We start from the raw sequence: 144,179 nt of genomic DNA, 5'->3' as shown, positions 1-144,179 counted from the left end.
TGATGCAAGTCTCCGAAGCCCAGCCCTGCAGTCCATTATTGTGTTTTGTTTGTCATGAGATCGTCTTGCTGTATAACATACACTAGACTCAAACTTGTAGAGGCCAGGCTTGTCTCAGAGCCTTGATCCTCCTCCATCAGTCTCGTCAAAAGGGCAACCATGTCTACATGAGGTTGGGACTACAGAAGTCAGATGTGCCTGTGCATGATGATCTAAATGGGACTACACTGTTTGAAAACACATACAAAACAAAACTACTTAAGTTAAGCGTGCTATACAATACTCACAAGGTTGTAGACTTTGTACAATCTTTTCACTCTTGTAACATTGTCTGACTCTACAATTATGTAAAAAAAAACCCTCCTTTACTTCTAAGTCTAGAGATCATTTAATATATAGAAGGCAGCTTAAAACATCTTGCTGTGCTAATTCCCCCTTTTATTAATTAAATTGATCTTTTACAATTTCTTGCATGTATATAATGTACTCTGTTTACTTCCAATAACATCCTTTATTTCCTTCTCCCCTCTGCCAGCTCTGCTTCTCCCTCAGCGACCTACTTTCCATATTTATTGGGTTTTGTCTGTTTCATACCCCGCACACTCTAACAGGACATACTCTGTGATGCTGATTTAGAACTAACTATCAAAGCCTAATGGGCTCGCAAAGAAATGTGTGGGCATAAAACTAAATGCTATGCCTGGCTTACATAGGCCCACTACCTGGAGACTGCCCATTAGCCTTTCTCACTTGTCATGGCCTGCTGTATTAAAGATGGCATTTAGTAGCCTTTTCCCTGCCTTTCAATTCGTATGTTCTTTCTGCCCCTTCTTCCTAATGTTGCTTGAGCCTTAGGGGTTGGGGTCACTGTCTTTGTGCGGATGAACCCTCAGCTTTCACTTACTCTTGGCAGCTGCAGAGCCATGAGTTTCTGTATTCACCTCTGTTTAGAGATGCTTCTCTGACTAAAGCTGAGGATAGTGTTTGCCTGTTGGTGTAAAGAGATATTTAATAGATATCTAGGAGCTGGAAATATACTTTCATAGTTTAGGAGTGTTTACTGTTCTTCCAGGGGACCCAGGGTTGATTCCCAGCACCCATATGGTAGCTTATAACAATCCGTAACTCCAGTTATTAGGAATCCAATGCTTTCTTTTGACCTCTTTGAGAACCAGTATATAGACACACATATAGGCCAAACACTCATTACACATACACTTAAAAAGCAAGCAAACACATTTAGGAAATTAGGTTTTCCTCTAAGTACCAAGACCTTTTCAGGTGTGGGGTTTGGACAGGGTTGTCAGTATTAAGCATTGATGACTTCTAGCAAAGGATGTTCGTTCTATAATAGCCAGGCTGTCATTGGTTCATCATACCTGGCAGATTTGTACTACAGTTCTGGAGTTCACAGCAGAGTAAGACTATGGATGCTGTATCTCTACCCCCGCCCCTACCCCAACAACCAGTATAGCACCATCTGATGCTATGAGTGGTAGCGGACAGTGAAAAAGCTTCCACCTCATTTCCAGTTTGATTCCTTAAACTGGAAAATCTTACTTCTTTGGAGACTAAGTTGTGTCATGTGATATTTTTCTGGAAACAGTCTCATGAAAGGATATTTTTGTTGAAGTGGCAGATGGGAGGATGTTTTTCTGAGAAAAGACACATGATGTTCTTCTGGAAGCAGCTGGGAAAGGGGGCATATGATGTTTTGATAGAGTCTTGAGAGATCACATGATGTTTGGAAAGGGTATAAACATAACCCAACAGACAGTGGAGGATGCTCTGTGGTATTGGTGTGCCTTACCATTCTTTGTTGGTCATTATTGGGCTTTGCTGATGCTGGGTCTTCGCTGATGACCCTGCATGGTATTGGTTCACCTTGCCATTCTTTGTTGGCCATAATTAGTCATGACTTCATGTAAAGAAACACACCAAAGAACTTCCGGTGGAATTCTGGCAGCTTCTTGCCACTTCCACAGACTTGGCCTATTGGCAGAGCCTTGTGGTTTCTTCTGGATTGATTTTCTGTTGCTGATTCATAAATGGTATTTGTGACCAGATCAAGCCACTGCTGCTGATTCATGTGAACCGAAGTGCTGCTATCTTGACAGAACAGATTAGGTTCACTCTAAAGAACTATTTCTAAATAGGTGCACATCCTCTTTTGCCCTATTAACCTTTCCTTTCCACTAACTGTGGTGGGTGGTAGGTAGGTTTTGAAAAATATGAGCCCATAATCCCTCTATGTCATACATCCAGGGTATATGGTGTTCTCAGTAGTGGGATTTCATCAATCAGTCCTGGTGGGTAACTGAGAACAATGGCAGGAAGCTGAAGTATTCTGTGGACCTCTGGGGCCTTCCTAACCATACTTCCTATGGAGCTCTCTCTCCTGGCACTGGTTCTTTTGTTCAGTGACCTGTTACTCCTAGCACCAGCACTCTCTACTTTGGTGCGTTTCTTTTAATGAGGTAACAGTGTCTTTGTAAAATGATTTTCACACTATTAATCCCTGTTCTATTTTGTAGAATAATTTAAAGACTGTCAGGTTGTTTTCTTCTTTGAAGAGCTACCTAGTCCTGAGTTTTTTGGTTCTTTTATTTTTCTTTTGAGGGTTTATTTTACTGTTTTTGGTTGGGACAGTTTGATGACAGTTTTACTCTCTTGAAGGTTACAGGTCCATTTAAATTACTTACGCCATCTTGCTTTGAATGTAATATGTCAAATATACCCTATAAGTCCAACCATTTTTTCACATTTCCACCTAATAGGATGTAGACTTTTAATTTGTTCATTGGCATTTGTTGCAATGTCATCGTTTCATCTCCAATCCTATCCATTTGGAGGGTTCTTTTGCTTTCTTTTGGTTAATTTATTCAAAACTCTTTGTTTTCCTCAATTCTATGTTTTTTGTTGTTATTATCATTTCATTAAGTCCTGCCTTAATATTAATGATCTAGCCCTGTCTGCTACTTTTGAGTTCTGTTTATTCTTTTTTTCCAAGATATTTGAGATGCACCCTTAAGTTATCTATAGGGGATTTCTCACTTTTGTGTTTGGTTTGGTTTGATTTTGCTTTAGGTGTTTAGCACTACAATTTCCTCCTACAACTGCCTTTGTTGTGGTTGATGGATTGGGGTATTTTCTTTGCCATTTGGTTCTGGGATTTAAAAAATTTTTCTTCCTGATTTCTTCAGTGACCCAGTTCTTATTGAGGAGTGTACTGTTTGTCTCCACATGTCTGTGTACTTTTGTAGTTTCTGTTGCTGTGGATATCCAACTTTATTTCATAGCAGTCAGACAGAATTCAGCATATTACCTCAGTTTTCCTACATTTGTTAAGGGTTTATCTGTGACCTACTATGTGGTCTAAAATAGAACATTCTACTCCTTAGTATTTGGGTGAATGTTCTGTAGACATCTGTGTGGAGTAAGGTATAAGGACCTTATTATTTTCATATGTGGTTGATATCCAGATTTTTGAATATCGTATGCTAAAGATGCTCTTTTTTTCCTCCAGTATATTTTTTGCTTCTTTGTTAAATAAACAAAATAAAACAAAAACAGTTAGCTGGGATTGTGTATGTACTTACACCTGGTCCACTCGTCTATGTTGAACCCTTTGATGTCTTCTGGAATTCAGTTTTCAAATATTTTACCAATAATCTATATACTTAAACCCTATTTGTTTATAAAGTCTTTTATCTGCAGTGTTTGCCCATTTTATTTTTTGTTTTGGTAGTCTGTCTATTGGTGAAAAAGGAATGTTGACTCTTCCCCAGTTATTGTGGTTGAGTTAATTTGTGGTGCCATAGCTAGTAGTATTTGTTTTATAAAATTAGATATACATGAATTTTGTATATATATTTTACTATTGTGATATTTTCTTGATGTTATTTCCTCAATATATTAATATGAAGTGGGGTTCTTGATCTCCTTTGTTTTGTTTGAAATCTATTTTGTCAACTATTAAAATGCCCACTTGCTTCTTGGTTTCATTTGCTTACAATATCTTTTTCTGTCCTTTTACTCTAAGGTTGTAGCTATTATTTATCATTGATGATGACATACATTTTGAGTGGGGGACAGCAAAAAAAAAATCCTGTTTTCTACTCCAATCTGTTAGTTACATTTTCCTATTAAGGAGTTGAAATCATTAATATTTCAAGTTAATGTGAAAGATGTGTTAATTCTGGCAAAGTTGATGACAGTGTGGTGTCCTCTTAGATAGACTTCTTGTGCTCAGCTGCCCTAGTGGTACTTACTTTTAACTGTGGTCCTATTGGTATGTTTATCCTTTAGTCTGATGTATTTCTCCCAGGGTTTCCTGTAGAACTGAATTAATAGTTGTTGATTATCTCCCAAGACATCTCCTCTTGGGTTCCCCACCTCATCTCCTTCTCCTACCTTCATGCTCACTTTCTTTTTGTCTCTCTTTCTCTTTGTGCCTCTGTTTCTCTTTGTGTCTCTCTGTCTCTGTCTCTCTCTCTCCTTTCCTTCCTCCTTCTCCCCATATATACACACGTATACAAATATATACTTATGCAAACATATATAATATATTGAATCCAGTTACACTTACCTTTATGCACATGGGTAGAAGGCTGTTCACTATAGCATGAACACTCCACAGTTTCTTATCCTAGACGAAAACTGGCATTCCCCTAGCTGCTATCAGATGCCTTTAGAAGGAAGAGTTGGGCTGTGTGAGCTCCACCATCCTTGCTGGAACATTGACTAGACTGATGCTTTGTAGATCTTATGTCGCATGCACAGCTGTTGAGAATTCATGAGTATAGTGGCCTGTGGTGTCCAGGAGATACTGTTTTATAACCATTCTTTCAACCTCTGGCTTTTAAAAAGTTTTCCACTTCCTCCTGCACAGTGTTCCCTGAGCCCTGAGGGAAGAGGAAGTAATAATGATGTCCTATCTGAGGATGAACACACTGCAGCCATCTCTGTACGTAGGCCATTTCTGGTTTTCTGTGCTGGTTTCCATTCACTGCCAAAAGAAGCCTCTTTAATGAGGGGTGTATTCTAAACTAATCTATAAGGGTAGGTGTTTAAAAGTTATATTACATCAACTTAGTTAGCAAACTGATAATACTAAGATCTCTCCTAAGGCCTATGGGCTCAATTGCCATGGATTCCTGGCCTGGTTTACAGTGCCAGGGATAATTTCCCTCCTGTTGAGCAAGCCTTAAAGACAACCAAACTGCTGTTGATTATCTCCCAAGACATTCATGCCACTACTACACAAACGAGCATGCCTTCCTTACCAGGTAGGTTGGGAATGTAGTTCACAGCTGAGTAAGAACTCCTTGTGCTTTATCTCTTGGTCAGCCTGCCTGATCCCCTATCGAATATGAGCAATCACCATCAGAGAGGAAGTTTTCAGTTCAATACCAACTTGATCTTTCCAAGTCCTGTGACCATGTTGTGAGGCGCTTTCATTAACAGAGTCTTACCAAGTACTTGTGATCAACCAAGTAAAATAGCAACAGTTTGTATGACATTGGTGGGACCTTTTGAGCCACTCACCTCCAGCCTGGCCTTCTGGTCTATGGTTTGAGTCTAACATTAAGACTCCACATAGAACCCTACATCCAATAGAGGGCTGCTATTCAAAATGTATAAAGAACTCAAGAAGTTGGGCACCAATTGTCCAAATAGCCCACTCCATCGGTTTATTAATGTCCTCACTAAGTTCAGTTAGGACTCTATTCACTTCCTTGAACTCTTTGAATGCATTGTAACTATTCCTTAAACTTTGTGCCCTGAGATTCGTCTGGGCTGTTCTCCTTGAGTAGCAGTATTAAAGGATTGACTATCATTGTAGAGGAACATAGCTTTTTGGTTTCTTATATTGTGTCTGTTTTTTGTGTTGGAACCCAGACATCTGGGCTTAGGTGGTTGGTTGTACATTTTGTATGAGTCCACTTGGGTTGAGTAGAAGTTTGGCTCTGGTTGTTGTTGTTTTTTTTTTTTTGGTGCTTTTTGTTTTGTTTTTTGTTATTCTATCTCAGCTGATTCTATATCCCATAGGAAATGCTTGAAGTTCAGTCTTCCAGATACTTGCAGACTTATAAGTGGGGAGGCAGGGTTAATTCCAATCCTGGGGCCACAAGAAGATCACAGCAGACCTCATGAATGTGTAATTTGTTTTTTATCATGGGAAGTTTCTATTTTCTTATTCTTATTGACAGTTGTAATCTTTCAGAGTTTGGAATACGTTTCTCCAAGCCCTCAATTTTGAAAGTTTCTATGTTGTAATCAGTCATTATTCTATTGGTCTTGCCTTTATTTGTGACTTGGATCTTCTCTGGTGCCAGCTCCAACATCCTTTTCTTGTTTTGTGGCTCTTGTGTTTAAACTCTGTGCCATGAGATTTTTTTTCTGGTCCTGTCTCTTTGGTGTTCTGTAGAAGAAATATCTTTCTTGAGATTTGGGGAGTTTTCTCTTATGATATTATTTTATTTTATTAAAAATAATATCTATACTTTTGTCCTACATTCTTCCCCAGCTTTGATCATACTTTGTTGATTTCAGTTTTCCATGAAATCTCAAAGTTCCTTCTTGTTCTACTTGTTAGCGTTCTGTCTAAGCTCCACCCCCACAGTTACCTGCCAACAGTCAGGTTTGCCTGACACAATAAAAGGGGCTGCTTGTCCCCTCCTCACCCTCTTGCTCTTTTGCTCTTGCCTTCTTCTCCTCTTCCCCTTTGTCCCCTCTCTCCCCATTCCTCTTCCCCCTTCCCTCCACATGCTCATGGCCGGCTTTTACCCCTCTCCTCTTCTACTCTTCTCTCATTAAACCTTTCCACATGAAACCATGTTGGCCTGTTGTAGTTTGTCTGGATGTGAGCTGAGATTTCTACCCCAACGCTACTTATGGGTTTAAAACTTATCGTTTTCTTCAGGTGTATGATCCACTTCCTCTGTATCATCCTTTAGTCCTGAAACTCTGCCTTCCTTCCACCTGGTCCATCCTGCTAGTGAAGCTGCCCATTTGCATTTGACTAATTGACTTTTTCTTTTCCAGCTTCATTTCAGTTTATGCTTTCTTCAGCATTTCAGTCTTTTTACTGAATATGATTTTCATATCCTGAATTGACTTCCTTATTTCATTCAGCTGTTGGTTTCTCACTTGAGTGTCAATCAACTTATCCCTGGTCTCTCTGAGCTCATTCAGGTGTTCGTGAACTTTTTGAATATGGTTGCAATTGCTACTCAAAGTCCGTGTCTTCTATTTCATCTAAGTCATCCTGCTTGGGTTAGAACCTTTCAGTGGGGGATGTAGTGTCTTTGTTTTCATTTTGCTTGTGGTCTTCCTATGAGATCTGGGTATCTGGAATTAGGTTTTTGGTTATATCTTAAGCTGTGTGTTTTCTGCTCATTGAGCTGTTACTTTGAGATGAGTGACAGACTGGACTGCTTGTGGAACACTGGTCTGAACCAGGCTGGGCCACATGTAGCAACTCAACTAGAAAGTCTCTCTTTTAGGCAAGGGGATGGGTCATAGGAGTAGGGATGAAGGCATTGGCTCACTCCATCTACACTGGGTTGGCTTGGGCCATATATCTAGGTTAATGGGCTTAATGGAGTAATAGACAACTTTATTGCCCTAACACAAATGAAATTGACTAGAGGCCACATGAAATTTCTGTGATTTTAAGGATTCCATGGAATTTACAAGGATTTCAGATACAATGAAATGACCTAAATGTAGTAGTAGTAATAATAATAATAATAATAATAATAATAATAATAATAATAATAAACCACTTGATACAATTGATAGGTCGTGACAAGTTATCCAGGGCTGGACAGTTTTGTTTTCGACTACTCTTTTGTCTTCACACTGGCTGTTTCCCTCTTTCAAACAGCCAACGGGTTGTCTCCAGACCTCTTCTGTCTTTATACTATCTGATTCTCATTTAATTGTCACATCTGTATCTTTCTATGTAAGGTCAAGGATTGAGAATCCTTGCTTATACACTCAGTTTTTCACGCTCAGTTTTTCAGGAACCTTTGTTTTTGCCCAATTAACAGAGTGCCAAAAATGTATAAGTTGCTGCTACTCCACTATTATATTTGTATTTAACCAAAGCCATGTGGTAGAAATGAGTCATTTCCTCATGGGGGGAAAGCTCACGTTTCCCTAGCCTGCTTCTCCAACACTGTGTGAGATCCATGAATGTGTCAAGTGCTAGCCAGGTTCCTTGCCTCAAGAACTCACACCTAAGGACTGTTGGCCCATCCTTTAAGGAGAACTCCCAGCAAGAACCTCTCACTGTGATGACACCAGGAAATTCAATTTGGGAAGTAAAGAACATACAGTGGAGAAAAAAGTCCTTTTGAAAAATGAAATGCTCAGCATAAAGTTCATATGATCATTCAGAAGGAAGGGTCACGTCCATCAGAGAGAGCTGAGCGTTGCTGAATGCCATGAGGACGTTATTCAGCACAGAAAAGTGCTTGCTAGGCAACAACTAGAAGCCGAATTTACATCTGCAGCATACATGGGTAAGCTGGCCAGATCCCCATGTGCAACTGCAACCCCAGTGCCATGAGAAGGGAGCACAGACAAGAGAATCACTGAACTCAGCAAGCCAGCAGCCCAGATCCAGGTTCAGTAAGAGACTATCTCCAGGAAATAGGGCAGAGAGTGGTATAGCATGATACTTGTTGTCCTTCTCCAGCATATATTCTATACAAGTGTGTATTACTGCACACACACACACACACACACACACACACACACAAACACACACACAAACACACACACACAGTGGTACTACATTATATAAAATGATTACAGATATTTTAAAGTTGAAATATGTAAAAATTCCATGTATATATACTGTAGTTATAAGTAATAGATTTAGCCAAATATGGCAAATATTGTTTTCTAGCATGTAGAATATTGTTTTCAAAAATGGAACAGTAGATTGGCTTTAAATATTTATCAGGTACTTATTTGTTGAACGGCAACTATTTTTATTTACTTTTTAATGTGTGGCATGTATTTGATTGATCTCAGAAGTCTTCACACCAATTTGTGAGTTACAAGGGGACTCCAGTCTTAAATCGAACCAGAGTTTACTCATTAGGCTGTTTTTGTTTTGTTTTGTTGTTATCATTTTGTTTTGTTTTGTTCGAAACAGGGTGGTAGCCCTAGCTATCCTGGAACTTATTTTGTAGACCAGGCTGTCTCCCAAGTGTTGGGAAGGCATGTGCCTGGCTGCCTGTTTGATTTGGGGCAGGTTTAGTCCTTTTACCAGGACTTGCCAAGTGGCTCTTCTTGTAGCTGTAACCCTGAGGAGTCTCACTGTCACCTCTCACCCATTCTGCATCCCTCTTTGCCTTCTTTTTCCATCTCTTGTTTCTTGTCCGGTTCCTTCCTTCCTTTCTTCTTTTGAGAAGTCTATATATTCCTCCAAATCACTACCCAACTGCTTAACCTCCAAAGCGCTGAGAAAGGGCAATGTCGAGCGAGAACTTCTATGCTTGGCCCAAACAGTTGATCTAGATGGAAAGGAATCCACAAGCTAAGTTTAAGATCTTGACTTGGAGTAGCAGTCAGGCTATTGTGTAAGGTAGCACAGTTTAAAGAAAAGCACATGAGACAGAAGGCAGAGGACCTCTTAATTTATTTGTCACTTATTTCATGATAATAAAGTGTGTTCCAGAGATAAAGCCATAAATGGGACAGCACTTTCCCGTAAAGCACATACCATGGTCGCAGAAAAAAGTAAATCAGCAGGAGCTGGGTGGTGATAGCACACGCCTTTAACCCTAGCACTTGGGAGGCAGAGAGGCAACTGAATCACTGTGAGTTTACAGCCAGCCTGGTCTACAGAGCTAGCTCCAGGACAGCCAAGGCTACACACAGAAACCTTGTCTTGAAGAACAAACAAAACAAATCAAACAAACAAACACAAAACCCATCAAGAAATAACAATGAAGAGGATGTTAGGATGTTTGTTAGAGGTGGACATTAGCACGTGGCTGAGATGGGGCTGTGAGCCTTACTGGGGACAGCCTCCTGTGAGTGGCACCGTTTGTATTGAGGCTTTACAACTTACACTTTAGATACATCACTTTTCTTTTAAAAGTACCTAGCTCCCAGGTTATTTCAAGGATGAAAGATAGGAGAACATAAAATACTGAAGAAATGTAGTTGTTTTTATGCCACCCCTGGGAATTCAACAAGCAAAATCAAAACCAGCTTGCTGTAGAATAACCTGTGCTCCTGCTTTTCTCAACACTATTCCAATAGCCGAATTAGGGAGTCAACCTAGATGTGTATAAGAGAATGAGTAGGTAAGATGTGGCATATATAAATGATGAAGTTTTATCCAGCCATAAAGAAAACTGAAATTGTGTCATCTGAAGGAAAATGGATGAAAATAGAGGTCACCGTGATAAGCAGAACAAGCAAGTCTTAAAAAGAGTCTTTCATGTTTTCTGTCACATATTGAATTTAGGGAAGAATAAAAACACATGAATGTCCAAGGGTGTGGGAAGTGAAAGGGGAATGGTAAATAAGACTAGGAAAGAGTCATAGAGGGGTGGATATGATCAAATAGTGTGTTCACAGGGAAATGTCATAATGAAACCGTTCATTTGTACCTCTCATATACACCAAGATAATTCATTCAGATATTATTGCCACTGACAAAACAATGTGTTAGCTGGGATAGGCACGAGAAACCGAGAGCACACTGTCATTGTGGTAGTCCAAGTCAAGTGTAATAGAGAGTTATGCAACTGTGTGCAAGGTGTAAGCGACAAAGTAGGCCTTTCCCAAGCTGTGGCCTATGAGGGGCGCAGAGCAATGGCCAGTGTTAGACTCCAAATGGAGAAGAATGGGGAAAACTGCAGAGGAGCCCCTCACTGGCAGGACGCCTCCAGCCTCAGCCTCAGCCTCAGAGCGCTGAGGCTCTACTAACTTCAGGACCAGCTTGACACGGGAGGAGGTCGAAATGCTGGACTGGATGTGGAATCTGCCACCAAGAGGTTTGCCATCGAGGATGGGAGGTAGCATGTACACACAGGATTTGATGAGTACACAGAAAACAGCAAGAATCAAAGGAAGCTATGAAGCAGTCGGATAAAATCTAAGGACTTCTGAAGGGACTGTAGGATTGCTCCCATCAACTGCTGTGGGGATTAACACACAGATAGTTCTTTGGTGTGTTTCAAATTAATTATTGAGAGAGAGAGAGAGAGAGAGACAGAGAGAGAGAGAGAGAGAGAGAGAGAGAGAGAGAGAGAGAGAGAGAGAGAGGATAAGCACCAGGACCTTAGATACTCTCTCTCCTGGAGTCACCAAATGCCTAGAAATCAACTCTTCTCTCAGGGAAGAAAGTTTGGGGTCTTCCATCTGGTCCAGCCAAACACAGACTTCTCCTATTCCAGACGATCTTGTGAGGGAGGCCTTTTGCATCACAAGACTGCCTTTGACCCCAAGCTGATCCTTACTTGAGCCTTCCTTGACTTGTGTCATTCTCAGCTTGGCTCTGAGAATCCCAAGTAGCCATTGCTTGCAGTCGCCAGCGAGTTATCATGCAAACCTCAATCTCCTGCCTTGTCCTCTGAGTCCTATGCTCTGTAAGTGACAGCCCATGAATGCACAGGTAAAACATTCTGCTGTTCGCCTATCACCAGTCCACTTTACTGACTAAAGTGATCAGAACAGAGGGAGACAATGTTGGAAGCTTCCTTTCACAGTGGATGGAGGCAACAGGTACAGAAAAGTGTCTTCGGTCTTGGAGCTTAAGAGGAAAGGGACATGGTAATGTCACTGGACAGAGTGACAAGCAGAGCTCTTATGATGGGAAGGCTCTGCTGCATGTGTAGAACACAGCACTGGGTCCCTGGCTCCCAGAAGAGATTGAAACATTGTTCATTCTGATACTTTGCCCACTATGAATCCATTGGCCAATCTCCATCTCTCCTTTTTAAAAAAAATTACTTATTTTATTTTATGTGGATTGGTGTTTTGCCTGCATGTATGTCTGTGTGATGGTGTCAAATCTTGGAGTTACAGACAATTGTGATCTGCCATGTAGGTGCTGGGAATTGAACCTAGGTCTTCTCAAAGAGCAGACAGTGCTCTTAACCTCTGAACCATCTCTCCAGTCTTCCTCTGTCAATTCTAGCCTTGCCTCTAGGTCTTTTTTTATAGCTTTCTCATCCTTTCTTGATTGCTTACTTTGTGTCCTTTTAGGAGTGCATTTGAAAGAAATATCACGTGGGAAGGTTGATGCTCTGGAGAACACCATACTTAACCTATATTTAGTCTCTTCCTAGTTTCTTCCCATTTGACAGGTTAGAAAATCATTGAAAAAAATTGCAGCAAAATCTGTTCCTTTTATTCCACAACTCAGTTCTCTTGCTTCTGCCTCTTACTGATGAACCAGCAGCAGAAAGCATGACGTAGCAGAATTCTGAACTTGCTATGCTGTGCACATGGAACAGGGCATTCCTCACAAGAGATCTGCTTGCCACACTGTCCAGCTTTTTTTGTTCCCTCTACTGACATATTCTCACCTTACAGATTTTAGAAAGCATGATCCTATTTTTTGTCATTAGAACAGAGAATGAGTCTACCATTACCGGTGTGTATGAACAACTGATTCATCTTCTTAGTAATTATTACGTACAAGTTATTTACCTGAGGCAGGTACCTCCTCCTTGTCCACAGGATGCAGTGCTGTCTAGATACCATACAGTTTCCCAGCCCAGAGGCCCTTCCTCTATAAGACGAGGAAGTAGACACTTAGAAACCGCTTTTTCAAAAAAGTGCCTCCTCACTTGGGACCAAACGTTAACTTAAATTAAAGAGAGAACCCAACATTCTCCATATTCATTCCCTGTCCGTCTCCTTGATTTCAGTTGAAGACATAAGGATAACTCATTGTCCTTAGCCATTCCTCCAGTCACCGTGGAACTATACAGAAGCTATAGGTCCTTATAGGACAGACCTCCCCTGCTCCTACAGGAGTATTTACTATACACGATGGAGACACCCCATACTGGAGTAGCATTAGTGTCTTCTGAGAACCACACTGATCACCTTAAGATGTGACAATAGTAAAGATGCCTTGAACCACCTTGAAGAGGCAGAATGGAGTCAACGAGTGACCAGAGATAGTCACTCCACGACCAAGATAGCTAAATTATAACCTCGTATCCATACCCATCCACACTTCATCCTCCATTTAAACCTCAACCTCTTGACCTTTGGTTGTTGAGTCTAGCCTTTAACCAATAAGCTGCCTCTCAAGGTCAATCTCATGTTAGTATCCTGGAAGCTGAACATGTCATTACTGGACCCCTTCTTTGTTTCTCTTCCCAGTGTGGCCATATTGAATATGTCACCCTTCTCTGTTCTTCACCATCACTAGTTTCTTTCATTGGTATACTATAGGCCAGGATGCTGGTTCTGGGTACCCAGGTTACAGTTCAGCTGTGCATTATGTGCATGTGGTAAGAGGCCCTTCTTGTACATCACAGCTTGGAGTGCAGACATGGCAACCTGTGTGTGTGTGTGTGTGTGTGTGTGTGTGTGTGTGTGTGTGTGTGTGTTTATCCTTGACTTTTAGGGCACTTTCTGCCACATTTCCTGATCTCCACTCTCTTTCGTCAGCTGGACACTCCTGCTTCTCCATTGCCTTCAGTTGGAATCTATGAAGGTTGGAAATTTTTTCCATGTTCAACTTGCCTAATATTTTCTCAAGATAATCTGTGCAATTGTGCTGTAAATCTTAGGTTGTTGGTGCTCTCACTTGGGCTCATGTGAGAGACCTGTGTTGATCATTTTTGAATCTCCAGTTGCTAGTTTACTATATATGGCCCTTAAAAGGTCTCTGGTACACTCTTGCTTGATGAAATGAAGGTTTTCATTGAGCTAACAATTCTGTCCTGTAAGCATGGTTTACAGACATAAGGTGAAGAGAGGCCTCTTTACTGAGGCCAGAACCAGATTGGGAAAAGCCTATTATGCAAGACCCAGGGGACTGCATTTTGTGCTGGTTTTGCTGTGGAAGTTTTTAAGGAATCAGAAGTGGTTTAGTGATCAAGCCTGTTTTAGAAGGCCCGGTTGATTCGATGGTTGTATAGAAGACACTTGCTGTGGTAATAAATTTGATGCATGTCTGAGCCTTTGTTGTTTTCAAAATTGACAGTGGGAACTTTTACCAAATAAAGGGTTCTCAAGTCTAGGCACAGACATCTTAATTCTACTGTCTACTAATGGGGATAAATATACCGTATCCACTCTCCATTGGCTAATGCAGAGTGTAGTTTTAGAAGGTTGAGTGTCCCACTTGAGACCAGTACACACCAGCCAGCATGATCCATTATTTACCATTTGAATAGAGAACAAAGTCAGAAGGAACATCCTCATCCTTAATGGTAAACGATGTTATCCTCAGAAGAGGCAAAGGGGATGCACTCACTTCTCTCTTTCATCGTCCTCTGAGATACAGAATCCTCAGGTCTTCAGTAGTCTTCAGCACAACATGAAAACTGTATCATTCTATCACAGAGTAAGATGTGAAAAGCTCACCTTAGAGAAGATTATGAGTTTCCATATGCCCTGTGAGTATGGGGCAGGACGTTCACATCTTCATATACCCATTGGCCAAACACTTAGGATTATTTTCATCAGAAGGATTTGTTTCTGAGAATCTAGCGAAGAGCACTTTAAATGAGTAATGTCTTCATCCACCTTAGAGATAATGATTTATTTTATTTAATTGTTCTGGGATCTGGCCCAGACATTGGCATTTTTAAGAGCTCCCCAAGTGATTTTAATATCTAACTAGGTTTTTAAAAAGCACTAATATAAAACAAATTAACATATAGTAAGGCAGATAAATGACAGAGACAGGGGATTTCCACTCCGTCTATTCCCATTAGTTCATCCACTGTCAGCATTCTGTTTCTTAGGGTGCTCTCAGCTGGAAGAAAAATTTTGATAAATGATGGAATAGGAAAGATATTATTCTTCTCATTCATAGAAATTCTGGACGTGGAGGTCTTCCCAGTGAGTTAGCAACTGTACAAAGCTGTCAAGCATGGAGGGCTTTGCATTTCCTTGCTTGCTTTCTAAGGCAGAATGGCCTGTCTTCGTTACTCTTAGATGGATTTGTCAGTAAAGGGTCTTTCTTGCATCTCTAACACCAACAAAAAAAAAATCCTAAAACAATTGCATGCCTCTGTAACCTCGGTGCCCTTCGATTAAGGAGTCAGCTAACATGAACAAAGATATGACTCTAGGTTCAGTGAGAGACCTAGTCTCAAAAATGTAAGACGGAGAAGAGATTGAGAAGCCACATGTCATGGCTCCTAGATGCTTGGACTCCCATGTGTACACATGATGCATGGGCACAGGTACATGTCACACATGGGGGGTAACAGACAGATGGAGGGGAGGAAGTGGAGGGGTGAGGGAGAGAGAGAGAGGGAGAGAGAGAGAGAGAGAGAGAGAGAGAGAGAGAGAGAGAGAGAATGTGTATGTGTGTTAGAAAGGATACCTTACTTGTGAAGATAATCGTTAAAACATTGAGAGCTTGTCTATTAGAGCTAGCTTCTAAATTTCAATTTCTTCCGGACTATATAAGCTAAGATTGCCCAGAAATGTCTCTGGAGAGGAAAATGTGGGAGAGGAGGAGGAAGAGGGAGGAGGAGGGGGAGGGGAGGGGGAGAAGGAGGAGGAGACTATGAAGACTTTTTTTTCTAGGGACTACTTGTTAAGTAGAGGAAATTTCCTTTTTAAAAGTCTGTGTAGGGAGGGGAGAAGCCCTAGAGAGTTTGGCAAAGGGGTGTAGCTCTTCTGACATCTTCAACTGGCGTGCTGAGAGGATTTAGCTGCTAATTACTTTGTATTTTCTGAAGTTCTCATTACCATAATCACCTCATTGTCTTCAAAGCTACCTGCTGTCTATTCTTCAGCTGCTTTGAATCAGGGAATAGAAGACAAAGGAGAAAAGAGGTCTCTGAATCATTGACCTTCCAGACAGTCTTCCAGACAGGGAGATGGATGAGGCCTGTATAGAATCTTCCACTTCGTGAAGACTTCTCAGCTCTCCCAGGGTCCCCACAAACTTTTTTATTTTGAAACACAGAGTCTGTCTGGCAATTCAGGGACTTGCTTTGTAGACCAGTGCTGAATTGCAGTCATCCTCCTGCCTCTGCCTCCCCAGGGTTATGAATACAGGTTACAGTGCCCAGCTCAGTTCCTCTCCTGTTCTTTGTTGTCTCTCCAGCTGACAGACATGCTCTGTTTAGATGTTCTAGCAATCAGGTGGTACTGAGCTTCACAAGCTGTTATCTCGCTGCCTGACACACTGACTCGTTAGGCAGATGGTTTTCAGGGGACAGAGTTCATCATTTCTTCAGACCAATTAACTAAGCAAAATTAGATTTCTCTAGGATGTCTGTTTTCCTTTTATGAAGCAAACAGAATAAAAATTTACAAAAATTAAAAATACGTATTTGAAAGAAGTATATTTAAAAAGTATTTCCATTTTAATGATTATAAGCAGTTTAGTATTTTTGTTTCTTTCTAGACATATATATATATACACACATATATATATGAAAAAATAAATTTGAATTATATTGTGATAAACTATTCTTTGCCAGTGAAATGAGCCAATTTAAACTAGATTAGAGTATATAAAGTCAGGTTTATTAGAAAGTTGCTCTTGGGTAGGTTCAAGAACAAGGCCAAGAAAGCAGCACTTGGGAGGGAGACAGAAGGGAGAGCAAAGGGAAAAAGAGAAAGAGTGTATTCACACAGGGAGAGAGGAAATGCAGAGAAGAAGAAGAAGAAGAAGAAGAAGAAGAAGAAGAAGAAGAAGAAGAAGAAGAAGAAGAAGAAGAAGAAAGGAGGAGGAGGAGGAGGAGGAGGAGGAGGGAGGAGGAGGAGGAGGAGGAGGAGGAGGAGGAGGAGGAGGGGGGAGGGGAGGAGGGGGGAGGAGGGGAGGAGGAAAGGGAGGGGAGGGAGGGGGGAGGAGGAGGAAGTTGACCATTTTGGGAGAAAGCCCAGTCCCTGGGCTGGAAAGTTCAGGGTAGAGGGTCAGGTATGCCAGGAAAGAACTGAGTGATGCTGGGAGAATCTGCCAGGACTACTTTGATGCTTTAAATATGCACCTCAGCTATTTGCCCAGATTCTGGATACCAACACAGTATAGTCTTTGTTCTAGTAGTTTCACATTTTCTTTCATTTGTGCTACATACTCATCTAAGTTAAGCAAACCTTGTGATCTCTTTGGAGGTGAGCTCCATAGGTATCAGGAATAATCATTTACTAAAGCCTAGACACATCACAGACTAACTGATTCATGGGTAACTTTAACCTATGTCTGGAAGAGGCTGACATCAGCTCCATGGGACTCTTCCTTTTATGGACCATCCCAGGATATCCTGACCAACCAAAGTCTGATTGCTGGACCTAGGGAATGACAAGTCTCTCAACTCGTGATGTCACAGACTTCTGAACCTTGCTATACCTAAATGCTAGGTAATACTCAAGAATTGCGAATTTGCCAGAATATCCCAGGAACTCCATGTTCTCTTTCCAGCTCCCTCAAGCTGTCCCTGACACCCGTTGAGAGAGTTTGAAGTGTACTCGAATCCTCTTACTTGGGAAACTGTTTTGCAATGTTAAGAGGCTGTACACTTTTTCTTCTCCCAGTCTAGGGCATTTGCTTCAACAAAGCTTATTAGCCTTCGAAGGTACCACTCTCTGATCAGGCTTTGCCACCTAGATGAAGAGATGACTCTTGGGCAGTCACCATATCTGTTCCGGCCTACCAGAAAGCTGGTCCAAATTACCAGAAAACAACGTGTTTAACTACCAATACGCAACCTCAGCACACTATGAAAAAAAAAAGTCAAAACAAATTTTCTAAATACGCAGTCAGTGCTCCACCTCACTTGTTGACAGAGCCTTAGGTGGGAGCAATTTGGCGCACCAGCTTAGTTCCCTGCAGCATTATTCTTACCACCCTGCTTGGTTGTGTTCTACCTACTCGATGAGAACTTCAGTCATGCCTTTTCTCTTCTAGTGATTGATGTATGATACAGTGGCCAAGCATGTGACTGGCTTCAGTGAACGCCGACTTTCAGTGGCCCACTGGCCTGTAACCCTGAACACTATGACCCTTCTGTCTCTGAGGCTCCTCCTTTCTGTAATGGAATACTGGAACGAGGCCATAGTCCTTTATCAGAAGGTATGCGTTTGTGGGCTGGGCATGAGTATGGCTATATGTGAATGTGTCTTCATTTGTGAATTGACTATCCTTTATACTTCCATAGATGTCAAAACTTCATTGAATTTAATTCTTATACTTTGAAAATTGAAATGCTAACTCTTACTCAAAAAGAATTACACAGCTATGGACACCTGATTTTTGGTAAAGAAGTCAGAAATACACAATGGAAAAAAGGAAAGCACATGGGGCTGTTCTAATTGGATGTCAGAATGCAGAAGAATGCAAATAGATCTATCACCGTGCACAAATTCCAAGTGTAAGTAGATCAAAGATCTAAACCTAAAACAAGATACACTTATCCAGTGGAAGAGAAAGTGGGGAATAGCCTTGAACTCATCCCTAGGCACAGGAAAAATTCCTGAACAGAACACCAGTAGCACAGGCACTAAGATCAACAATTAATAAATGGGACCTCGTGAAACTGAAAAGCTTCTGTAAGGCAAAGGACACAGACAATAGGACAAAATGACAGCCTACAGAATGGAAAAAAGATCTTCACTAACTCCACATCTGACAGAGGGCTAATGTCCAAAATATATAAAGAACTCAAGAAACTAGACATCTACAAACCAAATGATCCAATTAAAAAATGAGGTGTAGCTCTAAATAGAGAATTCTCAACAAAGAATGGCTCAGAAACATTTAAAAAATGTTAATGTTCAACATCCTTAGCAATCAGGGAAATGCAAATCAAAATGACATTGAGATTTCATGTCATAACTGTCAGAATGGCAAGGATTACAAGTGACACAAGTGACAGCTCATGCTGGTGAGGAAGTGGGGGATTCCTCCATTGTTGGTGGGAGTAGAAACTTGTACAACCACTATGGAGATCAATATGGAGGTTCTTCAGAAAATTGGGAATTGATCTACCTTAAGAATCAGCTGTGCCACTCTAGGGCATATGCCCAAAGGATGTCCTATCCTACCACAAGGACACCTCCTCAACTATGTTCATAACTGCTTTATTCATAATAGCCAGAAATTGGAAACAACATAGATGCCCCCACAAATGAAGAATGGATAACGAAAATGTGATACGTTTACACAATGGAGTATTACTCAGCTGTTAAAAACAAAAACCAAGAACAAAAAACAAGAACATCATAAAATTTGCAGGCAAATAAATGAAACTAGATAACAGTCAACCTGTGTGTGTAGCCCAGACCCAGAAAGACAAACATGATATGTATTCATTTATAAGTGGATACCAGCTTATAATCAGGTTACTATCCACAGACCCAGAGAGGCCAAGTAAGAAGGAGGGCTTAGTGGGGGATGAATGGATCTCCCTTCGAAAAGGAAAGAGAATAGATTTTGCAGGTAGACTGGAGGTGGGTGGGGATGGTCACAGGGGGGTCAAGGCAGGTGGTGGGGGATGGAGGAGAGAGTACTGGGAGAGATAACTGGACTTGGGCATTTGAGAAGTGATGTAGAAATCGAGTGCAGTGCACTCCCTGGAATCTACAAGAGTGGCTCTTGTGAAGTCTCCTAGTAATGAACACAGAGCCCCAGGCAAAACTGCCAGCAGTGAGATTGGGACATCAACCCAGCCTTTGACTTACAATATGTTCTTCCTGGAATATGTGCTGAGGTTATGGTGGTGCAGACCTTTGGAGAGTGGCCAAGCAATGACTGGTCCAACCTGAGGCCCCCATCATAAAAGTGCCCATGCCTACCATTGCAAGGATGGCCAATAACCAGAGGCTGGGCAGTCCAGAAACCCAGGGTAGAACTAAATGACTGGCCAAAGTAAATAAATGTAGTATGTATGTATGTATGTATGTATGTATGTATGTATGTATGTATGCATGCATGTCAATGAAATGATATTCCTAATGATAGTCTGCTATATTCATATAAGAGAGAACACCTAGCAACTGACGGGGGCAGATACAGTGACCCACAGCCAGACTAGGTGATGCCAGGGAAACCTTGCAGTCAAGGGGAGGAAAGATTCTAAACACCAGAAAGGTCTAGGACGCCAGGAGAACATGACCCACAGAATCTACTAAGCAGGGCTCATGGAGCTCACAGACTGAAGCGACAATCACGGATGGGTCTGAGCGCCGTCGTCTGCATATATATTGTGGTTGCAAAGCTTGCTGCTCTTATGGGGCTCCTAACAATGCGAGTGAGAGGCATCGCTGACACTTTGAGTGTGTTTGGAACCCTTTTCCTCTTACTGGGTCCCCTTGTTTAGCCTTGATATTGGGGTTTGTGCCTAGCCTTAATGTAGCTTGAATGCCACGGTTGTTTGGTACCCTTGGGAGGATTGCTCTATTTTTTTCTGAAGGGAAATGGAGGAATAGATCTGGAGGAGAGAGGAGGAGGGTAACTGGGAGGAATAGAGGAAGGGGAAGCTGTGGTTGGGATACAATGTGTATAAAGAATAAAAACAAAAAAATAATTAAAATTGTTAATGATTAACTGAATATGGCTCAAAAGCCCCAGGAAATAATACATACGTTGTATGATAGCACTTCATTTTATATTTCTATTTACTATACAAACCCAGCATAGTCTGACAGTATTCCAGAGATTAATCACTCTATAATCAATACCTAATTTTAAAAAGAATTATATCATAAGACAGAGCAGAGAAGTATGCCGTTCTCAATTGTATGTGGATGCTAGTTGATTCATGGTCTGAATGACCAGACATTATGCACCCTCTCCCTTCATCCCCTGCACGAATCCTCCATGAGTTAGAGATTGATATTATTATAGGTTCATTCCTTGTTGTTTATGATATTAAAAATATTTGGTAAGGATCGAAACGCTGACAGAGATTTAGGTGTTTAACATGTTATATATGCAAAAAGAGTAAACATCAAATATAGATCCGAGTCAAATAGCTTAAAGTGCATTGTTTGTCATGTCTTACTTTATTGCTAATCTTACATATATTGCTCATCTAAGAGGGAACAGGCCTCACACATTCATAAATGGCCTACAAAGCAAGCTGCTGAATGAGAATAGTTAAACCCTACATTCATAAAATAAGAAATAGAATTACAGAGTTGACAGAGACCATAGAACTGTCAGAGAAATAAATGCCAAACTGTCCGTGTTCAAAAATGAGATCGCGTAAGTAGCCTAGTTGCTCAAGCGATAGAGTCAGTCAGATCCACAGTTCTTCAGCCGTGGGTGCAGGGAGGGCTTTCTGGAATGCTGTTCTTTGCCACAATCTACAGAGGATATGGGAAGAGAGGGCAAAAGAAAATGAAAAGTAACCCCTCTTAGATGACAGGAAGGTAAATCCCTCTGCTTTATTTAGAGCAGTATTTAAGCCACTTGAGACATGCTCAACTAGTCTCTCTCTCTCTCTCTCTCTCTCTCTCTCTCTCTCTCTCACTCTCTCTCTCACTCTCTCTGTCTCTCTCTCTCTCTCTCCCTCTCTCTGTCTCTCTCTCTCTGCATTTCATGTCTCTCTAGACTTCAATGCTGCCACTTCCCAGGGAAATCTAAGTTAGTGCAGTGGAACGGGAGCATGGGTGTTCTGTCATGGGTACTTGTGTTTGTGCCTTTACTCAGTAGCTTAACAACGGATTCTCTGAAAAATCCTCAAGTTCCCTTGTGGTACTGCTCTCCAATGGGATCTGAGTATCCATCTTGAGGATTCATAGATACGGTTTTAGGGAACTATAACTCCACTGAAGAGGAAAGTGAAATTTACTTTTCAATCCACAGCCTGAATGAAACCAACAAGGTTTATGATGAGAACAGCTAGGAACACCTATGAAAAGGGGGTAGGTAGAGGATGCACTTTTAGGAAAGAAGGCCCAATAGACCTAGAAAAAGGACCGTCCATAACACGGGCAGCAGCAATATCCTGGAAATGTTTACAACGGGAGGAAGTAATGTGGTATTAAGATTCAGCCAATGACACATTTCTCTTATGTCCTCCCATCAACTGCCCAAATGGAGCTACCAGACTCCTCCTCGTTCTTTTCTGAGACACGATGACTCCCTCCCTCACTGTCCACGCTTGATGGAGGCCTTCAGAATGCTATACACTGCTACAGAGCTGTTACCTACAAAAATGAATACTTTCACTAGCTTATTTTGTAAGAATTCCTAAAAGAAATGATTTTTTTTGAGCTGGCCTTGATCCTAGTATTGTCCAAGGATTGTCTTGAATTTCTGATCATCTTGCCCCTGCAGGCGTGGAGGTACACATACTCTGTTTATTCATTCTTGGGAATGGAAACCAGCATAGAAGGCAAGTAGTTGATTGAGTTATAGCCATAGGTCAGATTTCTGTGATTCCTCACTCTCTGGACTGTTGCATATATAAAGGGAGTGAAGGGAGTGCATATCAATGAACACCATGAAAAGGGTGAAGCCTTTGATGGGCTATGTCAGTGACTGCTACTCTAAGACACTGTAGCCTAGATGCTACTGAGGTTTTCCTACAAAGGCCTTCGAAGAGCTGTAGGTAGGCTTTGGCCAGGAGAAGCCATTGGAACGAAACAGGCAGAGGCAATATGACCACTGTATCAGAGATGACTTTGTGCCCACCCGTAAGGGCCATTGTTGGCTCACCCTTACCGCTCCTCCCCCCACCCCCCAGCTAGGTACATACTAAGGGAAATGCCACAGAATCTATATGCCACTTCCACCTTCTATACAATGGGGTGGAAGCCTTCGATATGCCAAACAGCAAGAACAGGTTGCCAGTTAGAATTCTGAACTAAAAGTACATTTATGTTATACGATAATATAAGTCATGAATTCTTTGCGTGGTATCTTTGTGTGTTGTGTGTATGTGTGAACATGTTGTGTGTAGATGCATGCATGCCACAGTGCATGTGTGGAGTTCAGAGAACAATCATGGCTATAGGTGGTGCATCTTCCACTATGCTTGAGACATGGTCTCTTGCTCACCATCTACACTAGATGAGTTCGTCTGTTTGGGGGTTCTCCTGTCTCGCCCTCCCATCAGTTGGGAGCTCTGGTCTGATGGAGTGCTACTGGGCTAAGTTCAAAGTGCTGGGGTTCAGACTCTGGTCCTCATGAGTACACATCAAGCATTCTACCCACTGAGCCATCTCCCCAGCCCAGAAGGTGGAAACTCTAAATTTCTCTTTAATTCAATCGAGGCCCAAGATAAGCATTTGGCTTTGGACACAGGGCTACAGATCATGGGGCTTTCTGAACTGCCTGTCTTATTTCTGGCTCCGGTCTTAAACAATAGTCTTCCAAGGAGAGAATGGAGCATAATGTGACGAGGTAACCAAGATTTCAAGGGAAGAATATGTTCTTAGACTTTGAAATAAATACAGCATGACTATCATAAAAGCACGATGCCGTATAAATCCACGCATAATGTCGAAAGTCAGGATGATGTAATGACTTGGATATTTTATTTTGACTTTACATGCGGTGTTAAAAACCCAAAGTACATATTATTTACACATCCACAATACAAGTTTACAAGATATCTATACACGTTAAAGGACTCTATAAAACAGTATAGAGCCACTTCACTTTAGGGTTATTTTTTTTTTATGCCGTACCATTAAAAAAGATACAATCTGTGTTTACCTTTGCACAAATGGATAAAGCATTTAAAATTAAATTAACAGAATAGAGACTAGAATCCATGTTAGAAATTTCAACATAAATACTGATAGAACTCACAGTACAAACTCTAAGGCAGCACAATGTTACAAAATGTTATCGGGGGAGGGGCGGTCACACAGAGTTACCACGCTGGGATTAATATTGGTAAGGAGAATGCGAACAAGGTGGTTGGTGGCAGGTGTGTAGTGCTTATTGTGGGTTGGTTTAATTGATTATTAAACTGTAATATTTTTAGTTGCAAAGCTGAAGTGTTTCAGCTTTAGAGCTTACAAGAGATCACAGGGAATCATTTTTTTTCCCAATAGAAAAGCATGTTCTTGAAGGAAAAGATCAACTGCATCAGTATTCTACATCCTGTATAAAAATGATCTGGTGTTTTGTACCCCGTCCTCCCCCAGGTAATGCATACCGTCGTCACTGTCCCAAGATATCGCCTGGACTTTGCCCGATTGGGTCAGGAGCCTTCCTTGGCTGTGGAAATTGCTAGATTAGGTTGGGTAAATGACTGGGTGGACGAGCAGTGAGTTCACCAAAGCTATCAGTAGGTAACACATCTTCAGCCGTCAGTGGGCTCTGCCAAGCTACATAGAAATGACTCTAGACATGGTTTCCACAGGTGCCACGTTCCCTGGGAACCCTCATCTGACTTCACATTATCAGAACAGCAGGGGTGGAATGTTTGTCATGGCAAAGGGTGGGTGCTGCTTCTGATCCCGGAGGGAGGGGGGCGGCGTTGTTCAACAACAAGTCGCTCTAGGTTGCTTTATGACTAAGAAATCTTCAGGTGCTGGCTACAAAACACTTACAAGTGGCACATGGGAAATGACGCTCTGTAGCGGAAACACTCAGCAAACCGCGGGACTTCTACCACTCTCGTGAATAAGGCACAAAATGCACAGATCCAGGTAAACTCACATGTGGTATTTACAGTTCACTGTCATTGCCTGCATGACTCAGGAGAAAATCCTCACAGAACACAACACAGAGGGAGGACAGGACCACGGAGAGCTTTATAGACCCTCCATGCTAAGCCAATTGTCTGTCTTTGCTATCTGTCTCTTTCTTTTGTCCTAGTTTTGGCTTTCTCTTGCCCCTTGGGGGTTAGGGGTAAGAGGATTTAAGAGAGGAAAAGTTTTTCTATATGGAAAATAAAATAACACAATCAAAATAAATGCTTCTAAGTGTGTCCAAGGTTGAGTAGCGTGCCTCAGGCTTTAATTCACAGTGGACAGGTAAATGTTACTACTGAATACTGGTAGATACATCAAGGATACCTCTTCATTCCTCTAACTTCTTAAGCTGGCAAGACTGGAATAGACGTTCTGATGGATAGCAGCACAAAATTACTTAGAACGCTTAAATGTTCTGACATTGGGTACCACGTAGGTTATGTTAATCACTTGACAGTCAAAGAAGCCTTGACTATTTCTTAAGGGAGCCAAACTCAATGGACTGGTGTGGGAGGACTTTAGTTCTTGTTCAGCCATGCTTACTGTAAACCACTCCAAAGTAGAAAAGATGCTATGGGCACCTAAATCAATCTCTCTCTCTCTCTCTCTCTCTCTCTCTCTCTCTCTCTCTCTCTCTCACACACACACACACACACACACACACACACACACACACACACACCTCTTAACAGTTTGTTGGTGGCATTAAAAAAAAAAAACAGTGCCACACTCAGAAAAAAAAAAATGCTACAGTTTGGGCTAAAGATTGAATTTTCAGCAAACTGCTTGGCAATCTCCAAGCTCGTTTTGTTCTGAGACATTCCCATCTTTCCATTTTGACATTTGTGCAAGAGGCAAGGTGAATGCATACATATTGAAATGTTCACATTTAATGGGAAGACCACGCCGAACGGCAGTCTACACTGAACCCATTTCAAGTGTTGGCTCAGGTCTTCTGAGCACTGTGTCAGCTCCTTCACACTGGCGAAGGGAGCCCTTCCGGGCTACACAGCCCTTCGGCTTCAAACGAAAGACGTGGAATGAGCAGGACCTCCCTTCGCTTCCCGCAAGTACACAGAAGCCTTGCTGTAGTAGCTACATGTGGCAAGTTCTGGTGTTACCAAAGTCACAGAGTTTCTTTGGCGACTTGTTTCTCTTAAAACACAAGCAGGTATCTCGTCTTAAGGTACCCTCACAGCTTCCTCGAAACAGCAGGGACAGGATAAAGCCACACAGGAATAGCACACTTGAGGCCTAGTAAGTGTATTTGTTCAGTGGTCTGACAGATGTGGTTTGAGGAACAAAGGAAGGCTTTGGTGGCACATCAGGTTTTAAGGATGGTGTCCTCTTTAGTCCCGTCCTGGGTAGGGTACCATTACTGGTGTAGCTGCTCTGTCTGGAGAGGGAGGGCTGCAGATGGACACTCACTGGTGTCCCCTGAATATAGTCTACCTTCGCCCCTGTTGGGGTGGGCATATATCCTCCACGGTTCATACTCGGCTGTCTAGATAACAAAACACCGTTTGGTGAGTTTAAGTTTTTAGGCACGGCAGATATAGAGTGCCTCTGGGAGGAGTTTTTGTGATAACCCCTTTGTCTTTCCAGAGAAGTCATTGGGACCCCAGGAGTGGAGGGGACATCTACTCTCTTGGTTGGACTGTTTCTGGGGAGTGTTGAGGGGGGGGAGTATAGGGATGCCTCCCGGTTAGGAACCTTGGGTGGGACCTCAGACATTGGTCCCACTGGGTCCAGCATGAGGGTCTGATGGGCCATGTGGATTTCTCCCATGATGGCTTTGGCGTTACTGTTCGGGTCATTGAGATGCTTCAAGAGATCATTGAGGGTGTTTCTGGAGTCCACAGAGCGCCGGTGTTCCCTCTTACTGGATGACTTTGTGAGAGGGTGATCAACGTTCTGAAGCTTCTTTTCGGCTTTGTGAGCGTTAGAGTTTGAGAAGGATGTGTTGTAGTCATGAGTGGCGTTTGGAAGAACGATGGCACTGGGAATATGCCCGTGACTTAACGGGGAATGGGGTGGAGGACTAGAAGGAAAAAACTGGGGGTGTTCCTTCCTTGAAGCACCATGGCCGTGGGCCTTATCGGAGTGGCTCTTCATGGCCTGCAGGGTCTTCTGGTGGAGTACAGGGGTGGACTCTGGCGTGGGGAGAGCAGCCAGCTCTGGAGGCTGGCCCCGATGGTCCATGGCCATGGACTTTGGATCCGTGTTGGGAGGCAGCTCCTTCCGACTGGTCAGCAGGTTGCTGTAGAGTTTGGGCGAATCGATGTTCTGCTGGTACTCCTTGACGGGGCTGTCAAAGAGACCATTCAGCTTGGCAAAGCTTCCACTGGAGTCTGTGCACGACTGGGCCGATTCTGCATCTTTATGGATCTTTCTGTTCTTCCGAACAAACATGTCGCGATAGCAGTACACAGCCACTCCTGCGATGAACGCGCCCAAGACAAAAGCTGCAAACACGCAGGTGATGAGGACATTCATGTGGACCATCTGGTTGGAATCTCCAGACTGGACTTCCCACCGTACACCTGCAACACACATGCAAAGTCTTTGAACGAAGTGCTCTTAACAACATGAACTATAGAACGGCTAATACTGCGTCAACACTTCCTTCTAACTTCCCACATGCCTAGCTTACAGGAGCGAGTACATACCAAACTTTCACAGTATCCCACCCTCTGAATTCACAATAAAATTTCCAGAAACATATATGTTTGCCCACCCCACCCTCCAAGTCCTTGGTATATACTTCTCTCTCCTTTCACCCAGTTTCTCAAGCAGTTGTTAGGGATTTTAAGAGTTTCTATCTAAAAAGCAGAGTTAGAACAGCTCAGAAAACAACGTGTACCTTAGGAGGCTCACTTAATTCTTAAACTGGGATTAAAGAGTTGCTGCTGGGGTTAAGGAAACGTCCGAATTAACAGAAACACACATCACGTCCAATTGCTATGCTAATACAGTTGTGTTAACTAGGACATAGACGTAACTGGTCACGAACTAAAAGAGAGTACTTGGTCAATGTTAAGTTCGAGTATGCGCCTGTGCGTTGGTTTTCACGTTCTGTTTTGAAATTTCATCTTGGAATGAAATACCCATGAAGTGTCTACTTATGTAAGAAAACTGGACAGCGTAAGAAAGTAATGAGCTACATATTAGTTTAAGACTATCCTTAAATTATCTGGAGGCGTTTGAGAAATACTTAGGTTAGACCTAGAAAGTGAAGAGTGAGTTAGTTTGTAATTATTGGAAATTTTAATGCAACCACAGACATCTAACAATCAATTAGAGACATGTTAGGCAAAGAGGTATTCAAGTCTGCTACATGCTAAACACATGGCTCTCCCAGAATAAGTGAGTCAGAAGGATTGGGAAGGTTCTCTGGCATTAAGTTAGTGATAAGGCCCTTGAATATTAGTTGGTTTCAATCAGTTGTCAAGACTGTGGAATTTAATGGTATTGTGAAGGACCAGAAGAGAAAAGAACAAAGAAATGGTATTATTGAAGAAATCAAAACAGAAATAATGATTGTAAAATCATTTGCAATGAAAATATAAACAAAACAAAACAAAATCAACAGAAGCAAATCATAAATGACAAGGCAGTGCCGTAAGAACTGGCTGGAAACCTGATACCGTAGCTTATACACAAAGGCATAGACAGGTTTTTTCCTAGAGTATTAAATCTTACAAGCAAATTGATCAGACAGCTTTTTAACTTCACCTATTGTGGGCTAAATGTAGTCATTACAGCCAAATGCTATGCTGTACTTGGCCGCTCGTGGCGTTTGGACAACTTGTCACCCTGCACATCTTTTCCACATTACATCTGCAGATGAAGCTAAGAAGGGGCTGAGACAGCCTCCTAGGTAGACTGTTTGGTAGCAGGTATTTGTCATCTGCGAGCTTTTGTCCTTGGACATCGAGAGGGTGACCCTCAAAATCCTCTGATATTCAGCAGGCTCTCAGCACCTGCAGGCGAAACCACTACAGATTAGATTGTCTGAGTGGCTGTCTCGGGAGCCACGGCTTGGGCAGGAATGCACTCAGACTTAAACCACAGGACAGCAAAGTCACCGTGGTCAGTGGGACTGCAGTTCTACTCAGTTTCACCTCTGAGAGCCAGGCTAGGGATCAGGTTTCCACGCAGTCAGAGATGAAGTGCCTGGCCAGGCCTTACCCTTTGGGATACCTGATATAGTATCAGTAAAATCAGAAGTGTTTGGGTCATCTTGAACTACAAATTTCCGGGAGCTCGTCTGTTTAGGTCTCCAGGTATCAATCACTTTAGATGTAATTTCTGGGCTACTTGCCACAGTGGTAACAGAAGATGAGGATACCTCCATGTCTGTGGTGGCAAACAGATGTCCATTAACATGGCTAGCGTCAAGAAGACTTTCCTGATTGCTTCCTTGCATTTGAAAGTCAAGTACATGTTCTCAGAAACCCTGTCCTAGAATTTTGCAAAAAGCCCCCTTGAGGGAATGAGACTGAATCTTTTTCTTGCAAAAGGATAAAAACTAGAGGTTGACAATGAAGACACATTATGCAGATTTCCAAAGTAACAGACACACGGTGGACATTCCTACTGAAGCCTCCTCGTGGAAATGTAACACAAGCCTCAACTTCGGCTGACGCTGGCTCTCTCCAGCTAGCTATTAGAATCGCTTAACTTATTTGTAGTGCGTAACATATAGCGGGCCTTTGTGAATGGCTGGGGTCTTTATACCCTTTCCTTCCCTGGAGAAGCTATAATGGAATTACATTTAGAAAATACCTGGTCAGGTCCAAGTAAACACTTGATCTTGGACCTGATAACCCTGTTCTGCCTAGGAGGCCACTCTGCTTCCCCAAGGCCCCTGTCCATTCGTAGGTTTCTCAATGCACTGACAGCCTCAGTCCCCAGTGCAGCACAAACCTTGCTGTGTTCTCCAAAATGCCTCGGGAGCTTCTTCCAAAGAGTTAGCAGTAACTCATGCACAAGCAATGGTATTTATACACTGAATAAGGATGTTGGGACACATGAGATAGGTCATCCTTTTCTCCCCCCTGAGGGATAAAACTGATGTGAACCCTAGACACAGCATGGTTGGAAGAGCAACTGAACCTTTCTGTGTCTATTACGAGCTTTAACCTAGTAGATTTCCATGGACATGTAAGCATATGCTTTTAGATACAGTATAGACTGATCCAATAGTTTCAGAGAGAGACTTCTAAACAAACACAGACAGATGTGCATGAAGACCCCACTGTAATCTTTGTACATCAAAATCCAGCTTCATTCAACTGAAGCTAGGTTCTTTCACACCACTGAGAACACAACATCCAGAGATTCCTGGGATTGCCACAAGACATTCAAAGGGGATCTTTAAAACTTAGAAATACACATTTTTGGAAAATGCGTATTGTTCATTCCTTGTGGTGGGGAGAGAAGGGGGAAATTATGCAATTCTGTCATCCATGGCATATAGATGGCCAGAGGGAGCATTCACAATGCAAAGGGTCGAGAGAAGGAAGCTGGGCGGCTGGCGTGCAACTGAAATGCAGTCTATGTCAACCCATTTGACTTTTCTTAAGGATGTGCCTTGGTCAATGATGAACCATTCCATGCTACACACGGGTGGAGGGGCTGAGTAAGAAATCATCCTTCAGGACCTTCAGAGGGTTATGAGTCAAAGCAGAAAAATGGAGGGCTGCCAAACTGCGCAAAAGGAGGGGGGAGAGGGGCAGAAAATGCTGAACCGAAGGAAAGAAAAGACTGTTAATTCAAAAAAATTAAAAAAAACTAACCAGATGTTGGACCGCCAAATATTTTGTAATCTGGTGTAGTTGAAGTAGGCAAACTTTCTAAAGGGATCAAAGGAACAAGTCATCAGTGAAGAGTAACGGAAAGAAGCAAAAAAGTTTATGAACTCCAAGTAATAGAAAAGAAGTCCAAAGAAAAGACTACAAACTAAAAGGCTACCGGTTTACACTACCTTTCTCTAGATTGATTGTTTACAAAAGTGCAAATGGCGAAGGAAAAGAAAAACTCAGAATCTGTTCTAATGGACCCCCATGACCAAAGAGCTCAGCTTTTGCGAAGTTTTAAGTTAAATGCTAGGCGGTATGTGTCCCTGGTCATTATAAAGGCTGGTGGTAAAACAATGTCTGCGTGCAAACGTGGTCAAAGGGAGCAGCAGCCAGAGGGAAGGGAGGCGTCTGTCTTACCGTGGCAGTCCCCTAGGTGGGCCGTGTTGCCATACTCGGTGTCCTGCTCATATCCTCCAGCGCTGTGGTTATGGAAAGCAAAGAAGTCTTCGGTTAACAGCCTTCATAGGGACACAAGGGACAACCAGGACAGAGCCGAGAACACAGACTGGTTAGTGAGAGTAAGCAGAGAGAGCGAGCGCGCGAACGATTCAACAGACTTGCCAACGGAGTTACTCGTTAGGTTAGCTAGGGTGCCTAAGAGAATAAGATGTTCTCTCTTCACAACCTAGTGCCCTTGAGGGTGGCTGTACCTAAACCTCACTTCCCTCTCAAATTTTAGATCTTCTTTTTAAAAACTTCCCCCATGCCAGAATAAGAAAGGAAGGAAAGGAAGAGCAGTACAGCTGGGAATTTAATATGTTTAAGCTGTTGATACCCTGAGAGAAAATGGCTAGGTGGTTCGGTTCGTGTACTTACAGCATCCCTAAGGTCACTCTCTCACACACTCCCTGGCTTAACCAACCACAGTACGGGTCGCGTGATGCAATGCAAGACCTGCCGAAAGAGCAAACAAACCGTGATGCAGATTTTCCTCCTCAGCCTAGGATACGCCACCCTGGGAGCAGGAGCGAATAAGGAACCGGAAGCTTACTTTTTACAGGAGCCATAGCGCTCACAGCGGCTGAGGGGGATGCGGACCACGCAGCTGGAGAAGGCCACGTATAAAGCATGGTGATCCCTGTCCAGCTGTAACGAGACGACCTTCCTGTCCTCCTCACTCTCGGCGCTGCACCTATTTGGTGGTTACAGTTTGAAGACAGACACTGAAGTCAAGCCTGCACCAACGGCGTAAGAGGCGCAATTTGGCGGCTCAACCAAAACAAATTATAATTTGAGAAATAGTAATTGTGGGATATAGCGCTATGGTTTTGTGTAGCTGGTTACATTTCCAGCTGGACAAAGGGTCTTTAAAAAAAAATTGCTTTCGAATGGGGTTGCGGCTGTGAAGGACTGGTTCGACTCTAGGAGAGGAGGAGGATGGCATTCTAACGCATTTAAATCCTCCCACGCTAGAGGACTCTGGGTGTCTCCTGTATTCAACGTCCCTCGCTCACTCCTTATGTGTTTTAACCGTCCACACTCTCTCGCTGAACTCCGAGAATATTCTCTGTGCGCATGCTTACGACCAACCGTGCCACATGCAGCATCCCAAAATAGATCTGCAAGGTAAGACGGTGCTGAAATGTTCTCGTCTTCACAGGTGAGAAAGGAAAGAGGGTGCCTTATTTTTAAACTCATCAGCTGTTCGCCCTCCTGGCCCCAGTGGGCTCAGGAAAACAAACAATCCTGAAAAGCACTTCCATGGGGGAGGTAAATAATAAACGAAGAAATAAAACCCAAATGGAACGTGTAAAAAAACACCGCTAATTCAGGAGTCTGAAAGGAAAATGGCCAGATAAACTAGACACCCATCATCTTTTTGAGCAGGGCTAAAGAGCGTTCTCCCAAAACATACTTACTTGGCTGGGTTATAAGCTTCAATCTCTTCGAGTAATACGCTGTCGTTCAAAGAGAAAGGACTGGTCTTTGCCAAAACTTTAAGCACCACGCCGGCCTCAGAGCCAACAAAGATGACTGTGTAGTTTTGGTACGGCCCTGCCGAACGGTCCACTTCGATGGCTGTCAGCCTGTACCTAGAGCAGGAAAAGAGGCAGGTCAGTCCGATCAGGAGACCTGTGGAAGAGAAATGGGTGGGAGTAGACTGGCCTCTTGTCTCACCTGACCCGCGTCTTTGTGAACCAGGGCTCATCAGCAATGGGTGGGACAGCGGAGTCCATCAGCGGGTGGGACTTGATGAAAGACAGGGTATCGTCTGGAAAGTCGATGGACGTTCTGTAAGCTTCCGCGAGGCCATGTTTGGCACAACAGCCAGGCCTGAAAAGGAAACAGAAACCTTTGCTTGTTCTCCCTCACATACTGGATTTAAGGAGTGAGCACACATTCTGCAGAGAAGAGGTCGAGAGAGGAAATAGGGACTGAAAAACAAGAGGAGTGATGCCATTTCCCAGAATCCCATGGGCTTTTGCACAGCCACATGCACAGGGATAACATTTATTGGCGTTGTGAGGCCTGCCTCAGAGGAATGGCCTGCTGGGGTGGAGGACAGACAGATAGAAGATGGTTCCAGTGTTCTTGGTGGGAGGGAGGCTGTTCAGTACCAACACCTTCATGTCTTTTCTTTACCTTGGTTTTGGTACTTTGTCTTCAGGAACTGCTGTCCAAACAGAGTCTGGGGTTTTCTGTTCTTTGAACCTCCCTTTGAACACTTTCTCAATGTCGTCCATGCTAAAGGCACAGACTGCAGAGCCAGGAATGCTGAAAAGGGAGAAGAAAACCATGAGGACGAGGATGACAGTGGGGGCCGTGCCCAGTTCCCACGGGGAACACAGAGCCTCCGTGGGGTGGGGGGGACTCGGGTTCTGCTTGTCCCCACCTGTTGAGCTGCGTGGTGAAGACCCCGATCACGGTGGGGATGCCATTGATTTGGATGATGTCTGTGATGGACTGCAGAACATCGAAGTAGAAAAAGGAATCTCCAGGGACCGAGCAGTTAAGCCGAGCCTTCAGGAAGGAAGTCCAGTGTTTCTCCAGGACCCGCTGTGAGCCACCCATGTCGTTTTTACAAATGCGGGCCACTCGGGAGTACACAGCCTGCACAGAGACAAGAACCGAGCCATGAGACTGTGAGCACAGAGGGGGAGCAAAATGCTGCCACTCAGGGAAGGGACACACACAGAAACCAAAGGAAACAAAGGAAAAGAGATGTCTGGCTCGGGGAACAAGCCGCCTCCTCCTTGTACTGCCAAGCTGTAAGAACGAGGGAAGAGTTTTCCTCACTCTGCCAAACACGCTCCCTGAGACCTGAGCTATCTGTCTTCCTGGCTGAGTGAAAACCACGCCAGTGCTTCTGCCTCTGACTTCGTCTACTGCTCCTCATATGACTAATAAAATGCACAGTTCCTGAATGTGGTCGTAGAAGAGTCGACAGTACTTAAGGAGCACATGGGCTTTCACAGAAACACTCCGAATTGAACAGGGGTTCCCATTTTCCATTCTGCCTTTGACACTGGAAAGGATGAGACCATCAATGGCTTTCTAAAGAGGAAAAAAGGCCTCCACTTTCTATGGTGATAGAAATAAAAATATGAAAGCTTTTGAAAGCCTGAGGGGGCAGCTGTTCCCACTCTGGGCATTGCGAGGTGTTTCCCAGCAGTTAGCTGTACCATCAGCAACCCAGTTCCCTGACTCGTCCTTAAACGCACCGAAGCGAGCGCTTTGAACCGGCCCAGGAGAGCACCTGTCACTCTTCCAAAGTGGGTGGGATTTCATTCAGTTTAAGTCCACAGTGCACATCAAGCACATATACTTGCCTTGCCTAAGTTATTATGTTCCACGGCGATTTCTCTGAAGAAGAAATAGACGTAGTTTCCATATTCTATGGCATGAAGAAAGTGTGGTTCTGAAAGGAGATTGAAAACAAACCACTCATAAAGGATGATTCAATTAGTGTAAGACCCCAACTGCCAGCTCTGTTGCATAACTACACTTGGAGCACGATTGTAAGGAGTCCCGATATGGGTGTGTTCAAGCTTCAAGAGCCTGAGTCTTTCAAGTCAGCTAATGGACTGCAAAAAAAGAAAGAAAAAAAAAAGGCCTGCGGGGAACTGAGCTGCAGCAAAGGTCTTTGTTTCAACAGATTTATTCATTAACCTATTTAACTAGGGAAGAAAATCTCGTATTGAGAATTTAAAAAAAAACCCTTGATTTTCAGAATTTAATGAGCAAGATGACTCTATAAATATGAGCTCATCGAGTCTCACTAATAAAGCCCCAAAAGGAGGCGCCATGTACGGGACGGTAGCATTGTGGTATGGGAGGTACTGCTGTAAGCACTTGGAGTTAGACAACTGGACACACGAAGACAAGTTGTTTGCTTTTGCTTTGGCCACTTGCATAACTGCCTGGATGGACTTACTCCCTGACACATCTACAAGTCTGTTCGTTGCCCGCCAATGTCGTGTTTAATAAGCAAAACACCATGTGCTTTTCCGAGATGAGCGAAGTTATGCTCTGAACTTCCTGTTGGCCTTGGCTGCTGCTCCCACAGAAGCCTTTCTAACCACGCCTCCCCCACCCCCCAACACCGTGGCAATGCTCCTTTAGGTACCTTTGATCCATTTGGAGTCGTATTTTATTGTGCGGAGGGCCGATCCATCACCCATGCTTCTGTAAATGACAGCATCACTGGCCAGGAAATCAGCCACTGTGGCAGAATAGAGTTTCCCATCTGAAACCAAAGTTGTAATTTGGTAAAATAACCATGATTACCTATGGAGTATTAGCACGGCTACCGTCTGCAGTGTTTCACCTGGCAACATTAGCTATGCAATAAACTACACTGGCGCTCATCCTCAACCTCTAACTGGCTGTCCTATGATATTACCTAATTTTACAGGTGAGGGATCTAAGCACCAAAAATTAAGCAATGCATTGAGGGTCAGAGACTTAATTAATGACAGAGCCACGTGTAAGAATACATATACCAGTCACTGAGATACACCTGTTTGTTTTTTGTTTTTTCACCCATTCTTCTTAATAATTTGTTCCTAGGTTTTGCCCTTTGAAATGCTTGTGTCAAAGTATATATCCAAGACGTGAGCTTTTGTCTTCCTTTAAATTCCCTTTGCACCGTCAATGTCATTTATCAGCGATATTCAATACACACTGTAGCTTCTTACCAGCAAAGAGGGCAACATTGGTTTGTCGGGCATCAAACGGGCACCGTGCCAGGCCACTAATTTCTTCCCCATCATACTCTAAGGTACTCAACTGCAAGAGGAAAAAAATAGCTTGTGTCACATCTGTTCAATGTACTTGTTTGGAGGCAATATTGCTTTATTTATATTGAAATTCTATTTGAGGGATTCTGTTTCGTATTCTCTCATAACAGAGATAAGACAAATCTATGGGTTACAGAGGGGAAGGTTCAACTCTAACAGCATACCAGTGAAAGAAATTTTAGTTGAGGAGAAAAAAGTATCATCATGTAAAACACACTTACCCTATAGTATCTGCACATCGGGTTGAAAGCGTTGGTGCCACAGACAAAAACCATCTCATCATTTCTTGGGACAAAGACTTTGATGAAGTTGTGACATTCATCCTAAAGTAAAAATAATTACAGGTCGGTCAGACATCTCCTACGGTGATGTCACGGTGGCGAGGCCACCGAGAGGGACTGCGCAGGCCCCCGTCCACTGCACTCACTTTATGCTTGCCTTTCATAGCACAGTTTTCTCGATCCTGCTGTCTGGACCTCCATGTCAGCTTCTAGATTAATCAAGTAAAATCAAAGCTCAGTGTTAACCGGATGCACTCTGAGTGGGGGGCGGGCATGACTGAAGCTCAGGGGAGTGTGGGCGCACTCGCCCTCTGTGTCTAGCTGCTCACCTTGCTCGGGATCACCTCTGTTTGGGGGATGTCATTTAAGTTCACTGTATAGACTTGATCCCTGTGGGAGACAAGGCAGTTCAGTCATATCCTGTGAACACATCAGTGCTATACGCTGTTTCTTATTTCATCCCTACAGATCTGCCGTGGCTGTGTTTTGAAGATCGTCTGGCGTCTCTGTGACTTGAACAAAAAGTCAACAGGGCACTTCCTCATTAGCAAGATGCTTCTGGTGCATTGCTGCAGCCAGGGCAAGTGCAGCCTTTCTCTCCAGCCTTTCTCTTTGCTTGGGGGCAAACTGACTGGGCATAAACACAGGCATATTTCTAATATTTGCCTGAAAATTCTACGTTAGGAGAGAATCGAGAATGACCCCACCCCACCCCCTCACCCCCCTGCTGCTCTGGGACAAAATAACAACGCATGATTTCTGGATGTGTCACTGAAGGCTTTAACTCTGCCTTCCATCCTGGTACCCAGCATGCTCTCCATGAGAGCATTTTTGGCTACTTGCAGGGTTTGATCACAATCTCATATTAGTTTTTCATGAACTAGACACATTAATGCAAGCACCACAAGAGAAAAGAATTTTAATCTAATAAACCAACGAAAGGAAAATTACCTGCCAGCAATATAAAGTGTGTCTCGAATTTTCAACATCAGCTGAAAGTCCAGCCTATGCTGCGATTCGTTGCCTGAAGGGCGTCCTCTAAAAACCGGATATTGCCTTGAATCTGCAAGTGAAAATGGGCTAACCCATCAGTCAGGATTACGGAGCTGAAGAATCAATAGACAGCATTGATTAGCTGTATATAGTACTTGTAGGAAGGGTTTTAACTAAATTCCTCTCTTAAGGTCTTGAATATAAATTAGTAAGAGATGGAGAACTGTCAGCGAATGGTCTTTTCTGTTTTTACTGAAAATGTATAATCCCTACGCCTGGGCTGCTGCAGGATGGCGCCCAACAGAACTGGCTCAGTTTCCGCACAGCCGAGGGAAAGACTAGGATGATTTAATGTGCAAAACAACGTAAAGACATTTTAAAATTTGTCTCTGGTGCTGAAAATGAATAGCCACAGGAAAAGACAAATGAAAGGCTTCCTTTGTAAGCAGGAAATGGCTTTGGGTGACTTACAGTGATAGTCAACCGTGTTAAGGGGCTCATCGTCCTCGGGGAAGCTGACTGCCCGTAACCTGGAGACCAGAAGGAACAGCACGCAGAACCAAAGCAGAAAGAACCTCATGGTTGGCCGAGAAGGTATCTGAGCTCCCCCTCTCAGAAGTCCCACTTAGCTTCCTGGAAGACAAAAGCATCATGGAAAGACCTTTATGTTGTGGTGAAACTGGGTTCTGGTTCGTAGCCAGTTCAAATTTTTGCCCACCTCTTTCTACAGCTCCGTATTCATCAAGAGACCCGGCAGTGGTAGACAGGTTATCTCCAAGAACAGACAAAAGGCAGCGCCGAGCCAGGCCTCCCTGAAGCACCTGGTGAGCATATTGATGCTTTGAGCACATTTGCCAGAATTCTGGAGGCAACTCTGTGTCATCCTAGCAAAATCACCAGAACCCCAAACAGAAGTGTTGGCTGCTGACTTGGCAAGGAAGTGGGCAAAGGAGGGATCAGAATTTTAATTAAACTCCAATCTGCATCCCTTCCCCCAGTCCTGAAACACATAGATACAACGTGTTTCCTCCTCTCAGGAAAGGCCCAAGAGCCAGGGCTGACGACCTTGTCCTCAACCACTGCTACCACAGAGGATCTGGCATCTAGAACCAGCTGCAGGTCTGGCATCGCCCAAGTCACAGAACTATCTTCCGAATTGGGTGTTTTGAAGGCCAATGTAGACAAAGAGGTCAGTGACCTTGTATTAGGATGAAAGGGATTGAAAAGAAATAAGACGATTCCGTGGAAATCCAATCAGTAAAGCAGAGAGTGACAGAGTAGGCCAGCTGGTACCCAGCCTCTAGGGACACCTAGATTCTAACATAAAACCATTCAGACCCAAGCCAATACCCTAGGTACACTGCCCTCTTAGCTTTATGGGTTGGTTTTTTCCTTTTTTTTTTCTTTTTTTTTTTTGAGTTGTAGGGGACCTTGGGGACCTTCAAGCTTAACACCTTCCTTTGTTAAATGGGAAAACTAAGGGCTGGCAAAAAGAAGGAACTCACTCTGACTTTCATGGTGCCTTAGGGCAAGGCTGAAGTCCAGATCAGTCAGCTGAGTCCCTGACCAGACTCGTTGCTCCAAACCAGACTGAGGAAATGAATGGGTGTTTCTCCTTCAAACAGATGGTATTACAAGGAGACGTTTTGAGAGAAATGGCTGTATTCATCACTTTTATTGAGGTTATGTTTCACAGATATTAAATCACACATTAAATATGTACAGTTACTGTAGATCAATAACCCAATAAAACTATGAGAACACAGTTAAAAGATCTGTAAATGTTAGCAACTCGTTGGAAAAAAAGAATGAATTGGGTTTTCTGGGCCAATGGGAGAGGCACGATTGTGAGATTCCCAGGGTGCTGTTCTTCAGCAGTGCTGTCTTTACACAACCAAGGCTGCCAATGGTTCATGTAATAGCCGCTGTCTGCATACCTGAGAACCATGGCGGCAAGTTACAATTAGCCCCCATGTATTCTGAAGAATACAGTCATTCAGTGAATCAAAAGTGTGACTACGCACTGCACACACTATTCTCTTTCGGTCTAAAGTGTAAGCTAAATATACCTGAGTAAAAATGTACTTTTGAAACACAGGCCTAGTTTTATATGGAGAGAAGAATGCTTCCAGAAGATCTCTGTTGATAGGTAATAGCAGTTAAATTAATAAACAAAATGCTTCGCAAAGCAGGATGGGGCAGAAATGGTGGCAGCACCACTCTGTACTCGAGCTTACGAATGGACAGGACTCTGCTAGGATCACTGCTAGCTAATGGACGCTGGGAATGGGCTTCAATCTCTAAGAGAATCAGACTACTTATTTATAAAATATGGGAAAAGCGCGTCTTCTCACCAAGATAAAAATGAACTAAACGCACCGTGGATTCTGAGCAAAGTTAGCGCTGTGGACTGCCAGGTTGACCTCAAGAGTCTGAATGAGGTCCTGAAAAGATGAGCTAAAAACGGATGCAAGTTTTTTCAACTTTCCTTGCAAATAAAAGGCTATTTAAAAACGCTTGAGAGGGGTTGGGGATTTAGTTCAGTGGTAGAGCGCTTGCCTAGCAAGTGCAAGGCCCTGGGTTCCGTCCCCAGCTCCGAAAAAAAGAAAAGAAAAAAAAAAAAAACGCTCGAGAACTACGTATAGAATAAATTTAATAGCTGATACCTACTTATCAAACCTTCTCTTAAGAATTTTACCAACCCAACTCCACAGCCAGACATATTAATTTGTCCTAGTATTTCTGCCCCTCGTGTTTTCAGCTGTAACAACGGACCCTTAATCCCTTTGCCACATCTTCCCAAGCAGTCTCTCCCTGTCTTGTTCCCAATGCTTTCTGTTTGTTCAGACCCTAGACAGTTCTAGCAGCCGAAAAAGACTAATGTGCTCTAAGCACCAAGTTTGCCTGTGGCAGCGGTCCCAAACTGCATCTTCCGGATGGAAAGTCACTTGGTTCTTTCTGCCCAGAATCATGAAAAAGGATCTCAAACACTCGCTCCTAAAGAAATGTGGAAATACGTGCACAGAAACAGAAAGCTCTGTGAGGCTTTCTCCCACAGCTCACATCAGCCAGGAAACATCTCTGTGTCCCAGCACCGGAAGCAGCCCTCATCCACGAGAACTGAGTCAGGTCATGCCGACTCACAGCTAGCCCTCAGCTGTGGCTGGGCGTGACATCCTGTAGCACCTCTGACACATAAATCACCTCTCCTCATATCCTGCCCACAGCCCACCTAATCCTTCATAAATAAAGCCCAGGACCAATTTGCTTTCTGTCTACAAAGAAAGCTTAATTTAAAAAAGATGCCGTTTTGCTGTTGTTGCCACACATGGAAAGTATTTGTTGTTATATATAGCAAAGCAGGGCTCAGGGAATAAGTCAGTGTGTGTGCGCCCGCACAGAATCTGAAAATCCATGAGAGAAATGCACCGAATAAAGGGCTAATCTGCATAGAAATCCTTCAGTTTATTAAGATTTTTGAGACTTTGTGTCAGCCAGGCTGGCTTCACATTTCAACCTCCTAAGTGCTGGGATTAGAGATGCATTGCACCATGTCTGGCTTCCTCAGGGAATGGCTGAAGGACTCTAGGGCTCAGTGGCATCGGGACGCTAGCTAGGTGATGCCGGCAAGCCAAGGGTCGGACAAGCCGGGGAGAGGATGTCAACCGAGGGGTAGAAAAAGCTAAAAATTTGTCGGTGAGGTTGACTAGCTGAGTTTGGACTTCAAGTTGACTCAGTCTATCAAATGTAAATTAGAAGTAATTGCCTTTACTATCTCACTGGCCCCTCTGGGGATTAAATTCATAGAAGATATCTTACACAACCTGATTGACAGCACAATTCTAGTAGCTTTTTAGTAAATATTGCAATTTACTGTCTCATCTTATTAGGCAACAAGGATGTGAAGGCTGTCCCGTCCCCACACGCTGTTAGGCAGAGCCATCTGCAAAGCTGGCTATTCTGCCTTCACCCTCACCACAGGGGTTTCCTTTAGGGCAAGGTCCAGTTTTGGAAGTGCTGACCCTCCGCTTAGGAGGAGGAACCAATTCCCCCAGCTTAATGAAAGGGGATCTCTATGGGGCTACTCTTCACAGTCAAAAAGAATGGTACTACAAGAATAAGCAGATTTTTCATATTTTGGCCATTACATAACCACTGAGTCAAAAATGTGCTCTTAAAAGGAGCTCCCAGGACCCCAGAGCCTGAGTGGCAGTGTCCACAGGGGGAGACGCAGATACAAAGATTGAACTCCAGTCACGCCTGACTTCACCCTACAGAATCGGCCGGAAGTAGAAAAAGTATTGGTGGCAGCCTGAAGAGTAACATAGACATACGAAAGATTGCCATGAGTAAGTATCAGAAGCCCATCATTTATAGCCCCCCAATATCTGCATCAGAGAGAAGGAGAGTCAAAGAATCCAAAGCAACTTTCAGCAATCTACAGATTGACAGCCATAGAGTTCTTCCACCCTACCGGTTTTCAAGGAAAGATAAGGTCATAGTTTCCTCTATGATTAAAATATCCTATCCTGCAGGGGAACTCCTCAAACAGGAAGGTAACCATCACCACCACCACCACCACCACCACCACCACCACCACCACCACCACCACCACCACCACCAACAACAACAACAACAACAACGACAGATAGCTTCCAGAACTCCCTGAAACTGACTAGATTCAGTAGTTCTCTCCCAGCCTCCCTCCCTGTTTCCTCTGAGGAAACAGAGCCCAGCATCAAGAGAGATGGAGTGGAGAAAAGCTGCCCAGAAGACTCTCAGACAAGAAGTTCCACCTGGAAGAGATTTAGGTCAACTAAGGTACCTGGAAAGGCCACTCTCCAACCTGTTGAGCTGTCCACAGGCTGTGTGGTGTGCTCCAGGTTCTCGGCTTCTATGGGCCCATGCTGGGGTGGGCTTTGGTGATGCTGTCTTTGAGTCATATCTACTCCAGAAAGTAGCCACTCACCATAAAACCCATTGGTTCACCGAGTTGGATCTCAGTGGTAACCACACTTTGTTCTACTGTGGGTTCCCTATCTGGGGTGAGATATGAAGGATGTTTTATTGCCCAAAATTTTGTTACCCAACAAGTAATTTCACCTATGAGAAAAGTAACATAACCCAGTCACCGAAATATATATTTTTATACAATGTTCAGTGTCAAACATCCATTACTGGACATTCCAACCCAATGTAGAGACAAAGTAACAAAACAGATAAACTATACTTTGGAGTTATCAAGCATATGTTAAAGAAAACAATAATGTAGGTGGATCTTTAACCCCACCGCTTGAGAGACAAAGAGAGATCTCCATGATCAGAGGCCAGACTGGTCTACTTAGAGTTACAAGGTAGCCAGGGTAACATTGAGAGCCTGTCTCAAAATAAACAAACAAAATGGCTGATTTTATCTAAGGATATCTAAGGATGACAACAAGAATTTCACCAAAGAAGCATAATCCATAAAGTTGAAGTGGAAATCTTACAGCAAAATTTACATGTAACTAAAAATTCTTGATAACTGTGTTTCATAATTAGTGAACTGGAAAATAAGTTAAAGGTAGTTATCAGACAGAAATGTGGAGAGCTAAAAGACTGTAAAGAGTAAAACAGAAAGTGTGTGTGTGTGTACACTGATATACATAAGACCATATTTAATAGTATTTTTTCAAAATTGACAAAAATTAAGTTACCCAGTTTTAACAAATACCTCTAAGAACTTTTACATAGAAAAAAATTATACTTAGACATATTATACTTTAGATCCTGAAGACAAAGACAATTTTTTAAAATGGTTAAAAGCTAAAAGAGATGTATTATTTTTAAAAGAACAAGAGTGGCCTGACAGCTGACTTACCAATAGAAATGATGGAAGGCAGCAGACCATAGAATGAGATTTTTAAAAGTGTAGAAAGAAAATAAATTTCCAGCATAGAATACTGTGAGCAGTGAGGCAGTATTAAACACAACACACACACACACACACACACACACACACACACACACACACACACACACACACACACACACACAGAGAGAGAGAGAGAGAGAAGTTTATAAAACAAACACTTAAGAAATTTTCTGTTAGTAGACCCAAACCAAAACAGAGATTTTAGTCAAATAGATTCACCCAGAGTCAAACAACCTCTTTTATATTTATAGTACTCAGTATATAGTATATAGTATATAATATATAGTATATAGTATATAATATATAGTATATAGTATATAATATATAGTATATAGAAATCCATACTTTCCAGATTAATAGAAGCTGGTACATAGTCTCTGGCTTTCTGAAAGCCCCTTACTTCCAAGAAGGAAAGAAAGCTAAGAATCTAGCCCTTCCACATTGGTTTTGAGTATCTTCCCTACCTGTGTCCCACGACCGCCGTGGGTCACTGGGGAGCACTTGAGCTCCTTGCACTCTTCCCACCCAGGATCTAGAAGAAGAACTTCCTTCTTCTTTCTTCCCAGGGACTCTGCTGGCCCCTTCAGCGTTGTCTTTGCTCCCCGAGGTTGGCCTCCTCCTCTACTGTGTTGCTTGATGACATCTTAGTTTCTAGAGCCTTTCAAAGATTTTATTGGCTCCTTTGCTCATGAGTCCACCCTGTAACTCCTCCTCAGAAATTACCAAGTTAAAAGTCAAGCAGGGCCCAGGTGGGTCCATCCTCTGCCTTGCCACATGCTTGCTTAACTGATTCTCACAACTCATTCTTCCCATCAGAACCTTTAGCCCACTAACTGCCCTTTCTTCTCCAGTCTGAACATTCCTCTCAGACACTATAATTAAAGACCAGGCATTTCTTGAATGTGTCTACAGATGCTTCAGCCTCCTCTGCCTGCAATAACCTTCTTTCAAAGGCCCTATCCTGGACAAGCAGCCATTAATCTCCATATCTACCCTACAGCATGGAACACTGGGAAGGTGTTTGTTTTGATTTGGCTGCAAGGAGCAGAACACTTGACCACCAACTACAGATGGCAGGTTGAGACTCTCCGGAGATCCTGGATTGTTTTCTAAACTTGAGTACTCTCTAATAAACTTAAACTTTCTACTTTGCTTCAAGGACTCGGTATGCTTTCTAGTCACAAGGGACAGTCTGCATACCACTCATTTCTGCTCTCAGTGACATACTCAAGTCTCTTAAGTGCCTTGCTTCATTCCAAGTACACTGACCCTTTAACCAACTCCTGCAGTCAGTCTTTTTTCCATATGTGCGAGTGCATGTGTATGCACACATGTCTTGAACATATGAGACCATGCTGGCATGTATGTATGTGAGAGTAATGTGCGAATATGCAGAAGCCAGAGGCTAGTATTCTGTGTTTTCCTTATCTCCAGCATCTCTCACTGAACCTGGAGTTCAAATGGTTAGGCCTGCTGGCTAATTAGCAAGGATGAGCCTGCAGCCCCCATATCTCTCCCCCCTTAGCCCTTTATCACAGCACGGGGGCTAGAGATAGGCTGTCCTGCCCAGCTTTTTACGTGGGTGCTGGGGATTCGAATTCATGTTCTCATGTCTGTGTGGTAAAAACTTTCTCTATGGACTCTACCCCTTCAGTCTTTTCTTGAATAGAAAGATCATAGATTCCCATGCCTTCTCCTTTCTCTCCCTGTCTTTCCTATAACATGGTTTAACTTTTAAACTGTCTGAATGATGCCAGGAATTCTCATCTGTCTCAAACTCCAACCCATTAAAGGGACGACAGCTTGCATGACCCCAGATCCTGCAGCTGCCTGCTCTCCCCCTTCCACTCACAGGTTTAAGTTTAGGCTCCATTGTGGCTGCCTCGCCTCCTCCTCAGTTGTCTACATCCTGAGTTCTTACTCTTTCTAAATGGGGCACACTGTGAAGACACCGGTTATCTCTGGGCATTTACAGCCCTGGGGCACAATCTCTCCAAGTTGCGTTAGCCACATCTGTCTATTCATAGAAGTCCCCATCCCAACTGAGACAGTCTGACACTGTAGCCCATTGTCCTGGAAATTCAAGCCCAGGCTGGCCTTGCGCTTTCAACGTCTTCTTGTACAGCCTCCTGACGCTGTGATTTCAGACACAAAACTCCACTCTTGGCTCTTCACACACCTTCCCGTGTTCCTTCTAGCACATTCTTCTGACCATTTATTCACCTGCTAGCTTGTCTCCTTAACCGTTTCCTCCTCAGACAGAGTCTCGCTGAACTGGCCTCAAACTGGAGGTCTTCCTGCTTCCTCCTCTGTAGCCCTAGGATCACAGGCAAGGGCTGCCAAGCCTGCTTTCCCATTCATTTTCTGGTTGCAACGGGAACCATCTTCCCAGGATATAAACCTTGCTGTGTGACTGCACAGCCTACCGATAATTTCATAGTAAAACCCTAGTGGTCTTCTGGACTGTTCTCATCCTGAGTCCTCTTCTTTTCAGACTCATAGTGAACCTCTAGCCTTGCTACCTAGGTTTCCGCTATCTTTGCATGATATTGGGCACTGAGATGTGGTCTGCACCACTGGCATTGAAAAGCCATTCCCAGGGTTGGGTACGATTTAGCTCAGTGGTAGAGCACTTGCCTAGGAAGCGCAAGGCCCTGGGTTTGGTCCCCAGCTCCGAAAAAAAAAGAACCAAAAAAAGAAAAGCCATTCCCCTGCTTACCTTCTGCATGGGACCTTCTCTATTTGTCGAATCCCCCCTTCCTCCTCATTCTGTTTCGTTTGTTGTTACTGCTTGTGGGTTGTTTTTGTTTGTTTGCTTGTTTTGGGAGGGTGTTGCTCTATAGCCCTGGCTGGCCTAAAACCCACTATGTAGCCCAGGGTTCTAACATTCATTGCTCCTTCTGCTTGTGTCTCCTGAGTGCTGGGATTACACATACACATCATCTTGACCAACCTGAATATGGATTCTTGACCTCTATTCTTGGCCTCCTTGATCCTAAGATTTCAGAGTCCTCCCACCCCTCAAAATCTTTTCCTCCTACCTTGGAGGGATGTGTGGCTAAGCCATCAATGCCAGAGACAGCTTCCAGTGAAGTGTGAAGAAAGGATTAGCCAAAGGGTTAATCGTGAGTCCTGAATCACCACAGCCATGCTGACTCACTTAGGGCAAGGGGAGCTTTTTGGACTCCCAATTTAATTTAGATTCTTACCCAACTATTAAAGAGCAGCAGAAGGCAGCACGTCCAGGAGGACAGGCATCTGAGGCTCAGCTCTCAAGCAGCATGGAGTTCACTAAGATTGTTGCAGATTAAAGGGGGAGAAGGAAGGTGTGGAAATAAAACCTGCCACCCACTCTGGAGCCTGGCATTGACAAGAATGATGGCCCCCAGAGTTCCAGAAACTGCCTAATAGACTTGCTTGGCAGAACAGAAAAGAAGCAATGGGTTTGGGATGATTGAGAAAGCAAGGAGAAGCAAGTTAACTGCTATTCCTTGGCATTTACCGTGATACAGGACCATAACTGAAGGTCAGTTATGGAAGGGGGATCTAGATTTATTCAGCATGTCCCCATTCTATAGAGAAGAAGGACTTTGAGCTTTGGTAATTAGCAATGGCATGTAATCAGAGTGGTGGATGACCTGACTTTTGGCTCAGAAGCAGGTAGCCTTACCGTGTGTGGTGACATGTCAGGACCATAAGCCACCAGTACATGTGTACAAACTCCAGAAAGTAGTATTGGGGAGGGCCATCTGGGCCCTACATAGCTAGGGTGTCTCCTCACATCCAGAATCCCCAGGATCTTGTCTGATAAGGTGTCTTGGAGAAGAGCTGCTCTTTCAGTGAAGAAATCTGTCCTGGGAGCCTATTCTGCTCACAGGCTTTAGAGTCAGTTTGCAGGTAGGAGTGAATGCAGGCTCTTATCTTACCAAGCAAGAAAAGGGCTGCTGAAAGGCCTTAACTCTGAGACCTTTCATCCTTCTGGAAATACAGACAGTTAGAAGGAAGAGGTGCCCAGTATGATTGTATTAATGACAGGCTACAATTAACCGTCTAAGACTCTGTTGTGTGCTACTGAGGAAATGACAATGTAGCTGTCTCATTCAACTTCTGCTCCATGCAGCCCTGCAGGCACAGGAGAATCTGGGAGGATGTGCTTGCTCAGGACCACGAGGAATAAGTCAGGAAGTCTCCTACCATCAGTGACATTAAGAAAGAGACCTCGTCACTAGAGACATAGATCCATAAAGTGCTGTGTGTCATTCACAAGTTGTTGTACTCCTCTGGCCTGAGTTTCTTCAAGTGTTGCATCAAAGCAAATATCAGAGGAACCTTTACTTTTCGAGGATCCATGTTCTCATCTCTGAGGTCAGACGTCAGGTTCGAAATTCCCTTCAGCTACTTTCTTGGATCAATATTAGCCCGCTCTAACCCCAACGCCCACTGGGCTCCTCTCACTCATCATAAAGGAAGCATCCGAAGTGGGTCCAATCACAAACAGCCTCTCCCTGGCCAGGCTGTGATGGTGACCCAAACCCACCATTTCCATTTTATGACCTTTAACCTACTTCAGTGCAACCTCATCCTGTCCATCAATAAAGCCCAAGGCAATGTTCATTTAAACCCCGCTTTGCCAAGGCATTTCGTCATGCTGGACAGTCTTGCTGGTTATTCCTCTGCTTCTTGATACTCCTTCTCTGATGAGGAGATGATCCAGAACTCTCTAGCTGCCAGAGAGCAGCATCCTCCCCCTACTCATCTCAACATGCCTGGTCCACAAGACAGGGCTCTTCAGATCCAGATGCCAAATTCTCTGCTAGGTGCGATTCTGTTTTCTACGGGTCTGAAACTGACCCAGATTCTTCACTTGGACTTCCTCTCCCCAACAACCCCTACAGGCTCTGTTTCACTGCTCACAGTGCCTGGATTTAAATCCACTTAGCATTGTTTCCCAGTTCAAGTAACTCTGGACATAGTCCTTAATCATGGCGCCATGTAAAACTGTCCTCGAGACACTGCACGTGTTTCTGTTAAATTGTAAGATAACGTTTCATTAACAGACATTGCATTGGGTGACACCAAGAGAGACGAGATGGCTGAATGTCATCTCATTCTCTCTCAACACAGTATGACACGCCCAGCTTGGCCTCAAGGTTGCCTGTAAATACTTGATAGTTACAAGAAGAAATGAGTGCGCGAGACTGGAGGCACGCGCCTTGCTTACGTGCTGTGGTGAGTGCGGATACAGCGGATATGATCTCTCACAGCTTGTGTACGTAATCTACAGGAGCCCTCAGGCCACCAGCCTCAGTCTGTGAAGCCAAAACATTCTCTACAAATGCAACAGATGTGTACTTTCACATCTGCCCATCACTGGAAACCTAGTCCTTCCTGTAAGAGGAACCCAGGACAAAGAACTAAGTGGTTCCGTTTCCTGATCATCCCATCCCCTTATCCTGCTTCTATTCACCTCGTAGCTTCCCGGATACAGACGAGAGCAGAGCGGTTCCTGAGAGAGGTGCTTTGGGTGACGAAGTCTGTCCAAGAAACCTACTTGATTTGATTTCATTACCCAGCAAGCAAATATCATAGTAAATCAGCCTGTCTCCTGGTGGCAGCTGATTTAGAGCTGAGATGCTGCACAGGGAAGCTCTTTGCTTTGAGGGGTGGCCATTTTCCTTCTAAAGTTAAATTGTGCTAGGGCACAGTGTAGGTTACATCAGCATGAACACATTCATAATTTCTTTTCTTACGGCTAGATTCAGACAGACGAGAAAAAGGTGGCAGTGGGTGCCACCCAGGGGACAGAAGGCAGGGGCTGAGGCACAGAGCCTGTGGCGTCCATTATTAATGCTTGCTTTAAAAATCAATGCTTTCTAAAACCCGAGGCAGTTGTGCTTCTGTCAGCCTACTTTATGTGCGTGCAAAAGGCTAGAGCGTTGAAGTTTGGTGAAAAGCAACAGGTTTTTATTAAGTGTCTGATGTTCTTACATCGGTGACTACTACTACTACTATCAGGATTGGTGATGCTCCGGTAATTCTATTAATAGTCTGAAGAGGAACTGAAGCGAAAACAAATCGAGCAGGAAGGGACAGAAAACAGTCTCTAACCTGTCCTGGGCAAATCTAAGCAAACTGAAAGGGGATTGCACAATGTGTCCTGTAATCAGAACCACTGCTCTGGGCAGATGCTTCCAGTTAAAACTTGCCTACAAGCTTTTGCCAGTCACTCTCAACTCAGATAGGATAACATTTTTTTTTGAAAGCTAAATTGTTCTAGCAACAATCTTCATTGAAGGTTAAAAAAACAAAAAACAAAAAACAAAAAAAACAACACAAGCAACCGATGGTAGGATGAGGCCCAGGTCATAGCGGAAAGAATGTACTATCCAGGACAAATGACAAACCGTCTTGAGAGATGAAGATGAGGACTAGGTCTTTGAGAATATTAACAAGAACCTCTGCAATAAAAAGAAAGAAAGGAAAGGAAAAAAATACATAGCAGGGGATTTTGGTGGTGGGGATGAATAACTGGGTAACTGCCTGTTTGGTTGTTGTTATTTTTACCCAGACACAATGGTTTTTCAAGGCTAACCATGTCCCACTAGTGAGGAGGGACATTAACAGGAAGGTCATGCATCCATCACTCTCCATTCTCCACACCAGGTGCCCACCAGGCTGCTCCCTCTCTGGCCTCTAGAAAAAGTAACTGCTCTAGACAGAAGCGGAACCCAGACTCCTGGGACGACAGGATGCCAAAGGCCTCAGCTTGTCTTTGGAACACAAGCTCACTCCACCAGATGACCTGCTGGGGCTGCCATATGGCCTGTGTGTGACATTCTGCTTGGGATAATGGGGTCTGGGTATGTGCCTGATTCTGCCCACAGGGTCTGGATGACAGAAGTAAAGAATGTGTGTTCCTAGTCTGTTGACACGTCAGACGCAACCCCTCAATACTCTTAGCTTTTTAATATCATTCAAGGTGCCTTTTCAGAGAGCATGAATAGTATCCAGGCATGGGGAAACTAAGGAAACCGCTGTCATTCCTGTCTGGCAAGGGAAGAAATAAGCAGGGAGGGAAATTCAGAGACATAGGAAGTAACTATGTGAAGCTGGGGTACAGCAGCAGTGTTACAAACGCAGTCCAGTGATCTCTGCTTAGCACTTCTAGGACAACAGCACCTCACTCGGCGGGGAGGAGCTCAGGTCTTCACGCACAGGGCTCAGCAAACCACTTATAGAGCGTTTAAGATGCTGTCCTGTTTTGAAGTTGTTGACAGATTTACAGAAGGGTTAAAATTCTAACAACCCAGAGAAAGAAAAGTGGTATTTAAAATCAAATGAAACGGCGTGCAAGGCCAAGAACGGTAGGTACTAGTCATTCAGAGTTCAGCCACCTCGTGTCTGCCTTCTGTAGGTCCACGCACAGACATGCGCACAGGTACGACAGAAGAGGATTTCTACCCCGACAGACCTAAAGGATCGTTAGCGTGATTCATCAGCAGCCCACAAGCAGTTCTGACTTGATTCGCAAGCAGACAGACAGGGAGCCAGACTCTGTACTACTCCTGTAACTTCCATCGAGCTATTAGTTTGCTTTCTTTTCTCCCCTCCCCCAAAACAGTTACTTATTTCGACAGACAATTTTTTGTTGTACGGATGGAGATTCCTGGAGAGTCGGGCTCAGCTCACCAATCCAGCCCCAAAAGTGAAGCTGCAGTCAAGAATGGGGACCAGGTGGACACCGTGGCCGGTAGGACTTCTGGGAGGGCCCACTCGGGTATGGGCCACAGCTCACCCGCAGTACTCTGATGATGTACTCTGGGGATCTTTGGAGCCACAGAGGCAGAACTGGAGTCTAGGTAAATCCGCACAAGTTCTCAGGATCTCAGCTGTTAATTTTTATTAAATAAATGCAGGACAAAGGTGTTTGCGGAGTCTGACTCTTCTGTTGTTATCTGCTTACTCTACCCATTGCTCAACAGTGGATGTAGGATAATGAACACTGGTTCTACAGGACAACGAACATGGATTTTTATAGGCTAATGAACACGGGTTCTATAGGCCAAGGAACACTGGTTCTATAGGCTAATGAACACAATAGGCCAATGAACACGGGTTCTATAGGACAATGAACACTGGTTCTATAGGTCAATGAACATGGGTTCTATAGGACAATGAACATGGATCCAGGTTCTTGTTGGGCTGCTGAGTAGGAGTCTATTTACCAAGCTATCCGACCTCGGGCAACCTAATTAATCTCTTTGCACCTCTGTTACCCTGTAAATGGGGGAAGAGAGGAGTAGCTGCCTCCTAGGATCACCAGGAGGACAGAACCAGCCCTCTAAAGAGCTTATCGAAGTTCCTGGCACAGGGGAACGCTGTAATTGTTATTATTCAGGGTGAGTATCAGGAAGCCTGTTCAAGGCTAAAGCCACAACCTTGAGGAAGGCTCCAAGGCTGGAGATAATCATGCTTCAAACATTTAGCCACCCTTATCTACAGGTATTCTTCCTCCCCTTTATGAATCACCCCAAGAGGGTGCTTGCTAATCGCAACTTCATTGTCAAACACACCTGGAGGTAAGAGGAGGCTAGGAAAAAAAAATCTGGGTTTTCCTTTTAACCCCTTGAAGGCTTTTAAGGAGCCAAGAGGCCATCGGAAAAGCAAAGCCCCTCCTCCAGCTTCCGGTTCCTCTCAACTGGAGCTGGAGCTTAGCATACAGATGACCTCCAGGGCCATTCTCTAAATCATCAGATTTTGTTTGTGGATTTGGTGCCTGGGTTGAAAGGGGCTCTTTAACCAAATGATTTCCAATTCATACTTCTAAATTTCTGCCATAGCATCAGCGTTGCCTAGGATACAAAGTGCATGTGCTTGCTCTCAAGCAGGAGACAGCGGGGCTCTGCTCTGCAATCTCTGCCCATGATCTTCTAAGCCAAACCACAAATGGAATTTGCAGGGCAAACGAGTCTCCACTGGGACTTAAGAATGTGGGCCTGACACTCCGATGGGGTCCCAGATGGACGGCAAAGGGCACATTTGTTCCCTTACAACCAGGTGGCCATTGGACACATGGACTTTAGAAATAACCTCACGCTTCCCTGGCCCCAGGGGTGAGAGGCAGAAGGCCTCCCACAGGGTACCATTTTCTTTTGTAATTAAGGATAATGCATGGCAGGAAGCTCAGTTCACACACACCCAGGAGGAGCTCCAGCCAGATTTCTTAGCCCTTCCCTGTACCCAACTGATAGAGTTGACAAATTACCCCTGGCTTGAAGGAGGGGGCAGCAGGCCCAACTCTCCAGTGGTGCCCAGCCTAGCCCAGGGAATGAGCAATATTTCACTTTCATAGGATTTTACACTTAAAGGAAATATTTCTTATTGACTCAGGCTCCTAGACCCTTTAACGGTTTAGGCACACTCAGTTACTCTAGCACACTTCATGTCAGTGGCATGAGGACAGAGGTCTTGTCTGGGCTGTTCTCTGCTTATCTTTAGGGCCCACAACTAAGCCTGGTCCCTGGGATCTGTTTCTATGACTACTTGCTGAATTAGGAACGAGTCTCCATGTTATGGAGCAGGAATTAAAGAACTACTTGAGGGCATATACCTAATCGGGGGTTTTGGATCACAAGTCCACAGCCCTTTGCTCTCCCTCTCACCTCAGGGGCTAATCTTAGAGAGCCTCTGAAGGGATTTGTGTAGACAAAAATAAATAGTTTCCACAATGTCATCAACAAAGCCCTAGAAATTATGATGCCCAAGAAGGATCAGAGAGGAGCAATGGATGAGCCTTCTCTCAACATCCTCTCTTCTGGGTAAGGGAAGACTTAATTCTGACAGCACACATAGCCTTCAACCTTTCTGCCCTCCTATATCCCCTTTTCACCACCTGGAGCGCTTTCTTGCGCCTTCCCTCTTCCTTTCGTGGAGAAACAACCCCCACCATGATTCTTTTCTAAACGTTAACTCCTTATTTTCTCAATGTCTCTCTAACCACACACCTATTATGAGTTGAGCATTGCGTGCTGTATCCTTTGTCTATAAACAGATTCCTAACAGAATGCTTGGTACACGGGATTTGGAAGTTGGTTAAATGAGTTGTGGCCAATTCTGTACCTCATCAAGAAAAGAAATTTTCCTCCTGTGATGGTGAGATAGTTATTCTTGGTTGTCAACTTGACCAGACCTGGAAGCAACTGAGAGACAAGCTGTTCTGAACAGTTGTGAAGTAGTTTCTGGACCAGGATATGTGAAGTGGCGAGACCTGTGCTAAATGCCAGACCCCACCTTCCAGTGGTAGCTCAGGTACAAGTCGGTCCTAGGGAAAGGCTTTACTCTGCCTCCATGGCTTTTTACTGATGAGTCCATCTCCCCTATTGTTGCTGTTGTGTCTTTATAAACTTTCCTTTACCACCATTAACATCCAGCTTTGTGGGACTTCCAACAAGGGATGGAGACCAGGTGCTGCCTCAGAATCCTTAGGCCTTCAGCAACTGCTCAGGCATCCACTTCATAAATGGAAAAGCTATTGGCTTCCTTCTCTCTGCAATCTGAAGATAGACATTATCTGATAGATCCTATCACGTGTGCCAATCTATTAAGCCCCCTTCCGATGGGTAATCATTCTAAGCAGGTCTGTTCTACAGAATAAACAATCAGGTGATAAAGTTATCAATGGTTACCCGCTATGAACAGATACGCAGCAAGCCATTAAATTACATTCCACCCTGTAAGAGCTACTCCTTCTTACGGTTTGGGTCTGACCACAGTGAGGTTTGGGCTGTCCCTGATTCTGAAACTCCTGGGATAGACACGGATGCTTAGCATGTTCCAGGGGCAGGCTCTGGCTTAGTCTCTAAGGCCCAATGCTTGGGATCTGGGACTTCAAATTCTAACCTAGTCTCTGGAAATGTCTCAGGAGTGGGTGGGCGGTGGGCTGTGCTAGGATACAATGAGGCTATAGATGTGCAAAGAGCAGGAACAAAAGTAAAATCCTTGGGCGGAAATGAGCCTAATTACCTTAGTAGGGTAAAGTGGATTGCTTTCCTTTACACCTCCAACCCTGCAGCTCTTTGATGAATGGAAAGCCAGGGTAGGCCAGAGTGTGGGACCCTTTATTCCGAGAGGGGTTCACAGGAACAAAGTGTGGTCACAGTCAGGGTAGGCAGAGTTCTAGCAGGTCCTGGGAAGGGGTGGGGAGATAAGAGGGCACTGGGCTAGGGTGAGAGGCTTCCTGTGGCCTTGGCAAGATGGGTGGGAGGCGGGGCTCCGCTCTCACTGTAGAACAGGCTGAAGGGCCCGGCTAGTCTTCAGGTAAGTGGGCACCAAAAGCACACAGGCCATGTGTGACACAGGCAGGCGTTTTAACCATAATGCTATGTTCTCAGCACCACCTCAGTGTATCAGCGCACCTGTGACCCTCTCAGTGCCCGATCTCTTTCTACAGCTCTCACGCTGCCCCAGAAGGAAACAGTGTCCCTGAAGGAAGGCAACCGTCTGCAGCAGGAGCTTCTGCACAAACGGGGCTTCCGGGCCCGCAGCTCCCAGTCTTACCTTCTCTGAGGTAGCAAAAGGGTGCACCTTTGCTGACTACCTCACTAGGATTTCAGAGGGACAAGTGAGAAAATGTGAGTAAAAATACCTTTAGGTTGCGACGGTGCTATCCAAGCAGGAAGAGGCTGTGGCATCATCAACACTCTATTTAGCCACAGTTTTGCACAGCCCAAGAGTGTGGCATGGCTGCTGCCTGTGCTCAGAAAAGGCCCCTTTCCCAGGGAGCAGTTATTTTGTAAGTCCCCAGCCTGGCTGGATCTCCCAGCCGCCTTCGCCACAGTTCTTTGGACAAGGAAGTTGCTTCAGCATTTCACTCATCCCTCAAGTCCTGTCCTCAGCTTGGCAATGTCTCTCTCTGATCTCCACTGTGCTCCCTGCACTTCTGCAATGGATGTGCCAGGGTGGGTTCCACTCTCTCTGGCTACTTGCCTTACTCTTTGAACCATGAGTTTCCAGAATCTACCACACATTAGAGAATCAAGTTCAGGGACCAAGACCTGGAATATTCCCTCTAGCTACCCACTAAACAGAGGAGAAAATTCCCAAGATGTTCTCAGTTTGTGTCTGTGGGACACGCCCTGGGGCTGTGTGTGATATGCAGATGCTGGTAGGAGGGAAATCTGACTGACTGCCACCACAAACCAAGGCTGACTCCGAGCAAAGCTCTCTGGGCCCCCGCGCTAAGCAAGCACTCACTAGGAGCTGTTTTTCAGATTTACCAATGAGGAAATGAAGTAGCCGCTTGTCTTCAGTCACAACATGAAATAGCAGGCTTAAAGTCTTTTAGGCTCCATTGTCTGTCTGAGGACTTGGTTAGCATGCCAGGGAAAGTTAATACTGATTAAGGGGAAATGGCAGGAGAAAGGCGTTTTAACTTCTTAAAGAAATATTTTTCCTATTTTTAGCGTGATTTTATTATTTTTAAGACAGGAACATTGCCCACATTTCTTCCCCCAGTCAGATGACTTGACAGGTAGCTACCAGAAAAGTAAATAAACCAAAGCTTCCATGAAGAAATAAGGGAAGGCTCCCGCCAGAAGCCAGCCCAGATGTTCACCTTCAAAGCCTTGAGAGCTCCAGTCCCACCTGCTTCTCCTGCCTTCGAAGCCAAGGGTCGGCTCCGAGCAGAAAACTCTCCCTGGACCCCGCTGGCCAACGCTGCCTCTAGGTTGTTTCCAGGGTTGAGAAGGCTGGAGCCACCCTTCAGCTTGGGGGAGACAGTGTTCTGGGCCCTCTCTGCTTAGCTGCTCCAGCCTCCTTGGAGACAAATTGAGTGTCAAAAGATTAGGCTCCCCTCCTCCCGGGCCCTTCAAATGAAAGGATGGTTTCCTTAGCAACGTCTTCTTTTAAATGCTTGGCTGCTTTGGCGGAAGGGGCTTGCTGGGAAGCACATAGTGTGTCTTCCCCGTGCGGCAAAGCTTGTCTACTTCTGGGGCTTTCAATTTCCAACAGTAAAGCACAGCGAGATAGGCTCCCACTCCCAGGCAGCGGAGTTTTAAAAAGTGTGAACATGTAAGAATCTTTTGGATGATGGCCCAGCTTCTCGCCACGGCCGAGAGCTACGGTGCTCATGAAACACGGAGAAGAACCAGGCTTCACTTTTCAAATAATTTAGGACCGGCAACATAGCTCAGTAGTGAGTGTCTGCCCGGTGTACACTAGGCTCTGGGTTCTGGCCCCAGCACCTCAAAATGAAACAAGGCATCAAGTGGAATAAGAATATGAGAGAAGCAACAACAAAAACATTTAGACGAGCCGTGGTGGTTCAGGCCTTTGTGGTCCCACCTACAATGGACTAAGCCCTCCCCAATCAATCACTACTCAAGAAAATACTCCACAGGCCTGCCTACACCCTAATCTTATTATAGAGGCATTCCCTCAATTGAGTTCCCTCCTCTCAGATGACACTAGCTTCTATCAGGGTGACGTAAAAGCCAGCCTGCATAACTAGTAACAGACACCTTGAAATCTATTGCTCAGCAGTTGGGTGGGGCTCTCCAAAGACACTGCCAGAACATTCTTAAGGTAAGAGCTTTACCAGGATGAGAAGACGCATACACTGGACACCTTTATCCTTTTCTGAGGTACACCACACCCTTGGCCCCGCCCCCACAGGCTGTTGTAACAGAAAAGGGCAGGTTACTGGAAGCTGACTGTCTAGTTCCTTACGGTGGGTTGTGAGTTGGTTGGTAAAGCATCTAGATTATCTACAGGTTACCCTAAGTCCAGGAGAGCCTGGGGTGGCAGGAGAAATGGTAGTTTAGGTACAAAGAAATCCTTCTCCCTGAACCTCCGAGAGATAGCGGTACAGAGGCAAGTACGCCCTCCCTCCTAGTCACGGACATTCCACTGCCCAGATTTTTCAGCTTCTCAAAGGGTTAGAAACACAGTATGGCAGCTTAGGCATATTATTGCCAAATGTTTTCAAACTCTTCACATTTGAAAGTGGGTGAGCCCCCTCTGTGAATCTGCTGACTGAGAAACAGAATACTGCTGTAGAGATGTTGGTACCAGGTCCTGCCCAAGCCTTAATAAAAGGGTAGCATCCATTTCTTATGTCTCTGGTGTCTGTCATGGGAACCTAGTAACTCCCTGTAGTGTAGGGAAGCCCACACCACGATGCTGCTGCCTTTCTCCCTGTATGGCTAGATCTATGTACAGAGGATCTACAGGCTGTGGCTCTCAGCTGTAATGAAGCATCTTCTTGATGGGTGGTACCCAGTCATCAGCTCAGAACTGGATCTTCCAGCCTCCAGCTACCTCAGGAGCTAAGCTGAGTCTCTGCTGAGCTCTGTCTGAACGCAGGCTCATAAACTAAACAGGCGAGCATGAGACTTTCAAACACTGGGATCTGGAATAGTGCGCGTGTGGAAATCCTTTCCGAGATCATCTCCGAATTATCTCTGTCCTGAAATACCACCTCCTTTGTTCTCTCCTCTCAGTTCAGCAGTGTAGTGAAATTAGCTGTCAGAGCCGAGCATGCTGCGGACACAGTGACTTTGGTCAGAGCACAGATGCTCTGACAATTATCCAGCAACAGCCTTCAGACTGGTCTCTGTCTCACACAGGATGGAGTTTGTCCTTAAAATGTCATGCTCCCGTCTCTTAAAAAAAAAAATCAGGCTCCTGTTAACAACCGTCAGAGTAAATACTGATATAAGGAAGTGTGATTTTACACTTCTGTTTGGGGAAGAGCAGGTGTGTTTCCACCTATACATGCGTGGGTGTATGCTGTAGTGTGCGGCTATCTGGAACTCCAGTTTTACGTCGACTGCTTTTATCACTCCGTACATTACACTTTGAAGGAGGGTCTCTCTCATGAGAACTGGAGTTCACTGACTTGCTGGACTGCACAGCTAGTGAGCTCTCCTTATGTCTGCCTCTCGCTATTAAAGTTAAATGTCTGCCCTTACCACATCTGGCTCTCTCTGTGCATGACATACAGTAAGCCCTTGACTCACTGTGATGTGTACCCAGCACCCTACTAGCTATGATTCTGAAGTATACTTCAATGCATTGCACATGGCAAAGTAACTTAGGCACAAACACTTTAGGGACCATTTGTGGAGGTGGGAAAATGGCAGCAGCATCGTCGATGTTGCTGGCCAAACTGAAAGGCTGCATGAGGAGGAATGCAAATCGATGTACACTTATCACTCTGCCCCAACTCCACTCCAGATGCATCGAAGACCTCAACATTAAACAAGACGCAGCGAATCTGATAGAAGAGAAAGTGAGAAAAGCCTTGAGGTAACTGGCACAGAAGATGGCTTTCTGAACAGAGCATTCACAGCGCAGGCGCTAAGATCAACAATGAGTCAATGGACTTCATGAAGCCGAGAAGCTTCTGCACAGAGAAGGACACCGTCATTCAGGAAAAAGTGGCAGCCAACAGAATGGGAAACGATTTTTGCCTACTACACATCTGATGGAGGGCTAATACCCAAAATATATAAAGAACTCAAGAAACCAGATATCAAGAAATCAAATCAATAAATAATGGGACCTAAACAAGGAATTCTTAATAGAGGAAACTCAATTGGCTGAGAAGCACTTCAAAAATGTTCAACACCCATAGCTATCAGGAAAATACAAATCAAAAGAACTTCGAGATTTCATCTTATAACTGTCAAAATGGCTACGATCAATAAAACAAGTGACCGCTCCTGCTGGCGAGGCTGTGGAATAAGGGGAACATTCACCCATTGCTGGTGGGAGAGTAAAGATGCATAGAGATTCCTTAGGAAGACGGGAAGCAATCTACCCCAAGATCTTACCACCCCAAGATACTACTCTTGGGCGTGTACCCAAAAGACACTTCATCCTACCACAGAAACACCTGCTTAGCCATGTTCACTGATGCTCTATTCATAATAGCAAGAAATTAAAACCAGCTCAGATGTGTATCAACTGAGAATGGATGAAGAAGATGTGGTGCATTACATCTGGAATGGAATATTAGTCATTTCAAAAAATGAAATCATAAAATCCACGGACAAATGGATGGACCAGAAAAAAATCATCTAGAGTGAGGTGTCCCAGACTCAGAAAGAAAAACAGGGCGTATTTTCACTTATGTGTGGATACCAGCTGTTAAGTCAATGATAACCAAGCTATAATTCATAGAACTTCAGAGATTAGGTATACAGTAAATGACTTACAGAGCACATATAGATCTCAATAGAAAAAGCAAGTGTGATAATTATGGATGGATGGATGGATGGTTAAAACATGAAGATCTAGTAGAGAGGTGAACAAGGGATGTAAGTAGAGACAGCTAAAAAAAGGGGGCCATATGAGGGGTAGCATAGAAAGCTATTAAAGTAAGAGCCTCCATATAAATGTAAGTATGTATATTTTTGAAGGCAATCTAAATGCCAGACAATGGTGAGACAATGTTCTCTTATCGCCAAATGAAGCTTCTGGTACCAGGACTGGGTTACATTTAATTGAGTTATTGGCTACAGGGGAGCCATGGGAACTACCAAACAACCCGGGCTGTTGCCAAGACTATGGGTTTCTCTTCATAAACTGACAGCAAGGTTCAATTGCTGAAGACAACACCTATACAACTTATTGATCATGGATAGGTCAAGCTGGTGCCTACATAGAGTCTCTGCCATCATATTTGACCCAGGAAGGTATCTGCTTGCTACCAAAAGAGAAATGTAAACATCAAGCCAGCCAGAAACCCTGTGATGGACAATGGTGTTCTGCCTGAAAGACATGTGTCTTAGTATGTCTTAGTCAAGGTTTCTATTCCTGCACAAACATCACGACCAAGAAGCAAGTTGGGGAGGAAAGGGTTTATTCAGCTTATACTTCAACATTGCTGTTCATCACCAAAGGAAGTCAGGACTGGAACTCAAGCAGGTCAGGAAGCAGGAGCTGATGCAGGGGCCATGGAGGGATGTTACTTACTGGCTTGCTTTCCCTGGCTTGCTCAGCCTGCTCTTATAAATCCCAGGACCAGGGATGATACCACCTACAATGAGCCCTCCCCCACCCTTGATCACTAATTGAGAAAATGCCTTACAGCTGGGTCTCATGGAGGCATTTCCTCAAGGGAAGCTCCTTTCTCTTTGATAACTCCAGCTTGTGTCAAGTTGACACACACCAGCCAGTACAATATGCTAGGGCATTGGTGGCACAAAGTTTGTCAAGAGTAGCCAACCAATACCTGATTTGACTCAAGGCCTACTGTAGAAGATGCAACCCATGCCTGACGCTGCTTATGTGATCAAGGACCAGATGGGCCTACAGTAAAACCAAGTACTGCCGTTCTAAAAACAAAGGGGAAAAGAAGGAGCAGTGAGACATTCCTAATGACATTGTGCTATGCTAATAGATCAGCGCGTAGCTCAGAGCAACTTCCTCCTGCAGCAGAAGAGAACAAATGTAGAGACCCTCAGTCAGACATTATGCAGAGTGAGTGAGACACCTTGGAACAGTCGGCTCTAAATGAGATGTCTCCATCAAATTCCTCCCTTCGGGCTCAGGGAACCCCAAGGGAAGGGAAGCAGAAAGAAGGTAAGCCAGAGGGCATGGAGGACATCAAGAAAACAAGGCCCTCTAAGTCAGCATGATCTAAGACTGTATGAACTCACAGAGACTTGAGGCAGCACGCGCAGGTCTGCACCAGGCTCTTTTCGTGTATATTATGGCTTCCAGTTTCGTGCTTTCATGGGATTTCTGCACATATGAAGGAACGGGTCTCTGATTCTTGGGCTCGTTTCCTCTTCTTTCTATGGTCCAACTCAGAAATACTAGTTTTTGTTTGGGCTTCTATATTATATTATATTATATTATATTATATTATATTATATTATATTATATATTATTATTGCCTCATAGGAACCTGTTTGTTTCCTAATGAGAGGCAGAAAGAGAGTGGATCCAGATGGGAGGAGAGGGGGGAGAAAGTGTGAGTAGGAGATGGAAGGGAAACACTAATCAGGGTATACTATGTGAGAAAAAACGTTTTCAGTAAAAAGAAGAAGAAATGAACAGACAAACAAACAAAACAATTCACTGAGGTATAGCATGCCGCTTCTATTCCTGCATGTGTGTACATCAATATTGCCAATCTTTAATTCAATTTCACTTCTGACGACTTATCTCAAGCAAATAATCTAAGGTAGAAAAGAAAAAAACTATAAGAAGATACTTATTGACAGAAAATTAGATAAAACATATCTAAACATAGGAAGTTCAGATAGAGTCCATCTCATCGCTCTCACAGAGCAAAAATAACAATGATTAAATTCCTCGATGTATGATGTAATGCTAGGTGAGAACAAAATCAAAACATGAAATTGTATGTTTACACATTCTGACCACAGCTATATAGGAACATGTATAATCGAACAGAAAACCAGGAAAGGTTGTTTTTGAGCTATTTCCCTTAAAATAATACTTTGTAAATTTTACCTTAAAATGGAGAGAGGTTTATGATTGTAATTCAAGCATTCAAAGGCTGAAGCAGGAGGAGTGCCTTAGGGTCAGGATTAATCTGGGCTACATAGTGAGTTCCAGAAAAGCCTGAACTAAAGAATAAAATCCTGTCTCCAAAGAACTAAAATAAATCTATATGGAATAAGGGTGGAGAGGAAATGCACCTTTCGTAAATAAGGTCTCCGTACGACCACAGGAGCCAAGTACTTCTTCATGCGCAGAGCTGCCATCAGTCTGCTGAGTGACAAGGATAAGTACTCAAATCCCGCCTGATTTTTTCCCCCAGAACATAGAACTTATTGTAGATGTTAATGCACTAGAGAAGAGGTTGTCCATTGTTTCCGGGTCATATGTACATTGAAGGTGGCAGTAAGGAAAGGGAGGCCTGAGGCTTCACCTGAGCTGGCATATTGTAAGCAAGATGTCACCTGTAAGCAAGATGTCCCCTTGCTCCTCTCCCATTTCCAGTCCTTACTGTTGCTCTGTTAAGTGTCAAGACTTAAAGTTCAAACAATGCCCCTCTTTTGCCCCATTTTTAAGGCAATGTTTCATGGTCTGCACCATGATACTTGGAACAGGATGACTTAGAATTTATTTTTTATATGCAAGAGTGTTCTGCCTCTCTTTCTGTCTGTCTGTCTGTCTGTCTGTCTGTCTGTCTGTCTCTCTCTCTCTCTCTCTCTCTCTCTCTCTCTCTGTCTAAAATTAGGAATTATAGTCACATAGAAGAAGAAAACCTGTTATAGACACCTCAGTAGTCAAATCTATACCCCCCCACAAAGATGAAACCTCACTCCAACTAAACACATGAATCTTGAAAGCCAAAAATTACTGGTCGACCAGTTGTTCAAATATTAAGATCTAAAATCACACATGGGAAGATGGCGTGTGGGAATCCCATGCTGCCGGTCGAAGTCCTGACTATGATGCCTGCACACAGGACATCAGATCTTAGCTCCTTGCTCTTCACTGAACCATCATCCTACACCATCCCAACCAAGAGAGGTGACCAGGGTCTCAGCAGATTGTGACTTTTATTAGAATGTATAACTAATCATTAACGGCCTGTTTTCAGAACCAATCTATACGGTTGGATTGTCTCAGCATGTTCTGAAGGCATTGCTGGCTGTTGGAGCTTTGAATCTGCTGCAGAACTTGGTCACTATGAGCCACTCTTCTCCGTCATACGGTCAGTATTAGGGCAGAGAAGGCTGATTTGTCTTCCTGCCTTTATTAGTTAGAGCAATGAGTCAGACTTCAGCCATCTCTGTAGGAAATTGTCCAATCACCTGTCTCAGCGCTAAGACATATGTAAATGCATCCCTTAGATCACAACTCCTCAAACTGTGGCTCCTGACCCCATTTGGGGCTTCTGAGTGTGCAATAATTAACTGAGAATCCAGTGAGCCTTGAGTCGGAGGTATTTCTGGTAGCATTTGCTATGCTGTGTCATGTGACCTCACCACAGCCTTTGTTCTTAACGCATCATATTGGCTCTTTCTGCTGTGCGTGACATCAGGCACCTAGCACTGCCTAAGGCTGTCTGAAGCATGCTGGTTCAGATTTCCGACTATTGTGTACAGTGTACATATTATACGTACAAGGTTTGCTGCTCTTATGAAACTGTAATAGTTTACAGAAAGCAGAGACTTTTTGTATTCCCCCAGTCTAATTCTGCAGCATTTACATAACACAGTGGCGTAACTTTAGCCTGTATTACACTAGACTTCGTTGACTTTAAAAACTGCCATTTGAGGTGTTAACTTGAGTTTCGCTTAAAAAAAAATTCTTCCATGATTTTTGACTTGAGTCTTGGAGAGAACTTGCAACAGTTTCCGAAATGGCCCTGAAATATGTCTCCCATTTTGGACTATGCATTTATGCAAAGCACTGTTCTCAGCATTGACTGTTGTATAATCAAAGTACTAAACAGCTCAGAAAAACCTTGAAGGCGCTCTATGTCAAATATTCAGCTAAAAATTATATATGTAAGAATAAACGAGCCTGTCTATCCCATTAGTATGCAGGCTGGCTTTCGTCTTTAATAAATTATAAAATGATACATGAACCAAATATCATTTTAAAGTAAACTTCTTTATGATTTATTATCAATAAATGTTTAATTTATATATCTATTTTATAAAGCTGCATACCCAGGGCATACATTCATACATCCAGGGGCATGTAAAAGCTTCTCAGAAAAAAAGGGGTTGTGAACAGAACCAAATTTTTAAAAGTTCTGTCTCAAAAAACCATTAAAACTGGATATGGTGGCTCACAGCTGTCATCCTAAAACTTGTAAGGCAGAGACAAGAGGTTTGGTGCAAACTCAAGACCAACCTGGTCTACAGAGTGAAATCCAGAGCATAAGCCAAGGCTATACAGCAAGAACATGTTCAAAATACCAAAAGGCTGGGGAAATGCCTCGTGATTAAAACACTTAACAGGCCAAGCAAGAGGATTGGACTGGGACCAGATACCAGATCCTTAGCACCCATGGCCAGGTGAGCATGAAACCTGTCTGTAATTCCAGCACTCTGATAACAGCAGATAGGAGCCCCCCTCAGGATTACATATGTGTATGAACACATGTGAAGACACATTTGCACACATTCACACATGCATATGTATATACACATACACCACACATACAAAGACAAGCATAGAGGAAAAGAAAGTAAAGAGTAAATTAAGACTTCCAAACCCATAGTAAAGAACAAGCAAACAAGACTCAGGCCATTAAGGACTGGTGAGGCATCCTGGGAAAGGAAATGCACATTTTCATTTTGCTCTAAGGCTTCTAGCTAAGCATCTCCCTCCTGCACACCAAAATAGACAGGTGTCAAGGCACCCCCTACTAATGTGAACTTAAAGTAAGTATGGTTAAAATAAGAAGCAAGTAAGCCCAGTGCTCGAGGCTACGGCAGGAAGGCTGAGACGGCAGGCTAGCCTGGGCTACACAGTGGAGCACTGTCTAAATAGATAACGTTTTACAGATGGCCCAGAGTCTGCTTCTCTGTCGCAGTCTGTATTTTTGAGTTGCTTAAAGTAATTGACACTGAGACCTATGATTGGTGCCAAAGTAAAGCCTACTTAATAAAAACCTCATAATACTAAACGTTATCGCTTTGACCTTAGGGTCCTGGTGCTATGACTTAGGTTGTGTGTGGCTTTTGGCAGACGTGGCAGAAGGCTGCCCATCTCTCTGTTGAACCACGCCAGCCATCTGCTTGCCAAGTAGAGAAGCCAGCCTTAGGTGCTGGTGTTTAGGTGTGTGGTCAGAGACACTTGGAATGCTGAATCCTCCTCCCCTCCCCCGCCCGCTCTAAAATTCACTCAAGAGGCTGAGGGGACAGACGACTTAGCAGCTAAGAGCACTGAAGAACACAAGTTCAATTCTCCAGCCCCCTATCTGGCAGCTGGCAACTGCCTTTAACTCCAACTCTAGGGCATCTGATGTCATCCTCTGGTGTCTGTGAGTGTCTGCACACTCGTGGCATGCACTCGCATTCACGCACCCATGCAAATAAATAAATAAATAAAACACCTTAAAATAAAATGTACTCACATGAAGGTGCTGTCAGGTAGCACTGACAGGGTAGTTAGAGGTGCGTTAGGAACCTCAGGTAAGTTAGCAGGTTTTCTTTGGGCTTTTATTCCTTTAGTTTCCCAGGGACCTCAGTCTGATGAGAAGTCTGGTGTGCTCTTAAACACCTGCAGGCTGAAACCTATAGCAGTACCCGCAGAGCTCGCCGGCATGAATGAGCCAGTCAGACCTTGGTTCTCACGCTTCCCTCTTGCCCAATAAAGAGAGATTCTGAAGAACTTACTTGGCCCACGTGCTGCACTCGTATCTTTAATTAACCGGGAGTTGTGAGACCACAGGGAACAGACCCAGAGCTGGCCTTCCTCAGGTATCACGTGATGTGCACTCTTTTGACAGGTTAGCACTCATGCCAGGGTCCTGACTGAAGCTAGACAATTCTCGGGGATGCCAATATTTGTGTATGAGCGTTTAAAGTCTTAGATATAGATTGTTTTTCAAAGTATGGCCAAAGTACAGGAGTGAGTTGAGTCTCCTCAGGGAAATTAACATAAAATCTATAGAGAAGAAAGGTCAGATCTAAGTGCAGTGATGGGAATGAGGCCAGTGCCCATCCATCAGGCAAAGCCACCTGCAGCATGGAGACCTCTGCTAGAAATCAAAAGTGTCACCTCATAGCTCACCTTTCTCAAGAGAAGTTCTGATTCCAATTATTCTTTTGATCCTATGCATCCCATGTCCTAATGTCTAGCTCAGAAAGTATAGTTGCTACAGACAAAACCCAAACTCCAGCAGACGTCACATCACCGGTATCTTACTCTTAGAAGGGGTGAAAATTATGTTTCCATTTACAACAAATCCAAAGACCTGGGAAAATTAAGGGGGGCTTCCTGGCTGGCTGACAGTGGGACCGCAGACCCAGAGTTAGTGAGTCCTTCTAGCTTAAGCCTTCTCAGACCAATACTGAGCCTCATGACAGTCATGCGGTTGGCAGGGCCCAAGCACAATGGAAAAGGGGGTCTGTGAGGAATGTCAAGAAGATGACAACAGAATATTCTTAGCAAGGACCAAGGGCCAAGCAGAGGTCACATGCCCACAGAACTGATGCTGTTAACAAATATTCCAGCATATGATACAGTTTGGTTCGTTTGAGGCAAAAAAGGAAGACAGGCAATTTGAAGAAAAAAATGAATTTTAAAATCTCACTGCATGGATAAATACACGAATAAGCAAGAATGTGAAGGGTCTTACAAGCCTCTAGAAGATTACTAAGATCCAAGGATAGGAGTAAGTGATGCAGTAACTCATTTTAAGTACCTGACCCATTAGCTGCGTCATAATAGCGCACTAAGGTATAGCATAATCAACGTTTTGCATGGCCAAAATTCGGTCTAACTGGCAAGTGGCCCTGTATATGTGTAGTAGAGCTGATTGGCCTTGATGTGTCTTAATGTCATGTTCTGATCAGAATGGTCTCCGCCTTTTCTCCTTCTTTGTGTACTTTTAAACAGCCCTCCAAATAAGGTTTCCTTGTAACCAACAGAAGCCCTTCCTGTGTAAATACCCCATAAACGGCCACACATCTGTGGTTTGAAAACAACAGTGGTGCTAGTAAAGCTACGACGTGTTGAATTCCATGCCAATTGCTTTCCACCAGTTACACTGGGGAACAGTTTGTGGAGTTCCCACTAGGTAGAAAGACTATTCTAACTTATCTGAGGCTCCTGAGAGCGTCCGGATCAGAGTCCGACTCTGAGCTCAGGAGCATTTGGACTCACGGGCTGCAAGGGCTGGGAAAGAAACTGTGAAGGTTGTATGGGAAAAGGACTGGAGTCAGCCGCCATCTTCCTCTATGACACGAGACTTGGTGAAAGTCTGAGTGATGTTTCACCTTGGTGGGCAGAAAGGCAACTATAAAACACCAAAAGTAGAAATCTCAGATATTGAAAATCTAGACAGTTAATTTTTATAGCTCCATGCAAAGGCAGAGCAGCTGTTCAAAGACGAGCAGAGGAGGGGCCTCCTCGCCCCGGTTTTATGGTGTCTTAGACCTGATTTATTGTTTAACTGAACCAGGAAAAGAGGCTAAAAAAAAATGTACACAGGGGACAACAGCTCAGCCAGGCGGACTGTGAGCAGGTACCCTGTGATGGACTCTATTACGTGACAAAGAGGCTTGAAGAGCAGTGACTTTCTTGGTGCACACAGGACTTGGATCTTCAAGGGTTAACAGTGTTTTTTTTTTTTTTTTATGTAGGAGCATGAGAAAACTGTGAATTTATGATCATGACATATTTCTGCATTTCAGAAAATTGCGCTAGCATTTCTGACGCCCAGCAGATGAAAGTGCCTTTATAATTATGACTATATTTACTGTGATGTTTCCAAGTTGATCTGGCAGGGGGTCCTTGTTTCTCATCATACACGAGCTACAGGGAAAGGAAGGAAGCGTGGAGAAAGCAAACGTGCGCTCTGTCCAGTGCCCGCACTCGGGGCCTTCTCCTCCAGTGTCAAACACCTTCTCTATTTTTAGCTGGCTCATCAAATGTAATTTCTGTTTCAGTTGTGGACAGCTTTTTGAATTATGGGAGAAAAGGATTCCTTGCCATCCATGAGACTTTTACAGCTTGTATGCAACCACAGTCATGCTGTTGTCATGTACACAGTAGAAACATAACATACATGTGAGACAAGGTGTGTAAGTGTTCTGTGAAACCAAACACTGCTTTTACGCATGCAGCCAGAGGCATACCAACCTCCTCAACCTGTTACACTCACAACGCTCCCATTTCCTGTCTCAAAGTGGCTTAGACTCCAGATTTGAGTGGGTGCACAGTTCTGTCCAATGAGACCCAGGAGAAGTCTGTCACTCATTACGACATTCTGGGAAGGTCAGATTCTCACCTGACACACAAATGCTTGTAGGAACATGAAAACAGCTGCCCCAGGAAAGGCCACGGCAAACGCTCAACCCTTTGTAACTTGTTTAGCCAGAGAAGGAATCAACCTCAAAGGCAGCACATCTTAGGAGGGAGTCCTTAGAGCCCGACATGAGGTCCCACGCATTTAAACACCTTTGAACTGGGTTTCTGTTTTCCCGCTAAAGCATTCTCATCATAGCGACCCAGCAGGATGAAGCAGTGTGGGTTCCAGCAATGGCCAGGCCGGCTCCTGGGCAGGTGCTCATTGGTTCTGCATCTCTCTTTAGGGATACTTTCTCCATTTTATAGGATGGGAAACCAAGACTCAGGAAGACTACTGATATACGCAATTTCTAAAGTCCACCGAACACAGGCCATTTCAATCTCTGCCTATCCTGACTTCAGTCTCTTATTCAAAAGCTCTGTATGAAGAAAGGAGGCTGTGTGGAGTAGAAAGTGTAAGTGTGTGGTAGGGCCGGGTCACTTTATAAATCCAGATGGGCAAACACCAGTGTAAAGGCTGTGTCTAGAGTAGTGTAGGTAATTTTCATAATGTAGAGTCTGATAAAAATGTGAAAATCGTGAGGAGAGTTGAGGGGAAATGAAGCCAAGCTTCAGGTTCCTACCGTGGGAACTAAGCAGTGGTCACTGAGCACCTGCACATGGGCTGTAGATACCTCCTGTGTGGAATCACTCATCTTCCTGTCTGTCAGCTGCGCAATTCAGGGAGCAGAGACTGCTAAAGACATCTGTATTAAATGCTACCACTGATATATTATATATTTATATATTTGAAGATATATATTTTTGTAAATATATATACACATGTATTTGTAAAGGAAATATTACAATCATCTCATATATACAGTGCCATTATTCTATGGTTTCAAGCACTCGTGACCAAGTGTGGTCTGGAAATATTGACACAAAAATTCCAGAAACACATGACCCATCAGTTTTATGGGAAGCACCCTTGAGCAAGGTGAGGAAATCTCACATCCCATTCAGTCTTTCTCTGTGACAGCAATCTATGCCTGCCTAGGAAGGGAGCCTTATAAGGGACTGTCGGCACTGGGTTGGCCTTGGGGCCCCTCTGTGGGAAATCATCTTGATTGTGTTAATTGAGGCAGGAAATCCCCAAGCACCATTTCCTGGAAATGAGAACCTGGACTGTGTAAGAGTAGAGAAAGCATGCTGATTGTGCATGCATTCTGAGTGTGCACGCATTCTGAGTGTGCATGCATTATAAGCAGGCATGCATTATGTGCACTGGCCTGCATGCTGAGTACTGACATACATGCATTCACTCACTATTTTCTGCTCTTGATATAATGTGACTAACTGCATTGGGTTCCCGCTGCCTTGACTTCCTATAACCTGGAATTGTGGACCAACCCTGTCTTGTCTCTTAACTTGCTTTCTTCAGGGTATTTTATCACAGCTACAGGAAATGAAAGCAGGGTGCCATCCCTGCTGGTCCAAGACTCATCCATCTATGCAGAGACACCATACTGTGTAAGTCACCTGCCTACTAGCCACTTAGCACCTGTCTTAATGATCAGCTGGACAGCTACAGTGTCACAGTGCTTGTGCCCAAAGGAATCCTTTCTCTGACTTAGAAATGGCTTCAAAGTCTCACAGAGATGTAGTCAGTGAACACTTCTGCCTGAGAGCCATTAAGTTGCCACTTTCAATGAAAAAGCAAAAATACAAGCCGCTGTTTTGAAAGATACCAGATTAGCACAGTGTTTATCCACGAGTACTACTGTAATGTTTCCATTTTGTTATTAGCTATTGTTATTAATCTATTGCTGTACCTAATTATCAGTATTTATTTCTGTATGAGGGAAGGTATGGTACATAGAGGGTTTTGGGCACCCACTGGAGAAGGTTCTGGAAATTAATTCCCTATGGGCGACAGAGACTACTTACTGTATTCAATCGAAGATGACAAATTTGTTTTGGAGGAACACCTTCCTCTTTCATGAAGAGATTTTGCTAATCAATAAAGACAATCCTTTTCTCCCTGACTTTGGACCTCAGCCCATCACTTTCCGAAGTACAAGTTAAACCAGCCATAGCCTATAGGCCAGGTCCAGCTCTGTCCTTTGAAGCTCATCTGCCCTCTCAGTGAGCCATGTTTAAGATGGGAGGATGGCTCTACGGGGACTCGAGTGAAAATTACAGAGAGGCTGTGCAGTAGCAACGCGCCAACTCCCGAGAGCTGAATGAGGTACAGTTATTGCTAACGGAAAATATTATCTATGTATTTCTGAAAATTGAGTCTAAAAACTATATTAACAGCAATGAAGTGTAAGTGATCCCCAAAGAAAAGGGCAGAGCGCTGTAAAATGTAAATGACAATAATAAATTTGAAAAGTAGGGCTATCTGTTGCCTGGCTATGTGTGCACACAAGTGTATCACACTCAGGTTGGGGGCTCATGGTTTTTAAGTCACCACGGTATTTGTTCTTACAACTGAGGAAGATGCAATGTGGAGATAAATGTAGCATTAAAGAACCCTGTAACTAGAACCTTGGAGGTCCTAGGTACTAGAGTTTGCCCTTAAATTCATTTTGTTCTAAGAAGAAGATGGTGGCCCATAAGCCAGGGCCTGTCATCGAGGGCCTGTCTGAAGTTCCAGGTTGGTGGTCAAGCAAGGCCAGCTTCTAGACTCCTAGCTCTGGGTTCTTAATCCATTTTCAGACTGTTCTGAAATCTTTTGTGTTGACAGACATACAGTGTGACTTTCAATATTAGAATTGACTTTACACATCCGATGGAAGAGAGGCCCTGAGAACTTTCCACTGCTCTTTGAGTTCTAGTAGCACACAGGACACTAATTGAATGGCTGGCCTTTGGGGACTTAGAGCTTCACAGACCAGAGACAGTCATGGTCATCAGGGAAGGAGCACAATAGTCTTGCTTGAGAAACTCCATCCAGTTGGCCAAGAGACAGTGCCAAAATCAGCAAGTGACAAGGCAGTCGCGTCTGTCACACTTCTCCATGCGTCCCTACTGAGTAGACAGTGGCTTTGGAACACTGCCCCACAGGTCTCAGGCTTCAAAATGGTTCAGGTTCCCAAACTGCATTCGGCCAGTTTTGTCAGAGAAAAACAAGTGGATTCACGAACCACTTTCCACTCATTTAGTAAATACCTACTCTAACAAAACAACAAAACCCCAACTGGCATACTCAGTACAGAGCAGGACATGAAGACCAGTATAGGTAAGGTCTGGGTTGTTCCAAACTAGCATGACTATATTTAATATTTAAAAGCCCCCAATTGATTGTTCTAAGAGCAACATAGCCTTTCTCATCACTCATGTCTATGGTTTCATTGTTTTCTCCATCAATTAAATAGAGGTGATTTACGGTGAGTGGTTGCGATACAGGCTTCAAAGTCAGAACTGGGCAGAGAATCATCAACACCTGAGTTCCTGCCACCCTTAAAACATGCTACCTTTATTTGCAAAAAGGAGATCAGGCTAAGGACTTTAAAACTAGGAACTAATCCTGGGTCATCTGGGAGGCCAGTTATTGTGAGGGTCCTTAACATGAGGCTGGGAAGTCAGGGCTGCAGGAGCCAGACAGTAACTGCAAAAACAGAGGAAGGAGAACAAGCAAGGACTGAACATGGCCATGGAGACCATAAAAAAGAAACAAGAAAAGTCCCCCGCACCCATGGGCCTTGATACGGGCCCCGCTGACACGCATCTCAGATGTCTGCTCCTTCTGACTATAAGGTTATAAATTCCAATTGTTGTGGGTTACTGGTTTGTCGCCCTCTATGAGAAGGTGAGGGACTCCTCAAGGAACTGTAACATTTCCTACAAAACAGGAATAAAACAAGTAGGTATCCCAACACCCTAGCACAGGACCGAGAGAGTGTAAATAAAACCTTTCCAGGCTCCACACAGATTAAGAGCTCAATGCCCAGTCATTATGCCCATGATCGCATTCTAGCATAAATGTATGGATGGCTGTTTACAATGAGCAGTGATTTCATTATGTTGTAATGGCACCTTACATTTTAACAGCACTTTCATTTCCCTGTATTGTTGTATCTGACACTAACTATAATTTCATGGGGCAGCAGAGCATCAACAGATGTGGAAATTTGATTGGCTGACCATGGACGGAATTCGAGGCACCTGGTTCTAAGTGCAGTGTGCTCCTGACCTCAGCATGGGCATTGTATCAACAGATACAGAGAGTAGCAATAAGTGGTGATAACGAGAGGTGATGGGGTCGCACGCTCCAGACACACTCTTCTTCCCATGTGGGCTCAGCCAGAGTTTCCAGCCAGGCCTCAGCCCCCACTTTCCCAAGCATGGAGGGGGAGGGACCACCTCTGTCTAACGTGTCAGAGTCAATTGTGCAAAGCCCTAGGGGGAAGAATTCCATCCTGACCACAGCAGGCAATCACCTGATGCCCTGAAGCATGAAGTTTGATTACCCTTATCTCAGTTTATCATTGCATCAAGGACTGTTGATGGGAATACTGGCCCAGGGCCCCGAGTATGAAAAGATGCAGGCCAGTCAGCAGAAATACGTCAGGCTTTCTTGTTCCTCGTTTTTTCCCTCACATAGGAAATCTTTTACCAACTAGAGTCTTTCAAAATAAGCCTCTTTAGCTCGCAGTGTTTTACTGCTTTCTCTTTTCTTTCATAAGCTAACTGAGATGCCCTGGGCTGGCAGGAAGAGGTCATGTCTAGCTAGCAGCCTGTTCACACCCCTCTTACTATAGAGTAATATGTTGACATGGAAACCCGCATCCCCCCGCCCCCCCCCAGATGCTAGGCCATCAGCAGATGCCCCTATCAGCATCCTCTGGCTACACTGGAGGCTCTTTTCTCCAAAGGTAGTCAACAGACAACAGGCGTTAGTTAACCTGGTAAGCCTGAGGGTGGGTTAGGGTTCTGGGAATCTGCATTTTAATCTGTGTAATGATGAATATTAAAGTCTGAGGTCTGCATAGTTATGGGTCAGACAGGTGGACTGGCTCAGGAGTGAGCCTGAGCTGTATGGCAAGTTTCCCCAAGCCAGGAGCCACTAGTACAGAACACACACCAATTATCACGACTGTCCTTCGACAGCGCCAGCAGTGGACTCCAGATCCTGACGTCATGTCTCTGAAAACAGCAGATGTCTGGGTTGCAGCTCTTCAACAGAAGCATGGAGGGGCTGAGGCCAGTCTCCAGCTGCCTGCAACAATCCCTCTCTCAGCCTGGTTGAACCAGTCACCAGTGTATGGAGGTGCTGTGGAGCGGAAGTCACAAGCCACACACTAGTCAAAGAGCAGTGCCAGAGTCACACACGGCAAGATGCGAAGAACGAAGACTAAGAGAACAGGCTGTGGAGCCAGACTCTATTCATTTTTACCCAACAGACAGTGGTATATTTAAAACACTGCTGCATGCCAAGCGCTATCATAAGTCCTCTTCAAATATTAATTCATGAATGTCTCACAACAGTCTTCAGACACAGGTACTACTAGAACAGTCTTCCGTTTCTAAGCCTCAGAGAGGTTAAGTAACCTGTTCAAGATCACACAACTCGTTCACGATTACACTTCATCTCACAGATCCTAGCTCCCTCTCCCTGCCCCCTTTCACTACGGAGTAGTGGTTTAACGCTAGGACATACTTACTCTCCCATGCCTCAGTTTCTTCCTCTGTACAATGAGTATGTTATTAATAGTAGCCGTCTTCAAGAACGCTGGTCAAATGATTGAGCGTATTTGCTTGCGTGCCGGGCACATGGCGAGGACTCACATATGTCAGCCCCTTGCTCTCGGCCTTACATTCTCGGGGGCGGCGAGAGGATTAAATGAGACAACATATTTAAAGTGCTAGGCACAATGCCACCGTGCAGGGTAAACACATAGCATGCACTGTTATTATTAGCCCTGCTGAGCCAGGCCGGCTTATTTTAGACTGGGTTTAGAGGCAACTGGGCTGGGCACAGGGGAGCAGAGTGCCTTTTGCTTCAAGCTCCTGTGCGGGCGGCAGATCAACTACTAGACTTAACGGACTCTCTGTTTTAAGTCACCGGAATATTCCTAAAAAGTTTGTTCCCCATATTGGATTTGCTCATGGTTGGACCTCTCCTACTGACCTATTTTGTAATTTCTGACTGGTGTTTAATTGGCAGCCATTCTTCGCTGAGACTGTCATGTAAAGCAGTAACCTGTGAGAGTCTTGAATACACCTTGGAACGCTGAGCCGGGGTGGGTACAAGGCATGGGAAAGCAGCTGACTTGACCATTCCCAATGCCTCCCCCAATCCCCGTTTTCATCTTATTCCACTTTCGCTATGTATTCTAATAAGCATACTTACACCACACAACTTCTGTCTTCCCTCCCCCGAAGTTTATCACATTCGCCATTAAACTTAACTGTGTGCTGATTGTAATTTACGTTAACCTCTGGGTTAACAATGGCTGAGAATCACCCACGCTCCTACTTAGCTTGGAGGAAGGTTTGGAATGGGGTAGCGGGGAGTCACAGTGTTAGGGAGGAAATGACACAGAGAACCAGCACTGGTAGCAGAAACTTTGCCCTGGGAGCTCAGAACCACAAAGGAAATGTTCACTTCCTAACGGATGCCGTCATAATTTTCCAAGTCCTTTTCCTCTGTTAGGAATAAGCTGCCCCGGCCTCAAACCACGCCATGCAGTCTGCGCACCAGGGGAGACTCTATCTGCAGTTTGCTAAAACTCACGGTGCATTTGCGACACTTGCTGAACACACGGGCTTCTCCCTCTGCTGACTTGAACCGGGTCACAACCTCAGGGATCTGCCATCTAAATGGGCCTTATACTCCAGCCCACCTCGTTATCATGGTTTCAGTGTTTTTATTCTCATCTCATCTCTATTTCCTGTCTCCACATCATCTTCTTTCCCTTCCAGAACACTCATACAAGCATGCATTTTATTTAAAGAAAAAAGAAAAGGACGAGTCTGCGTTTAAAGTCTTTTTGTGTTAAGAAGAAAAGATAAGGCCCACAAACCAGCAACCTCAGTTGCTTCTGCTCAGTATCTCAGTGAGCAGAGGTCTCGCTGGGTCCTCACTGCTGAGTTCGTGTATACATGATCCACCCGCAGCTGACGTGGGGCTCTCACCACTCGTCACGGAGCAATCTGACTTGTCACAGATTGACCCCATGCATTCTGATGGCTCACTCTGCCAGGCTGGCAGCTCGGGGACACCCAATACATCTTTGTGGGTTGCACAGCCAACTGCCACTGTGCACCTGAAATACAAGTCCGAGGTAGGTAAGGACTCAAACGCAGATAACTGACCTTGACCCCAAACCCACCCCACCCCAGGCCCTTTGCCTAAGCTGTTCTCTATGCCTGGAATGCCTTCTCTTTCAACACCTCCCCCACCTCCTCTCACTGTCCACCTGTCCAAGTCCTACCTAGTTCAAGGAGCAGCTCAAATATCAGTGGCCCCACAGGCCCCTCCCTGACCACCCTTGCCAGAAATAACCTCCCATTTCTCAGCTTCCACAGGACTGGGTGTATCTTCTCTGGCGCTTAAAACACACCCCACTCTACTGTGACAGTTTGCTTAGCGCTCTGGAATCATGTGCTCCTCCAGGGACTCATGCAGAACAGACCCTTGGTCAAAACCGAATGAACATGTTTGCGACGATGACAAGAACAGAGAGTGAGGAATACAATCACTACTTCTGTGGTCCCTCTTTCTTTGTCTACTGCTTTCAGAAGTGTCTTTCTTCCATCTGCCAACTACCCAAGGGATGTCTGACCCTAACTCCCTATTTCCTAACTCCTGGGGTTACAAGTGAGGTACTGGTGAAGGGAGAGAATCTAGCTTCCTGGTTTGCTGATGGTCCACTGAGGAACACAAGTGTTTTCTTGACACACTTCCTCTACTCCAGGTCTTTTGTGCCAGTGCAAACCATTGCTTCTACTGCTAAATGCAGACTCCAATAACAGGCTAAGTGGTTGCAGATCCTCCTGAGGCCTTATTATACGTGTACTGACACACTGAACGCTTACTCTTGAAACCTATATTTCCTTCCCTTAAATATATGTTGAAAACCTTAAATTTTAGCATCATGTGCAATGGGAATGAATACCTGGTTTTAAGTTTTTCCTCCCATAGGAATTCTGAAGAAAAATGCACAGTAACAAGAAGCTGCTGCATGGGAGAATGTGCATCTCAGCAGCAGGTCTGATCACTGGTCAAAGAGCGCTGTGGAAACCCTAAGAAGAACAGCGTGTGTCACGCAGGGATCCATGGTCAGGCTTCAGGCAAGCATCTTCAACCCCAGAGCTGTGGCCCATGAGCACCTCTGGGAAACGAGACAGAAGGATGTAATGGACTGTCACCTGACACAATCGGGAACCAAATGGTAAGTGCACCTAGACGGCACCTTTTTAAGAGTGAATATTGCCATACGTCTGTCTATGTTGCCATCCTAGATAAGAAAACCCTACGTGGAGAGGAGGGTTGGGAAAGGTGCTGTCTGAGAACATTGAAGAAGTCATGGTTATCTAACTAACAGGAAGACATGACTTAGGTTAGCAAGAAAGACACAATTCAGGAGCATACCCACATCAGTAAGTCATTCAATAAACACATTCTCCCCAAATGTAACTTCATTGAGAAGAGTCAGAAATATCAAAGCGATCTGATCTAGTACTACGATGAGGCAGTGTGGGCTGGGATGTCCAGAGGTTCGAACTCCCTAATGGGTGACTCAGTTTCCTCATAGTAAGTAGTAGTAATGGAGCCTAACTCCTTGTAGGCGTTGAAGCCTTGCACATAATCAAGATGGCGGGGATCTTATCAGGGCATCTAGAGTTTAATCAGCAGACTCCATTCATTGTTGGGTGTTATGGTTTCTGGTCCCTCCCTCTTCTTTCTCTTCCATCACCACCACCCCCCTGCCCCTGCTCTTCTGTCGCCAAGGTCACTCACATCAAAGTGTGGAATGATCCCACCCCCTCTGCACATCAAATCCCCAAAGAAGTATTCTCAATTAGAGAAGTTCAAACCGAGACATTGAAAAGCTTGACAATTATCTCCTAAGAAACTCACCTGCCCAATACATTTTATTCTTTCTCTAACAAGCAATAGCTACCATTATGGACACACAGAACGGGGAAAACAACAAGATGTGATCAAAACTGTGTGTACTGTGGGCTACTAGGCCCATTGCACAGTCTAGCAAAAGGGATGAAGCCAGGGCATGCATAGGTCACTGACGAGCTAGAGAGGTCTTTTTTCTGTCTCTAGTTCTGGGTCACAGGCCAAATGCTACTCTTATTTCTCTCTTCACCTTTCGGATAGAATGAGTTCGTGAAGGGTGGGATGAGTAGACTCTGAACGAAGCTTCCTCATTCTGCAATTCTGTGACTAAACTCTATCAAGCCCAGAGCATCACTGCCATGGCCACATGCCACTTAAGGCTGGAACAAGCTCTCCTGTAAGTGAAAGACACCTTGCAAGCCAGCAGGCCCTGTGGCAGGTGGACTTCCAACACGGGATGAGCGGCCTGGTGGGCGCGGGCTGTGAAAAGATGGAAACTTCCTGTTCTGGGTGTTAGCTTTAGTTACCACAGCCAGACAATGTTGCCAGTGGTGTGGAAGGAAAGATCGCTGTAGCCAGCTGTGCTATTCACAGTTGGATGGATTCCGTGTACCTCCAAATGGTGATAGAGCCAGAAGCCTGTTGTAACCAAGGACAGGATGATGGATGATCTACACACTGTGTCCAAGTGGAGAGGATGGCAGAAGTTCACTTCAGGGTTGTTAAAATGCTAATCGGGGTGACTTAACAAAGCCAGATAGAAAAGTTTGAGAAACTCGAACAGCTCATGTGGGCTCTGCTCTCCACCAATCAGAAGGCCCTCGGCTGCAATTTTTTTTTTAATTAAGAACTTCTAACAATTTTCCTGTTGGGGAGAAATAAAAACCGCCTCAGTGGTCAGCTACACTGTCCCTGTCACCGAGGTCTGCTAGGAAAACAGCTCGACGTCAGCCACCTCAAATGAAAAGTGTCCTGGCATACTTAACGGAGTCACGGGGTCTACGGTTTACATGTGGCACAGGAATAAATCACAACACTTTTCCTACCAACTGGGGTTGTCAAATGCCCTCTACCGTATCCTTAGATGCTGGATTGGGTAGATTTTTTTATGCTAAATCTCCATTCACATATGCCTCAGAGAATCCCATATTCCATTGCTGTGACAGACCCAGTGCACAAACTAAACTGACAGCCCATTCATTCATGCTGAGGGCAGGAAGGCCTGCACCAGCGACATTATATACAGACGATCTCGCTTCAAAGTTTTGTCAGATTTGCACACACACACACACACACACACACACACACACACACACACACACACACACGGGACAAATATTTCTGTGTCTTGCCCCCCAGATCTGATTTTCTAGTCAGTAGTGTTGCTCCAGGTGAGTATACGAAAGCCTTTCTGGTCACAGGGTCTTGGCTCATGGTTACAGCTCCTTGCGGGTGACAGGTACTCAATGAGCACCAATAGGTTGGCCCACCTCAACTGCCTCTTGCTTCCTCTAGAAATAGATCCAGTCTATGCAAGCTTACAAGCCCTGAATAGAAATAAAAGCTACCATTTTGTCCTGCAGCATGGTGGGGTAGGAGTATGCCTCCTAGGGTTGCACTAACACTGGTCAGGCATCTAGCCAGGCTCTCGATCCTGCATGAAATGCATCCCAAGAGTGAAAAATGACCCTATTTCAGATGCATTTCTCACCCTTTGTATCTTAGTGAAACTCACAGGCAAGAACAATGACTAAGCTAATTACCACGGTTCATTATGACAGAGCAGCAAGAAGAGCTCCCTCAGACTCAGCTAAGTCCTCAGCAACCGTGAGGATCTTTTGGAATCAAAGTTCTGAATCCAAGCTTCTTGTCCGTGGCCTTTCAAGGAACGGAAACCACCAGACGACAGGATACAGAGGCCCACTTACCCACATTAGTTACTGGACAGAGCCTTCCTGTGCAGCAAGCCAGTGAACTGAAGTCTTCAGGGTTTTTAAGTTGCCCTCACTCTGAGGACTAAGGCTGACGTCACAGCCATCTTTCAAATTCATCAAACCAAGGGAGGCATGACCAGATGGTGCTGGTACTATTAGAGGGTATCGGGAAAAAAAGGGGGTAGGGGTGGCAAAATGCCCACAGATCTAAATCAAACTCAAGCTAACCAGATGCCTGGCGATGGAGCCGTCACAGTATTCCTGCCACATTCTCATGCATCACAGACGCGCTCCTCAGAAAGGGTACCTATATAGCATTCTCAGGAGAAATGAGATGGGTGCCAATATCCTGCAGGATCCAGTAAGAAATGCTAGTGGTTTGTTGCTCTTCCTAAGCAAGCCAGCAGAGAAATCTTAGGATCTCATATGCATTTAACTGTCTCCTTGGAGCATATCTCAGAGACCTCAACCAAAGCCCTGGCAGTCTGAAAAGCAGATCCCGGCTGTAGTTTATCTTCAGGTATTTAAGCTCCTAGTGATATAGGCTCAATCTCAGAGCGTATCTGTAATTTTTAGGTATCTGAGCCAGGATAAATGCTCGTGTGTAATGCACGCTAGCTCGAGAGAATGAGTCTGTCACTCACTACATTAACCCGATACTAAAGAGAAGTTAATTTCCTCGGGTAGACACTTAACATCATGAATAAACACAGTTCCAGAATCTATTGTTTTGTGCCATCAAAAGGACAGTAAAATCGCTACCCCCCACCCCCCAGCTGTCTAAGATTTCACAATACAGGGAAGAAAAGCCTTGGAGATTTTCTCCAAGGAGAATATTTCTCCTTTTCAAGGGGCAGAGACGAAACCAACTGAATAAAGATGTTAACTCTTTCCCCGAGACTCTGGCAGTGAAATAAACAAAAGATTCTATTTCACCGTGTCAAGTATCAAGCAGAAGGAAGGGGAAAACACATATATTTTGGTAGTGCAGACTTAAAATTTGTAGTAGCTAGAAGTTTTGAGAGGAAGTAGCCCTCGACATTTCCCATAAGTAACCAGAAGCAGCGTTGTATTTAAGGCAAAGAAGCCTTAGTGGTTGACACGGAGTCCAGTTACTGTACACAAAGTCGGGGTTGGGGGTTATATCTATAATAACGATGTGCTGTCCCACTCTGAGGATGCTGGAATTGACTACTGACCAGTCCAATTCCTCCAGTGCTCTAACTCATACCCTACCGCAATACTTCCCCCACCCCTCCCCAGAGCGCTCCATGGCATTTTTTTTAAAAAAAAAAAAAAAACAAGTATTAGATTTAAACAGTACTCTGCCAGCAATGATCCTAGTAGCCAAATAATGAGAAAAATTCCAAACTCACTTTGCATCCACACCTCCAAGTTCTTAGATCTCAAGAGTTAGACGTCCGACTGGGCGCTGAAAGCGCTTCCCAATCCCCCCAGGGCGGCTACTGCCTCAGTTTCTACAGAGGGTCATTGCAGTAGAATCTGGAAGTTTCCCTACCTGGTTGTTGGCCTCGGTTTGCCTGCCTCTGCTCCCGGCTACAAGACGCCTCTAGCCGCGAAAGAAGCGGCTCATACAAAATTGACTTTTCCTTATTTGTTTCCATCCATAATTGATGGGGAGCTGAGAGCGTAACACGTCTCCCGGTCGAGCCCTTGCCGCCTGGAGAAGACCCCGTCCAGGGCGCTTCGGTGGAGCATTTTTCAGTCAGAGAACAAAGCACGCAAAGTTGCGGGGGAGAGTGGCTGAGAACCCCGCGGGTGGGTGCCCAGTCAGTGGCTCCGCGCTCCCAGGCTGTCCCTGCGTCCTCCCGGCCGAAGGTGGCCGGGCGGCCTGGGCTGCGCTGCGGGCTGGAGGGTTGGAGGCTGCAAGCCCCGCGGCGAGGAAGGCGGGCTCACCCTGACGGCTTGCGGAACAGCGCAGAGCCAGCCCTGCCAGGAAGAAACTTTCCCTTGCAGCCTAGGGTGTCTTTTCTTCCCTTAGGGGTGCGCCCCCGGAGGAGGGGTGCGCCTAGGAGGAGGGCCGAGCCGCCCCGCCCCGCCCCCCAGGCCGCCCACCAGCCAGCTGGGACCGGTCAGCCAGACCTCCCCAGGCGCCTCGGGCACCGCTGGAGACCGTGTGGCTTGGGAGAGCAATGAACTCCGGGAAGATGCGACGCTACGCCCACGCTTACACACGCGCCCGCACACAGCTGCTCTGCGGGCTCCGGGCTCGGGGTCCCACCCCCATCACGCACCCAGAGCGTCAGCGGAGCTTGGGAGACTGTCTTACCTCTCATAGGGAAGCCTGCTTTAAAAAACAGACAAATAAAGCTTGTCAGGATCAGATGGAAAAGCCGATCAAGACGGTGTGCAGAAAGAGCAATCCCACGGTCTCGGGTCTCGCCTTGAGATCTATCCTGAAACTGGTCCGCTCCAGCCAAGGCGGCGGCGGCGGCGGCGGCGGCGGCGGCGGCGGCGGCGGCGGGACCCAGCGCCAGCAAAACAAACCGCTGCTCGGCAAATGGTGTAATTCGATCCATCTCCGAGTCGCTCCCCGAGATCCCAGCTCCCTAGCCGCTCTGCAGCTCCCACCGCGGCCAGCGCCGCCCAGAGTCCTACGCGCGCCGCGGCCTCGACCCCAGTGGCCGCCGCGTCCCTGTTCGCGCTCGGCGGCGCGCCCAGGCTCTCCCACCTTAGCGGAGCCGCTCCTCCCGCGCCTCTCGGAGCCGGGTCGCCCAGCTGGCGCCGCCTCTGTAGCCTGCAAAGCCGCCTCTCCCTTCCCTCCCTCTCCCTTCCTCCAGGCGCCCTCACTACTCTCCCAGCCACCCTAGACGATCGGAGGACAAATGGCTGCAGCCCAGTGGTGCGGTGGGCGCAGTTGTACCCCGAAGTTTTGTCTTAGTTTTCTAGTCTAGGATTTATTTTTGAGCTCATTTTTACAAGCCCCTCCCCCATTTATCTTTATAACCACTAAGTAAAACAGCTGGGAAGAAGCAATCAAACATAGCCGTAGCTTTAAAAAATACAGAAATTGCCTACTAAAAATCTTATTTCCACTTTGAATGAAAGCCATTCAGTACAGTGTAATTTTGCAGGCTAATGAGCCGGTTTTACAGGCAAGTGTTTCGTTTAATACGTTGTGGGAGAAATGAAAATGTCCTTGAAGCGACATCATTTAAGATGTACGGATTGTCATAAATGAAATAAAAGAATCATATATCCCCAAACAAGAGGATCTTAATTTAAAGTTCATTTCCAAGAACGGTCTATGTTTATTAGTTTCCAATCTAATCATGTATCACTTAAGGGTTCTAAGTGGCTGGAATCAACCCTGATGCCCTCGCTTAAAGAGAGAAAGAGGAGAGCATTTCCGCCAAACTTTTGGCTTTCCTTTGAGTGTGGTTAATTACTGTGGACCGGGACCGGTCATGGAAGCAAATTCTTGTCTAGAGTCTTCCTGCTTTTCTTCCTGCTTCACAGATATATATTTACATTTAACAAGAACACTGCCCTGGATTTGGAAAAAAAAAAAAAAAAAAAAGAACTCCAAAAGGACACCCCCTGTTAACACTTGTAGCCAAAAGCAAGCCAGGAGAGAAAGGGCAGCCTTTTTAAATGCAAGCTTTTCCCGCTGTTCCTCCAGTTACAAGAAAGGGGTAGGGGGCGGAAAGAGTGGCTTCTGAGGCTAGCTCAGTGTTTTTTCTGCTGTTAAGTCTTTTGTTCCTGGTTGGCTGGTGTTTTCTGGTTGTGTGGGGCTCTGACATCATTGCAAGTTACTTGGCAGTCAGGGTCTTCCCCTAGCCAACTTCTGACCCAGAAAGCTGTGAGCATTTCCCGGCCAGCGGTCATTCCTTTCTTTCTTTCTTTTTTTTTTTTTTTTTTTTCTGTACTGCAAGCAGGGTACTGGCCAGGCTGTGAAGATGCAAAATGAGGACAGGGGCTACTTGGTTGATGAGGGAACAATCCACCCGCCACCTTGACAGGTTTGCTCCTCACTCTGTGTCTGCCATAGCAGCAAAGGTTCATTCCAGATTCTTGAATCCACCTCCCACAAGCACCACTAGACAACATCTTACTGCGTAGCTCAGGCTAGCCTGGAGCTTATTGTTTAGCCCAGGCTGGCCTCAAACATGAGGCAATCCTTCTGCTTCAACCTCTGGAGTATTGAGAGTACTAAGAGTGAGATACAATATCCAGTATAGATTGGGTTCCTGTGCCCGTGGGCAGTTTTAGAGGGAAAGATACCCAGAGATTACAGTCTTTAAATCCGGGAATAAGAAGGAATGATGGTCTGGTGGGTTGCTGGAGAATATGCTGATGGGTCCTTTAAAAACCATGAATTACATGTTTTCACTCTAAATATCAGTCTGGACCTCAGAGTCATCCTTGTGTTTGCTCTGATGGAGGCCGAGAGGACAGAGCCTGTCATGGGAAGAGAGGTCACAGACTACTCTTGAGGATTAACCATGTCCATGTTGTGAGGGGCGGGTGTTGAGAGGAAAGTGACACTTTATTTAGTCTTTAGGAGAAAGACATCCAAGGAAAGCACTGAGGCCCTTGCCGCTGCCATTGCTGTGGGTCTGATTCCCATCAGCTCTCTAATCCTGTTAGCCTCTGCCAATTGCCTTCTCCCCACACACCCTACACTCTAGGCAATAACACTGGCTCGCACTCCCTGTCCCCCACTGGAGCACACTCTCCCGATGCTTCTGCTTTTTCAGGTACCCTATAAAATGGTCCAGTTCCATGTCTGGTTTCTTGATTGAATAACAAACCGTATAGGTGTCAGAGTACCCTCAGCCCACAAACCCTTTGTACGGGTCTAAAGGACTGTCTTCTCTGTTCCAAAATGTTCTTTAATTTATCTTGTTTAGGATGTCTCCCAATTGGACACTTAATGGGCCTGGTGCCCTGCACTGGGTTGTACACTCAGTAAATACTTGTGGGACAGGTATGACACTGAAGCCTGCAACATTCTCATACTTTCTTCTGGGCTGAATAAGAAAGGGTTGTCATTGCTATATTCAATACCCCTCCATACTAATGCACTCTAGGCACTAACTTTGTGCCCCAAGGTCTTATGGTCTCACTGAGGATGATGGTTAAGTGGAGTGAGTCAGTAACTGGATAGACACTCTTGACTCTTTTCACCAACTCCCCCCAAGGCTGACTCTGCCTGGTTAGCAGATATTCTCAGTGTGGCTTTCCCACCGATAAGTAGTAAGTCACTTCCAAATGAATTGTAGGTATAAATGTATCTAAACTGCACGGAAAATCTCTGCATGTGATTCTCAGTAAAATGTATCAGTCATCAAATAGTGTAGCTTCTTATCCATTAAACGATGAGCTATTAAACCGCTAAACTTAAAGCTATTAAACAAATACATGTTTTAACATCTGCCAAGCTGTTCTAAGCATTTCAAAAACATTGGTGTGCAGCGATTCTATGAGGGGATACTATAATTAACACCATGTCCAAGGTAAGGGACCCAAAAGAACACAACGCAAAGGAACAAAACGAAAGGAATTTTAGTGATTCTGTTAGTGTCACACTCGCACTGGGATTTGTTTGCTCCATCTTACTTAACGAGCTCTGAATAGCAGCCGTCAAGAATGAAGTTTTTAGAGTTTATGCAGTTTGCATTTAAGTCCAGCCGCTTCCCAGTAGATTTGTGATTTGGATAATTGATTTAACCACGGTGGGCTTCAGTTTCCTTATTTGCAGAACCAGCATTATAATAAAACTTTCAATGGCTTCTGTGGCTGACTGGAGGGGATAACACAGGTGACATACTTAGTCTCTTGCCAGGAGTGCAGCAGGCAACACTCCTCTAGATACCACCCAGGCCATGCAACGTTGGGATGCTTCACCACTGGATCAGAAACTGAGTCCAAACTCACAGGAGAAGTGAGTCTCGAGTCTCAACGGGTGGGTTCCCTTTGCTCATTTCTGTCTCTACTCCTGTCTCCAGGGGGTATGTCTTTTAATTCAGGTATACATGCTATTATTCAATTTGGGAACAAAGTTTTGCATGAATTTTCATGAATAACATGGTGTAGGATGGAGATTTTAATGGTTTAAAATATATAAAGATGACCGTTTCTCTGATGGCTTCCGTTTGGAATGCACGCACCCTATTCCTTACACTGGCGCAACGTAGAAGGTGCTTTTGTGGCAAGGGATTGCTTTCAAAACCAATCCAAGCTCCCCACGACATGATAGATCATTAATAATATAGACCCACGTCTCTGCATCGGCACAGACACAACTGGCCTCCTTGTGTCAAGAGTTTGCATATGAAAGGGACTCTGCCAAGATATTTCACTTTAATGAAAAATATTTATCATGGTAAATCTTAAGCCTCAAGACTTTACTGACATAATTCATTTCTATCGCTGGTTTACGCTAGTATAACACATAGCCATTCCCGGATTTGGAATGATAAAAAAACGTATTTTGATTACTACCCTATCTTAGCATGAGTAATCTCTGCCACTTGGTCTGTGTAAAGAAAATGCACCATGCATTTTTAGAACAACCATCAATTACTTATTTACTTTTACTAATGACTTCACAGGGAGCCACTGCATGGACACTGGAGGTTTTCAAACACAATTTTTTTTCCCCACACTGGACAGATGAACAGCCCTCAGCTTTTAATATTACAAGGTCTTTTCGAAGGCAGACGAAAGATGAGCGTTAAGCATCATCGTGTCTGTACATTATGCACATCCTACCCTCCATGCAACTGTCTGAGTCGCTTGTAAGGGATAAGGAAAAAGATGTATTTAAACCCATGCAAATCTAGAGTAAAACAAGCCCCGCTGTTTGAGATGCAAGTGTCTGTGTTAATGGTTAGGGTCTCAGGATTGCGTTTCTCTGAACTATTTCAATATCACCAAATTCTTTCTCCATAGACGTGTCCAGCCATTAGCAGTATAAAATGTGATTCATTGCCAGAAGCCACTAGAGCCACCTACTGGCTAAAAACACAAAACAAAACAAATAAACAAACCAGAATAGGATTCTGGGTAATTTATACCTTTCCAAATAAAGACTGTCCAAATGCATGCTTCGCTTTTTTTTTTCCTGTTTGTTTTTCAGTCAGGGTGTGCAATAGACAGTTTACAAACAGCAGATATATGGAGTTGTTACAAATCACACCGCTAAGGTGGGAGCGAGGGAAGGCATTCCGAATGGGGGACAGGAAGAAATTGATACTCTGCTATAAAAATCAATAGTGAGCCTTATTAGTGTTCAGCTGTAATAATAGGCTTGTCCAAAAAAAATCCCAAAGCCCAGTTAAATGCTGATGCAGCGGCAAGGACGATCAGCCTGCTTGCTAACAGGCGTTCAAACCTGTGCCTTGGATAGCTGTCGCTGAGTCGGAAGTGACACAAATGAGGGGCCAGCCTGCAGTATCTCCACTAGTTAGGTACAGGGCTAGCGTGTGCTCTTTCCACTGGTCAGTTACAGGGCTTTCAGGTACCGTAAAGCAATCTCCCCATGGTTTCCTTGACCCCAAGTTACCTATGACCTTTGAACTTACAGATGGATACTAGTCAACAGACAAAACCATTTCAGACCTGATTTTTTTTTTTTTTGATTGTTTGTTTGTTTACACGAACTTTCTTGTCAGGTTGAACCCAACTGCCAAGCTCTATGTAAACATTTCTGATTCAGTTCACTACTGTGTCGGCAACTGTTGGAACTTAGGTTTTTGAGAGAAGCATAAAAGGGGACCTTAAGAAAAACCCCATGGACATTTTTGCTTCTGCTATAAAGCAAAAATAAAAAAAAATGCTGGCTGAGAACTTTTTTTCTGGAAAGGCCAGGAAGTTCTTAACGATTTGACTGCTGACCTGTTACACTTACACCAACAGTTCACTCTTCCAGTATATGGGTGTGTCTCAAGAGAGTGTGTGCGCGTGAGTGGATTTTCCTCTGTATTCCTGTTTCAAAAAGAAACTCGTATGAGTTCTTTTACTATATTAAAGTCTTCGGAATTGTGTTCATAAACTCCTCCGCTATGCTCTGCATTTCTGGGTCATAATTACAAAATAAACAGATTCATTTCTCATCACAAGTTTTAATTAAGAATTCCAGTTACATGATTACTTTCTAATGAATAATACCTACTCAGTACCACGCCAAGGCACACTATTAACCATGTTGACTCAGAACGTATATTTTCTAAAGACGGTTCCAGAGGTCTCATTTGTAAGTCGTCAACCTTGGGAGCTGCCCTATTAAAACAAAAGGAGAAGCCTTATTTTCTACATCAGTTAGGTGGAGATTCAGGAGGCAAAGGTAGTTTATGATTGCTGGAAAAAATTTATTTGGCAGGAAGTGCTAATCAGCTATGATTTCAGCTTGTTGTAACTATCGAGCTGGTGAGTTCTGTTTTTTAGTTTTGGTTAGACCATTAGTCTAGGCTATCCTTTAATCAAGCACTAGTTGGGCCTTTACTAGTGTAAGGTGTCCACAGGGTAGCTGGTTTGAAGCATGGCCCCAGTCTGGGCTCCTGGCTCTTAAAAGATATCTGCTTTCCAATCTAGCGAGGAAACACCATCTTGGTTTTAATGTATGTGCCAGCATTTATGCTAAAGAGTAAAACAATATGAAGAAGAAAGTCCAGTGGAAAAAAGAAGTGGTATCTTTAGAAACTGCAGATAAGTCAAATCAACCCATTCATATGAAACTGCCAGGGACACAAAAATGCCCCGAGTCAGCAGTGCTCCGTGTAGAGCGGCAAATCCTTTACTAGGGAGACTCGTATCTCCCCACCGCAGATAAGGGCCCAGGATAAACCAAAGTACAGGTACACCCAAAGTCCAACTGGGTGAGTCAATGAGTGTTACTGGGGTCACTTACAGGAATAGGGGTGAAGAGTCACTTACAGGAGCAGAAATGATTCAAGGATAACGGCATCGCCAAGGTCAACCCCTGCACAGGTAGTAGCTCACAGAGCTGGGGACCTGGAGAACACTGCACACCCTGCAGGGAGCTCAGCCTGTGGGATATCATCCTTTCTGGGTGCCTCAGTTGGTCTAAACCTCTTCCAGGCATTCCAGCTCAGCTTCTTTATGCTCCATTCAGGCAGCTAGTCTGGTCTGAGAGGTGGTTTTTGTTTGTTTGTTTTTTGGTTTGGGGGGCTTGTTTTGTTTTGTTTTCCAGCTTTTATTACTTTGGTAGGGAGGGACCTAGTGAATCTGCTAGGTTTCAGGGACCTCCAGAAGCTATTTCATGTTGTTTACCTTCCTGTTTAAATAGCTTCTGTGCTGGATGGACTATTTCAATCTTGTACGAAACCACTGTAACACAACACTAGGGGGTCAGGGACCCTTGAAGACAAAACCCCACAGTCTTTGCAAAGTCCAGTCAAGGTGAGGAGGGGCAAGATGACTAGAAGGGGAGAGGACCACTCATTCATTCTCGCCTGTGTTCATTCCACCGTTTGTTATTAATAGCAGCAGTCTGCTTTGTGTAAAGCACGGTGCTGAGATAAATGAGAAATCGCTTGCATTCAGACAGCAACTGAAAATTTGAAACGCAGTTTTATCATTCAGAATCCTGGCAGGGAACAGATGGCATACTTGGCTTGGGTAATCTGAGGAGCTGTTTGTGAAGGTGAGAGTGGGGTGCAGGGAGAACACAGGGGACAGTCACCCTGGGGGCTGTTCTAGCCTTAATTTCTAAGGAGCCGGAGAAGGAGGCAGTGAGCAGAACCAGCAGTCACAAAGGCAAACTGAACCCCTGTGAGAAGCACTGACCTTCAGCCAAAGGACTCTGCCAGCCTGAGGTAACCTGTGCTGGAGGGAAGGAAATGAGTATCGCAGTTCACCCTCTCTGGTCCCACACTGTGCTTTTCATTGGATCAGCCTGACTGGAGCCAGAAGGCTAGGAAGTCACTGATACCTTCCTTAGGCTCAATCCCCTCCTCCTCCTCCTCCTCCTCGTCCTCCTCGTCCTCCTCGTCCTCGTCCTCGTCCTCCTCCTCCTCCTCCTCCTCCTCCTCCTCCTCTTCCTCCTCCTCCTCCCTCCTCCTCCTCCTCCTCCTCCTCTCCTCCTCTCTCCCCCCCCCTCGAGAAGCAAAAGTCAGGGGAAAGGGGATGGAGTGGATCTAGTGGAGCAGTAGAAAGTGATTTTATTTCAGTCTTTGTAGAAAACTTTGGGACAGGAGAAGTCTCAGCTGGGAGGTGCTTACTGGAAGGACACTGTGCAGTAAAATCTGGAACCGGGAGTGCTGGATGGCATCCTGAGCTTAGCAGGGTTCCTCTAGCTTCTGCCCTTTGAACTTTCGTATTACACTTATATCCCCAAACAGCCTTATTAACATATTTTATCACCCACTGTTGTGAGAGTGGGAACTAAGTCCTTTTTAAAAATATATATATAACTGGCTAGGACAGGAATACTGGCTGGGACAGGAACTCTGGAATTTTTGATAGTCAGAGGAATGATAACTGCATGAGAGAGTGAAGTTCACATGCGAGGCTATAAACAGTCCAGTGGTACAGGAGAAATTCAGTGGCTGCATACAAGGGACAACGAATACTGGTGCACGTTATAAATGACTTCATAACAGGGAGGGCTTCTGTGAATGAGCAAGTGAAGTGCAGTGAGAACAGGGATGAAGTTCACAACAAAGGCATTGCTGTAGGGGACAACAGGGTAGGGGAAAGTAAGCCACATAACAGACCTGGGACTTGTGCATGATCCTGGAGCCAGCTAGTGTGAGATGCGACTGCGACAAGAGAAGCATCACTACACGCAGTGTTCGGATTGCCATGTGCTGGGCTTTGAATGTTTTCTTGGCTGCTTAGAAGACAGAGATACTTCTGAGGGCATAAGTGATGAGAATGATCTTGGGATGTTCAACGTTTGAGGAAAGCATTATCCAAATGCTTCAGATAGAACTCAAGACAGAGGGAAGAGCTTTGAGAGGTGGGAATACAGCTGGGAGGACTTCAGTTGTCTGTTCAGGAACGGACGGTACCTAGAGTGGATATGGAGCCTGAGCAAAGTAGGAATGTCTAACAGAAGCCACACCCAGGCATCCAATGTTTGGTTGGACATCAGAGAGGGCTTGCCTCGTTGGACTAGAATTAAGAAAAGTTGAATATATTTGCAAAGGAGTGTAATTCAGTTTTGTTTGACGTAAATCTTAAAATACAAGCAATAGTAATGACAGTAATAATCATGCAATTATTACATAAAATTTATTATGAAAATTGTTTGTTATAGCTAGTAGATCAGGAAGTTCTATGATACAGGGGAATAATAAAATCTCAACAGGTCAAATACAGACAGGAAGCAAACACATGCAGGTGAGCTTTCTGGGTTTCAGGGGCTTACAGTGATCACAGGGGAACTTGTGATACACATAGAAGCCTGCTGAGGAGAGGGATAGCCTGACTCAGTTTCCACTCTTGCTCCCAGCTTGCTCACAGGAAAAAAAAAACAGACCTGGGGGTTCACTGCAATATCTTTTGGAGCTGAGAGCTAGGATATGCTTTCAGCTTGATACAGAGAAAGCTGTTAGAAACTTTTAAAACTTTTCGTGAGACTGTCCAAATCCATTAGTCTAGAAAGGCTTCAGGGATTCTGGTCCCCTAATATGGTGCAATTGAGGAAAATGCGGCTACAATTAATTTGCTTAACCGTCATCACTCATGTGGAATTAAGAAACCCTAGGCCATGATCATTAGCACTTGCTTCAAAGACCTCAGGGAATCCGCGGGGAAAATACAGTTCAGTGGCTTCTCTGACTTTTCCTAGGCAATGTGCAGCTCTTCATCTTACTTGATTGGAAGGTTAGGATAGGACGGTAGAGAAAGATCCCTTCAGGATGATAAAAGGCAGGGGTGGGGTGGGGTGGGGCAGACACCACGAAGCCTGGGGTATTACTCAATGGCCAGATTGAGCTTGGAAGCCACATACAAGACAATTTATGACACAGTAGCTAAAAGAGTCATCAGAATGGCCATCTACCTTATTTTCCATTTTTGAGACAGGGCCATGTAGCAGTGCATAGGCTTGTTCCCAGGTACTCTCCTGCTTCAGTCCTATGCGTAGCTGAGACTCCGGGTATGTCACTGGGTCTGACTTCCCTCTTCTGCATCTAGGGGCCATTTCTAAACAACTTACACAGGGTTAGTCTAATGTGGGGTGTGGGGGTAGAGAAGCAGAGTGGAAGGGAAGGCAAATGCAAAATCTAATCAAATATAATGGCAGATTTCCAAGAAAGAAAGATAAGTCTTTAGCAACATCGGTAGTTTCAATTTCAGAATTGACGATGCTGACACTGGCAAGAAGGTAGACTTTCCCTCTTCCTTTTGCTTTCCTCTTTGGCATTAATGGGTGGGACATAAAACAGAGATAAGTATTTGTTAATTTCATAGAAACCACTTCAGATTATACAGGATGTCATAGAACGTATGCTTAATTATATAAGCAACCTTTGCACTAAAATCTTCACTTTACTGTCCTCCCATAAACATTTTATGAAGCATTTAGTTTATGGTTGGATTGGAAGGAACTCCGAGGCAGGGATAAACTAGAGAGATCCTTTCCTTGCGCTTTTAAACTGATTTCATTAGAACTGTAATTTAGTGCTATGTATAACCGAGCAATGCAAAAGCAGAGATGGGACAGATCTATGCTCTCATTATTTAGTCCAATGTTGGGAAAGCAGCATTTGGCTTTTAATGAATATTTAATATGTCGAGGAGCTCTCAGAACTCAATGCTTGCAGCGAGAGGGGGTTATGGCAGGAGGAACTGAATTGACACCTGGCCTCCTGAGTTCTTTCTCCACTTCTCTTCAGTACACCTTAAGTTGCTAAGAGGCGGTCAGAGCTGCACAGCAGCCTTTCCTCTGAAAATCCTCCCCAGGAACTGAAGATGAGGGAGCGAGAACCCAGACGCCACTGGGGCGGAGCGGTTGCCTTTGGTCTCAGTCTGCAGAGTGTACTGTTCAGCGATGGCTTCTGTGCCCAGTGGCCTCCGGGAGAACTGGGTGGAAGGTCACTGTTGAAACAGCAGTGCAGACTTTGGTCCTAGCTCAAGTTCTTCCTCATGTCTCTCTTGATCAGCTCAAGTCTGGAACACTAGGGCTTGCAGGCAGGCTGGTCAAGGTAAGCCTACACTGTAGAGGGCGTACAGACAGGAAGCGACTGTGTATTCGGGAAATGGGAAGCGCTGTACGACACACTCAGGGAGATAGGAATTTCAGACTCCCTTGACAGGTAGGTCATGAAATCTTAAAAAATCATTTGTATGGTATTTAATTCCATTTTTTTATAAAAATTAGATAAGTATCAATAATATGGGCTTTGAATGTTCATTTGTTAGTTCCTTGGGATCTGATAACATGTTTCGGCTTGTCGGGACTACATCACATGTTATTGTGATTAGGAGCAGAGAGCATATGTCTAAGTAAGCCTCCTTCTCCACATGCTAAGCACCTACAGTCTTCGGTTGTCTTTTGTGACTTCTACTGCTTCGTGTTCCATGCTTAAGCCGTCTATCATGTTCCTCAGACTTCAGTAATGAGTGCCAGTCAACAGGGGCCTGCTTCTTACCACATCTCAGAACCTTGCCCATGTGGACTCCTACTGGTTGGGCAGTCTATTTGATAATGCAGAGATCACCAAGAGTGTGAACGCACTTCCTCTAACACAGTGCCTTTAAATGCACCTCAGTTCCTTCTATAAAAGAAAACTAAGTGTAGGATGACTTGTCGCATCTAACTTTTTCACCTCAAAATTGGACAGAACTGCTCCTTTCAGATAGAAAACAAACCGTAGATTTAATAATCGGTTGGTATGATTACTTAACATGATTTTGAGCTGCTAGCTAATGTAATAAGAAAAGAAAGCAAAATAGAATTACGAAAATTAGCAAACATTGTAACGTCTGAGAAAGGTCGAGTGGGGTTAGCCGTGTTCGCAGTTCATAAGATGATATGAAATTTTTGTCTTTTCTAAAAAATATTTTTTCATTAAGTATGTGTGTCTTTCTCTCTGTATGTGTGCATGTGAGTGAATATAGGTGCCCAAGGAGACCGGAAGAGAAGGTCAGATGCCCTGGAGCTGGGGTCACAGGCAGGTGTCTGCTGCCAGATGTGGATGCTGTGGGCTGAACTCGGGTCCTCTGCAACAGCGGTCCATGCTCTGGCCCTGAGCCATCTCTCCAGCCCTGAAAACTGCTCTTTTCTATACATCTAATACACACACAAGTATTGTAGTGATTTATGATGGACAAAATAACCCCCTTTTAAGGGTAAACCAAGCATAAGGTATGTGAGGATAGACTTAGAAAGAACTGCGACGGTTAGAAGAACAGAAGGAAGACCCTACACAGAGAGCCTGCATGAAGCATCAGTGCAATAAAACCTTCCATAACCTCCAAGTCTCTAAGTTCAATGTCAGTGTAATTATGCTACGATGCCCCTTTGTGATGTCGCTTCCAACCTGGACCAGCAGGAAAGGAGCGGCACCACAACGTTCTTCTCAAAGCAGTTTATTTGGGAACCCTTTGTCTGCAAACAGCAACAAAGTATCTCTCCCAACCCTGAGCACACTCCCTTACAACCTCTCTCAACCGCCTCAACCGTCCAGTCTGCGTAACCTCCGTTCATAGGTCCACGTCACATGGCCTGATCTACCGTCATGGTGAGCCTGCGCAGCTCTCACGATGGGGCGTGGCTTACTTTCAGGCGCTAGTCCTAAGACTCGGCAGCAGTCCGGGCGCCATCTTGGGATTGCCGCTGCACCTGCTCCCCACGCTGTGAAAAATTTCAAACGGCACTACAGCACTGATTTGAAAAATTCTGGGGAAAAGAAGAACTCTTGTCTATTCATGTAACTATATATGTTTTAAAGCTACCATAATTAAAACTCTGCTAGGGGTTGGGATTTGGCTCAGTGGTAGAGCGCTGCCTAGCAAGCTTAGAGGCCCCTGGTCGGGTCCCCAGCTCCAAAAAAAAAAAAAAAAAAAAAAACTCTGCTAAAAAGGGTGTAGGGAGGAGCATCAAAAGCAAGGGAGAAGAACGGGGCGTGCAGGTAGATACGCGCGCGCTATTAAGTGACATGATATGAATTAAAACTATGCTAGCATTTCAAGCAACAAACAAAAAATAATTATTGAATAACCATGTTGACAAACTGTTTATCTCTACTGGGGGGTGGTGTAAATGCTAATATCCTATTTCACACTTCATTATTCAAAAAATTATAATGACCCAACCAGCTAAAATTTAAAGAGATGCTGTATGTAAGAAAACAGAAATATTTCCACATGCCTAGACTAGCAAAGGCTCCTTTAAATGGGATATAAAGGCAAAAAACATAGGGAAAAAGACAAGTATTAGTATCAAAATATAAAAGTTTAGTCAGGCATGGTGACGCAAGCCTTTAATTCCAGCACTCAGAAGGCAGAGGCAGGCAGATCTCTGAGGTTGAGGCTAACCTGGTCTATAGAGAAAGTTCCAGGACAGCCAGGGCTACACAGAGAAACCTTGTCTCAACTGTGTCTCCTAAGTAAAAATGTTTGTAGCACAAAATAAATGTTAACGTGGCAATTAGAAACCACTCACAGTTAGAAGGAAAGACGCAATGCATGGTTTACATCAGCATGGTTCTACTCAGCAACAGCTCACTTAATCAGGAAGTCTGTACTTCACTGTTCTCCAGTGCTGCAGGTCAGTTCAGAACTTTACCCACACAAGGCCACAGTGGATTTGTTCCGAGAAACACCAGGAGGAATACTACCTCCAGCCTCAAACTCTTACCGGGAAACCCTACAAGTCAATGTTCTACAGAGCTGGTTGTCTGTCAGAGCAACCTAACTTCACAAGGTTTTCCTCATCGCAAACAGAAAGTCCTGGTGCATTGGCGATCGGACCTCAATCACAGTCCCCTTTGCTGCTTTCTGGCAACAGCCAATCTTATCTCTGTCTCTATATCTTTGTCTTGGAACATTTCAAAGATGTTGAATCGTATGATCAGTGGCCTTTCTATGATTGGCTCCTTTGAGCGAGCATAGTGTTTTCCAAGTTCATGTTGCTAGTATCAGTATTTCATGTTTTATGGTTAAATAATATTGCTTTGAATGGACATACCACTTTAAATTTACTTTTCACTTCCTCCTGTTTTTGTTATTAGATATATAATGTTTTTAATATTACATAATGTTATTACAGTGTTTTATAAATGTTATTTGCCATGTGTTTTATAAATAATAAACAATCTTTTAAAATGTTATTATAAATATTTGTATGCAAGTTTTTGCAGGGATCGATTTTTTATATTTTCTTGGATATATAATCATGACTGGAAGGTTCATGTGTGTTGGGGGGTCATCTTCCTCTATTTCTGCCACCTTATTTTTCTTTTAGATGGGATCTCTCCCTGAACTTGGTGTTTGATGTTTTGGCTAGGCCAGGTGGCCAGCAAGCCCAGGATTTACCTGTTTCGCCCCAACCCCAGCACTGAAGTAACAGGTCTGTGCTTCCATGTCTGGTTACTGTGTGCTTGCTGGGGATCTGAACGCAGGTCCTCGTGCTCAGAAAGCAAGCAGTTTGCTATCTCCCCAGCTCATACTAGTGGAATCCTGTCATAATATTTATGTTTAGCTTTTTGAAGAACTTGTCAAATACATGAATGTGTTAATTGTGTCAGAACCTCACCAACATTTTCTCTTGTCTGACTAGGTCATCATGCTGTGTATAAAATGATGTTACATTTTCCATCTTTTACGTTTTGGATATTTTTTTTGAAAACATGTCTGTTTTATTACCTGTTTTATTTTTTTCATCTTTATTAAATTGGGTATTTCTTATTTACATTTCGATTGTTACTCCCTTTCCCGGTTTCCGGGCCAACATCGCCCTAACCCTTCCCCTTCTATATGGGTGATCCCTTCCCCATCCTCCCCCAATTACCACCCTTCCCCCAACAATCACGTTCACTGGGGGTTCAGTCTTGGCAGGACCAAGGGCTTCCCCTTCCACTGTGCTCTTACTAGGCTATTCATTGCTACCTATGAGGTTGGAGCCCAGGGTCAGTCCATGTATAGTCTTTGGGTAGTGGCTTAGTCCCTGAAAGCTCTGGTTGGTTGGCATTGTTGTTCATATGGGGTCTCGAGCCCCTTCAAGCTCTTCCAGTCCTTTCTCTGATTCCTTCAACGGGGGTCCTATTCTCTCTTATTACCTGTTTTATAATTAGGGTATTTGAGTCTGATGATCTATCATCCATCAGTCAATCAATCTGTCTGTCTATCTATCTATCTATCTATCTATCTATCTATCTATCTATCTATCTAAAATGAATGCATATTCTGCACATTTGCATGAAATGGAAGGATCTTTTTCAATTATTTGTTTTTCCCCACCACTTTCCCTTTTTTCTTTCCTTCTCTGTTCTTTCACTCTATCTCTCCTTTTCTTATTTCTTTCCTTTTCTTTCGAAGTATTTTCATTTTGCTTTATTCAGAAACCAAATATACAAAACAAATCATAACTCATCTGTATTATTATTTTACATAATGAAGAAAGGCAGGAATAAAATATGTGTTTGTATGTATTTTTAAAGGTATTAAGGGATGTTGGATGGATACGAAGAACCAATGACATGACTAACTTAAGAGGAACAGCAGGAGATGGGAACTGTGTTTTGTAGTGTGACTCTCTGAGAATCTTGCGAATTTTGAACCATGTGTCTACAGTTATTTTTCCAAAATTGCTCATAAATTAAAACATCTATATGTAATATGATTTTAAAATTTTAATTTATATAAACGAAATGAGTGTCCCTTTCTAAGTAAAACCAAACTGTTTCCCTGCTATATTTGTTCTGTCTGATTCCTTACAGCCTTAATAAGGGCTTTATCTCATTACTAGGAGAGGGTACCAAAGTACCCTGCAGCACAATGGCCAGGATGTGGGCAAACCAGGATCTGAAGTCTCCACCTTCTATTTGATCTCAGTCCAGATCTCTGAACAATGGAAGCAATTCTTTGTACTTAACGGACGATGCCTTTGAAGCTACAGACTTTGCATTTGAAGTTGTTTATCTCGTTTGTAGATTGTTGTCTGCACTTTTTTGTTACTGTATTTTTTAGACAGGATCTCATATACCCTTGGCTGGTCTCAGACTCTCCTGCCTCCACCTCCCAAATGCTGAGATTACAAAGGAGCAGCATCAAGCCTGGCTTGTTAGTTTCAATGTCTTAGCTAAGGAGCTGTCGCTTGACTCAAGGTCATAAAGCTTTACTCCTGTTTTTCTAATGTGAGCACATGGCTCTTCTGTGTTGGCCTGCACCCTGTTCTGAGTTAAGTGTTATAGACAGCGGCTAGTGCCTGCGTCTTGCATGGAAAAGGATTGAGACTCTTAATATAGCCAGCACACTTTAATACAAATATGTACAGCATGCCAATAATCAAATGGACAACTGATGCTGAATAGGCTATTTTGGCTAACTGACCTGTGAAGAGATATTAAGTATAGCAATAATCAAAATGATTAATTATCATTTGCATTCAATGAAGTTAGCAGGAAAAAATCACCATTTACAGTGATGACACGTATTTTTAGACTTTTGAAGTAATGTTGAATGTTAATTTTGTGCATATGTAAAAATGTACACTCTATACTGAAATAAAAATAACCTATAGAGAAGTGATATTATCCTATACATGGCCATTTTTCAAAATCAATGTCAACTGAGGATGCATATGTTTATGTGTATCATTCATGTGTAAATGTGTATGCATATATTTATGATGTATGTGTCTGTGTGTATGATGTGCATGTAGACGTGTACACACAAATGTGTGAATAATGTGTGTGCATGTATATGCACATATGTGTGTATAATGAGTCAAGAGGCAAGTCTTTGTGCTCCCTCATGTACTCTAATCTTTTAAAAACTTTTTATTGATTCTTTGTGAGTTTCACATTTTGTACCCCAGTCCCACTTACACCTATCTCCCTGCTTCATATCTGTCCTCTGTCATTGCAATATTCTCATAAAAGAAAATAAAAACAAAATAGAAATAATAAAAACATAAAAATCATGATGTGTGAGGTAGCTCTGCACAGTCCTTGGATATCACCATGATCCCAGGTGACAGCCCAGACTAAGGACATCTGCATGGACATTAGTGGTAATATTAGTCACCTACATCAACACAGACCCCTGCTGCTTCGTGGCCACAGAGCCTGACATGGCCCTCAGCAGCAGCAGAGCACAGGTGGGACCTCACTATGGCCTCGGTGGCAGGGCAGGCCCCTCACGTCAGACTGTTCCTCTCTACCCTCCAGTCTCCAGTTCCATCTCTCTTCAGACTGCTGAACGGTTCTGCTTCTCTTTCTCTCCCTTCTCTCCACCACACACGTGCACATCCCAGTGGCTCTCGCTGTGGGTGGGCCACATGGCTGGTGGACCTCTCCCTGTCTTTCCCTGCCCATGCTGCATGGGCATGGCTGTATTGTGGGTTTTTTCTTTCACTTGAGCAGTAATTAATTCTATTGTCAGAAAAATATATGAAACTTTCTAAAGTTTTCTAACATAATCCACACATTTGCGCACGCGCAGACACACACACACACACACACACACGCACACACATACACACACACACACACACACACACACACACACACACACACACACTACATGTGTCTTTGCCTAAAAAGATAAAGAAATAGACCATCATTTAGAAAATTACTTTAATTCCCATTATTGGCATAGCTCTTTCAGGGAGTTGAGTGTGGTATGCTTGTGCACGCATGTGTGTGTCAGTATTCATCTGTAGATCCTTTGGTAAGAATTATCTAGGTAATTCTATTGATTTTATACTTTCCTTTATGTCAGGGCAAATTCAAAGGGAAGAAACCACTTCTCACATGCATTATTTTTCTCTGCAGGACTTTCTGGAAACTGTCACAAAATGGATTGCTGCATAATGGTATCTTTTCTCATTTCCTCCCAGAATAGTGACATACACAGAAGTTTGTATATCTGACCAAAATGTGTTCCATCACTGGTATATGACATGCATAATAGTTATAGTCTGTCATAAAGCCAAATAAATAAATGTAATCTGTTGTATTTAAATAGCAAAATTATATTGAATGTCCTATAAATATTTTTATTGATTATACTGAATTCCCCCAAAGTATTATAAAATGAATGTATAGCCTGCAAAGATGCAATTCGACCATCTCATAAATTACAGTTATCTGCAGTTAATGAGCTTGCGACAGTAAACTTAAACACCGGGTTAATCATTAGCTTTACAGTGTAGAAATGCTTGGGCTGGGGAGATGACTCAGTTGGTAAGAGCAATCAATCTGCCTCTTCTGACAACCTGAGTTCAAATGCTCGGCACTCACGTAAATAGCCAGGTGAGGCCACTTGCACACCTGTAATCCAGTGCTATGGGGAGACAGACAAATAGGCGTGTCTGGGGTTCGCTGGCTACTGACCTAGTTTCAGGGTCAGTGAGAGATCCTGACTCAAAGAAATAAGATAGAGAGTGGTAGAACAGACGTTCTCTGTCCTCCTCTGGCCTTCGTGCACTCATATGCACACACTCACATGCACACACACACTACAGTACACACATCGTACATACACACTACAGCACGCTCACACTCATATTCCCTATGCAACACTAACATATACCACACACTTACTATAGTGCAAATACTCTACCATACTCACATTTCAGCTTAAATGCTGCAACATACCTACACACCTATATTACACCACCTTCACATACACCACATGCATAAATATTATAGTAAGTCACGTACGACACACACATGTGCCATACTCAGATACATCACACACATACACATACACACATTACAGCATACTCACACATATTCACATTACAGCGCACACCCAAACTATAGTACACTCATATGCCATAATATATGCACACACGCACATACAGCCTCCAGCGCCACCCACCACACACATATAACTTTTTGAGTATTTCAATAGAATGTGTTTTTAAAACACATGAAAACTTGAAAGAAGAATATTTTTATGGTCCTAATTGCAATATTAATTTTTTAACATTTATTTTTAATGACTACTTTTAAAATCTTAGTCTGCCATCCAACAGGTGGTAGAAAAGAAAGGATATGGGGGAGGTGGGCCCGTTTAGAAATGGCTCTTTGAAGCAACTTCCCTCCGTATTGTCAGGAAATCAGTAGTTTAGTTTACAGGAGTCAGCAGTTGAAGCTCGGTAGAGCCAGGATAGCAAACCCAAATCAACAGCGGTGGCACTACCCAGCAGAAATAGCTGGGCCTCAGCCTGGGTACAAGTCAATAGGAAGGAAAGAGGAACACCAGGAAAAGTTCTCAAATGGGCCTCTCTCAGTGAAGCAAAGATCAGCAAAGACGTGAGACCAACAAGCATTGTATAGTTAGCTCTACACACAAGCCAAGCTCAGTCTCCATCATCCCTTGAGCTCTATTTGTACTCCCTCCAAATATCACATGACCTCCACGGGTCTTGACTCAGCACATGTCTTGCCTCAGCATGTACATCTGTCTCAGCTGACATTACTCTGTCAATCAGTCCATGGAAGCTGCAAAAAAGCCATGGCAGTACACCACCAGACGTTTTTGGGTGTGTTTTTCTCTATGAAGTCCTGACAAATGTAGCTCAGCTATACAATGAGAGGTGGACCAATATACGTATGTTGTTAGCAAAGAATCCTTCATGACACGTCCTTTCACATGCTTGCTTTAGAAGAACATCATTTCTCCTGTGTCTGCTTCAGTGAAACGTTCCTTCAAGAGTCTGTCTTAGCCTCTTACTTATGTCCACTTCAGGAAAACACTCCTTTCTGGGTTTATCTCAGCAAAACATCATCTAACACAACTGACTCTCCAAAGAACACTTAAGTTTCTACTTCACCTATTATTAATAATGATGATTTCATTGCAAATATAAGTTAAAATTGCTTACATTTTGAAGTAGTTTGTTCTTCATAATAAGTTAGGTCACATTGGAACCATGGTCACACTTTACGTTTATCCTATTCTGTAAGCAGGCACACAGTTGCAATTACACGGGCGTGACTGTTGATACTCCTCCATTCTATGGTTTGGACAAATTCATGGGGACAAGTATCTACCATTAGAATATTGCACAGAATAGTCTCGAAACCCTAAATACCTCAATACTCCACATGCTCCCGTTACTCAATCTCCAATTTAGGCACTGAAAACCAGGGGATTTTTTTTCTGTCTTTATAGTTTTTCCTTTTACAAATGTTTATAGGTGGAATCATAACGTGTGTAGCCTTTCAGACCAGCTGCTCTGCTAATTTTATACATTTAAGTTTTTTTCCATGGTTTTCCATTCATTTACTAGGGAACATTCTAGTTGGTTCCAAGTGCTGGCAATTGGGAACGAAGCTGTAAAAATTTCTATGTCCAGTTGTTGTATATATGTGAGTTTTCAGCTTTGGATTGATACCAAAGAGTTTAAGTGCTACATGATATGGTAAGAGCATGGTTAGTTTTCTAAAAATGGCACTTTGATGATTTTTTTCTTATTAACTTGACACAACCTAGAGTCAGCTGGGAAGAGGTCTAATGGAAAGAACACCAGATACGGGCATCGGCAGGTGTGTCCATGCACCATGCACCTCTGTTTCATTTTTGTGCACTTGCTACATCACCTAGAAAACACCGCAGCAAAAAGACAACAGTGGGCCATGTCTAGACAGATGATGACTTTTGATTTCCTCATATAGAGAATGGAGACAACATTAGGCTTTAAAGGTTGTGAAAGCCTTAAATGAGATAGCATAAGGCAAGCACTTGGCATAGGATTTGGCACATAGTAGGACTGCAACAACTATGAGTCTTTCCCCTAAATCCTGTTATTAAAAGAGCGTTACTTTCTGAAATGAAATATTGGTGCTCATCGAACAAGATTGAACAAAAAGAAAGTAGAATAAAAATACGTTTAAAGACCAATAAAGGCATTGCCTTCTCACAGTCCATGGACCAGGTACACAGTGCTCAACAATCTGGATAGATAATTAGGATTTAGAAAAGCAATTTAGTGACTACTCTACTTCAGGTTCCATCTCATTTTTGCTCTTTCACATCCTTCAAACCTAGCTCTCCACTCACAGCCATTTTAAATGTAAGTTTACGGAATGATACAATAGAAAATTTTACAGCTACTATTTGGAGAGTGGTAGGTAGTTTTGACAGTGTCTAGAAGCCTATACCATCCAAGGATCTGGTTCATTTCTAGTTCATGCGAGCCAAACAAGCACGTATTGTGCAAACTCTGATACTCCGTAGGACACACTACATCGACAGAATGACTGTGGTCATAGGAAGGCTTATGTGGGAAGAGCAGTGTGCTTGACAACTTATGTCAGCTCTAGGTACAGCGAGAGAGAGAAGCCCATGTGCTATTCCTTTTTATTTCATCTATGTGGGTTAGTCATACAAAAAGAAAAGAAATGGAACAAGGGGGAAAAACAGCAGTGAAATCCAGACAGTTAATACAAGTTACAGGTTTATAATTTAGTGGACTCAATTTTTAGGGACCATTTATATAAGACAACTTTTCATTCCCCTCCCAAGAAGTATCTCTGGTTGGGAGATTTTAGTAGCCATGCCTTAGAGAAGTCTTAAGGGAATTTTATTTTTATTGCTAGAGGTTTTGCAGCCGTAGTAAAGAGCATTAATAAGATTTTGTTCCCGTGTTGGAGAATTTGCTCATTTTGTCTCTCACTAACAGTTAAACCCACACTGGCTGCCTCTCATTTTCTGACCTCTTCTAGAGCAGAAGATTTTCTAAAACTGCTTACCTTACATATCTTTCTGACCATTCCCCCTCCACAAGGACCAGTGATCACATCTAAGTTTTACAGATCATAAAAATACAATCCTAATGGGATCTCAATACTTCAATATTATAATAATGAGAAACAGTCATTTTGAGGAAAAATGAAAACATGGGATGGTTTCCAATAAGCCTGTGTTAAATATCCAATAGTTTCTGAGAGAACAGACAGTATTGAAGGATTCTAAGATCATCCACGGACAGATCTTCTGTTTTATTGATGTAACCACTGACATGCAGAGAGTTAATGATCCTCTGGGCTTAGTGAATTAGGGAAGTGCTTTGTGGGAATGGGATTCAAGACTTTTGGCATAAGACTATTCTCCAGTAAACATAACTAAGCCTTAGCTGGGTCATAAATGGGATGGTGTTTTATGTTGTGATGGGTAATTTCAATTGTTAACATGAGATCTGGCATCACCTAGGTGGCAATCTTCTAAGCATTCCTCAAGGGGTTATCTTGAGACAGGCCTGTAGGGATGGCACCATTGCTTGGGGGTAGGATCCTGGACAACATAAGAAGAAGAAAGTCTGCTGAGAACCAGAATTCATTGTTTTCCTTTTTCTAACTATGGATGCAATGTGGCTAGGTGCTCCAAGATTCTTATAACCTTGACATTTCTGATCTCTGGCAGGATGTACTATATATACATGTATGTATATATGTACCCTTGAGCTGTAAGCTGAATCTCTTTCCTTTCCTCTCCTCTTCTCTCCCCTCTCTCCCCCTTCATTTTTTTGAGGCAGGGTTTCTACATATAGCCTTGGTTTTCCTAGAATTTGTTCTGTAGACCAGGCTGGCCTTGAACTTCCGAGATCTGCCTGTCTCTGTCTCCCAAGTGCTAGGATTAAAGGCATGTGGCACCATTATCCTGCTCTTTTATCTCTCTTAAATTGCGTTTGTTACAGAATTTTATCACAGCAATACAGAAGTAACTGAGGCAATATGTTGAACACTGTAAGGTTTACCTAACTTAAAATGTAAAGGTTGAGATGAAACATTCCGAAGGTCTGATCAGGGAAGAACTTAGACTAATTAGAATTAACTTCAAATAACTAGACTGTCTTTGTTATAACAAGTGAGAGCTTGGCGCAGATGAAAGGAGAGCTGAAAAATCAAACAGTTGGGATTGAGGGGGTTCGGAGACATAAATTCTGTCAAATGCAGTTCTCTGGATTAGCGTATGGAAATAGAGATAAACTAAAAATAAGGCAAACATGACATCCAATGAATAATAAACCAGTTAGGAAAATAGTGCCATCATCTTTACTGCTGGGAAAATGAAGATGTCAGGCAAGTAAGAGCCATGGCTGGTGTAGAACTCTCCTAGGCATGCCCAGAAGTTTCTGTGGGAGTTCAGAGAGGAATCCAGGCAGGACTTGGGGTTTTTAGAAGAGTTGAATGATGTTGGAGCCTAGTGTATGTCTGGGAACAGAAGTGGCATTCTTGTGGTTCTCTGCTTTGGCAATGGGGAAAGAGATTCATGTTCCTGTGTCCTTGGTACTTACGAGTTCAAAGACCTTCATTGGTTTTGCACTTCCTGGACAAGAGAAATACAGTTGGCACATCCTAGAATGGTCTTTAAAACCTGGTACCAGCCTCGAGGGACCGTAAGAAGGAACTATATCATTTCCTTAATCATTCTACAACCGCTTACTAAAAGATGTGAGGAATTCTGTTACATGGGGAGGGCAAGCAAGGTGATGGTGATAATTGTGATGAGGACAAGAACAAGGACTATGATGGTGGCCATAGTCATTTCCATGAATTGTGCTCCCACTGGCCCTTAGTTCCATAGTTAGGAGTATACCTCTGAAGCAGGCATGGTCACAAGCACTGCATCTGTGACACGTGCATCCAAGCTGCAGATCGGAGGCTTAAACAGCAGCTCTGTCACTACCTATGTGGCACAGCGAGAGAGCCTGAACTCCCCTAGCCTTAGTACCTAGTCTACACCATGGGAATGAGCCACGTAGCGGTGCTGGTCAAGAAGGGCCTTTCACAGTGCTTGGCTTCCAGGACATTCACAGCGGATAGATGTTGTATCCTCACCATGTCCGATTCTTTCTCTAACCCACAGACACAAGAGCCACCATCTGACACTTTTGTCAAGTAGAGACACCATGAGTTAGAACTGCCCCTCCTCCATCGTTCTAATCTTTTATTTATGAAGTGTCAGTGAGATTTGTGGTGATTGAGAGCGAATCACACAGCACGCTTGCTGTTCAGGCATATTCTACCTCAGGAAAGCCTGAGGTCTCACATCCCGGAGGGACTGAGCGAAATGGCCTGCTCATGAGTCCTGCGGAGTTTCAGTGTGGATAACTTGAATGGGCAGAGGCTGCAGAAATTCAAACCATTGCTTGCACCAAATAGCACAACCTTGCATGCTTGAAGCCTCAGACACATAAAGTAATTGCAGGGTTTAAAACAAGGTTTGAAATCACTTCCCCACCCCAAACTTCCAGAGAAAGAGGTGTTTGATAACTTCAAGTCAAGGAATGTTGAGATGAACGAGGAAACATCTTCTGTGCAGATTCAGTGGTGTGAACGAACGTGCATGCTTGCAGATGCCTGTGTGTTCTCTTTGCAACAACTGTTTGCAGATGTACACAAGAGCTACCTATGGCCTGTTGACAACAGGACATCACCAGAATCTTGTTTTTACTGGATACACTGATGGCATATTAGTTACAAATGTCAGCTCAGTTTATCATAGATCAATAACTCATTATATGCTCAGAATATACAAAAATCCAATATGAATCAGGTTGGTGTCACATCTAAGTATTCAAATCTCATACCAATATAGACTTTTCAGTCATGTGACTCCCCACTTCTCTCTCCTAGGCTAGCACTGGAGATTAAATATACTGTGATTTTCTCAGAAGTAGGGTTTTTTGTTTTTGTTTTAAAATCATTTGGCAGTTTTGACAAAGGGAAAAGTATCAACTGATGGTCTTGAGATTTTCCTAAAGCAAAGTTTATGCATTTCTCTGTGCATGCACATGTATATATGTGCACACCACCCCTTCTTTTGTAGTTAGAAGTCATCAGAGAGGTTCTAATGAGATGATATAGCATAGCTCAGTCAACAGCAAATCTCTCTCAACTGGTTTCAGCTAAGACCATTCTAGCTGCATTGTGAAGGATTTGAAGATGCCCAGACTGTCACTATATTGTTTACTTCATAGCCTTTTAGATCCTGAGATGCAACTTTACTGAATACAGTATGTTACTATTCTATCAAGAATCTTAACAGCAAATAAAATCATACTACCCTTTCTCTACTTCCTGTCTGCATTTGAAAATCTAAAATTCAGACTTGGCATTGGTATTCCAAACCATCCTGGGTCCACAGAACTTTGAGTCACACCAGATATAGCCAAGGAACTTCATGGAGAATGCCCACTAAACCCTGACCTCCCAGTGCCTCTGCCTGTCTGTGCTCCTTAGGCCTTAAGCCCAGGAGACACATGCCAGATATGAGGCTGTCAGTCAATGAATAAATCATCTCTCTCAATATTCTCTGTAGTTTTGTCTAGAGCAATGCCTACTCAGAAGTCAGGCATTAGCAGGGGTGGGGCTCAGATTCTGACTCTGCAGTCGGCGTACATTGCTTCTATCTCAGTGAGAACAACAGGTACTCTAATTGAGGCAGATGTATTTTAATTACAAACCTTCCCTGATTCTCTCCTTTGTCACTTTCATATAAAGATGCTTCCTATTGGAGAAAAGCTGCCATGTTCATCCTGCATCCTGCTGCAAATTAAAAACAAAACAAAACACAACAACAACAACAACAACAACAACAACAACAACAACTACAACAACAAACCTTGCACTTGTTGGGCCACAGCAGACACATACATTGATCTTTTCACAGCTAACCTGTTTGTATTCATGTGAGTATAGGAAATATGTTGTCATATATCCATGTGAATGAATACGTGGCTGTGAACCTGATGGCTACAGGCAGGAGGTATGGGCTCCACTCAGACGGCCCTCACCGGCCAGAAAGGGGCAGGCATGAGGCATTGAGATTTTCTTGTATAGGCAAGTAGAGATAAGATTTTTCTTTTTATAAAACAAAGTTTGGGACGTTGAAGTTGGTAGGAAAGATTTCTTTTGTTTTTGTTTTAGCCTTTCTTGGCATTGTATCATTTTGCAGCTCTGGAACTTACTATGTACTCCAGGCTGACTCTGAACTTACGGCGATTCTCCTGCCTCAGCCTCCCAGTGTTGGGTGACAGGAATGATCTATTGCACTTGGCTTTCAAGTTCTATTTAAAATGTAAAAAATTATCTATTTTAGTGATGCATAAAGCCCATGTTTATGGAAGTATTCTATGATACTTGAATGTATACATATTGTAAAATGTTCAAAACAGGAAAACAGATCTATATCTACAAATACATATCATTTCTTTATGGTGGAAATATTCAATGTCATTTCTTCTAGCATTAGAGACACACACACTCTGTGGTACCATAGCACTCAGAACTCTCGTGTGCATGTAACTTTAGCCTTCGGTCAGCCTCTGCCCTCCTTCTCCCTCCCTCCACATTGCTTTCCCAGTCTCTGGAAACCACCATTCTAGTCTACAAGACTGACTTTTCAATATTCTAGACGGGAATGAGACCATGTGACACTTGTCTTTCTGTGTCTGACCTACTTCACAAAGCATTGTGATCTCCAGGTCCAGCCACCATGCCACGAATTGCTGGGTTTTCTCCCTCCTATGGGACCCATTATCCTATACTCTGTGCCTTCCACATTTTACTTATCTGTTCAGCTGATGAATACCTTGCTGCTTCCATATCGTGGCCACTGTGAACAGTGCTACAGTAAATATGCAAATGCAGATGTGTCTTCCACACACTGACTTCATTTCCTTTGGACACACGCAGTAGAGATTGCCAGATCGTATGTGAGTTCTATTTTTAATGTTCAGAGGGATTTCCATGCTGTTTCCCACATTGTTTCACATTCCTACCAGCTGTGTGCTGAGGCTCCTTCCCCTTCATAGCTCTGCCAGCACCTGTTATCTTTTGTCTTCGTGATAACTGCTCATTACTTGGGTTTTCAGTTACATCTCCCTGATGATTAGTGAGGCACGGCAGGCGTCTCCTATGTTCTTAGCCAGTTGAAGATCTTTTCTTGAGAAATGTCTACTTGAGTCTATCACCCATTTTATAATCATGGGAATTTTTTTTTGGTCTGATTTTGCTTCTGATATTTATTTATTTAGCTATCACATTTCAAAGTTTCTTATACCCATGGACCAGTCTGAGGTAGACTCTGAATTTTCTACTGCTAGATACACAATTTTTCAGAGACATACTGTCTGGTGCAAAGCGACAATAACATTTTCGGTTCTATTGAGGCCATCACGTGTAAAGTATTAGTGCTTCTCACGAACTTTTCTCAAATGTGTCACATATGATATGCCTGATTGCGTGCTAGTTCTTGGTTCCTCTCTAAGATTGCCTGACTAGGCAGTTGTGTAGAGCCCAAGGGTGTGCTTTTTCTAACAAGATTCCAGGAGACTCCCCCACAGCCAAGTATGGGGCCCTGAGTCCAGGATCATTGCCAAAATCAGATGCAAGTTTTCCAAACCCATCCCATCTACACATTAGAATTTTCTGGATAGCTTTGAAAAATACCACATCACATGTTGACGTCTCTAATTATTTTTATGTTTTTAAGTTCTAGGTGACTCTAAGGACACACACACACACACACACACACAGAGTTGAGAACCACCACTTTCACTTTAGAAGTTACATATTTTCAGGGTGAGCTTAAGGTAGGAAGGGGTTAGATTGGGACTAGAGACTCTTTCCCCTTTTCATTGTTTAGATAGTGAATATTTCCTTCTATCACAAGTTATAAATGTTGTATTTATTTGATAGGTTTGTTATAGCAAAGAGAAGGTGTACTGAACAAGAATTATATTTCACAATGGCAGAGACCAGAAGCCCAGGACCAAAACATATGGAAGGTGGGTTCTTCCTGGGGCCTCTGAGGAAACAGTCTACTGTAGGCCTCTTCCCTTAGTTTGTGGATGCTGCTCTCTCTCTTTCTCCATACTGTCTGTTTTATATGGGGGTGGGGTGGGAGATCTCTGCCTTTAAATTTCTTTCCTTGGTGTACACAACAGCCATATCAAATTTGAGCCCACTGTGATATTCTCAGTTTAACTTGATTATCTTACATCAAAAATCTTAACTCCAAATAAAGTTATATTCTGAGAAACTGGAGTTATGACTTTAATAAATGAATTTTGTTTCTACTGGGGGAGGAGAGCAGAGGGATATCTATCCCTCTATCACTGACATTCTTTCTAAAATTGAGACTATCTGAGCGTGGGAGAGATATAGCTTCTATTCCATTCCCATATCAAATGAAAGGCTTTATTTATTTATTTGGTTGGTTGGTTGGTTGATTTGGTTTTTTGAGACAAGATTTCTCTGTGTAGCCTTGGATGTCCTGGAACTCACTTTGTAGACGAGGCTGACCTTGAACTCAGAGATCTGCCTGCCTCCCAAGTGCTGGGATCAAAGGCATGCACATCCATCTCCAATGTGCTTTCTAATCACAGAAAAACCAGTCTTCTATAAGTTCCTTATGGTACAGGCTCTCAATTGTTCTCAATAATTTTGAAGCACAGGTGGTACACCAGAATGAACACTCTGGTCATTGTTGTTCAACGAAAGACTAGTTGTTGCCATGAACCCATCAAGGGACACCAGGAGTTATTTCTGCACACAGATCCCGAGAACACCTGCATATCCTTTTCAGTTTAGATAACAAAGAAGTCTCCAAGATGTTTACATGGCTTGTTAGGCTCTGAGAGAGCTTGCCTATGCACTAGAGAGTCAGGCAAGCCTAATGTAGTTTTGCTTTTTCTAAGTATAACGTATTTTAATGTAATGTGACAATATTTAAATTGTGGTGGGATGAAGTCGTTTCTGCAACTTAATTCTCTATGCTGAAGTAGAACTCTTAACTACATACTTGGGGATTATTTTAGGCAGAGAAAAAAGCTGTATAATCAGCAAGTGGACCCTAGCAAGATTATCTTGGTGTTGTCAGAACAGAACTGGTATAGTATCCTGGTGTGTCCACAGTGGGGAAGGAAAACTGAAATGAATATTTTCACCCATGAGATGCATAAAGGTAAAGGCAGGTTGGGGAGAGCATGAGCATGTGCATGTGCATGTGCATGTGCATGCATTTGTGTGTTTACATGCCTGTCTGATGTTTCATCAATAACTTTTAAAAATATGGGAATTGAGCGAAAGTTCAGATTAAGAGAAAAAGGAACCTTTTGACTAGTTTTGACTATTAGGTACAGTGGATTTCTGTGAGTTCTAACCCCTCTGGCCATGTTCCACCTCCTCCTCTTTTTACAAAACAAAGCATCACCATACTGCCTTGGTTGGCCTCAAACTCATGAACTCAAGTGATTCTTCCACCTCGGCCTCCAGAGGAGCTGGGACTGAAGGCATGCGTGACACCTTGCATTTCTGCAGCTCCTTCAGGGCTTAGATTTTACCTTTACTGTCCCATCTGTTAGCTATTCTGGTCTAGTGCAGTATTGCCAACTGGGGTTCACATATGAAAATTGATGATTTTCTTCTGTTCTATGTACATAGTTTTCTTTGGCATTTTTATCTTATAAAAGCAGTTTACATGATGTGTGTTCTCCATTGGTTACTTGGCTTCTCTTTCCTCTGGATCAGAATGCCTACGAAGGCAATGACTGTGTAATGACCACTGTGGACATGGCGAGCACTCAGTTAGATTTCTGGAAAAAATGAATGACTGATCCAGACTAAAGAGGGGGCATGAACACATAGTTGACCAGTGTTACATCAAGCACACACACACACACACACACACACACACACACACACACACACACACACACACACACACACCATTGCCTACTTGGAATGGTGGGCCTTCCATTAAGCACCACTTAGTTCCACCTGAGAACCTCCTATTTACAATGGAAGACTGAAATCCGTCTTTTAAGATAGATGCTGTCAGAACTGTTTGCTGAAGAGGAAGTTAATGACTTGTTCAAGACTAAAGACCTGCAAGGCTTTAGATTAATCATTTCCTACAAGTCACCCTTTTCTCTATGCCAATGATGACAGTGGTAAGGAGGGCAGCAGTTGCACTGCCTATCACCTTCAGTAAATGTAGCTCCAGGGAAGAAAGGATGTGCTGTGGCCTCCCTTCTTTACAAGAAATGACTGCAGTGGTTACTACAGTGGTTCACACAGACCTGGAGCTATCATGCTGGAACTCAGGAATTCTTGAATCCCGATTTCCAAAGGAAAGCACAGTGACTTTGACTAGACAGACCTGAAGATAGCACTTAAGTGACTGGCGTTAACATAGCTAAGAAGACATCCTGACGCCAAATACCTTCTGATCTAGTGCTCTGTGATGGCTCAATATTGTCTTTGGTACTTTGAACAAAATATGTATTGTCACTTAATCATGAGACAGAAATGCCAGATTGAGACATATTCTTAAAAATAAGAAGCCAGTATTCTTCACAAACATGGTGGTTCTGAGGAAGAATGTAAGGTTAGAGGAGATAATGGACACATGACAATCAGACACACGATAGACCCTAGATTAAGTCCTGAAACAGTAGGTCATGGGAGGCCATGAGTGAATGCAAATGCGGAGTGCAGACATGTTCATAGGCTGCATTACTGCAAATATTTAAGGTTTCGATAATTATATTCTATGGTCATCTGAGCGTTTAATATGAGGGCGAAGTTGAATAGAATATCATGAATTTCCATGTATACATTTTTTCTTTGCTTTTAAATTATTATGAAATATAACCATGAAGAATAGCATGGGTTCTACCAAAATTATTCAATTTCTAGATACTAAAATTCAAACAAAATCCTAGGAAGGTGAATTCAGAACAAGGCCTACTTGTAGGTTGAGAACTCTGTAAGTTATGGCCACGGCCGGGAGTCTTTGGGTGCTACCTCAGGTCGTTTGGTGGATTCTGAATACACACGTGGTAATGCTTTGCTATGAGTTGGTTCATTCTTTCTAGAAGGAAAAGCATTTGTGAGCTCTATAGAGCATCTCTGCACACTGAAACAAGCTGCCTCAGGCACTCTTACCACCATTTCTAAATGCGGTCTGTGAGAATGAGGAATTCTTTGTGGGGAAAAATGAAAGAATTCTGAAATGAAGACGGGAACAGGTACAGAAGGCTCCCTTCCCCATTTTGCTTCCTGCTTTTTAGTTGCTCTAGTCAACAAGAGTAGGGCCGAGTCCTGTGCAGTCACATCCATGGAGAGAAAAAGGTCACAGCCATGTAACTTTTATTGTGGAACTTTTAAATGTTCAATTTTATTATTTGTTATTGTTAAGCTTTTCTTGTATCCAATTTATAAATTAAATTTTATCACAGTATATCTATGTGTTGGAGAGAGAATATATTTGAGGGCAGTATTGCCCACAGTTTCAAGCATCCACTAGGAGCTCATTGGAGCCCAGTGCAAGGGAGAATGTACTATACACTATACTGACTGCCTGTTTCACTCTTCAGCTGTGAAGATTCATGGGTGTTTTTTTCCCTCTGTCATGAAAAACTAAAGTGTAATATTCTTCCCCTGTATTTATCATATTCCTGAAATTGGTCACAAGCTTTTTGAATAATTTGACTATGATGCAGTTTCTAGATGCAAAGCAGAAAGGGAAATGGGCCCTGGGCCACATGCTTATAGTCCGAGACACTTGGGAGTCTGATGCAGGAGTATTTTTTCAGTCTATGAGTTAAAGACCAGCAACATGACAGTGAAACTCTGTCAGAACAAACAAACAAACAAACAAATATGCAAACCCCATAGGCCTCCTGCTGAGCTTTCCTGTAGATAGACTGGTTTTCTATTTCATCTGGCCTAGAACTTGATAAGTGGCTGGGGTGCCATGTCATGGGCAACAATGGATAGTGGGGTCTGAGCCTCTAACTGTGTTAATAAGAGAACAGAAGCACATAGCCATGGAGGTGATTTGAAAAGAAGTGCCAGTCTACCACACTGTGTGGGGAAGCATTTTATCCTAAATCCCTGCTTCCTCTACCCCATAGCATATTTCCAGCTGCCACGGAGCACTCAAAGAGCTGAGAGCAGAAAGATACAGTGGTGACCAAATTCATGTGCATGCTAACGCCACTGCCCTAGCCAAGCCAGTGCTCAGGAAAGGCCTGCGAAGGGGAAGAGGCATGGATGGTGTGAGGCACTGCTCAGAAATAGGCAGTTTATTCCATTTGTTTGAGAGCTGTCAGAGCAACTGAGAGCGGGAGCAGGGCTAGAAGACATTACAATTCTAATTTTTAGTTATTGTATATGTTAGGAATTGAATCTATAGCTGTGTGTATGCTACACATATATTATATTATTGAGTTATGCTCTTGGGCCCCAAAATATAGTTCACAGACCCTAGACCCCGGCTTATAGGTTAAGACCCTTCAGGGTGAGTTTAGTTGTTCACTGAAACCTGATTGAGAAGACTATTCCTCCCCTATCCAGTGACACAGGAAATCCCTAGCACTGGAATCTTAGGAGGAGTCGACAGAGAGAATAATCCATTAATCTGTTTGCTTCGTAATGCTGACTACCTCATTGAGCTATTAGGTAGGTTCTTACCTTAAAAGACAGCCAACCAAGCAAGTGCGGGAAAACTCCTCAGGACTCACCACCTGGTTGGCATAATTTTATGAGTATTCAATCACAAAGGGACCAAACCAGCATCTAGGAATTCAGCTTCCCCTGAACAGATCATCAAAAAGCAAGGTGACTCACTGTTGCCGCTATGAAGATGAAATTCAAAAAAATTAAACACATTGAAGACACAGCTGAAAATTCCACATACAAATGTATTGAGCAAGGGGATGTGAGCAGATGTCACCAACAAGCTCAGCAGTGTACGACCAACGAGGCACGAGAAGGGCGTTGTGTCCATGCCCCTTCCTTCTAGATGCTCCTTATCCCGTGTGAGCATTTAAGGAATAGAAAGTCCATTATGCACGCAGTGATTCAATATGGCTTATCCATGACTCAGAGTTGGGTTATCCTGTCTTTGTCAACTTGCACAGCCAGGTAGAACTCATTTCTTTGTCTTCCTCTGAAGTCTTCATTTCTTTTTGAGTCCTTTCATTTCGTGAGCTGAGGTATATGGGTAATTTGTGATTAGAAACCCTACTCAAGGATACTGACTAAGTGTATCTATATTTATGACTATATAAAGCTGTTAGCTTTCGGGACCTCAGCAAATACTGTGCCATGCCCTGATCTCTCAGCGAGGAAACCCGGGATGGTTGGGTATGTTATCAGCTACATCTTGAAATGGTACACCAAGAACTCAGAAGTCCATGCCACCTTCCAGGGAGTCAGTCCATGGAAGTAATCTGGCCTCCCTGATGTTTCTCATGCTTGTCGCCCTGAATCACAGATGTAAGGCTGGGAAGTACCTAAAAGTTTATTCTCTTTCCTGTCTGTGTGAACTTGTCATTGTCTCTACCAAATCCTCTCAGGTCTTCCCCAACCCCAGCGAACCCCTGTGTAGTTAGGAATGTACCAACTTCCATGGCTTCAATACTGCCTGTTGTATACATAATTACACACTCAGCTAAATTTAGCTTCATGTGACCACTTTTCTAATAACTGAACACTCACATTTGTTTCGAGAGCTCTTGGATTCACCTTGGTCATTGGGCTACTCATTGCCTGGCTCCTTTTGTAGGGCTGCTTCTGTTATGTTGTCCAATAGATTGTCTAATGCTATGCCTGGTCTGACCAGCTCTTAGGAGAACAAATTGAGCGATAACTAGTTTAGAACTAGGTATTTCATCTGATACCATTGACCCTTTTCCCCCCCCAATAGAAACATTTGATTGTTGACTCTATTAACTCACTATAGTTTCAAACCCTATTTTCTAGCCTCAGTCATATCCATTGCCATCACTACAACACTATATATATATACATATATATACATATATATATATATACACACACATACATCATATGTGGATCATTCAGTGAGTTTAGATCTCCACTGCCATCAAGGTCCAGCCTTATCTTGGTCACCTATATTTAAAAAATAGGGGAATATCAAATTTGGCATATGTTAAATTTTGATTACTGTTTGCCTTCCTTTATCTTCTGTTCCCTAAATAATCTGATTGCACTCGCTGTTGTGATCATATGACAGGAGCTGCAAATAAGAAGCCATATGTTCAGCTTCAAGTCTTCCCTTTTCCCACAGAACTCATGAAATTCACTGGTTTTTCCCTCAGCTGTTCTGACTTCCCTCTTGAGGTCTGTCACCGGCTGTCAGCTGTCTCTTCTCTTTCCAACAGTGTCCAGGTTCCTCTTCCTATGGTTCTTATCATATTACTTCCCTTTAAAAACTGTCCAGTAAGCTCTCCTTATTTTTATAATAAAATCTAATTACTTAACATGGTTTTAGAGATTTGCCATACGTGGCTTACAGTACACTTTTTCAGTTCCTTTAGTAAGTCATGCTATATACTGCTCTATCTGGAATATTCTACTGTGCCCCTCTCTGCTACTTCCAAGTCATTTTTTCTTTTAAGACTACAGTGTAAATGTCATTGCTTGGAGGTATGGAAGTCATCTTCAGACAATTCTGTACTCCAGCACAGTTTCTCCTATCACAACACCTGGCTTGATACTAAAAAATCTGCTACTTTATTGGACTGCTTCATTAGTGGGTTCCATGTACTGTGACATAGGCAGGCATCCCCTAGGTACAGTATGGTGGCAGGCAGAACAGATGTTCAGAATTTTCTCATAGAAGGAACAAAGTCGAAATTTGCTGTTGAAATTTATGTTTCTAGCTTTGCTCAGTGTCTAAGACTTCCTTTATGAGTATTAAAACTGCCATTGGTTAGCAGTATAATATGTGTATATATATAAATATATGTACATACACACACACACACACACACACACACACACACACACACATACATGAATGAATGAGACAGGGTGCTCTTATGCAGTTCACATTGTGCTTAAATTTGCAATCATCTTGCCTCAGCTGCCCAAGTATGCCTGATTCACCAACACTTTGAATAAGACTATCATTTGGTTGTTCATTAAAGGGATGGATACACATGTTGAGGTGATGGTAAGGTCATGTCCTGAGAGATATTTGATTTGTGACAGGAGAACCTGAGGCACGGGGAAAGTGGCAGATGAGACGGCATTAGCCTCTGAGCTTCACAGATGAGTGAATCTGCATGATGCCTTTTCTTCACCCAAGATGCTAGTGACTTAAGTAGATGCCCAAACATTGAGGGGTGTGTGTGTGTGTGTGTGTGTGTGTGTGTGTGTGTGTGTGTGTGTGTGTGTGTGTGTGTGCACGTGTTAAGCCTTTTAAAGATGGGCTTTTCCTTTTATAGTATTTGATGCTGGCCTGATATTTCCTGTCTAGGAATGAAACTACCATCTACTCAAGCCATTGTAAAACTTTCAGCAGTTTTGAGCATAATTAAGTGACCCTGCTAAAATATCTAAATACTTATTGCATTTTCTCTTTTTTGAATTCGATCACTTACATAGTCTTACTTGTGAAGTATTACAAATAATTGTATAATAGGACTCCTTGTGAGAGCCAGGCAGATATATAAATATTTGAACAAATCACCCAAAGCCCTGTTGCTTACATATCTTAACACCCTGCAGGAATATCTAGCCACCTGCTTCCCATTTGTATCCTAGTTAGGAGCCAATGCTACTATATTTTCATTTCTCATCTGTTCTGCAAATTCAGACACATTTTCCTCCAGTGGAACCTCTTCACTGGTCCAACTTACCCTTAGCATACCTCAAATATGTTTCTAATCAAGTTGGGTTTCCCTCTGGTCTTCAGATCTCCCAGGGGTATGAGTGAAGTCTCCTGGAGGTGCAAAGGCATGGTGGGACATGGCATATCTCACTGGGGTTAGTTTTCCTGTCTGGTTGTATTAGATACCTGTGTGGGTCACTCCAGAGCCAGAGTGGCACCTGTCTCCAGATACTGTGAAGGTCTCAGTGTTCTCCCATCACTCTAGACAAAGCACTACCTCACCGTTTCTGGTGTCTTTGGTTGTGGCTGCCATGTTGCCCTCCTGGAGTGTAGAAGAAGCATTTCCATGTGAAACAAATTTTCATGAGTGTGGAGTAAACTTTTGGATAAATCCCCTCACACACACACCTCACACTCACCCTGTCAGTGGGCTGTTTGCAGCATAACAGCACTAAATGGCCTTTTAAAAGGCTTCCTGCTCACCTACGTAACTGGCTCTGATGCTGCAAAGTCCACTTTGACTCGGGGTGCCTCACGTGGGTACAGCTTCCCCTGACCTCTTCTGCTCTCCCTTACACTCCTCCCATCACTCCGTAATCAGAGAGCAATTGCCTCAGATTCTGATTCCTAGAAACTCAATTTCCATGAAGGTTGTATAAAATGTCACTTCTCAGAAGTGCCAAATGTTTACAGTGGCCTTTGAGAGACACACAAGCTTAACCCAGGAAGTGAAAAGCCACGCTCCTCCCTACTTAGGAGTAAATACTTCCGCGTTAAAAGTCTAAAGACTGAAGTGTGTATTTCTCAGCACCACATTTATTCTTGAATGCCAGATCGCACTTTCTTCCTCTTCCTCCCCTTTTGTGGATGACTTGTCTCTATCAGTAATGTTCTTTGCTCAGTCTTTTTCATCCGATTCATGTTTCAGATATGTGGCATTGAGTCTAGACTCTAGACATCATGTGGTTATTTTTTTAAATCAATTCATGAGTGAACAAATGAATGAACAGAGTGCCTCACATTTTTCTATAAAAATTAATAGATATTGAATAATTAAAAGTGAGAGTGGCTGTGGTAAACCTGCCAAGTCACGCAAAATTTTAAAGGGAATTTCCATTCTAAAATGTCTTACAGTTTGCTAAATATTTAACTTTCAATTATTGTTGTATAACTGCCAACATCGAAAGCTTAGACAAGCAATGTTCATTTATGCATTTAGCAAATTATTATTAAGCTTCTGGAATGTGACTGTAATCTTAGAGTCCCAACAGGAACATTGCAGTGAACTGAGCAGCCAAACTTGCCTGCTTTCAGAGAATCACATTCTGTGTCATGTCTCTGTATTTCAATGCTTAGTGGAACCCAGGTTTTAGAACAAATGATTATACATATGATGGTTAATCTTTACTGTCTACTTGATGAAATCTATAATTACCTAGGAGAAGAGATTCTGCGCATGCCTGAGGGGGATTGTCTTAATTAGGTTAAGCGAGGGGAGAAGACCTGCCCACTGTGGTTGGTCCCATTCCCTACTCTGTGTTTCTGGAGCTGAACATAAGTATCCATTTCTCTCTGCTTCTAGACCGTGGATACAATGTGGTCTACTGCTTCACCATTCAGGCAGTGTGACTTTCCTGCCTTGATGGATGGTAACCTCTTTTATTCTTCTTGGTTCTGGGTTTTTATTTGATAACCTATGGTATCTAAGGACACTCTATCCTAATTATAGGGCAACACCATTTAAACTTTTAATACAGGAGTATATTTTTATATACTTGATACACACACATATTGTGCTTGCATAGTAGTAGGTTTACATATGACTTTCTCAGAGGTCATTGTTAGTTATCCTTCTCCAAACTCACTTTTCTACTCTGCCATATTCTATCTCCTGTCCCACCAATGCTTCTTGCTCCCTGTTCCTCATTCTTCCTTCCTGTCACCCATGCTCCAGTTTTACATACATTTTATTACTGCCACTTAACCTCTATCACCGGGAGCCAGAATAAATCTTTTCTGCCTCACTTGCTTTTGTCAGGGTCTTTTGCAGCAGTGACTGGACACGCAGCTAAGACATGTGATATCAAACAAACACGTGGACGTAAACCTTCCACAGTTTTAAAGATAGTACCAAGCATGTAGTCTGTATTGAATAAATGTTAGTAGTTATTCCTGTCATTATTGGTTTTCAAATTATGGTTATCATTTTAAAATTATTGTTGTCAATGGCAAAACAGGTTGGGGAATACTACCTGAAAAAAAAAAACCATAGTGCATATGAGAATAGTGCAAGCCTGCACACGTGACCATCCTTCTAGTGTAGGCAGGGCTGGCTGTGGTCTTAGGAGGCATCAGTGTTTTTCAGGAAGAGAGGAATGGGTCAGGTTGCTTTCGCTTTCCCCCAAACTGCTTAGATGTGAGGACCTTTGGGTCTGCCATTCTGACGTTGATTCCATATAAAGATCAAAACTAAACTCTACTCCTGTACAGAGTTCTGCTTCCTTGCTGCCTATCCTTGGCAGCTTGTGGAGTTTGCTATTATGGGTATTTAACTTTGGAAGGCCAATAGGTACTTGTTAGTAGAATGAAATAACATTCGTTACAGATTGCAAGGTCAGAACTGGGTAAGACACAGTACATTTCCTCTGTACAACCAATAGTTCACTCATCCATGGCCTTACTACCTGAACTCCCAAGGAAGAAGGATCGTTAATGTGCCTGGACAGCTATGTAATTAATGATGTAGGGAGCCTGTTTATGAGAATGACATGAATTACCATATATTAAATAAACATACAAAGCTTATTCTTTCTTTAAAGATATAGAAAATATAACTAAACTTTGATTTGTGTTCATGTAAAATAGTCAATTCAAAATATAAAGAGTGCCATGATTTCCATGTCAATACTTTATAATAGACTCATATTTAAAGATTGTGAAATTTTTATGGACTATTACTTCTTCTGTCTCCACAGCCTTGAAATCACCACTTCATGATGTCAATCTTGGGATAAAAACATGGACACAGAATAATTATCCCTCTTTATGGCCTGTTCTTTGCTTTCCCAAGGTAGCCATGGAAAGAAATTAAGTCAGAGAATGCTCACTGCATTCAGGGATATTGGGATCAGGCTATGCCCTACCCTAAGTTATTTCTATACTGTGTAAACCTTCTTTTTTTTTTTGCTTTTGTTTTTGCATTTCCTAAGTGGCATTTGATCCGATACTAAGGACAGAGGATGACTCCCTCCCTGTGCTGGATACACGAACAGCTCCTTCTGTCAAACAGTTTCCACGAGGTGCAGATTGATAACAACTTATTCCTAAGCCTATAAATTAAATTCAGACCATGTGAGTATATGGATATATTATAATCATACCAGGAAAGTCATGCCAGAGGGCTTGTCAATCAAGGAGAAGGATACAGTGCCTTCACCTGAACCCCATAAAAAAGATATCTAACAACACTGGCAAAGGCCCCAGGGACATGTCACCTGACCCGCCCTGCTTCTCACATCTATCTCTCGTAGAGGCCTCTTTGGAACTCATTGAACTTCTGAGTGTTAATACTGCTAGGTAAGTTTGGAGTGAAAGAACCCGTGCTTGCCTTGGTTAGCTCCTACAGGCAAAGCACTGCCCCAAAATCTCGCATAGCTTATGCATTTACTATTATTCAGTAAATTCTGATAGGATGAAAAGGCACACATGTTTCTGACAGTGTGCTCATAACAAGGAAACCAACAATACTCACTGAATTGTTCTTTACTGAAGAAAACCTATATTCCTCCTCACAAAGGATCCATCTTTTTATCGGTGGTCTGTGTGGGCAGAATTTTGTGTATTCCTCAGGTCAAATTGAAGTAACATCAAAACATGAGCAAGTGTTTAGTTCAGCTAAGAGGTCAGCAAGACCACGCCGTTCTTAAAGACTTATAACCTGATCACGGCCCTGTTGTGTGCTTTGACAAAACTATCTTGGTCAAAAGAAAAAAAAAATCCACCCTGGGCTTGCTGATGCTCCGGGTGGAGAGACTACAGCTTGGACTTGAAACCTGGTAGTTTCACTGTGGTGTTTAGTTTTGTCATTTGACATCATGACTTAGACTGCTGAGTGCACGGAAAATACAACTGACACAAAAGTGGTGCCATAGAGTCAGGGCCTTTCCTCGGCATATTAAGAGGTCAATTGATAGGCAAAAGAGTCAGAGTTATGCTTGAGGGCTCTATGCAGGTCCTATCCACCATCCCTTCTTCGGTGACATTCAGTAGGAGAGATGCTTTACTTCTGAAGCTTGGATTTGGGAAATCTGGGTATTGTTTGAAATGACCAGGGTTAAGCTTTTCTTTGAGAATAACTTTTGTGATGAGTTATATTTATTTCTGATTATATTTGAAGAAACATATCAACTATACCAATCATAATGTTCTTCCCATTGGATGAAGAAACACTGGTATGATTTTTGGCAATAAATACTTTTTCATCTAGTAATATTTATAATTAATTTTTAGCTACTTTCCCTCAGACCATTACACTCTATGGGGTGGATTACTATTTGAAGCTGGTGAAGTTAATGTCATACAGTGCCAAGTGGCACCTGTTGTTATGAAGCTGACACCTACTTATCCATTTATTTATTGAATTAATCCCTTATCTTGTTTTATTTTAGCCACTTTTCAGTGGATCAGCCTGTTAACACACTTAAAAGGATTTCCTTTATTTTCATATAATGTGTATGGGGGATTTGTATACACACACACACACACACACACACACACACACACACACACACAACACACGTGTTAGATGGCATGTGGATGCTGTAAATCAAACCTGGATATTCTTTAAGAGCACTACGTTTACTGATGAGACATTTCTTCAGTCTCTAAATAAATACCTTTAAAATACTTTTACTTAATGTTCACACACACACACACACACACACACACACAATATTTTTGATCAGATCTACCCTATTCACTCTGATTCCTTCCCTATACCTCCCAACACTTTGCCCTCTCAATTTCATAGTCTCTCTCTCTCTCTCTCTCTCTCTCTCTCTCTCTCTCTCTCTCATTTTAATACTCACCGCTGAGTCTATTTTCTATTTAGTATGTGCCTCCTGTATGTGCATGAGTGTGAAACCATCTATAGGCACACAGATAGACCCACAAGCTTGTATCTCTGAAGAAAACTGACAATTCCTCCCTCAGCAGCCACCAGTTGCCTATAGTTTCTCAGCTAGTAGTGGGACTCCATGTGCCCCTCCCCGCTCTTGCTTGGTCTTATATAAGGCCTATGCATGTGTGCAACTACACTGTCATATCATATCACTGCATGTATATCCAGTGGCTCTTACAATTTTTCTGCCCCTTCTTCTGTGATGACCTTGCATCCCTGAGATTGCAAATTTAATTTTTCTTTTTAACACTTAAAAAATTGCTTTTCTCAGGCAGTTCAATGTCCAATTTTCTGAGGAACCTCCAGACTGATTTCCAGAATTGTTGTACCAGTCTGCAATTCCACCAACAATGGAGGAGTGTTCCTCTTTCTCCACATCCTCGCCAGCATTTGCTGTCACTTGAGTTTTTGATCTTAGCCATTCTCACTGGTATGAGGTGAAATCTCAGGGTTGTTTTGATTTGCATTTCCCTTATGACTAAAGATGTTGAACATTTCTTTAGTGTTTCTCAGCCATTCGGCATTCCTCAGCTGTGAATTCTTTGTTTAGCTCTGAACCCCATTTTTTAATAGGGTTATTTGTCTCCCTGCGGTCTAACTTCTTGAGTTCTTTGTATATTTTGGATATAAGGCCTCTATCTGTTGTAGGAATGGTAAAGATCTTTTCCCAATCTGTTGGTTGCCATTTTGTCCTAACCACAGTGTCCTTTGCCTTACAGAGCTTTGCAGTTTTATGAGATCCCATTTGTCAATTCTTGATCTTAGAGCATAAGCCATTGGTGTTTTGTTCAGGAAATTTTCTCCAGTGCCCATGTGTTCTAGATGCTTCACCACTTTTTCTTCTATTAGTTTGAGTATATCTGGTTTGATGTGGAGGTCCTTGATCCACTTGGACTTAAGCTTTGTACAGGGTGATAAGCATGGATCGATCTTCATTCTTCTACATGTTGACCTCCAGTTGAACCAGCACCATTTGCTGAAAATGCTATCATTTTTCCAGCAACGCTTCTCTTGGGCATATACCCAAAAGATGCCCCAACATATAACAAAGGCACATGCTCCACTATGTTCATAGCAGCCTTATTTATAATAGCCAGAAGCTGGAAAGAACCCAGATGCCCTTCAACAGAGGAATGGATACAGAAAATGTGGTACATCTACACAATGGAATGTTACTCAGCTATCAAAAACAATGACTTTATGAAATTCATAGGCAAATGGAGGGAACTGGAAAATATCATCCTGAGTAAGGTAACCCAATCACAGGAAAACACACATGGTATGCACTCATTGATAAGTGGCTATTAGCCCAAATGCTTGAATTGCCCTAGATGCAAGAACACATGGAACTCAAGACGGATGATCAAAATGCGAATGCTTCACTCATTCTTTAAAAGGGGAACAAGAATACCCTTGGCAGGGAATAGGGAGGCAAAGATTAAAACAGAGGCAGAAGGAACACCCATTCAGAGCCTGCCCCACATGTGGCCCATAAATACACAGCCACCCAATTAGACAAGATGGATGAAGCAAAGAAGTGCAGGCTGACAGGAACCGGATGTAGATCTCTCCTGAGACACAGCCAGAATACAGCAAATACATAGGCGAATGCCAGCAGCAAACCACTGAACTGAGCAGGACCCCCGTTGAAGGAATCAGAGAAAGGACTGGAAGAGCTTGAAGGGGCTTGAGACCCCATATGAACAACAATGCCAACCAACCAGAGCTTCCAGGGACTAAGCCACTACCCAAAGACTATACATGGACTGACCCTGGGCTCCAACCTCATAGGTAGCAATGAATAGCCTAGTAAGAGCACCAGTGGAAGGGAAGCCCTTGGTCCTGCTAAGACTGAACCTCCAGTGAACGTGATTGTTGGGGGGAGGGTGGTAATGGGGGGAGGATGGGGAGGGGAACACTCATATAGAAGGGGAGGGGAGGGGTTAGGGGGATGTTGGCCCAGAAACCAGGAAAGGGAATAACAATCGAAATGTAAATAAGACATACTCAAGTTAATAAAGAAAAAAAAGATAAAAATTGCTTTTCTGGAACACTTTCTTCTTGTATAACTGAAACTCTGTAGCCATTAATAACAACTCCTCATTCATCCCCTCCCCAGCAAATGGCATTCTCCTTTCTGCTGCTATGAGTTTGTTCGTTCTTTCAAAACCATGAAGTTGTATGTAATATGAAGGCATATTACTTCTATGCTACATTCCTAGCTCAATTTGACTACTTTAGAGATCTTGAGGAAGTGAGGTCATAGTACCCATTCTTCTTTTATTTAGCTCAAGGTCTATCCTTAGAGTTCCTCTCCATCATAGACTATGACAAGATGTCTCTCTTTATGGCTGAATAATATTCCACTGTATGTATATACATCCTCAGTCGTATACCTGCGATATTTAAGGGACTTTCATCTTTTGGTGGTTGTGAATCATGATATGGCAAACATGAGGAATAAGTATGTTTCTGGCACATTGACTTCTCTTCCTTGGGTTGAAGGTCTGATAGCAGTATTATTTGGCTGCATGCTACTTCTGATTTTTGAGACATTCTTAACTACTTCCCACAATAATGGCTCCGTTTTACATTCCCAGTAGTGAAGGAGAGAACCAGTTTGTCTAAGACATAAAAACATTTTCCATTTGCTGTTGTGAGAATGGCTGTCCTCACTGGAATGAGGTGTTGTCTCTGCGTATTTTTCTCAGAGGATTAGAAATGTCAATCATCTTTCACTTGTATGCTCTTGATGTGCTCTTTGAAGAGACATCTATCCACATCCTTTGGCCCTTTCTAAATCAGGTAACTTCAATTTTTGTTTTTGAATATATGAGTCTGTTATTCGTTTTTAATAGTAACCCCTTTGTGAGTATTTTCCCTTTCTGTTATACCATGTGCTGTTTACATGGAGTCTTTTGTGCAAGCCTTTACCTTGTCAGTAAATGTCAGACTCTGATACATTCAAATCTCCACATTCATGACATCAGTCTCATTTCTTTGAGGGCAATGAGATTTTAAGGATACATGTTATCAAGAAAATCCAAACATTATCCATAAAGTACCCATGTTTTTATTAATCAAATTGCTAGCATGTTCTTTGGTTCTAAGCAAGAATTAAGTATGAAGTGACACCAGGCATGGGCCGGGCTCCAGTGATCAGAGTGATGCCAGGTAGGAGCGTGAGGTATGGCTGCTAAGACAGGATGAGGGGTGTTAACTTGTTTGGGGAAGGAAGTTGGTCCCTGTAATCACACCTGGCCAGCATAGACACCATTTTACATGTAGTCTGTAGAGATCAGATGTATGTTCAGCTACTTCATGATATGGTCATGTCACCAACACCCATGAGTGAGTGAGTTGGCCATCTTACCATTTAGAAACGTGTGGTGCCCCCCCCACCCCCCAGGCCTTTGACCCTTGTCATGGAGACAATAGGTTAGATTCTGTGCCTGTTTTATGACTTTCTGGGTCATTGGGTGCCTTGGAGAGACGGGGCAAATCCAGGCAAATCTTTTAAGACAGTTGAACCCTCTATTCTCCTTTATAAAAACCAAGATAGCCACATGAACCAAAAGCCAGGTGTGGGACATGCTACGGACATGCTATCTGTAATTTTCCTAATTATTTTCCCACAGCTATTTCCACATTGTGAAATTTCTCAGGGGGAAACTTACTTAAAGTTTTAAAAGATAAATGTTATGAAGAACTTTGGACACAGACATTGGACTTGTGAAACTCAAACAGAGAGGCAGACATTGCCTCTCTGCTGGGGCCAAGAATCAACAGGAGAAGAGGCCAAGGCTGCCGAGCAGCCCAAGGGGATCCTGGGAAACCAGGCCTTTTCTTCTTTTCTTCCAGGGACAATGTGAGGGACCCCCTTGAAGAAGAAAAGAAGCCAAGTCAAAGAAGATTCTTTTCTTCTTACCCAGAAAATATGGGGAGAAAAGACTATCATATTTCCAGGCTTCTGGACTACCTTTATCATTATTTACTTCGATCTCTGTTTATATGTATCTATGTACCTCTCTCTATATACTATTGTTAGTTTATATATCATAAATTATATACAGTTATATAATATATATAAGATATAAACATAATATATAAAACATAACATATAAAATATTATAGTTTATATACATATATGTACAACACACACACACACACACACACACACACACACACACACTCACACAGCACTAACCAATTACCCAAAGAGGACAATTGAGCACTTCATCGTTACTCAGCTTCAAGTGTCCGAGCTCAGTCTCAGATCTTGGCCTTCTACTTCATCAAGCTACTGTGTTCATTTCCTGTCAGTCAAATCAAGCAAAGCCCCATGCAAGTTGCACACAAAGTAAGGCAAGCATTGTTTGCAGCAGCTCCAGACTCTGAGTTATCTCCGAGTACGAATATGCCGTCTAGGACACACATAGATATTTTAACACCATAGTCTCAATTTTCAAGAATCGAGAAATTTCAGTATAGGAGATGACCTTCTCAGGTGACTGGAGTTCCTAACAATTTTAAGAATTATACTCTGAGGTTTTGAGTCACATATCTTGGGTGCTTCTCAGTTTCTAATATCAATTGACTTCATGTCCCTGAAACTTTAATATTTACCTCTCTCTACTTCGGTTTAGTCATCTGAAATAGGCTACAGAAATATCCAGCCTTGTTATTCACATGTACAGGTAAAATAAAATATCCACATAGAACATGAATACTCAGTAATACATACACACGGGCTAGGGTTGGCTCAGGAGGTAAACTGAGCTTGCTGCACAAGCTTTCGTGTCTGAGTTCGTGTCCCAGTACCTTATATTTAAAGTGTAGGGCATGGCTGGATGCACTTGTAATCCCAGTGCTGTGGAAGGTGGAGACCAGAGAATATATAAGACTTGCTGGCCCATCTCAAAGGAAAAGTGATGACCGGGATACAAGGCATTAGCTCTGGCTTTACACCCGCATACACACACCTGCGTATAAACCACCGTTATATAGAACTTTGTGTATGTGTGCAAATAATTTAAATAAAAAAGACTGAACCCCATAAAGAAAGAACTCAAAAAATCTTAGTCATTAAAAACAGTGATGGCTAAGGATAAAAGGAAGGTTCTTGAGGAAGATTAGAAGCCACTTTGCAACTGACATTTGTGACGCTTTGCTATAGACTGGTGGCCATGCCTGACCTGCCACATTGTCCACTTGCAAACCTTCATTTTACCTCAGTGGTAGTGTGAACAACTGGACTCAGAAGAAGCATGGGGTCAATGAGAAGGTCAAGTACAGTAATGAGGAATGCTTTTCTGATACAAATAATAAAACATTGGAAAGAAAAGGAGGGAAGGAAAGAGGAAGGAGAACTGGAGATGGAAAGAGGCTTGTAGGGCTGGAGGGTGTATATGGGCAATGCCCTTTACAAAGCACTTTTGAGTGTCAGGACCTAGGACCTCTGCTGGCCGCACTGGAGGTCAGGACCTTCCCCACACTGGCTGCCGCAGCGTTCTCACTGGCTCCTTGTTTGATGCTGGGAAATGATTTAGTCTGGGGATGATTATCACTGGGTGTATGCAGTCTCTACTCCTCTGTCCCTTGCCACTGCTCCGGAAGGGATGGCCTTGTGGTCCCCTTTGGCTCTGATTTTCTATGATAAAATTATGTTCTCTGTGCTGGCAGTGCCTCTCCAATAAAAAGAAAATAGCGAAACCTTAGGCTGGAGAAGGCGACACATGCTCTGAGATTTGCAGTAGAAAATTAATGTTCACGGGGTTTGCTTGTTGGGAAAGGAGAGTCCCCATTTTCACATTCCCTTTTCTATAGAGGCTTTTAATTTAGTAGAATTATATTGCTTTTTTTTGCTGCTCAACAGCTGTCAAACACGGGTGGACTTTTTGAAAATTCTTTAATCATCTAATTTCTTACATTCTCTGTCTAAAAGCAACCTCATAAGAATTGTTAGCAATTTAAGCTCTCCCTTTCATTTGATTTGGTTTTCAGGACCTATAGCTGGGTAGATACAGATGTCATTGTTCACAGTGAGCCAGGCTGTGAGTGCTTTCAGCAGGTGCAGGCTGTAAAGCAATCTCTTTTAGTTCTCTCCTGCTACAGTTGGAGATGCTTGGACTCAGAGAGGGGATGCTCATAAGCCAGGGTTACACAGGAAGGGACTGTGATCTCTGTATTTTTCAAGCTGATGTCTCATACTTTCCAGGCCACCACTGGGAGATGGCACTAACTCCTCGACTCTTGAGTCTGTTTGACTAAGAGTGCTACGTTGGAAAATATCCAGTCTGAGCTATGAGGGACTTGAAGCCTCTGCTTGGGTCTTTTGAGGGGTGATAATCTTAGAGTCAGCCTCAATGCTAATGCTGTGAGAAGCCCAAAACATATGGGAAAGCTGGGGAGACAATGAAGCCGTATGTCTCTGCCAAACTTCTGTCCCATACACAGCACCTAGTCTTGACCCAAAGACTTTAATGAGTATCCAACTCAGCTGCTCCTTCAGAAGACTGAAGGCCCAGCTATTACTTACAACCACGTGAGCACCTCAAGATAGAACACCAATTGAGCCCAACAGCAATGAAAGGAACTAAATAGTGTTTATAGATGTGCTATGCAGGTTTACTCTGCAGCAGTAGCTAGCTGAACTATCACTCTCCCCTTCCTGGGCAGATAGACTAATGAGTATATTCATTTCAGTAGTTGGGCAGATTTGAATGTGACAGCTATTAATTTGAGTTTTAACCAGAAAATCAACTTGATGCCAGAATTTCTCAAATTTTACAAGTTCTACCCTTTCACCTCTCACTGGTTCAGGAAACTTGAACCTTTCGTTGATAGTTGCAATATGGACCAAAGAGGTATGAATAGGCTTAAGCAGGACTGTGTCTGAAAGTTGCAGAATTAGTCAAGATATAAAACCTTTGCACTCCACTTCATCTTCCAGACCAGATCTGGATGTGATGGGGGAGAGCTACAGCCTGTAGCTTGGACAGTTAGGGGATACTGAGGGCAGAAATTACATCAGAAGGAAATCTAACCAGGAAAAAGGAAAACACGTTTTTGTACTTAACAGCAATTGAACTTAAAGCAGCGAACTGGTTACACAGACACTGACATTGCTTGGGAAGTCAAACTCAACGACAGGAAATGTAACGGAACAGCTGGTAGCCATGACCAGTGCCAACAGAAAGGCAATGATGTCATTCCTTTCCCAAAGCCAGGAGGCCATGAAGATCTCAAGCTTCTTACCTGGTACAGCTGCCAGCCTGGGAGAACTGCTGAGACTTGCCACTAGCCAGGGCTGCAGTAATCCACATGGATGACGGTGTAGCCAGCCTTTCTGCCACTCTCATCCTGCAGAAGGGAGACCCCTTACTGCTATGGAGCTGGAGGAACAGAGTGGGTATCCTGTTTATCCCACTGCTGTTGTCCCATGTCTCTGGCTCTTACAAGATTTCACTTTTTCTTCTACTGAATTCTCAGCAGCTTCCCTCACAACACAGCTCTACCCTTGATGCCTGGAACTGAAGGCTCTTCTACCCGTGCCCCTGTTTCTGAAATAGTGACTCTGGGATTTATGGCTTATGAATAAATGCCTGGGCCATAAGCTCGGGCTTGTTCCCCAACTAGCTCATAACGTAATTAACCAATTTATTCTATTTTATAATTGCCATGTGGCTGGGTACCTCTTCTCAGTTTCATGTGTCTGACTTCTCAGAGTTTGGGGCAAATCTCTTCCCATGCCTGACTCTATCTAAGAGTTCCTCTCTCCTTGCTGGAACTCCCACCCCCTACTTCCTGCTCCAACTAATAGGCCATCAGCATTTTAGTGACAGGTGATGCTTTCATATGTACACAAGAGAGTCTCTCTACAGCTGCCTGCTGGATTCTTTCTTCTTTGTGGAGGAGCAAGGGAGTGCTGGGCACTTCTGTTCAGCCATCTTGAATCCTCTGTTAAGAATGTTTTCAACCTGGATAAAGTTTTCTTAGGACTATATTTTATACTCTCTGGGTTATGAGGGTTAGTATGAACCAAGAGACGTGTGACATCAAGAGTGATGTATCCAAAGTAACGGCTGTTCCCCCACACACACACACACAACCAGCCTCATTCCTTCCCCCCCTGCCTTGCCACCCATGTTTTGGCCAGGGGACAGAGCCTGACTTTACAATGGGACAGTGATTTGAAAATCACCCCAAGGCAATTACTTTCTTTCAAAATAGAACCTTGGAAATGAACTTGCCATCAAAAGCATGATTTCTCCTTTCAGTTTCTGTGAGCTCTGTCTGGTGGGGATCTGGGGCACTTGGCCCAGAATGGAGGTTCAGGGTCAATTGCTGCCTTTGTACTGCAGTGGGGGTATCTCCTAGGCTGTAGAGAATGAAGAGTCTGTTCACAGGTAACAGTAGATGAGGAGCTAAATAAACAAAGATGCAAAGAATGAACCAGACACGAAGCTCCAAGGTAAGAATCAGAGGGGTGAAGGCTGAAGCACTGGCTGGAGACAGCATGGACCTAGCAGAGCAGCAGTGGACCCAAGGCCTCTTTTGGGAATGAAAGCACAATTCCGTTCATTCCACAGAAACCCTTACATGCACACCCGTGTGGTTTCCAGGGTACAGAGGGCATTTCTGCAAGCATATTGCCCACTGGGAACACAACTCTTGTGTATTTTTTCTCTCTCTTTCTTCTAAGTGACCTGCTAATTCCTTCTTGACATGTAACAGCTTTCGTTCCCCCTGCTTCTTTCTCCCTCTTGCTGGCAGCTCCAGAGGAGAGATGCTGTTGCCTCCTAGCTTGGGTTGCTTTTCAACTGATTTTGAGGTCAGCGTTCCTGGTGCATCCAAACAAGCAAACGCTTCGCTTCTCGCAGCCTCCCGCCTCCTCAGAATGAGAATCCTCCATAGAAAGCTCACCAGGCCACCGCAGGTGTCCAGTGACAGGCGTGTAGGCAGCATTCACAGTGTGAAAGCTGGGAGACAGCCATTTGAAGGCAGGGGTTAAGTTGGAGAGGGACAGGGGCGGAGAAGAGCGCTCTCAGCTCATGTTGATTTCTGTCAGACTTCAGCTGAGGTTTGTGAAGAGATAATTGTGTTATATTTTCTCATCCTTCACAGCCTGGTGGTTCCTGTATAATTATACACGCCCGAACTTAATATTATTTCACAAAGAGGAAAAGATACAGCAGATTTTTAGCCTCAGGGTTCTTATGATTGGGGACAGATTTTACTCTCACAAATAATTTCATTCTCTTTCCGTCCCCCCACCCTCCGCCCTTTGCAAAGAGTAATTGTAGGGATGTGGCTCACGTGGGGAGCCAGCCATTGGGGATGTTTTCAGAGGCTAGAAGAAGAGTTGCCAGGCTAAGGGGACATATATCATTTAGGACCCGATGACACACAAAAGTGGCCCTCCTGTGTTCTAGACGGCAGCCTGGGAAATGATGAATCTCTCTGCCACCTGCCTCTGGCACCAGAAGTTAACAGGATTTGGTTTGTGATAAAAATCATATTTGAAAAACTCCCCTGTCTTTCTGATAAGCAGTTTTTTTTAAATTTAGGGATGTTTCTGAATGTCATTTAATTTTTTGCCGTTTACATTATTAATGTGATCAAATATTATTCTGTTATATTTATTTTGCTGCCCGGAATCAGTATGCTCTTTATTGACACATTGCCTAGAGTGGAAAATAAAGAGCAGAATCTCAAATTAAGTGAAATTTTCCTATTGATATTATATCATTATCCTTATTGAACCAGAAAAAAAAAAGCAATTAGGAAAATAAAACATAGTCTAAATGTTTTTATTAACATCCTTAATGCATGTACTCAGAATTGCCAATAAAAATTTCAGTGCAACCTGGTGATAGAATAAATTACATATGTAATATAATTGTTTCATGTTAATTAAAATATTACTGTGATCTGCATTTCACGAGGCATGCTCATCTCTGACTTCCCCACTTTGAGGCTTCTGACTTCTGAATGACTCTCTAAAGAGGATCAGTACTGCCTTCCTGTAGCAGTTTTTGTGGTTAGCCTTAGACACCTCCAGCAAACCTCACTGACAGTCAGAATCTGGTATACAGTGAGATGACCAGGAAGCCATGATGCTGGGCTCACTTGGGGCACAATGACCAGGCATGTACAATGTTGGCTATGACCTCACACTCGGAAGCCCAGCTCCCTGGCTTCAAACTATGGCTTTCTAGAAGTCACTGGCAAATTGCTTAGTCCCTCTATGCATTGATTTCCTTGTGTGTGTGTGTACATGTGCATTGTCTGCGCATGTGCATGCTGCGGGGCGGCTGGAAGACTCATGTGTGACATCACCAGAGGGTGTCAGGCGTCTTCTATGTATCCACACTGGCACTGTTTCAAGCAGCGTTTGGCTCGGGGTCCTCATGACGCAGTTGCCTGCTAGTATGACTATCATCACGCTGTTTGGCACAGTGCAAGCTCTCAAGGAGAAGTAGCAGTTATTTTTACACTCCCTCAGGTGTCCACATAGCAGAGTGTCCTTATTTCCTAGTCTACTGAAGAGTGGATACTTTATCCCTAGTTCACTCAGGCTCCTCGCCTTCATGTTCACTCTGCGTGCAAGCCTAATGAAAGCCTCACGTCTCTCCTGTCCAGTTTACTGCCCCCAGCATCAGTTTTGGAAACTTAAAACGTTGTGGCCTCAGAACTGCTATTCCCCCTTGTAGTCTCTCCCCTTGCTATCGAAACCTTATGGTCTCAAAGGCCTGCTTATGTTCTCTTGGACCCTACTTTTTGGTTCCTTGCCTTGTCAACCCAAGCTTTCTACGTGTGACCCTCAAGTACATTGACTTATCCAGTATCCCAGCCATTGCTTCAGTTTCCATGCTCCATAAAGGCTGTGGCCAAGGTCACTTTCCTTCGTGGGCCCCCCACCCCTTTATTCAAATATGGCAATATGGCATGCCTTTCCTCTTATTTCTGGTTACAGCTCTTGGATATTCCCTGTTACACTTGTGAGTTCCTGCACACCTTCTATAATTGGCAATGGAACCAGATACTGCAATGCATTAGTTTATAATTTAATTTATGTCTATGTTTTGTACCTACCTCGGGGACACAGGCCACTTTTGACAGTGAATGTGCCATGTTGCCCTTTGTAAGGTGCCATAGAGACAAGGGAGATAGATAGTGCTTCAAATAGTCTTGGTGGAGCTCTCCTATCTGGCTGAAATGAAGGTTTCATTTTTCAACTCAATTCAGCATCATTTTCTGGTTCTTATGCACTGTGTATAATGAGATTTGCTTTGAGTTATCAACACTGCAGGGGAATGTTTAAATTAGAAAGAGAAAACCCACCATCGATTTCTTTGAAAATGGAATAAAAACACAAAGATATTTCCCCTATATTCTATTATCAAAATATAATCTAAATTCAAAGCAATCATACCAGCAGTGCTGTTGTTTTCTCAAGATCATGAATTTGGTTTAGGAAATGTATTTATCAAAAGTAATTAAATGGAAATAAGACTCTTTATACACTACTGCATAATATTTCTTGCTACCATATATAGGATCAGCTAATGCCAAGGAACTAAGAGAATAGATGGAAAATGTAGATATCTGGCCCTAAATCCCTTGACTTGTGAATTCAATAACAGCCTGTACAAACTGGGGAGTGATGTTAGAAAGAGGGGGTGAGCTTCTTCACACACACTGGAGTTAGAGAAAAAGAGGACCCAGAGTTCCTTGGTTCTTCTGGTTCTTAACTAGGGATAGGAAGTCAATGTGTCATCATAGTCATTCAAAAGTTGCTAAGCTGAATTTCTAGGAAGCAAACAAGGGAGCCACGTTCTTCCTAGGCACACTCCTTTCTCCCCGTGCTTTTATCTGCTGTGGACTGGTAAGGCGTCTCAGGAGCCTTCACCTCAGTTTCACCATTAGTCACATGACTCAACAGGCAAGGATAGATACACCAAAACCACGGACTTCAGCTCAAAGCTGTGTGTGTGTGTATGTGTGTGTGTGTGTGTGTGTGTGTGTGTGTGTAGGCTTGTGTGCACCAAAGGGCATGCAGAAGTCAGAGGATGAAGGTGAGAATCGGTTCTCTCCTTCTACCATGCAGGCCATGGGAATCAAACTCAGGTCATTAGGTTTGGCAATAAATAGACTTATGCACTGATCCATCTTGCTGCTTTTCAAGGTTTTTTTTTTAAGGGTAATTATTTCCCAGATCTTTTACAATGTTCTCAGTCATGAATCAAGCCTGTTCGTGAGTGAGATTGGATGAAGGAAACATGGTGATAGACCCCGCAGGAGTTCACAGTGTAACAGAAAGGATATTTTCCAGGATTCCTTATGGAAAGTGAAGAAGGCATAAGCAAAGGCTGAGTTAATTCTCTTTCCTCTGGGGGTGGCCCAAAGGGAAGTGTTTCTAGCCGTGTTTCCTAGCCAGTGGCCATGTAAGCAAGGTCTTAAAGGATGCTCAAATTTCTGTAGCTGGAAGTGTCCAGGAGGTGACATGTCCAAAGGTGAAGAGTGACCAAAAGCATGTGATATCCTCTGTAGACTGGACAAGAAGGTTGCTTTGGTAAACCAACTGGCTACAATAGACCTGGAGCTGTTTCATAAGACTGAACAAAGGCTTTGTTTCCTCAAGTGATACAATCCGGGTTCTCTGCAAGTGAGGCTGGTAGCAGCTGCAGGGGGTGTCAGCCCCGGTCTGATTCTCAGGCAGTTTGTTGTACATGACCCATGTGTTGCTCAACAGAGAAGATGGATATGTCCTTCTTGAGAAGATCCAAGAGGACAAGACAGGCACAGATGTGGAAGAGAAGGAACTTGGCAGAGGAATTTACCTATGCGTGTGAAGAGATAGGTGGGACTATCCTGGGAGACGATAAGTGTACCAGGAGTCTTGACTAGAAGCCATGGAAGATGGCGGCAGGCGATTACTGACTGTCGGAGGCGTACTTGGCAGCTGGCAGGAGAAGCAGGGAGGGCCGTCTGTCACTTAGCCACTCACTATGTCAACGAACAGCTCCCCAGCATGTGTCCTATGCTAGGCAATGTGTCAGGAGCTTGGGACCCAGAGAAAAACAGAGGCGGTCCTGCCCCAGGAGCTCGTGGCTAGATATGAAGAGGGAAACTTGCGAGCAGCTCCTTGTAAGTGCTACAGATAGGAAGACAAAGGCCTAGGTGTGAGAAATGTTAGAGGCATTGAAGAGGAAACAAGGATTTCACTGCCTGGAGGGAAAGAGCACCAAGAAGGTTTCCAAAAAGTGACTCTTCCAGTGTCTGAGCTGAATTGCTCAGATAAGCTTACTGTCAGACCAGGGTAGGGGTTCAATAGTAGCACCAAAGTAATAACCATTAGGGAATCTCTGGGAGATATTCCCAACACTCACTAGCTTTTATATGTCAGATTGTTTTTAAAAAAAAAAAGAATTATGGAGAACAAAAGAAGTATAAGGTGAGAATCCTTCAACCATTTATTTCTGCCAGCAGTGTCAGGACTGAGCATGGTGTGTGGGTCTGGGGAAGGGATGAGGTCAGATATCATGGTGGCACAAAGGAAATGAGAACTGCTAGAACAGCAACCATAGTAGGGAGAGCCTTGGATGTAGTGGCGATGTCTATAGACAAAGCTGAAACAGGCTACAAGAGGACCCATTTAAAAGGCCGAGGACATGACTTTCAGGTGTGGGAAGAAACACTTCCCAACTTCCAGAGCATCTTTAGAGGGTTAATGTGACCCTTCAGCCTCCTGGGCTGTAAGTAGTGCACAGAGAGAACGGGATGACATGTGGCTTTTATCTCATTGATTTTGTAATTTCTGTGGTGTACGAAGCCAGAGCAGGCAGCAAGGAGCAGACTACAGCTCATCTATTACCTGGCTCTTTATACTTGAGGCGATGCAGTTCTGTGTGTATTATAAACTGCTGGTTGGAAATTAGCTGGCAAGTCCAGGTTGGAACAGGCCAGACATTTTTGTGGGGCTTAACATTTTTCACTGTTATATCTACTCGCTGTTCTTAGTACAACAAAGTGCAAACTGACCCGAGTTATCTGAAAGCTCTTAACACAATGTAGAACTTTAGGTTGTGGTAACAGTTCGCTCTAGCCATGAGGCACACGAGGAGGGAAGGAAAGTCAGTGGGGTTCAGTCCTGAGATAAAGAGATGGCCCATGGCTGTATTACCGGAGTAATCATTTTTTTTCAACACATTTTTAAAGACAATTTTACAGTGTCGAAAAAAAATCTTACAGAATGGACATTAATTTTATTTTATTTTAACAGAAGGATCGCTGCAAAGAATGTGCTGCTGGGAAGAAAAATGGCTGATTTTTGGAGCCAGCCTAGATGTAGCCTAGCACCTTGGAAATCACCTTCGTATACAGCTTATAAATGTCTCAAACACTCACAGGAAGCCTTCTGAATGCTACAGACTGCATGGTTTTCATTTCTCAAAATGACTTATTGATGTCCAATACTCACAGGGTAGAATATGGAGACGGGGCCTTTAGAAGACATTGAATTATGGTAGTGACACCCCAAGCTGAAAGGGATTAGTGTCCCTATCAAAGGTCCTCAGAGAAGCCCCTCAGTGGACTGAGGTCTCTTTGTGCAATTCTGTAGGGATGCTAGATAATACAGCCCAATGCAGGACTTCACCACCATCTACTTGGACACCATTTGAAAATTGTTCCACATGATCCTTTATTGTTTCAGAAATTCAAGTCACTGTTTCCGTTGCCTTTGCCCTACAACTGACCAGCCTACAGTTTGGTGGCATTTTCATATGTTCGCATATTCTGTGGCTCTAGCATTTGAATAGCCCATGACATGGGTAGATTTTGTGTACCATAATTCCAAGTGTTTCAACTGGAAAGACACAAAGCCTGGACTCTGTCTGTCTCTTTGTCCCCTTGTTGGACAAGGCTCAACTTAGATAAGGCTTCTGATTGGATCTTCTGGGAACAACTCATTCATGTGGCTTAGGCTAGCTCCCAGGAGGGCAGGGTAGGTCGTCCCTCAGGTGACTGAGCTGGTCTCTGTTGTAGACTGTTTAGGACTGTATAAAACCATAGAAAGGATAAGAGAATGGTGACAAATTTAGAGAGCATTTTTTCCATCACTTAAAGTGTATTAATATGTAGACGCTTCACTTGCTATTCATGTGATGAGCACAAAACCCGGACGTAAAGAAATATGGAGGACAAAGGAGAGGTATAGGGAATTCTCACACAAGCCATGGAAGGAGAAAGCTGAATTTTAAGAGTAACTGAGCTTAATTCAGTACTATTCTCTGTCCACTTATTGGTGCACACATGTATTGCCTTTGCACACTCCTGCACTTCCTACACAGCTCCCACTAGGAGGAGAGACCAGGAAGCCTAGCGGACTTGCCTCATTCAGAAGCATTCTGTACTCTGCAGCTCTCCTGATTCTCCTAAACAGAAATTAAGCACAAGATAATTGAGCACAAGGTTATCCCTTTAATGCCACAGGGATGCTTTCAGCCAGGCTGTTCCTAAATACAATACCCTAGTGATTACTTCTCAGAAGTTTTCATAGGATGCAGGCCTCACCATGGCACACAGACTTGTCTGGACCCAACTTCCTGAAGCAGGAAAACTGTTCTATTTTTTGTTTCCTCTCCTAGCAGTGAGGAAGCAAACACTGTTGGAGCAGGAAGTTTGAGCAGGAATTTGTTGACAAAAGCATTTTTTTGGTAGGTTTAAGGAAAAGGTGTCTTGTAAATTTCCTCTAACAGCTGGCTGACAATTTCACAGACACATACAGGATATCTGACCTCTAATGCCATGGGAACATTCAGTATGGATCAACACTCACACCCTAAAAGCACCTTTTAGGATAGCAGTATTTGTGTCTAAGAATTGAGACAGGGGTGGGGTCTAAGGAGAGAAAGAAATCTGGCACTCTGGGTTGGTTCTGGACATACTGGGCTGTATTGTTGAGCCACTGTTCATCTTTTCTAGGTTAATGTGCTCAAGTCTCCTTTTTTAAAAGGAACATGAGCCCAGAGAGATGGAGATAGTGGTTAAGAGAGTTTGTTGCTCTTGCAGAAGAACTAAATTTGGTTCCCAGAACCTACCCAGTGGCTTACAACCACCTATTACTCCAGCTCCAGTGCCATCTTCTGCCCTCCATGATGATAAGGAATGTAGATGGTACACGTGCACTCATACACAAAACACTTGTGCACTTAAAATAAAAATATATCTTTAAGGGAAAAGGGACAAAAGGCATTTCCCAGCCCAAGACTGATCATGGGCTAGCTATTCCTGTTCTTCTGTCTGACTGCAGTTTTGGCTCCCTAAGGAGTTCAAAGGAACTACAGCAAAGAAAACAAACACAACTAAAGAGAGGAAAGGGAAGAAACAAAGCAGGAAGCTAAGTAGAAAGGGTGGGAACACAGCAACTTTGAGGCCCTAAGAGCCCAGGATAGCTCTTATGCTGCAGGAACAGACAGTAGATTTTCCTCTTCCTCCTCCTCAGAGCCAATATCTCCACTTAGAGAGGAACATAAAAGAATAAGCCTCCCCAGGCAACAGGAGCGTGCATGGTGTTGCATCAGGTATTCTGACAAAGGAAGACGTTGTTAGGATGTGCAAAATGTTTCTGAAAGGTGAGACAGAAGAGCTCCCAAATAACACCACCGAGAGCTGCCTGCTCTCCTCACCACAGTCAAAGCTGGGAAATAAAGGAAGCCCTTTATGGCAATGGCAGCAGGAGTTGTGTAGCATCCATGCTTGCTGAGGTCACTCAGGAAGCCCGGGCAACCTTTCTGACGCCTGTCCAACTAAGGGAAATATATAAGAAACATCGCATAGAATTGATAGGTGGGTTCAACTCAGAAGATGCTAGAGAGAGAGAGGGAAGAGAGAGAGACAGAGACAGAGAGAGAGAGACAGAGACAGAGAGAGACAGAGACAGAGAGATAGAGAGAGATAGAGAGAGAGAGACACAGAGACAGAGAGACAGGGAGAGAGACAGAGAGACAGAGACAGACAGAGGACAGAGACAGACAGAGAGAAAGAGAGAGACAGAGAGAGAAAGAGAAAGCGCCTGGAAGCTCAGTAGCAGGTTGGTTGGTTCAGGCTTGGGAAGCAGATGATCACTTCAGACTGGTGGGGCCAAGTGAGGAAGATGGAAGGGCTTCACAGGGTGTGTAGCAGGGAGGCAGACGGCAGGACCAAGGAAGTGTGGCGACACTGGCAAATGATTTACTTTATACCATATTACAGCGTTTTCTACTTTATAAAGTTGGGAAATCCCACTGGGCTGGAGAGAGAGCTCAGCAGTTAAGAGTGTTTACTGCCCTTGTGGAAGAAGACCCAAGTTCAGTTCCGAGCACCTGTATCACAGCCCCTTGTAACTCCAGCATCAGGGAGATATGATGCCTCTGGTGTCTGTGGGCACCTAGTCTCAAATGTACATACCCACTCACAGACACATGTACATACCCACTCACAGACACATGTACATACCCACTCACAGACACATGTACATACCCACTCACAGACACATGTACATACCCACTCACAGACACATGTACATACCCACTCACAGATAGATACATGTACATACACACTCAGACACATGTACATACCCACTCACAGACACATGTACATACCCACTCACCCATACATGTACATACCCACTCACAGACACATGTACATACCCACTCACAGACACATGTACATACCCACTCACAGATACATGTACATACACATATTTAAAAATAACTTTAAAAGCCTTTAGGAAAGAAGATCATCCTAGGAGAAGGCCTTGCTATCTTGACTGCTTCCTGACATATATAATTGGAGCCTGCAAAACATTCTATAAATACGTGCATTACCTTCCAGAGTTCAGTGGTTATTAAGTTAAAGAATCTTCTCAAATAAATCTGTTTAATAGAATTTCCCTCTAGGCATTGCTGTGTATTTATGAGATTCTGGGGGATGGAGCCTGGGGCCTTGAACATGCTAGGTAGGTAATCTACCCCTGAATGACACACCTAGCCCAGAGGACTAGGTATAGCCCAGACTGGTCTTGAACTTGAGATCCTTCTGACTCATCCTTGAGAGTAGCAACAAGGCAGGCTGTTGCTGTAACTTTGAACACATCACTGACACCTTCCTACTTTAAAGCAAGTGGCATAGCTTTATATGCATGTGCATAAATATGGAAAGTGGGTAGGAATCACAGTAATGACATGACATTATGTGCAGAGACAGAATGTCAGGGTAAGAATCGCTTAACGCTGAAGCTCTGTTAACATATCCTGGGTCATTCATCTTCAGATTTGCTCCCACACTCATTTCTGAGTTTTTTTTTCCGTAAGAAAAATATAGTCAAGATAAAAATAAAAAAACATAATTCAGAGAAGAGAGAGAGAGAGAGAGAGAGAGAGAGAGAGAGAGAGAGAGAGAGAGAACAGATACACAAGTCAAAATCAAAAGGCTTCAGTGCTTTTGGGGGTTTCTTAATAGTCTGGGTGTCTATGGGCTACTACTTTGCATTGCACAACAAGAGAGCTGGGTCAAACCAGGTTAAGGACTGTACCATGTGTCTGATTTTCTGAATAAGATTGGCATTTTCAAAGTTTGTCTTCTCCCTTCCAGACCCGTATAATGTCTTGGCAATTCCTGTGGTTGTTTCTCAACTAAATTCAACAAAGTGCTAAAGTCTTTGGATTGATTTTGTTTCCAGAATTTTTGTGAAGAATGATAAACACTGCAGTCAGTGCCCTGTCCTCTGGGTCCTAATGACTGAAGAGCCTAAGTTTCAGGGTCTTCTTACTGGACACCATTAGGTCTGGTGTCTGTTAGTGAATGAGTATCACTGAAGCTCCGAAGCATATTACTCCTACAGAAAGGAAACAGCAGAATCCTAAATCTGCTACTTCTGAGATCTATCTGAGACCAGGTCAGCATCAGGAAATGAGGTAAGTCAGTCCCAGAGATTCTGAATTGATGCAGAATAAAGAGTTGCTGGCCAGAAGGAGTCAACCACCTCCAACACCTTCCTCTGCTCGAGCCATTTTCCATCCTCTCCTTAATGTGACTAACCCGCACAGTGAGCCCCACTTGTGAGAACCGGCTTTGGGTAACTTTTTGTGGTTCCTACTACTCACCCAATTAAGGGACCTGGTGTTTGTTAGACACCCACACCACAGCAGACACCGTCAAACATCTCACATGTGGAACCTCTTTGTCACTGAAATTCCTTTAAAATAAATTGAATATGTGGATCCGCGGGGTCTTCTGGGACGTGCTAGCAATATGGATTTGAATTCTATCTCTGACCAATACATACCACAGGATTGTCTCAGCCCAATCAGTCACTCTGCCCCAATACGCATCCTTGATTTCCTGTTACTAACTGATCATTCCAGATGGTTCATTTATTCTGTGAGCGGTAACTCTAATGCTGACCTTCTCTTCACTCTGGGTGAAATGGAGCCAGCTTTATGGCGTCTTCTGAGCCTTACTCACATGACATACATACTGAACTTATCTCATATCATTTAAAATGAAGGTTTTGAAAAGAAATTGGTCTCTAAGAAGCATGGTAACTGCATGTTTTATGGAGAACTGTCTAGTGTGAATGTTCCTGTAGTAATGTATTTGGGCCCATTTAGGACTCATTATAAAGAAAGAGGTGAGAAATGATAAGGAAGGTGCACAGAGTGGGAACTGAAAATAAAACACTCTGGCCTTCCTGATGCTGTAACACCGCTGTTAGTGGCTGAAGCAGAGGAAGTGCCCTTCCATGAAGATCTGGTTAAGTTTAGCCTTCAGTGAAGCATTAAAAATAGCAAATTTCAAAATTGATGTGCTATTGGTGTTTTTTTGTAAGTAGTTAACGCCTAAGGATGGCTATACCGATGGGACACAACTCCGAGCATTATGGTGGTGGCACCCTATCTCTTTGAATACACTGGGCAACACTGTAATCTGCTGCTCCTCAAAGACGACAGAAGCACTGTGGTCAAACAAACATGGACACGCTCTAACATACATCCTCACCAGCTCTATTTCTGCTTCTATCGAGGCCACTAGATATGTACCCACGATTTACATGTCATGTGTGAAATTCATAGTGATTGGCTTGAAAGGTTTCTCAATTTATCGTTGCTTTTAGGAATACCTGAAGCCACTGAGAAATTTAAGCAATAATCTGTGTAAGACACTCAGGTTGATTCTCCAACTGGGATGAGAGTAAGAGAAAGTTAGGTTTGAGTACCTGGCGAAGCCATCACTGTTTTAAGGGATGTGGCTTCTAATTTGACTCCTGCTTGTCCCTTTGACAATTAGAGCAAAGGCTCTGTAACCAGGCAGTGTGGTTTTGCTTTGTACAAAAGGACTCCAGTGTCACCTTCTGAGACACGAACTGATCATTATTCTCCATGGACACACATGCATTTCTACCTTCAGAGTGTCTATTTTCCCACAGCCAAGGAATGAGCTACGAACTGTTACTGCCTTTTCTTCCTGAGTTCCTCCCTTCAGGAGAGAATGTGAGAAGCCAGCACTTCATGCAGTTTCCATAGCTTCCCTCCTCAGCCAGAAAATCCTTAGGACTGTAGTTTTAGCAGGGCAGTGCCAAAGTGTCAATGCCAAAAGAGATTTTAAAATACTTTCGACTCAGCCTGCTAAGCACAGATTACATCACCAGGATTTTCATCAAAATAAATTTTAATTTCCTCTTTCTGTTCAAGTAGAAGAGAGAGAGAGAGACTCAAACACTGAGAAGAAGGCGTTTGCTCAAAAAACTAGAGGCAAGTTCAGTGTTTGTGTGCTGTGTGTGCAGTAGTTTCCCCAAGGATTGCTGAAGGGAGAGGGATGGGGGCTACCACGTCCTTAGAGGGAGGTCCAAGGGATGCACGTACAGGTTATTAGGTGAGACCTGTGTTCTTCCTAGTCAACTTCCAAGCAAATTGGGTGGAAAAGGACCCGTTCCTGCGCCTGAGTGCTCAAGCCTGACCAGCCTGTTTGTTCAAAGATGGTTCTTGGCAAGGACCGGTTTCTTTATACTCCAAGATTAACTTAAGAAGTGAAAGCAGTTGAATTCACTTTTCAAACGACCGAAGTTTGCAGTGGAGACAAGTTCTCTCAACCTGTCTAATAAACATAGAGAAATAGAGTGATACCCAACCTTTAGGATCTTTTAGGTGTCACAACTCTGGATACAGACAAGTGGCATGTACTGAGACAAACCCAGCTTCTAGGCAAACTGAATGTCCAACTAGTAAAGAATATTCACCTGGCAAATTTCATATATTGTAAAAGGCTTCCCACCAAAAGAAAAACTTTCCACGACTGGCCTTAGCATCATCCAAACAGAAGCTACCACAAGTTTGTCATTTGTCTGTCTACAGAGAAGCAGTTGATCCTTACGCCCGAGGTTAGGTACAACCCAAACTTCTCTTTTCTAACTTACAAATACCTCCTCTGCTTCTTTCTGCTTTTAACATTATTTCAATGCCAATAATTTATTTATTGGGCTTTCTTCTGTTAATGCACATTTAGCTCTTTTTCCAGGCATTTACTAGAACTTTCCAAGAAATGTATTCTTTAAAAGAATAGCCACAGGCACGTTATTTAACCTGCTTCTTTTTTCCTTAGTTGTTAATTGAAGACAGCAAACTGGCTTATCTGGGCCAAACATTTACTTTTAAAGAAAATTACGGTTTTTATTTATTCTTTGATAATTTTGTGTAAATATGTTTTGCTTTTATTTTCCCTCTCTCCAAACTCTTTCCAGATCCTTCTTCATCTCCCTACCTACCCCAAACCACATTCTTTATCAAAATAACAAGAACAACATGAAGAACACGGAGTTCAGTTTATGTTGGCCAACTACTTTCTGGCATGGGGCTTGTCTTGTGGTTGACAGACTCAGTGTCACTCTGTTGAAGAAAACTGACTGTCCTTTATCCAGCAGCAATCAAATAACAACACTTTTTAGCTGAGGGTAGAACTTCCTTAGTGTGGGACTTCCTGCCTACCTCTCCTTCTCCAGTTGAGATTTTGTCTCACTTGAGTTTACGCAGCTCTTATGCATGCTACCATAATGAACTGGCTAGTTTTATGCCAACATGATACAGG

General features: G+C 43.5%; 1 protein-coding gene across 2 annotated transcripts; it reads right to left on the bottom strand.

Annotated features, from left to right (window-relative positions):
* Nucleotides 1-25,518: 25,518 nt before the first annotated feature.
* Nucleotides 25,519-82,469, bottom strand: Sema6d (semaphorin 6D). Of its 2 annotated transcripts, XM_032904107.1 has the most exons (19): nucleotides 81,396-82,469; nucleotides 37,687-37,848; nucleotides 37,174-37,285; nucleotides 36,552-36,612; nucleotides 36,369-36,431; nucleotides 36,163-36,264; nucleotides 35,840-35,930; nucleotides 35,269-35,388; nucleotides 34,472-34,560; nucleotides 33,535-33,752; nucleotides 33,285-33,416; nucleotides 32,820-32,975; nucleotides 32,561-32,734; nucleotides 31,693-31,833; nucleotides 31,518-31,595; nucleotides 31,059-31,159; nucleotides 30,639-30,695; nucleotides 29,029-29,196; nucleotides 25,519-27,380 (listed from the first exon to the last, which is right to left on the bottom strand). In XM_032904107.1, exons 2-19 carry the CDS (start codon nucleotides 37,793-37,795, stop codon nucleotides 26,092-26,094), a joined length of 3,261 nt encoding a protein of 1,086 aa, XP_032759998.1. In that variant the 5' UTR covers nucleotides 37,796-37,848; nucleotides 81,396-82,469; the 3' UTR covers nucleotides 25,519-26,091. The 2 variants fall into 2 exon arrangements, with proteins under 2 accessions (XP_032759998.1, XP_032759999.1); XM_032904108.1 differs by lacking the exons at nucleotides 29,029-29,196; nucleotides 30,639-30,695; nucleotides 81,396-82,469 and having other exon boundaries at nucleotides 31,059-31,120; nucleotides 37,687-37,840.
* Nucleotides 82,470-144,179: the final 61,710 nt, after the last annotated feature.

The sequence above is a fragment of the Rattus rattus genome, chromosome 5 (genome assembly GCF_011064425.1).
Source record: "Rattus rattus isolate New Zealand chromosome 5, Rrattus_CSIRO_v1, whole genome shotgun sequence".
In the NCBI taxonomy this organism is placed as follows: Eukaryota; Metazoa; Chordata; class Mammalia; order Rodentia; family Muridae; genus Rattus; species Rattus rattus.
The sequence above is the reverse complement of the archived record's forward strand: the minus strand, read 5'-3'. Positions and strand labels throughout refer to the sequence as shown.

Coding starts and splice junctions, on each gene's coding strand:
- Sema6d (XM_032904107.1), bottom strand. CDS start 37,795: ATGAGGTTCTTTCTGCTTTGGTTCTGCGTGCTGTTCCTTCTGGTCTCC. Junction 32,976..33,284: donor GACAAAGTACCAAAACCAAG/GTAAAGAAAAGA, acceptor TTTCCTTTTCAG/GCCTGGCTGTTGTGCCAAAC. Junction 31,834..32,560: donor GAAGCTTATAACCCAGCCAA/GTAAGTATGTTT, acceptor ACCACCAAATAG/GTGCAGCGCCGAGAGTGAGG.